Source organism: Amphiura filiformis, chromosome 1, assembly GCF_039555335.1.
Source record: "Amphiura filiformis chromosome 1, Afil_fr2py, whole genome shotgun sequence".
Taxonomy (NCBI): domain Eukaryota; kingdom Metazoa; phylum Echinodermata; class Ophiuroidea; order Amphilepidida; family Amphiuridae; genus Amphiura; species Amphiura filiformis.
The window spans coordinates 55148740-55259943 of NC_092628.1; the positions used below are offsets into that span (position 1 = coordinate 55148740).

Sequence of the window (111204 nt, forward strand, 5' to 3'; positions counted from 1 at the left end):
ACCCCTCGCCTCTGTTCATCACTCCTCGCCCCTCCTCCTGATCTGAATTGACTCTTTTATCCATCGTGCTTTTCTGTCACTCTCTCTCTCTAAGGCGAGGAGTGATGAACAGAGACGAGGGGGTCTACAATCTGAGTCATGTTTATGATCCTCTTTTGGAGACTGCGAGTAGGACTAAGACCACTACCGGAAGTGACATAACAGTACCTTCCCGTCAGTCATCAGCTGTTGGATCACAACATCAACAAGCTTCGATAAAGTCAGCGGTGCACTGACGAAACTGTCAGCAAGAAATTAGTAAGTTTCTTCACTGGTTTTGACAAATTAAAAACCTGTTTATCACATCTGAGTATTGTAGTGCACTATTCCACTTTATTTTAAGTTTTAAGTTATATTATGGAAGCGCCTCTGCCATGGTTAATGTGCTAGGAGGCTTATCTTGCACACAAAAGGCTGTGTGTTTGAATCATGCCACCACACTTTTTGACTAATATTCCATTTTTTGATACCTATATACATAATAGATCATAAAAGTAATAGGTACAAGATAATACTACAAATGCAGTGGTATGGCAACAATATTGAATCAAATGTGGTAGGGGATATATGTGATGCGGTCAAGCAAAATCAGTCGGAACTCGGAAATATTAAATTTTCAGTTTCTTACAGGATAGTATTAAGCATTCACAAAGCTGCATTTTGCAGAAAACCAAATTGAAGTTGAACAACCAGTTCCAAAGATATGAGCAATTAAAGAGTTTCCAACAGGAAACATAATGAAAGATTTCCTTTGTTTGGCTATATCTCAAAATCAATATTTCCGAGTTCCGACTGATTTAGCTTGATCGCATCACATATTGTGTCTAGATAGCTACACTGAGGTCAGCAGTTACAGGTAAAAAGCCATTGTAGCCTACCTCCCTTCAAACTTAGCACTTACTACAACTCAAATTGAGAGTACTTCCTAAAGTAACATAGGAAAAGATATATAGAGAAAAGTGAACGTTTATTTTCTCATGTGTATCAACTTATGAATATGCAAATAGAGGGTTAAAGCCTTGCAAAATTGTGGAGACAAAATACTCAGATTTATCAAATATTATAATGCAAAGTATATATTGGATATGTGTATTGAAATTTGTAATGTTTTGTCAAAATCTAAAATCTGTTTTAAGTGGGTCATAATGGCATACAGGTCGTATAGCTGTTAGGGTTTTTGCTCTGTCTGTCATAATTATTACTTTCACAAGTTGCCCATAACCTCATTAAAGGTGGGTGACCCGATTGGTAGCCTCATCCCCCACTTTACCCCATCAAAAAGTAGATTTTGGTATCAAGTGAAAGCTTATATTTTTCTCATTAAATATTGAAATAAGACGTTCCAATTTGGTATATTTTTGAAGAAATCATCAAAAAACTGTTGAGACTAATTTGACAGTTTTTTGATGATATATTCGGAAATAAGACGTAGGATCTTTCATTTGATATCAATTTATTACATGATTATCATTAATAAAATACTGTAGACTACCAGTATAATGCTGTATATAATTTTTTGTCACTTTTTTTTGTGCATGAATGCCTAAAAGGGACAACATTTTATGTTAGGGGTCCCTATACGTAAGTTGTAAAGAATTCAATTTTCCAAATATATCGGGTCACCCTCCTTTAAGAGTTTTAAAATGCTGTTTGGATTTATTTTGACAGATGTCATATTTATTTGCAATGAAAGCCAAATGAAATTGTTAAAAATACATGCAGTTTATGTGTCAAATAGAAGTTGTATATCCTTGTTATTTAATAACTGTTATTTTTTGTATATGTTTGACATACGTGTATCTTGATCTGTGTGCTTTTTGCTTCTTTTGTATGTGAAAATTTGTGAACTTTTTGTGTTATACAGCTCTCCTATATGTACTTTCATTAATGAGTTGCAATTTATATTACTTTTTTGTAAAATACTTGCGTTTGAATTGGTATGTAGTGTATTATTATCATATGTTAAAGTGTGCTCCATCTGGCTTGTGATATCAAGTGAGGTTGACTTAGTAAGCTTGATAGGAATAAATATGTGCAAAGCCTGCACAAGTGATAGCCAAATGAAAACCATAATTACACACACACTCTCCCCCCTGCCAGTACCCCCACACCCACACAGCAGTGAACATATTTAATGCATAGTAACTGTAACATTGATTTTGTAGTGGTTCGACCTGCTTGTGCAATCTGAATACATGCAGAATCAAAACAGAGCTGGATATATTGTACTTGATGAAACCATGATCAACACAAAGAAATAAATGGCAGGTTGCTTGTATATTTACCAGAATTCCGCCACTCTCTGCTTCCAAAGTTACATTAAATTTGATTTATATGGTAGTACATCACATATAGTCACAATAGAAACTAGATGGAAATTCCTAATTTTACTGGTATACAAATTAGTTACTGCCTATGGCAGAGCCCTTTCCTATCATGTGATCATAATGCTCGCTAAGCAGCCAGACATTAATGTTTTATAGGACAGACTCTCACTCTATCACATGCTGGTACATGTAAATGAAGTCTTTATAATGGCTGTACAATACTCACTTAATATTCAAGCCAGACAGAGTTATGATATAATGTAAGAAAACTATTATCAGGTTTATTGCATGATACTGTGTATCCATTTGGGTATTTGCATTTCTTTTCTTTATTTTATCTTCCTTTCTTCTTCACTTCTTTTTTAAGATCACCAATAGTGTAACTAGTATATCTATTATAGAAGCTTAAAAAGGGTTAGTGTAACATGATTAAGATGCATGCCCTCATATGACCGCAATATTGCCCTTTGATAATACTGGCTTGGCCATATGAAGTGTTATACTCTTGTGAAAAACAATAAACAATAAATAAAAAATTACGAAGAAAACTAAATCCTGATTTTGGGCACCCAGCAAACCCAAAACATTTTCGAAAATGTTCACAAAAGGTTAGAGAAAAAAACATAAAACATTTCAATGTCAGGTTATATAAAGGTTATATAAAGGTTGTAATACGTTTTAATTACATTAAAAAAACCGTAATGTGTTAACGTGTTTTTGTGTGTGTTTGCTGGGAAAAAAGCATTTTTGTAGAATAAGATGTATGATATAGGTGTAAGCAGTTTCAGGACTTCATTTGCCTTAACATTTTTACTCCGCTGTATATCAGGAAGCTCTGCAATAATATTATGAGAAATAGCAACATCTAATCAAATATTATATTCATACACAATAATATTGGGATCAGGCTATATAAAACAGCCATGTAAATCTAGTGCCTCGTAAGCTACACATATTCATGAGTCTGCTACATCACAGACATTTCACCTGGTAGTATATTCCTGAATTGCAAGGGTGGCCCAAAGTTAAAGTTGCCACCTGTTTATAGATAGATAGAGGAACTGTATTCTTATGTTATTTACCCTGACATTATTTAGCTGCCATTACTGGTTAACATGCAACATTGATTTCTCTTATGGCTACTGTAACTAAGCAACAAGTTCACTTAGTTAACCACATATCGTATATTTTACTCCACGTTTAATATTCAGTACACACAGTCATTAAATGTACCCAAATTTACTATCTATATATATTTTATGATTTATGCCTTTTCTAATGCAGATTATTTCTAAATTATTGTTTTGCTTTTTGTACAAGATTATTTGCAGCTGTTGCGTGACTCAAATGGTTTGATGAACATAAAGAAACCTTTTTTTTTTCAAAGTAGGAAATATATTTTAAGTTTCATTATTTTTTTCTTATAATGCAGCAGCTGTCAAAATTAGTTTCAAAACCAACATGTTTCTTTCTATTGGTTAATGACTGTTATGATATTGTATGTACCACAATCTCACTTCATCAAAAATTAGTTGGAGTACAAACCCGGTCTCATATTTGGTGAGGAGCACAATTTTTGACCATGTCTGTGTACAAGGAGAGAGGTAAACCAAAGACCTTTCAAATCTGGTCCGGTTATCCAAACACTCAAGTATCTGGAGGATGGCATGAATGATTCATGCAGCATGAATCGGGGATAAAATGCTGTGAAATGTTTCCACTTGCTTCTTTTGTCCAGGTTTCTAGCAAAGCAGAACACGATTATGTTAGCAAGTGAATATTTTGTTCTGGGACTGAGTTATTTGGGCTGATGAAAAATCTGAGCACTCTTTAGTGTGCTGTGGGTAAGGGTATGTGTGATTGTTTACTTACATTATTGTTTATATCAATTTACATATTTAAGAAATATGTAGTATAACCTGAAGTTGTAAAGTGCTATACAGTAAAACCTCATTATAACGAAATCTGATACAAGAAAAATCCTGTTATAAAGAAGTATTTTTCCAGAACCCAGATACAAAATTCTTTTGTTATTTATTGTTTTTACAACCCTGATATAACAAAATTTGGATATAAAGAACTAATTTCTCTGTCCCTGACACCTTCGTTATAATGAGTTTCCACTGTATATGGCTTCATTTATATTTGTGTGTTGCTTAAAAATACTTGAATAAGCAAGTGGTATTATAGTAATATTTTGTTATCAGATATTGTCTAATATTGTGGCCCTTGAATCTCTGTTTGATAGGTGCATAACTCGCATTAGTTAATCTCAATATATGTGACACGATCAAGGGAAATGAGTCGGATGTCGTTAATATTGATTTTGAGATATTGGCAAAGAAAGTGTTAAAATTCTTTTGTTTTGTATTGTTTTCAACGATTGATAAATTGATGTAACTTTGCAAAGAAAAGTCGTATCAACATGAGGTTTTCAGTTTTAGAAAGCTCTAAATGTCCTCTTTAGAAACATATGTAAAACTCATTTTCGACCAGGGTCGACATGTGATTCATTCCCCTTGATCATGTCACATATGTGCATTTTTGAGATTGCTTAGATCTGGGGCTTAGTTGATAGATGCCTTTTATGATCATTTTCATGTCAAACACCCTCTCATTTTGTTTTTGTAAACTCTCTAACAAATTGAGAGTACTTCTTTTAAGTATTGCAGCTTATCTACTGTTGGGCATCAGGAATTTGACGGGTTTGTAGACTAATTGTTGGTTATGATTGCTTTGTGCCCTCTCTTCATGACTTAATCGGTACTTTTCTTTTTTCAATTTTGAAAGTGCATCTGTGCACTAACTACTATGGGACAAATTCTGTATTTGTTTTCTATAAATTGTTATTAGTAATTTGAATTGTGTTTTGTTAGAGAATAGAAAACTTAATTACTGAACTTCAAAAAGACAACACTATTTGAAGCATTTGATTTGTTATGTTTTTTGTATTATTAAGTTTGTAATCAAAAACCATTTACTTATTATGTTGTTATGTTCTGGCAAATAAAATTTCCATTTTATTCATCTTTTTACACCCTTGATTAAAGCATACTTGCCCATAGATACATAGATCTGGACATACCAATTTGGGAGCAATTGAAAGTTAGAAACTTTATCTTAAATCAAACTTAATAATAACATTAATAATAAAACACTGCATTGTCATATTTTTGTTTTTTTAATAGCAACTTTGACATAACAAATCCAAAGCTTACATTTGAAGTTCTGTGATTAAGTGTAACTAACAGTGAATGAAGTGCTTTCAATGTGTGTTGTGTTGTATTATCCTAACCAGTATATTAACAATTTTGTTGAATCTTTGTAAAATATATTGTATATACATTGTAAATGGCACCAGAGAGTTATATATTTTTGCCCAACAATAAGGAATGAAACAAAAGAAAATGATTATATTATACAATGAGCATTATAACCTGTAAACTGTCAGCAAAACAAAAATGTTAACACTATTAACATTACAATTGTCTTAGAAAGGGCTGAACTTGACACTATCTCATGTCAAACACATAACATGTCATAACAAAAGTTTGTTTGTTTAATATGTTTTGTATTTCCTATTTTTAGGTTCCAGATTTACTAAATAGGGTCTATCGAAGTGCTTGGATATGTGTGAAAAATCTCAATTGTGAAAAACAATAGAGGCCGTCAGCATGACGTCATATGCCGCCATCTTGTGGGTACACGCTGCGATGGTCGTTCGATCTCCATGCGTGAACAGCAAAATCACCGCGTTGATGCGTGATAACAGCTGCGTGGCAAGCTGCGCCCTGAGCGTAGTGTCCGACGCATGAACACACAGATCATTTGTACCCACAAGATGGCGAAAGGCTGACGGCCTCTATTATATTTCACCTAGGTTTATTATTTACATGTAGTCCACCTCCAGAGACACAATTAGTTTCCTTGGATGTATTTTAACAGGCATAAGCATTTCCTCTTTTAAAAAACAAACCCAATACAACATGGCTGTAGTGCTAGGCATTTCCCAGCAAACAAAAAATGTTTTTAAAATGTTATAAATGTGTTATAAACATCTTTTGGTTAAAACTTGCTGCATGGATATCAACACCTGTCTCTCCAGTGAATGTATCCTACCCAGGATAATATACACTTGTAAAGTGTCACTAGTAACATTTTAAATGTCGGGCTATGTCAAGGGCGTAAAAACATTTTAAAATGTTTTATATGAGAAAACAGAATGTCACATTTTCAAAATGATGTCAAAAAGTTAATATTTGCAAATATTTTGTCAACACTTAAATAACATTGTGTGAGAATGTTTTGCAGGAAGTTAAAAAAATATTTTTGAATATTATTAAAATGTTTTATACCCTTTATGTAACCTGACAGTTTAACTCTTGCTCAATGCTGTAAAACATTGTGTTTGCTGGGTATCAACACATGCCTCTCCGATGATGTATATCCTACCCAGAACAATATACACTAGAACAGATTATCACATTTTGCAACTCCTTTTGTTAATTCCAAAGTTGATTGACAGTTCTCTGCTGTGCACTCTGGATTTGCTTGTGGCCTTTTGTGAAAAAACGTAATATTATGTGAAAAGCTTTATTTAATGAGGCAAATAACCAAAGACTTGAACAGATTTGTACCAAATATCTCTTCATATCCCTTTAAAATACCAGAGATAGTGTCATATTTAAACTTTCTTTTGACAGTGTATATGCAATTAAGTGTTTTTGAATTTTCTGAGAAATTGAGTTACTAAATATTTTACTTTCTTTATAATGTGCAACAGAGAATATTAGATGCTGTTGCCTTTAAATAGTAATACCAAAATGCTGTTTTTGTATAAAATTTTGAAACTGTTCCCTTGAGTTCTATTTAGTTAATATTGTAGTATTCACACAAGGGGACTATTTTTTGTCCTAAATCTCATGTGGTGCAGTTACTTATCCCCATACACCAGAAACTGTTTGATAAACTTGACTTGCACTGTTGAGCAAGATACTATTTAAATCTGAGACGAATATAACTAAAGAAATGCGAAGCCCCATTCATTTATACCTGCAGCGATCCAGGTCTCCCACAGACATTGTTATGTAAATCGCACTAGCTCCACCCTTGCCTGTTAACTGTGCAGTGTGCATGACGCTCAAATAAAATCAATTACACAGCTTCACTTCTGGGTTATGGGGTCAGAAAGTTTTTTAGTTTTCACCGGCTAATTTAGTCTCGGGTGCTAGCTATATTCTTTGATATTTTCTAAACACAAAACAAGTGATCAAAATATGTTAAATTTTACTACCTTTTCATGAACAAGGACACAAAAGTGTCAAGAGAGAGTTTCGTGTTGAAGCTACCTTGGAAGACCTCGGAATACGATTGATACATGATAATAATAGGGCTGTGCATAGCTTCGTATCTCTTTAGTTATATTCGTCTGAGGTTTAAATAACATGACTGTCTTTTATTTGATTATCATGAGAGTTGAGGTTTACATTTACTTCGGCAAGAAAAGAAAGTTATTTGCAAAAACAGTTGTGCAAAATTTTTTTTGGGGTGGGGCTATGTGCTGTTCGTGATTTTCTCTATTGCATTTTTTTCTGAAACTAATAGTAACAAAATGTACAAAATCAAAGTTCTGTGGCATGCACACAAAATATTTTTCCCGTTGGCATTCAGACAACTTCATTCTAAAGACTGCACAAAAAGTAATGCATCTGTTATAAATACGTCTGTAGCGTCAGAACTAATAATTGTGTTCACAATATTTCAACATAGAAAGAAGGATGTATTTACGCGTATCTCGATACCCCAATTGTCCAATTTCGTTCAATATTAACAACACAGCAGTGTTTTAAAAGCAACATACCCAATTTTAAAAGTTGCCCAAGTTGAAGTCAGCGCGAAGATAAATGGCTGGTTTTACGTGCCACAATGCTTGCGTAATAACCATTGATTGCTATAAACTGCAACTTTTAAAGTTTTAAATATTTAACGACATTTGACAAATGTGGTATCAAGATGCGCGTAAATAAATCATCCTTCTTCATTGTAGAAATATTGTGGAAACAATACTAGTAATAGGCATGTCCACTAAAAATTGAAGTACTTTTAAATTGATTCAGACCTAACTTATTGGCTGGGAATTGATGAAAGAAACATTTTGGCGTTTAAATAATCTTAATCGGACGTTTCATTCCAGAGATATGGCCTTTTGAGTGTTACGGTTTTATATAGGGCTGCTAGAACATGTTAAAAAGTTAAAGTCCAAAAAGGATTACTAACAGAAAGTGCAATTTTAAGGTACTTTTTCTTAATGTATTTATTAACTAGCGTTATCTGGAACATTATATTTGCTTATAACAACATGAAAATAAGATCATCCTGAAAATTTAATCGATTTTGTTGACATACAACAAAAAATATAAGACCTCAAAACCCATGGTTTGTTTGGTGAAACCGCAAGCATGATCATAGATGGTCGCCATGGAAAATATCTCCATAGAGGAGATGAACAATAAGTGCATTATTTCAAATGAATGGCGGTAGTCTTAAACATTGTTCAATCTTTTACGGTCAGCACATTTTATCTTCAAAAATTATTATATTTCATCATGGCATAAGTTTGGTAATATTAATCACTACCAATTTTGAGAAATTTGCTCCAACTCAAAGGTTATCTTTAATACATTGAGCAATACACTGTGTGTGCATGGAAGCCATGATGGATAGCATATGAAATGGACATGGTAGTGGAGAAGTGCATGATTTGAGATGGGCGTGACATGTAGGCTTAAACATTCTTAAATTTCTTAACATCCTGTACATTTTGTCTTCAAAAATAGTTACATTTTATGACCATGTAAGTTTGCTTGTCTGATTCACTCCAAATTCGGAAATAATTGCGTTTGAACACCTGATGCACGGAATGGTGTCACTTCAACCTGTTGTAGTTCTCATCTCATTAAATTTTTCCTTAAAAAAGTTGATCTCTGCATAGAGGAAGGTCCTCTCTATTTACTGACCAATCAGGAAAAAGTTTGGTTAATGTTTTCCGTGGAATCAGGAATTTCTTGAAACACCCTGATATAGGCCTACATTTGGATCAAAAACAAGTATGTATGCCATTTAACAGGCCTGGGATTTCTTGTATCGATCAGTTTCTCCATAGACAATACGTGTGTGAGTGCACGCACACAGTAAATGAAAAATCGTTCTAGTGGAAACTGTATGGACAGTGGGCATCCCTACTAGTAATTAGTTCTGAAGCTATAGGCGTATTTATAACAGCTGCGTTACTTTTTGTGCAGACTTAAGTTTAGGATGCAATTCCGTCACCTGTGTGAATACTAGTACTAGATAAGGAATGCTTCAGCATTTCTTGATTTTTTCCTTTTTTTAGATAGTACTGTAACAGGTTATTTTTAAGATAACAGAATTGCATAAGATGTATAATTAAATTCACATTTTGTTCAAAAACTTTTGTCATCAGGGATAAAATGCAAGTCAAAGGAATATAATTATTGAAATGAATTTTGTGAAAATGTTGGAAGATTTTTTTTTCAGAGTTGATATAATAAATCATATTTGTTGTATAATTCTAGTGTCTATTTGCATGTGTGTGTACTGTTATGAGTCCTAATTTACTATAATACAAAAAAAAAACACCCACCAAACAAACAAATAAGCAAGAATAGCTGCTGAAGTCTCACAATTAATATTGAGCCTGATCATCAAAGCAATTTCATATCTGGACCCCTTCATGAACTCTGACCTCCACTTTGCTTTTAATGTGTTCCCCTCTTTGGGCTTATACATGTATCCATCAACTTTGAGCCCAACCACAGCTATTTCAAATTTGAGCCCTAAATGACCTTTGACTTTGGCATCATCTGGGGTATCATATATGTGACATGATCAAGGAAATGAGTCGCATGTCGACCCTGGTCGAAAATGAGTTTTACATATTTTTCTAAAGAGGGCAGAGCTTTCAGAAACTGAAAACCCTGTAAAATACAACTTTTCTTTGCGAAGTTACATCAATTGATCAGTCGCTGAAAACAATAGAAAACAAAAGAATTTCAACACTTTCTTTGCCAATATCTCAAAATCAATATTAGCGACATCCGACTCATTTCCCTTGATCGTGTCACATAAGCCACGGCACCAAATAATCAAGTTCGAGTTCCTAGGCTATATAGTAGTAATATTTTTGGAATGGCATCTATTTTACAAAAATTAGCACATTATACACAAACATACAGAAATAGGGATTGCATAGCCTCTTCCTGAACAATGTTCAGGCGAGACAAAACCTATGGCAATGTTCTTATTGGATGCAGGATCCAGATATATTCAAAAGACTCAGGAGCTGCCCCATTGGGAAAATTCTCAAGGGAAAAGTGACAAACACACAAAACATGTTAATACAGACACTTTGTTGATCACAATGTCAAGTTCTATTTATTTGCATACAGTTTATTCATATTGTCAATAAAATTTACACTGGCTAGTCATACATGTACATGTGTAATTGTAAAAAGGAATTGATTCCCAAATTAATAAATTAGCGGTAATTTGAATTTGTAATAATAAGTTCATTTACAATGTATTAAGATAAATACTTTCGGACTTGAACACTAAATCTGTGTTATCAGGTTTTTTGTGCTATGCACATTCTTATTCAGTTGATGTGTCTTGTCATTGTCATATTAGACTGTGTACCGGTATAATACGCTTGTTAATTGATCCTCAAGGATTGTGCAATAATGCGTTTGCCCCGGGGGGGCCACTCATATATGAAAGTTGTAAGCATCCGCGTGAAAGAAAACACGGATTTAGGGTGGTTTTGAAAAGCAAAACGAGTATCCGCGCGGATCCGCGATTAGGGTCTCAAAACACTAATTTTAGTAAAAGAAGGGGTGTTTTTTTAAAGGATGATCCTCGCTTAGGGTAATTTTATAAAATTACCCAATTAACGGACATTAGTGGTGACATATTTATCAAATTATTCGGCACAAAAGAGTGGTTTCTGAGCAATTTTACCAACCAGATTTTAAAAATGGAGCCGACTTCAACAGTGCCAATTTTAAGCTTACTGATATCACTGTACCGACACATGCAATGTCTATCCTTGTTTGGGGCAAATTTCTAACCAATTCCTTGCTTAGGGTGTTTTTATAATGTCTATTGTTTTAGGGGTAAATTTCAAGACAATTCCTTGCTTAGGGTGTTTTTATTTCAGTTCAATCCTTGTTTAGGGTCAGTTTGACAAATTTTCGACATCCTAGCTTAGGGTCATTTTTGAAAGTCAATTCACGCGGATGCTTACAACTTATGAGTGATCCCCCCGGGGCGTTTGCACAATACATAGTACATGTGCGTGAACTAAGAACGTAGTTCAGCGGCTTAGATGTTTGTGACGGTTTTGTTCATTTAATTTCATGTAACTTTATTTTTTAAGGAAAAAAAGCAGTTTTACTTATAAAAATTATACTAACTGAATACATGTAAGAAGAATGTTAATAAAATATTAGGATTTTTGTCTTTTGCCTATCCAAAATCATGTCATAAAGGATGAGCTGGCAAAAATTTTCAATGTAGTGATGCCAACTGATCCACTTCTCAAAATATTGGCCAGCCAATCCATAATGACATGATATTGGATAGGCAAATGACAAAAATCCTATCTTTTATTCTCTAATTTTGTGACATTGAAGTTCCTCTTCTTGTCACAACATTACTGAAATTCAATACTTAATTACTTGTTACCTATTTTTTCATGTCAACTTGTACTTAGTTAGCCAAATACTTTACTTTTATGATCACGTGTGATGTTAGCTGAAGCCTTTAAAACACATATTGCTTGAATTTCCAATTCAACAAAATAACTCCAATTTCTGTGTAATTTGGATGGGAGGTTCCTTTTACATGAACCAAGTAGTATTTAATACTTAAATTTTATTATTTTAGGAACCCAATTTAAACTTAAAACTATCTTTACAGTTGGGAAATTTCCATTATAAATGACAATTGATGTTAAAAATTTTCAAAACTGCAATTACAAATACAACAAAACATGCATGGTATCAAATTTAACTTACAATATACATCAGTTGACTTACGTTGGAATGGAGTTTCATATGTTTAAAATCTGGGTCGGTCGTGCCCGTAGAACAGGGTTTTCTTTTTTCGTCGCCTAAACTAGCAAAAAGGATGTGTCACAAAGTTCACTAAAAATGGGCTATTCCAGATAAAATCCATACACTCCCGGAAGACATGACCTTAATCTTCCACACAGGGTGTGTGAATTTCATATGGGCACACCAGAATGGGTGACTCCATTTGAAATCTACACCCACTGCATGTGTAGGAGATAAGGTCATGTTTTCCATAGGGGGTGTACGGATAATGGATTTCAACTGGAATCTACCCTACAATGTAATTCAACTTACCCGGGGCAACTTATCATCAAGTTTTATCATGAAAAAGTACATGAAATATGGGATGAAAGAGGATATATCAATCAAGAAATAAGCTACATTTTCATCTAAAACATTCAATCATTTACAGCTGTCAACTGTACATGTAAGCTCCCATATGCTGCCATATGCTCATCTCTTTATATCATCCAGAAGAACCCTCCACATCTCTGTCCAAGTCCCCATGCTTCTGATTGATATGCCAGGTCAAAGTGTTGTGTCTAGAGAACGCCTGCTGGCAAAATTTGCAAGTATATGGTTTTTCTTTGGTGTGAGTACGAATGTGAGATTTAAGCTTGCTAGGATGTGCAAAGTTTTTGCCACAATGTTGACACTGGTAGGATTTCTCTTGTGTGTGAATTTTCATGTGGCATGTTAGATTGTGTTTTTGGGAAAAAACTTTCATGCAAATCTTACACATGTAAGGTTTTTCTTCAGTAGGAATATTTACATGATTTTTCAAGTCTCCATGAGTTTTCATGATATGTGCTGTCAAAATGTTGTGTCTAGAGAATGACTGCTGACAAAATTTGCAAGAATATGGTTTTACTTTGGTGTGAGTACGAATGTGAGCTTTAAGATTGCTAGGATGTGCAAAGTTTTTGTCACAATGCTCACATTGGTAGGATTTGTCACTTGTGTGAATATTTATGTGAGCTAATAGATTGTGTTTTTGTGCAAAACCTTTCGTGCAAATTCTACATTTAAACGGTTGGTCAGCAGTAGGAATAGTTATCTGCACATTATCTCCATGCATGTGATTGATATGTCTGGTCATATTATTGTGTCGAGAGAACGACTGCTGACAAAATTTGCAAGAATATGGTTTTACTTTGGTGTGAGTGCGAATGTGAGCTTTAAGATTGCTAGGATGTGAGAAATGTTTGCCACAATGTTCACACTGGTATGCTTTCTCACTGGTGTGAATATTCATGTGAGCTGTTAGATTAGGCTTTTGGGCAAAACCTTTCAAGCAAATGCTACATTTATATGGCTTGTTATGAGTATGAGTATTTACATGATCTTTCAATCGTCCATTTGTCGAAAACAGTTTCCCGCAGACGTGACACTAATGACGAGTCAGCTGAGTCTGATCCTCGCTGTGAGTCTTCATGTGAGCATTTAAGAGGCTCTTTCGTGAGTACCTTTTCTTACATTGCTCACATTTAAATGGCTTTTCGTTTGTGTGAGATTGGATGTGAGTAAAAAGGGAGTATTTTGCTCCAAATTTTTTCTGACAGTACTCGCATTCATATGGTTTCTCATTTGTGTGAGTTTTTCTGTGAAGTTTCAGAGTATGACCCCTATTGAAGCACTGCCCACAAATCTCACACTGGTAAGGCTTCTCTTCCGTATGGATTCTCATATGTGTTTTCAAAACTGATGAGTATCTAAATCGTTTCAAACAAAATTCGCATTGTATATGTTTCTCTTTTGTGTGACGTTTGACATGAGCAATAAGCTTTTGTTTGGCTGCAAAACTTTTTGGGCAGCTCTCACATTGGTATGGTTTTGTGTGAGTTGCCATGTGACGTTTAAGGACACTAGCTTTGGTGAAACACTTATCACAAAACTCACAACGGTGCCGTTTCTTCTTGGATTTCTCATCTTCATCACTTGATGATTCCACTTTAATATTCTTATCCAGATTATTTGTTGTGTCACCAATTTCACACTCAGCTTCATTTATTTTAGTCTCTTTACTCACACACTTAACTACTTCATCTTTTGTCTCAGTCTTTCTGTCCTCGCAAGCTGATTTCACTTTCTTGTTTGGTGTTGTCTTCTCAAATGTTGCTGAGCTATTTTCACTCTGTGCAATGCTCTCCTTATTACATTGTTCAAGTTGTGCTGATGTATCCAACTTGCTAGTATCATCACTCTCAGACATTTTCTCTCCAGTATTCTTAAGCATCTCCTCACTTTGAGTCAATGTTTCTATCTTATCTTCATTGCTGTCCTCACTTTGAGTCAATGTTTCTTTCTTATCTTCATTGCTGTCCTCACATTGAGTCAATGTTTCTTTCTTATCTTCATTGCTGTCCTCACTTTGAGTCAATGTTTCTTTCTTATCTTCATTGGTGTCCTCACTTTGAGTCAATGTTTCTTTCTTATCTGCATTGCTGTCCTCACTTTGAGTCAATGTTTCTTTCTTATCTTCATTGCTGTCCTCACTTTGAGTCAATGTTTCTTTCTTATCTTCATTGCTGTCCTCACTTTGAGTCAATGTTTCTTTCTTATCTTCATTGCTGTCCTCACTTTGAGTCAATGTTTCTTTCTTATCTTCATTGCTGTCCTCACATTGAGACAATTCAACTGTTGCAATTGTCATTTTACTTTCACACATTGCTGACATTTTATTAAAATTTGATCTTTTGTCTTTCTTTTCACTACAAAGCAAATCGTCACATTCAGAGGAGCATTATTTTGCCTGTCATAGCAAGTTCAATGTGAACTGATGAAGTTGGCTCTGAAAAGATACAAAAATAAAAGAGAACTTAAGGCTAATGAAATGAAATGATTTGTTTCCCATCACATTTTTTTCAGTGAAATATGAGGTCATGATTTCATTATTCATTATTTTGGAAAATTACATTAATTATTGTCATAACTTTCATTTATATGGCGATTACCTATATTGTTGATGAAAGACCATCTCAAAACAGGTATTAATGCTTAGATCATAATTACAGACATTTTGCAACAAATTGAGAAAAGATTTGAATTTGTTTTTATTAAAATGAAAAGAAATTTGCACTTTTGTAATCACTAGAAACATGATGAGGTTTATCCAAAGATTGTGTGCCAAAAATCGCTTGCCCCCTTTTGACCTGCCAAAAACTTGCTTGACCCCCCTTTGGCTTGCCAAAAATTCTTCTCCCCCCCAATTTTACCCTTCCTAGCACTCATAATTATTTAATTTTTGCACAGCCCTAAATCAATCTACATGTAGCCTGCATTGAACGCTTTGACACGGAAATAGTAGAATTTAGTATCCACATTTTCTCCAAAATTATGGGATTATCTTCTAATTATTAATTAATGTGTTAAAGTCTCTTCTTTCCTTAGAACATATATATAAGAACCGCAATAACGGAACAATTTTTATGCAGAAAACAAAAACAAAAATTTTCATACATTTTGTTGACTTGTTGGCAAGTGACATGTGGTGAACTTGAAACCAGCCAAATTTGCAAACTACATGCGGAACCTGAAAATAAATGCTGAGAAATGAGAATTGCATTTTCGGCAGTCATTTTGTATATATCAAATCAACCTGATCATATCCAGCAAAACATTGCCAGAATCAAGGCATTAGCCAGAGTGGTGTCTTTAGGGTGTCCAAAATGGTCAAAAATACCTTATTCTTCAAAATCAGGGTGTCCACTTCCTATTCACTCCAATATAAAAATCAGAATTTTAGGGTGTCCGAATTGAAAACAGGGCTTCCAAATGACATCTGGACACCCCTCTGGCTAATGCCTTGGACAGAATTTAAAATTAATGCACCTACATGTACAATGGTTAAACTGTTTTATCATATAAGGCCAAAAAAAATAATTTGTTTGTCCTCCACAGCTTTGAAAGAGGACGTGCGGGCGGGCGGATTTTTTTTTTTTTTTTAATTTTTTTTTCCGGATTTGTGTATTTCTGGACCTTGCTAGAGCTAAATGCTACAATCATTCAAAAACCAACATTTTGTTTCTTTAATATGCAGTTAAAGTTATAATTTGTGTTCATGTCATAGTCTTTTAATGATTTGGTGGGCTTTTTTTTATTTTCAACCATGAAAGATTTTAGCATTTAGCTCTAGCTAGGTCCAAAGATACTCCAAATCTGGAAAAAAAATTGAATTTTACTTATTTTTATAAAAAAAAAAATATTGGTCAGGCCTTCATCTGAGGAGCGGGCGGTGGAGGACAAACAAACAACTTTTTTTTTTTTTTTGGCCTAATGAGAGAGCAGCGAGCAGAACATTTTGCATATTAGAATGTGTTCCTACGATCTGGTCCATGGGGGCCAAAGGTGGCAAATTTGAAACTGAGATAAAGGTAAAAATATGGAGTAAAAAACAGTAAAATACATAAGAAATTAGACATCAAAAAGCGTCATAACTTTAGAACCAAGTATGCTAGACCTTTGGTGTTTTCAGTAAATGATAGCCTATTGTATGTATAATGTAATAATTACAGTAACTCAATTTTCAAAAATGCCTCCTTTGGCCCCTATGGACCAGATCGTGTCACATTTTTCCTACCTGTACATGTAATATAGAAACGGTGCCCAAAATATCTGTGCAAAAATCGCTTGCTCCCCCCCCTTTGCTTGAGAAGTCTAGCCAAGAATTTGTTCACCAAAAGCTTCACATTCTAGGCTAGAGACCATTGCATTCAAAATCTAGTCGGATTCGCTGAAACATGACACCATGTAAAGCAATGGAAGTTCAGAAGTAACCACAGCCCATCGTGATTGCATCAAAAATGTTGCTAAAATTACACTTAATACAGCAAAATTTCAGACTGTCCGAAATAGGCTAATCTTGCTCAAAAGATACAGTTGACTCATCAAAATAACTTCCATCCAAATTTTCAACATTAACAGAACAGAATAAATAATGTCCAACCGAAAAACGATAACAACACGCTCTCGAATCGAATGCGTACCGGTACCTATCGTGTACGAGTACCCCTCCCCCTTGACAAAAAAAAATTACTTGGAACCCCCTTTTGGCCTGCCAAGAATTCTTTTCCCCCTATAATTCATTCACAACCCCGAATGTATACCGGTACATAATTATTGCACTGATTTGCACCCTAAAGCAATGTATAATTCTGAATATACATGTAGGTACATGCCAGGTATGAGCTTCTTATTCATAAACTTGGCTCATTTGGTATCCACTCAGATCTTTCGCACTGGCTTAGGGCTTACTTAACTGGCAGACGGCAGAGGTTCGTTGTTGATGGGGTTTATTCTGACTGGCTGCCTGTTATTTCTGGAGTGCCACAGGGGTCCATCCTTGGCCCTTTACTTTTTGTTTTATATATCAACGACCTGCCTAGCATTGTCCATCATGCAAAAGTTGCACTCTTTGCGGATGACGCAAAATGTAACATTAATGTAAAAAATGTCAATGATTGCAAATTGCTTTAGGAAGATCTTCATCATCTTGTTCAATGGAGTAATACTTGGGAATTAAATTTTCATCCCTCAAAATGCCAAGTCATTACTGTTTCAAGGAAACGTTTGTTAGTGAATTTTGATTATTTTATGAATAACACAAAACTTAGTGCAATCAAATCTGTCAGAGACCTTGGTGTTGATGTCACATCCAAACTTGATTGGAACGACCATATTAACAGATTGGTAAAAAGTGCAATAAAAAATGGGTCTCATCATGCGCACAGTTGGTTTTAAGGCACCGGAAAAAATCTGCAAAGCCCAGTATAATTCATTGATCAGGAGTGATCTTGAATTTGGTAGCTGCCTTTGAGTGGTACATCCAGACACAATATTCAGTGTCTCGAAAGTGTTCAAAGGCGAGCTACCAAGTTCATCATGCACTATCCTGATCTGGATTATCGGGAGCGGTTGTGCCATCTGGGTATGATAATGTTACCCCTCACGCTTCGTAGAGAGCAACTTGATATTTGTTTATTTTACAAGTCATTGTCTGACAATTACGATCTGGATGTCTACAAGTATGTCAAGTTTTACAAGTCAGAGATTGGGCAAGACCGTCCCAACACAAGATCAACATTTGACACCTTGCGCCTTAGGATCCCCTTCTGCAAAACGGAAGCTTTTAAGTCCAGTTTTTTTAACCGCATTGTGCCAATTTGGAATCAGCTTCCCCTTAGTGTAAGGTCCTCTTCATCTTTTTCTGTTTTTAAAAGGAATGTGGTTAATTTTTTGCATTCTCATTTTGAGTTAAATTTTCGGCCGGCTGACATTTGTATGTGGGTTTCCGTATGCAGCTGTGCTATTTGTAGGGTGTCTTAATTAAATTTTTGATCTTGAGGTGGGATGGTCTTAGAGGTGATATGCACCTGTTCATCCCAATCCTCTACACTGGTATCTCTCCTACATGTGCTGGATCTGTGGTGCGTTTTATTCACATGTATGTCTTTTATACTTTTATTTTGTGCAATATATTTATCCATCTTTTATCTAATTTTGTTATTTGATATTGTAACCAGTGTATGAAGCCAAATAAATAAATAAATAAATAAAAGGTGAATTCAAATTTGCCATCAAACTGCATCATTTTATTTAATCAAATTAAAGCCCTTGAGTAATTAAAGAAAGCCAAAACTGAAAACCTTTTGGTCATACATGGGCTATTTCATTATAAATGACACGTTCACAAAAATGGCTTTTATCATATCTGGTTGATATAATTAGGGTGATAATGCAGTGTTATTAACTTAATTCTAAGTATGCCACAAACTACAAGCTACATGAGCATTTTTACAGAATTCTGTCTATTTTTGTATAAAAAAATTGCCAAAAGGTACATTTTTAACCCAATTTTGGAGTCCCATTTCATTTTGCCCATGTATTCTGAATAAATTCTTTGAAAAATTAGGTACATTCTATGGCAATGTGCTTGTTGCAATGAAAATATGATATGTGTGGAACATCATGCAAGTTGAATGGTGAAAATTGGTGCAAAAATGTTAAAATTCAGAGATTCTTGCAAAATTGGCATTTTGCGTTAAATAAAAAAAATGAGTGTCCTCTCCAATTCATGCCTCCATTTTTGTTAACATTAAAGAGGAAATATAAACCCTTACCCTACCTGTATAATCTGTGTTATATTACCAATTGATGGGACAGGGCACTGATTGAGGAATTCATTTATTTTACATACAGTAGACCACTTGTTCTTGATACCACAGTTCGCGTTAAAAATTTGTCCTCTCCAGAACTGAAGTTAATTACTAATTGTTGAAATAAGAAGGATTATATCATAGAATGTGAAATTTGTAGAGGAAGAGTGGTCTTCCTTCTACCAAGGTGGCACATGATTTGGTATTTGTTGCATTTTTGCAAGCCTGTATCCACGATTCTGTTTGCAATTTAACAAATGTCCTCTCCAGCACAATTATGTCATTTCCATGAATTGGTAAACAAACTAAAAAATAAAAATTTCAAAGAGCCAAACCCACAAGAAATTTTTGCATTTTATTGCAAATTATGCTTACAAACCACTTTAGTGTTCAAATTATTGTCCAGTTGTTGAGAACACATATGATATTATTCTGCATTGAACTTCGGTTAGCTAAAAATTGCAATATTCCTAATTTAACCAGAATATTAACCCTGTTTGTAGTGGATTTTAAATGCTGGGGATCTTTTATGGTCATGTGTTTTATACTCGCCTCCTTTTGCGTTACATAGGCGATTTTGGTTTCACGGCATGAATTTTGCTTTCATTATTCATATTTTCTGAAGTAGACCCCTAGCATAGTAAAAGTATGCATTTTCTTGAAGGGAATTTCTCAGGGAATTCAAATATGAACTCAAAATGGACACTAGGTATAAGGTGCTCAAGTTGTAGACACAAAAATGGATAACATTTTGTGTTTCAAGGTATACAAGGTTTTCATGTCATGAATTTTTCTGTGGTGACCCTATATCAGTTGTAATGCTATTTTCTTACAGTCCAGGGGTGGACCCTTACAGCAAAATACAATTGTTTGAGGTTTATGATTTAAACAATTTAAATCCGAGCAATCAAAAATTATTAAAATATGAACTAGATTATGCTTAATATTAATGAACTACTATGTACTGATACTTATTTAGATTACACCCAGATATAAATTTGATTAGCATATTTGAATTCTGTGGTTCAACAGCTTTACAAAATGTATACTTTTGCTACCCTAGGATGAATACCTCTGAAGATATGTGGCAATTTATCCGTGCTGATACATCGCCGTAATGAAAATGTTGGTGTTTTACAAAATTGTGTGTAAAAGATAGGAGACAAGCATGAGGTCAAGTAATGTATCTTGATTTAAAGTCCCTTTAATCTGACCTAAAGAAGGCTAAAACAGTGAACCTGGAAGAAGAGTAATGCAAGCTTATTTTAATACCCAAAAAGTGATAATGCACCACAAATTAATAACAAAAAATTTCAAATTTCATATTTGAGGGCTTAAAATAAAATTTCCCCATTGAGTTTGTACAGGCGGCGCCGCTTCCTGTGGCGCCGCTTCCTGCACCACCCCTGGCCTTCAAACTTCAAATAGCTATATCTCCATTTCAGCATAAGCTAGACCAATGCCACTTTGCAGGCATATGGCATATTGATACAGCTTTAAGATGATACCAAATATGTTGGGATAGCTTTTGTAGTTTTTTAAAAAATAAAAAATTACAACAGCTTGATACCAAAAAGCGTAACAGCACCACCCTTTTTGGGAGTCGAGCTCAAAACGCGTGACCTTATGCAATAATATTGATGCAATAATATTGATGCAGCTATTTCTAAAGTTAAAGTATGCTTTATTATGTGTTAAAAATGTGTCCTATCCAGAACAAATGACACAGGAGGGTCTTTTATTTTAGGTTTTCCATGACTAGTACAACAGATTGACGCAGAATACTCACTTATGCATCAGTGTAGCTATTGGGCAGGACAAAATGACTATTTCATGAATTTTTCATGTGAAGATAAAGTTTATCCTTAAAATATGTAGTAATTTTGCACCATTTATCTGGATTAGTATCAATTTACTAATTGTTTTATATTGAAACTGGCATATTTAAGACACTGAAGTGTAAAGGAACATACAACAATTATTACAGACTAAATATGAATAAGTATGAACTTAATGTTGGTTACATATGGTCATGTTTTTTGAGGTGGGACCCAATTGTGTCACATCTTGCTATTGGTCAAAAATCAACTCCTTTTTTGTATTTCTGATTATATTTCAAAAAGTTTTCACCCAAACTAGTAAAAGTATACATTTTATTTTTTTTTTATTTTCATGATTGCAAATCTGTAAAGTTTGAGTGGATATACAGGGTGTACCAAAAAATATACAGGGTGATTCCATTGAAAAATACTGAAAAATTAAATTCCTTTACCACTCCAATATTTCTACATAGTATATTAAATTGAAAAATGAACTTGATATTTGGAATGTATACAGTTAGTCCTTTCATTAAATATATACAGTGGAACCTCATTATAACGAAGTTATCAGGGACAGAGAAATTAGTTCTTTATATCCAAATTTCGTTATATCAGGGTTGTAAAAACAATGAATAACAAAAGAATTTTGTATCTTGGTTCTGGAAAAATACTTCTTTATAACAGGGTTTTTCTTGTATCAGATTTCGTTATAATGAGGTTCTACTGTAGTTTGTACTATATTTAGTAAGCCCATTGTGTTATACAGGGTGTGAAAAAAGTTGTAAATTAAAATTTTTAATTTATGTAAAATTTCCCAAAGTGTCATTAAATTTGGAAAATATATTCAAAATAGTTTACAGAATTGCTATAATATCAAATTCAAATATCCAATTCCTATATAGGGTGTTCCAAAAATCAATATACAGTGAATAATTAGTAACAAAGGTACATGGATGTACATGAGGCGTATAAATGCACACTTAGCCTACATCAATAAACTATTTAACAATAACCAAAGATCAATATGTCATCAGAATAAATCCTTTGACTGTAATAATCTCCTTTGAGAAGATTTATTTTATATTTCAAAGATAAAACAATATTGAAATTTATTTCATATGCATGCATGCAAAATTAAAGCCCATTGTATTGTATGACACCCATTCCACTGCATTAATTAAAAGCTTGTTAAATCCTTAATTACTATGTTTATTAAGATTAACTAGGCAATTATAGTTATAGAAAGTTAAAAAATAAGATTAACATTATGCAAATGCATTTTACTTCTCCTAGGCAACAAAGTGCATAAATTTTATTATGAACATCAACTTCCCATTGGAATTACACAGAGCTCCTCCGCTTCCGGCTCCTCCACTTCCGGCACCACCCCTGACTAATTAACTTAATTAAGCTGTTGTAATTAATTAATACATTTGTTTAATTGTATTTGTTATTAATTCATTAGATTAATAATTTATCTTCAAAATAAGACCAAAACCATTTGTTCATAATGAATTTTAGCAAAAATATAGGAATAAGTAGACAAAATGATTTAGCAAAATGTGACAGCACCACCTTTTTTAGGGTCCCAGTATAAAAAACATGACCATATACTCTTTCAAAGTTGTGTATTAAATTGTTTAAAAAAATGTCCCCTCCAGATGGCAGCTATGTTTTACACAGCAAAAATTCAATTTAATTTTTTTAATGGTTCCTGAGGGTTTGACGCTCTAATATTTTGAGAATTATTGACACACCATCTGAACTTTGAAATGATAATGAATTTGCATGAAATAAATGAGTTTGAATTTTGACCCCTTTTGGGACTCAATGTTGTCATTTATAATGAAATAGCCCACATGTAGCACTTTCCGTAGCAAAGTTACATCTTGTCAAAGATTGACTTTCATCAAAAAGATTCAGCTAACAAAACAGCATTTCGGTGGTGTTTCTAGATCTTAGTCTCATGATGATAGCAGCTTTTCAATGTGGAACTGGCACTGCTATCAAAATCCCTCTAAAATTCCATGTGTGAGTGTCTCATCACCATAAAAAACAGGCCTCGAAATAAGCCAGAATTTCTGAGGGCCATTTGGGCCCTTGATCTTAAATGTTTGAGGGCCCTCAAAAATTTTTGTGGGCCTGAATTTAGGCCATTGGTTTAACCCCTATGAACCCCACAAAAAAGTGAGCAAATTGCAACAAATTTTGAGGGCCATTTGGGCCCGCCGGATGTGTCTTTTGTGGGCCCTCACTGATTTTTGGGGGCTGAGGGCCCTTGGGCCCTCCTTATTTCGAGCCCTGATAAAATATCATATATTTGGGTCAAGTGAAGTATAGACAACATATTTATGTAGGTTTCCTTGACCTACCTGTTCTTTTAAATTTCTATGTAAATATGTATTGTGTTCTAGGCGAATTTGGCTGACTAGCAAATGTGTTAATTAAGGTTTGCCTGGCATACCTAATGTAGGTATGAGAGGGAATTGGGAAACGTCAGTTAACACATTTGCTAGTCAGCCAAAATGGCCTAAACCGGCAATACAAATTTACATTGAAATTTAAAAGAACCGCTTGCTCAAGGAAACCTACATAAATATATTGTCTATACTTCACTTGACCCATATATGATTTTTTTTGGTGATGAGAGACTCGGAAAGTGCTATGACAAAAAGGTTTTCAGTGTTGGCTTTCTTTACTCAAGGGCTTTACTTTGATATATAAAATGATGCAGTTTGATGGCAAATTTTAGGTATGCCAGGTGAATTCAAATTTGCCATCAAACTGCATCATTTTATATATTCAAAGTAAAGCCCCTGAGTAAAGAAAGCCAACACTGAAAACCCTTTTGTCATAGCACTTTCCGTAACAAAGTTACATCTAGTCAAAGATTGACTTTCATCAAAAGATTCAGCTAGCAAAATTCCCCCAAAACGGCATTTTTGGGGGTGTTTCTAGATCTTAGTCTCATTATGATAGCAGCTTTTTTAAATGGAACTGCTATCAAAATCCCTCTGAAATTCAATGTGCAAGTCTCTTATCACCAAAAACAATCATATATTTGGGTCAAGTGAAGTATAGACAACATATTTATGTAGGTTTCCTTGAGCAAGCGGTTCTTTTAAATTTCAATGTAAATATGTATTGCCAGTTTAGGCCATTTTGGCTGACTAGCAAATGTGTAACTGTTAACTGACGTTTCCCTCTCATACAATGTACATGTACCTACACATTTGAATTCACCTGGCATTTTTTTAGCTACCTAAGGCCATGGGAATTAAAGTAGTAGATTTGCGTCCAGAACTTTTTGAAATCACATGCGGCTTTTTTTCATTATTCGTTATTCATTATTTCTATTCTACATTTCTAGATCTTAGTCTCATGACGATAGCAGCTTTTTTTAATGGAACTGCTATCAATATCCCTCTGAAATTCCATGTGCGAGTCTCTCATCACCAAAAAAAATCATTTGGGTCAAGTGAAGTATAGACAACATATTTATGTAGGTTTCCTTGAGCAAGCGGTTCTTTTAAATTTCAATGTAAATTTGTATTGCCAGTTTAGGCCATTTTGGCTGACTAGCAAATGTGTTAACTGACATTTCCCTCTCATACAATGTACAATTGTACATGTACCTACAAATTTGAATTCACCTGGCATACCTACCTAAGGCCATGGGAATTAAAGTAGTAGATTTGCGTCCAGAACTTTTTGAAATCACATGCGGCTTTTTTTCATTATTCATTATTCATTATTTCTATTCTACAAGGCACAAACGAACTACCCCCATTCATGCTGTACAACTACAAAGTTAGAAGTAAAGGAGCCGGTTAGCACGCCAGGCACCACAAAGCATGCAAAGTGCATAGCATCGGAATTTTGGTGATCCCCGTCATCTTTTTTACCGTTTGAGGCAGTATCGCGCAGCTCATTAAATATTCATGAACCCAATCATGTGGTCTTAATCGGTAGCTCGGAGTGGTTGAGATTGACCAGGCATGTTTTTATGAATGAAATTATGACCTTAACAGGGTCATGCATAACACTAGGAACCCACAAAGGGGAGAAAGTACCCATTTTCGGCGAGAAAAGGCGAGGTGTGGCGAGAAAGGGCGAGGAAAGGCGAGGTAGCCCATAAAAAAGGGCGAGGAATGGCGAGGTTGAGATAATTAAATTAGGTCTTGCTCAGATCCTAGGCAAGTATGGCGAGGAAAGGCGAGGAATGGCGAGGAAAGGCGAGGAATGGCGAGGAAAGGCGAGGTAAATCCAGTGAGATTCAGCTCACCCAGACCATGCCCAGACTTTCTGTCTGGAAGATAAGTGGCACCCACTTATCACTATTGTTACATTGTTGACTTGAGCTGGTCATTAATTTCTGGCCTCTCTGGCTATGCTTATTGATTGGAAATGGTCATGGTTGGTGAACATGAGAATTGAGAAATTACAACATGTAATAGTTTTGTCTTTTAAAATACTAAAATCACAACATTATGCATATTTTATGTCGTGATTTGATGTCAGTAGATGTGCTATTTTAAGTTTATGCTGTTAGAAACTGAAATATAAGTATTTGACTGTATTTCTGAAATTGTGTTTTACCTGTATGTCTGACCAAAACATATGGTGTAGGCCTATGGATGGGCCTTTTTTTTTCAAAATGTTCTCAATCTCAATTGTTTTTGGAAAATAGCCCAATTTTTGCCCCACTGTAGGCAAAGTTTTTGAAATTATCCCAAAATGGGGGGGGAGGTGAAGTGGTAAAAACTAAGACAATTTATGTTAACTTTGATATATCGATAAGGCCAAATTACTTTGCACTTGATAGTTTTATTCTTTCAATACAATTCAAAGAGTAATGCTGATATTTACTCTCATTTTCTCATTTTAGTTTTAACTAATAATTCCAGATGAAATTGTTCAAAGATAATAAAAAGTAAACACTTGGGTACATAACATATCATTTGTACCACTAGAACTAATTTTGAATTGGTGTACATTGATTAAATCAAGAAATCAATGTATGCTCCATTCCATCTCACTTCACATGCTCTTGTAACTTAACTTGATTATTGATTTGTTTGTAAACCACCTATTATATTCCCATTACATGCCTCTTCACATAAGGGGTATCTCAAGGAATCATAATGTTCAGTTGAATGACTGAATGAGATTACATCTCAGAGATTTACATCTCTTGAAGGGATTAAACTAGATCAAGTGCCCATGTCAAACTTGGTATCTTTTGTATTATCTCATGTAAGGTGTCATTACGAAGTGATTATGTTATACAATATAATTGATTAACAAACAACTTATGGTAAATTTTGAAAATAGGATTGCATTTGAAATGAAAGAAAGGACTTTTGGTGTTTTTCATGTGTTTCTAGCTAAATAAATTATAAATTTAAATAAATGAAAATTCACTTCAGATATTCAAAATGAGCTTATTCTTGTGTTTTGAACTGCTTTAAATTGTTGAACTCAGTTTTTTCTTAACAATATTTCCAAGCTGAAATGGAATACAAAATTTTATCAAAACATGTTAGTGTTAGACCTTAGAAAAGCATTTTTAGGTGGGAACAGCACCTCATGCATTTACCCTGTCCAAACAGACTGAACAGACTATAACATTGGGCATACAATATAGGGTTCATTGAAATGTGTATTATGATTTTATATCCCTTATATTTACTGAAAATTAATAAATTTATTTTAATGTTGATAATGTTTTTACATGTACTAAATATATTTATAGTCTAATATATATTGCTTTATCTTATTTTACACTATGAATCCAATTTACCAAAGTATACAAAAACTCAGTAACCTCCTGATCATTATTATGGAAATGTGAGATTAACTTCATCATATTTCAATTAAATGGTGTAAATGAAGTATTGCTACCAAAACTTGGTTTTAAAATAAGCAAAATTGAGTTTTAAAAAGCAAATTAATTCTCTAACTTAGTCAGTGTTTTGGCCAATCATCCTCTCTTTCTCCATTATCTTGAGTGCATAAAGTGTGTGTTGTGGATTGTGGGGGGGGGGGCCTTTTATCACAAATATTAAAACAAAATAACAATACTGAAAAGGGAAAAAATAAAGAAAGTGAGTAAATATTAATATTAATTATTTAAATGCCCTATGACAGGTCAAAATTTGGGATGCATGTGCTGTTCAGATCAGACATACAGGCAAATCACAATTTCAGAAATACTTCATTGTATTTCAGTTTCCAACCGCATAAACTAAAAATAGCGTGCATCTACTTTTAGTGATTTTAATATTTTAAAAGACAAAATTTTAAATGTTTTAATTTCTCCATTCTCATGTTCACCAACCATGACCATTTCCAATCAATAAGCATAGCCAGAGAGGCCAGAAATTAATGACCAGCTTAAGTCAACAATGTAACAATAGTGATAAGTGGGTGCCACTTATCTTCCAGACAGAAAGTCTGGGTGAGCTCAATCTCACTGGATTTACCTCGCCTTTCCTCGCCATTTCTCGCCTTTCCTCGCCTTTCCTCGCCATACTTGCCTAGGATCTGAGCAAGACTTAATTTAATTATCTCAACCTCGCCATTCCTCGCCCTTTTTTATAGGCTACCTCGCCTTTCCTCGCCCTTTCTCGCCACACCTCGCCTTTTCTCGCCGAAAATGGGTACTTTCTTGCCTTTGTGGGTTTCTAGTGTTAGCATATTCATGTGGGTTTTTTTTTTCAAGATGGCTGTTGGCTACCAGCGTTGCCTGGCCTGTCATGCGTGTTGTACTGAACTACACGTCCGGGACTCGCTGTGAACAACCAACACGGGTGAACAACATCATTGCAGACTCATTTTCATGGATTTACGACTGTTTTAAATACCAACTTCAAACTTGTTGATTTTATGTTTGAAAGCCATTTTTTCATGTTTCTGGTAAATAATGAAATTTTTTGCAAATAATGAAAATATATGCGGTAGGTTTTGGAGCATGCTGGGGGTGGACGCAAATCTACTACTTTAATTCCCATGCCATAGCCCATGGGCCACACCGACACCGCCTGGCTAATAATTATTTGGTGCAGCAGAGACACTAAAATGAATACACGGGATCGATACACGTGAATTGCTATGCACGATTTTGATATCAGACGAAAATCTTCAGTATACCGTTTTTTGTTTTTTAATTTTTTTTTTCAAAGTTTTTTTTCGGTTTTGTAGTGTCTCTGGACCTAGACCTAAATGCTAGGATCATGGTTGACCTAAAAAAAAAAAATTTAAAAAAAATTTAATTTTGCACATTGTTTTGTAATTTTAATATGAAAATTGATACATAGTTTTCATGTCATACTCTATTAATGATATCAAATTAATACACATGTCACTTGTATGACCCACCCTAGGACCCCCGGGGGATGTGCGTCATGGTTGGGTCATTTACCAACCAATTAGTGACGCAGGGTACGGTCATTTACTCAATATGTGCGCCACAACATACCCCGAGGGTGCGCCAGTGTCAGTCACTTTACCTAGGTGCGCCAATGGTTAGGTGCATCAGTGTCAGTCAAAATACCTAAATGGTGAGTCAAATTTGCGTCATGAGGACAGTCATAATCCTTAACATGTGCGTCACAATTTTGAGGAGGGGCTCAGTCATTGTCGGCAAATGTCCGTCATTGTTTAGACGCACATGTGGGTCATGGTATAGTTAAATCCGACGCACCTTTGTAAAGTGACTCACCACCCCCGGGGGTCATGGGGTGGGTCATACAAGTGACACATGTATAATGCATTGAATTTGAATGTGGATACATTTGTAAGTCAAACAAACATCATGTCTAACAGTAACAGGGGTAAAAAGGATGTCAATTATTGTCAATATATTAATATATTATGCATGAATGAAACAATGGAAAACAGTTCTACTAAATACCGTACTATCAATGATAGTATCATGCACACACACAAAACCCATCACAACCCCGATCATAAACTGCAACTGCAACTGCGAGGTAAATAACGTTCCTTTGTCGATCTTTTCATAAATAGTGAACATTGCAATTATAATTAGTATTAATTACCTGTATTCGGAAACTGCAATATGTACAAATTACAGTAATTTTGCTACAATTTGTAGATCTGGCAGTGCAAAATTGACCTAAACTAAATTGCTATTCAAGCCGGAAATCCGGAAATCTAGTATTAAAAACAGCTCGTCGGCTTATTATGTGTGATATCCCTGTTTTATATAGGAGCACCTCATATAGCCTCCTTTCACGTACTACTCAAAATGTGAAATTTTGAATTAAATTGCTTGGCTCGGGATGGGAGCAATCACGATTTTAAAATGATACACAATTTTTGCCAAATTTCATGAAAAATGCAAGTTTCATCAGGCTATATACTGAAACGTAATTAAGATATAGATGAAGTAATGCACAATTTACATACCCTAGAGGAACCTTAACATGGTGATGAAGTGTAAGTATCATGAGCAGAATCAGTTTGGAGTTAAAGATTTTCAAATAGAATGCATGATTTTGGTTTTATGCTAAAAATGCCCAAATCGACAAAATTAGGCAATTTTCATCTAGAAACACCGGGACATGTGATCCTAGAATTATCACTTTCATGAAAGATGGTTCATCATATCTGATGCATGGACCAAATTAAGATTGATTTCTCCAACCTTCATCCCCGAAGGTCAGGTGGGTTTAAAAAAAAAGCGCCCTTAATAGTTTATACGGGTGAAAATATACCCAAAAAGTACACGAACACTTAAAACAAAAGCCATTTCTTAAAGACACTAAAACTAAATTACAAGATAAAGTAGTCAATAGATAGAGAATTTTGTCCTGCATAGTTTCATACCTCATTCGGTACGATACGACTTTATTTCCCTAACATGATGAAAAAAAGAGAGCTTTTCAAAAGTGACAAAAATTAACATTGACTTTTTTTTTTTTCCATCTAAGCCCTATTTTAAATTAGATAGGACTTATAGCGGGCCTTATTTTTAATTAGAGATAGCGGGCTTTATTTAAAATTAGAGATAGCGAACCTTATTTGAATTTAGAGATAGCGAACCTTATTTGAAATTAGTGATAGCGAACCTTATTTAAAATCAGAGATAGCGAACCTTATTTAGAATTAGAGATAGAGAACCTTATTTGAAATTAGTGATAGCGAACCTTAGAGATAGCGAACCTTAGAGATAGCGAACCTTAGAGATAGCGGACCTTATTTAGAAATTAGGGATACCGGAATTGTTAAAATTAGAGATAGCGGACCTTGTTTTAAATTAGTGATAGCGAACCTTAGAGATAGCAAACCTTCAATAAATTAGTGATAGCGGACCTTATTTAAAATTTAGTGATATCGAACCTTAGGTATAGTGGACCTTTTTCGTAATTAGTGATAACGAACCTTAGGGATAGCGGTTCTTAGAGATAGCGGTTCTTAGAGATAGCGAACCGTCGCCTTTCAGAGAAGCACCGTCCCCCAACATGCCATAAGGGGGCCTTTCCGTGTGAGACTGGTGAAAAGTCAAAAAATGGCGTCATTCGCAGAGACTGGGAAATATTTTCGGTCAAAATATAAAAGTTTATACCTCACTTTTTCAGTGTCTAGGATTTCACCGAAGAAATGCAAAAACGGTTCAGTGAGAGATTATCAGATATGTTCCCAAAAAACCGTAAAGGGGTCATTAGGGTCACACATTTTTAGTGATCGAGTGCCCCCCCCCGGATCCCGGGGCCCAGTACACCTGTCCGGCTGTGCCAGCAAACATAAAAATGTTTTGAACGTGTTATAAACGTTAGTAACGTTACACGTTGGTTATGGGGTTTGCTGGTACATGGTTTTGGCTAAAACGTTATATAATTACATATCGGGTAAAAATTAGTCACGATCTCATGATTAACCATCTAGTTGTTGTTGTAGTTTAGGTTTTGTGTGCTTTGTAACATGTACAGGTTACTTTGATATTTGTATCTGTAGTTTGGACGCGACGTTGTTGTAAGATAAATGTCAATCTTATCTTATCTTATCTTATCTTATTTTATCTTAAAACGAACACTGACGAACAACACTTACGGAATACGGATTTACTACAACTACAACATCCGTTTCTTGTACGTAGGACCGATCCGGCGAAATGTGAAAACGGCATTATACGTGTGAATAAGAAGGCGGATTATTAAAGTAGCTTTTTGTTTTTCATTTGTTTGTTTTTGTGTTTTTTTTGTTGTTTTTGTTTTGGGTTTTTTGTGTGTGTTTTTGCAAGAACGCAGGCCTGCGCGGGTCCAATTTAAGGGTACCAACATCTCTAATGTTTGAAAAAAAAAAACGCGCATCTTTTTCAACTTACATCTGTGATATTAGGATAGTTTAAGATAATTACATTATATGCACAAATACGAGGGGCGGTCAATAATACTTGAAAGAGTACCAGCCAAATTCTTTCTATCTCAATTTTGAATATGGTAATTCCATACCTTAATGCACTGACCCGTCGCAATTTTTCTTGACAACTTCTATATCAACAAAATTGAAGGCTTCCGATTCTTCCACTCTTCAGTGAAGGTTCACCAACATTTATCACCACAGTAAACCTGATATTATGAAGGTATGGCTTAAATTTCCAGTGGCGTGCGTCATAGGGGCAAATTTTTAAAAATCCCATAGGAAAATGGCCGAAAAACGCCTTGTGCAACCCAATCAGACCCGGTGCCCCCCAATCAGACCCGGTGGCCCCCCCACCCAAATCGGATGGCCCACGCTACGCCACTGTAAATTTCTTAAATAGGTTTCACTAACTGGAGGCCGTGTCTGGACCACAATATGGTTGCTTTAGTTAACTGACCCCTCTCTAACTGACCCCTCTCTCGTGAATGGCAGCTTGAAAACTGAGAATAGGGTACAGGACACAATCCAAGAACATTCCTACCACCATCCATCTTCACTTGATGGATTGTACTTTCATTTGGCAAATGAACTGTCATCAAGACTCTCCCTGAATTTCAGAAAACAGCGATGAAGACCTTCCACTGTGGTGACCGAGTGATGATCTTTTTAGGGTGGGAGATCCAGGTGCGTCCACTGAATGGACTCATAATTTCAATAATTAATGTATGTCTTATCACCTTTAACCTAATATAGATAAAACTTGTCTCGGTCCTCATTCTAAGTGTATTTATGAATATTACCAATCATCCAGGTAGATCAAATAGTTGACTAAATTATAATTCTATTCAACTGGACCAAACATCGTCCAAACAATCTTCTACCACCGCTTCGAGCACCCGCAAGTTCGGGATTACTATCCCTTATGTCTCAGATGTTTCTGAGAAGTTAAAGAGGATCTTCGGACAGCACCAGATCCCGGTCTCATTAAAACCCTGTAACACTCTGAGACAAAAGTTAGTCCATCCGAAGGATAAGATCCCGCAACGCAAACAAAGCAACATTGTTTATGCGATTAACTGCCAGGATTCGGACTGTGAGAACTACTACATAGGGGAGACAAAACAACCTCTCCACAAGCGCATGTATCAACATCGTCGCCCTAGTTCAACAGGACTCAACGACTCTGCGGTATACACGCACCTCAAAGCAGCCAAACACAACTTTGAGGACAAGGACGTTATTGTGTTTGATAAAGAACATAGGTGGTATGAAAGAGGGGTGAAAGAAGCTATATATGTTCGCAGGGAGGAGCCAACCTTGAATCGCGGAGGGGGACTACGCCACAACTTGTCCAAGAGTTACGAACCGACCATCAGGAAGATCCCTCGACGACTCTCGTGTGACGTCACTTCTACCATCGTGACGTCACAGGTCAAGAATACAGAGCCAATTCAAGATCACTCGGCCTGATGATGCGTCATGGATATGACGTGATACCGTAGCCATCATAAATAGTAAGTCCAGTTGAATAGAATTATAATTTAGTCAACTACTCATTCTAAGTGTATAAAAGGTGTGGACCTGATTATGTCAACTGCTATCAATTTTTTGCATAAAGATTCTGGGACCCCAACTATAAGACACACTGGAATATTCAATGTTAATGGATTTATGTTGTATCTCATCGTTCTTGTTTGATTCTTTATTAATTATCAATGCCACTGTACCAATACGTATATCATTAGCGGTGATGTCAGCATGTCCTTTGGACACTGGATGATCTCCAAGGACGCTCATTCCATCCTTGAACTCTAAAAGCTTCTAAAGATCATTTCGTTGCTGTTGAATATTAAGGACTTCATCACTATTTACACCAACATCTGTACATTGTTAAATTTTATTTTAATTTTCATCACCGTCGGGAACAAATTGCACGATGACCCTGTGTTCACTTTTGGTAGTACCGGTGAATTCAAGGAGGTAGGCTTTCTCTGCAGGGCGTCCTAACCATATACAGTTATGCAAAAATCGTACAAATCGTATATTATTGCAGTAATGTGTTGAAGGAACAAGCTTTCAAATGAGACCAAATGCATTGCTGTGCGACAAAGTAACATACCTTGTTCTACGAACTTTTTGACCGCCCCTCGTAACAATAATAATAACAGAAGAAAATAAATTATGCATTAATGATCATGGCTATAATGCCAAATCCTACAAGGATGTTTTCTGTTTCAATAAGTTTTCAAAATAAAGTAAAACATACCCCCCAAAGACCGTGGTTTGGCTATGGTTGTCCCATTTTGTTTATTGGTGTGGTCTTTTACAACCTTTGCCCGTCATATCAAAGGGTACATTTTGAAGCTCGTTCCTTGCTATTAAGGGTATAATTAGGCTAGATATAAAAAAAAACCAAGACTCCGAAATCTTCATCTTTAAATCCACTATCTCAACACCCTCCTCATCTCCAGCCTCAGCATGAACGTCTCGTCTCCTAGTGTATGGATTGCAGAAGGGCAGCTACAGTATGACTTTCTTCGTTCATAGTCTTTGTTACAGCCACATACCTTGGTGCTGCACTTCTTACCCTTTACCCTATACTGACACCGAATCACGTCAAGTAACTCATTTGGGTAACCCTGAGCTATGACAAGAGCGGATGCTATCCTGGTCCGCCCACAAAGTTAGTGATATAAGCTGCTTCATCTGGTGGGGCTTGATTTTTTGCTGTTTTCCACAATATGACCTGCAGATGAGCCCGCAGCACATGCTCATAGTGCAGTTTTGTCCACGGCAAATTCACCGTGACCTTTTCAGCCATAAACCCGCTTAGTGAAGATTAAACCGAAATATGCAGTACTAAACCATTATAGTAATCGATTGTCCAATGCACATTTCTTACCATGTGATAATATTAATCCAATGAGCGATCGAATTGTCCGCTACGGTCGACTAATCCAATCGGTAATGACGCTATTGACATGTACGGGTGGAGCTCCACTGACTGAGTTTTGGGGTTTTTTCACTGGTTTGCTATCATTTACTCATCAAGGCGCTCCACCGTTATTATAAAGACTATGCTAATAATTTAAAGATTGACATGTAGAAAATAAACCATACTTGATTGACAGAAAGTACTAAATTTGTACCTATTACGGTTTGGTGGCACTCCTCTTCCAAATGCGACCAAGTCTGGGCGGCCCGTTGAAGCAAAATGTGCATTGGATTAACACGGGAGTTTGGATAAGATGGTAGATTTCCTTTCTCATACAAATGCATGCTCCATTGCTCCCCCGTTATTAAAGCTTGTACCGGATTAAAAATTCAGATATTTTGAAAAGAATAAGTAATTGAAACATAGAGCAAGTACTAAAATCAGAGCTTTTATACTTTTTGATATATGACGCTAACTAGTGATCTCCTATACCCACAGCACAGCGCTACTAGTACGGGTCAATTACCTATGTGAGTGCCCCTGTGTTGTGTGCATACATGTAGTTAACAATAACTGTATGATGTGCAGCGGGTTGGCAGACGTTGGAGCCAGGGTCTTCTGAATAGTGTGAAGCGGGCTGACTCCAATGATGTCCCAGCGGTTGACTATATAAGGAGCAATGAAGCAGGTTTAACTGCTACCATTATGATCGGTCTGTGTGATGACCACCTCACCCAGCACATCAGCTAATCCCGGGAAGTCCCCAGCGAGCAAAGTGTCACAGTATACTGATATTGACTTTGGCATACGGCTAAGAATGTTGTATCACATCCGATGAAGGCGTGCGTGCCAAGCAGCTACAGACATTTTGGCTCTAAGGTGGCAATTGATATCCAGTTCCACCCCACCGCTCCATATGTACCTTGCACTGCATCTCCGTTCCGCTCGGTAATACCCAATAAACTAGTAGTAACAAACACGTCTATGTCGATGTCGTCACTAAGTACATGGATCACTCTCTGGCTACAGCTTGCAGCCTCAAAGACATAGCAGATCATGGTGACTCTCGCATCATCATGACCAAACACACCATATTCTTGAGTCTCCATTGTCGCATTCTCTCCTGGATAGAAGGTAACAACACGCTCGCCAGCATCCGCCCGTTATTCTCGATATTCATGGTTGCATCTCTTTTTGCAGAAGACTGCTGATGGAGAGCTCATAATTTTATGATAATTTCACCAGCCTGCCTCATTCCTTCATGATCCTTGGCAGAGACAGTGTCAAAGACAACGACTTTCTCAATACCATCTGGATAGCGAATTAAACGACCCTGTATGGACGCAAACAGATGTGAATTACTGCCACCATGTGGACATATTGTACGTAAAGTATGCTCAATAAATGATATGCTAGATCAATACTTATGGAGACATAATAATGTTATTCATATATTTCTATCCACATTCAAAGAGGCTGAATCGTTTAAGTGTGGCAATCTACAAGTCTATGGCGACATTGAAAATAATACCACCGCCCAACATAATTGCCACATCCTATAGACAAGCGAGTCATTCTGTTTGAACTGTCGGTGCCATGTGAGCCGAACGTTGGTAAAGCCAACTCTATCAAACATGATCAAGGCCGTTCCTAGGGATTTTGCCGCCCTAGGCAAAGCCTCTCCCTGCCGCCCCACCAAAAGCATACCAAAAAGTGTTAAGGGGGTTACCTCCTTGAAAACTCATCAGTTTTGACCTATTTGCATACTGCCCACGACCGATTCCTCAGTGGCGTAGATTTCATTTTGGAGGGATGGGGTTGGAGAAAATTTCTTGAAGTAGTTTTCTCCAATTAGTGGGTTTTTAACAGGTTCGCCGTCGGACCCATTTTCTCCATTCCCGTTTTTCTTCTTTTTTTGCGTCCCTCTCCGTTTGCCGCTCTAGGCGACCGCCTTACCTGGCCTAATGGTCGGAACGGCCCTGGGTACGCTTCCCACCGAAGTCGGCTCTAGAGGCTTGATTGACACCGACAACAAAAATAGGCTGACTCGTTTGTCAAAAGAACTTAACACCCAAACAAATTACTTGACCTTCAGCACCTGATCTTGACCTTGAATTGAGAAGATAATATCAGAAATAGATTCTACACACCGTACCCTAAAACCCCTAGGGCAAGTGATTCAAAAGTTCAATTTTCAAGATGGCGTCTGGCGGCCATTTTAGATTTATGCTAATTAGGACCCCGCGGGACATTTTTTTTACTGGCATCAAAATTCCTTAATGTGATGTCCTAAGGGTGCTAAAACTCATGTTAGAATTTAGTTATACTAGAGTGGGTGCTCGTGAACCCCTTCTGGCTGCTAAACTATGACCTGGGAGATATCTATTGTAATCACCCCACCTTTTTTTTTTTTATATCACATTCATTGCTATGATATTGAAATACTTGGTTAAAAAAAAAAATCATATTTACAGACATTCTCTCTTAGAAAAAGGTTCTTCAAGGGTTCTTCAAAATGATATAGGATTTGTTCATGAACAATGTGCGCTTGAAGAACCTTGACAGGTTCGCGTGAACTCTTAATGGGGTTCTCAGCAGTGCTCACACTAAAAAATAACCTTTTTGACAGGGTTCCTCAAAGAACCTTTATCAGACAGATACATACAAAGAACATTTGTGATAGGGTTCCAAAGGTTCTTTGGAGACCCTTCAGAGGTTCCTTGAAGCACCTTTTTTGATCGGGTTCTTCAAAGAACCCCAACGTAAAGGTTCCTTGGAAGAACCATTGAGGGTGCCATATACGGGACAAGGTCAAGAACCGTTAAGAGTTCCAACTTGCACCCTTTTCAGAGTGTTTTGTGTTTTAGCTCTTTTTTTACAGATCGCCTGAAAAGATTTAGATATGTATATAGATTTCATTCATTATAGCAGAAAAGGCGTTATTACGCTCGTATACAAAGCCTCAAACCATCTGCAACGGTCTGTCCCGAAATTAAAGACCTTTCAGGATGTTCAGTATAAAATCATACGAGACCGTGTTAAACGTCCGCTGTTCCAAATCTATCAGTTAAACCATCGATCACAGGAACGCCTATAAGAATGTTCAGAGATGTGTAATATGGAATGGGGCCAGCGCTTTAATACATGTTGAATGCTAGTTTTAGCGAAATTTCAAATAATGTTCTAAAATTTGTGCTTTATTTATATACAACATTGATGTCTACTTTTGTGTTTTAAAACAAGCGAACGTGCAAACGTTAGCAGACGACAAGCATAGGTGACCGATCGGGGCCGAAATTGCAAGTAACTTTGTCTCGTTACCCCTCATTGGCGTGGTGTTTGAGCCCTGCCTGCAGTGTTCATTGATATAGTCACGATGGTTGAAGATGATGACATCGACATCTTGGTATTCGTGTTATTGAAGGGCAAACAAAGACGCAAAAACTTGACGTATCCTTCGCGAAAGGACTTGTTGGTCGCCGCATATATGACGCAGTTTATACTAGAATTAGTGTGCGCTAAGGCGATTGCCATGATGAAAAACCACTGCGGCCATGTCCCGTAATAATCAAAGAACACAATGGCCGTGTAAGGCATCCACATCAGCATAAATGCAACCCAGATAGTCGCGATGGATCGAAGAAGTTTCAGATCATTTTCTTTTATCTTAGTGTCAGCCAAGTTCTCTTTCCCATCAGATTTGTTTCTCATTTTCAGTTCTTTTTTGACTGAACGCGCAAAGATTAAAATGCGAACATAACAGAAACTAACCAATCCCATAGGGAGCCAAAACCCAACAACAACGATGTAAAGTGTGTAACTGTAATCTGCCAGGTAGTTATAGGCACAATAATATGCTCTCGTGTCAAACACATGCCCTCCCCAACCAATGAAGCTAGGAAAGTCTATCAAGAAGCAAAGAAACCACAGACCAGCGATGTAAAATGGCATCCTGCTTTTGGTGTATATGTCATGATAGAGTAATCGATGACAAATGCCGATATATCGATTGATACTAACAGCTGCAATGTTCCAAACAGAGCAAGTGCAGCTAACGATACACAGGCAAGCGATAACCTCACAAAGGACAGGGTATTGGTAAAAGAATTCTCCTCTGTTTAGTGCTCCTACAATGCTAAATGGATTGATGATGCTAGAGACCATTAGATCAGAGATGGCGAGATTAACGATGAAAACATTACTAAGGACTCGCAGCTTCTTGTGAATCAGAACGGCTCCTGTAAAATAAACATGATAAAGAACGTTTAAATAAAAAGTCAAAATTGTGCAAGTAAAAGTAAAATGGGACAATAAACTAAGCTAAATCAAAACAACTAACGACGCTATGATGCTGTAATAAATTATCATGCCGCTAGACGATGCTTTACAGATATTTCGACACAAATATATGAATATATGTATGATTAACATTTCAGCCCGGTATTAATATGGGAAACAACCAAAAACAAGAAATAATAAATATGAAAATGTAGTCGGCAAACTAAAATGAGGGAAATACAGGTCAAAACCAAGGGAAGATAGACAAAAGTTAACAATAAATATTATAAACATGGTAAATGAGAGGCGTTTCTACAGCAATTAAGCTAACTTGCCAATGTAAGCGTAGTTATCTTAAGCCCGAATTCTAGGTGTTTTTTTTTTAAATCTTTGGATCCTTTGTATCTCATCTGCTGGATAAACCATATACCAGATTCCTATTGGGGCCATCTGCACAGTACAAAGTAGTATACCAGGGGACTAGGGGAGAACTAGTGTATTACCAATGCAGTGCCGTTGCTGGTGGTTCCTGTGCAGTAGTAGCATTGGTACTCTGTGGGTACTCTCTGTGTACCAGTTAGGTACCTGTGTAGGCGGCGCAAAATCTGGTAGAGTACTTAAACACCATATTAAAAAAAATATATAGACCAAACATTAAATTGGTGAAATACGCAAAATTTCAATAATTAGCATACCAATGACTAAAATGTTTCCAAATGTTCCACAACATGCCGTGATCGCTGTTAAGACTACGTAACCAAACACAACACCATCAATCTGAGATTGGATAACCACAGATGAAGTATTTGTAGATGGAGATGAACTTTCGTTCTGATCCTGCAAATGATCCATACTGTCTATGTGTATTCCCGGATTTCTTGTCTGTGTTTCTTTTTGAGTTAGTATTAAATGAACGTCAACCAGCGATGTCTTGTAAATATATAAGTGTCTTTGATATTATTAAAAGGACGTTTGTTTTTCCCCGACACTAGAGGGAGGAATTCACACAGTGCTCTGAAAAACAATTACACCAATTATATACATAACATCGGTTTTCTATCTTTGGTGTATGGTAATATTCTTTGAACACACTCCATTTGTTCGTAACTCTACTTATTCGAAACGCTAAACTCTAACAGTATTCTTAACCCTAACCTTATATTGAAAGGCGTAAGTAATCTGCAAACCATTTCACTTTTAACCCTTCGTAACTCTAGTAACCGTTAGTAAAGTTACGAATACCCAATACTAGACGTAGCTTTACAAAGGGTCCCTGAAGTAAATCGCTATTACTTATGAAGGGTACCGTCGACCGTAAGTAAGTTTAGTGAAATGAAACTTACGACTCGTCGTAAGTTACGAACGATTTCGAGACTTTGGAAGCTTCGTAAAGTTTAGTGAAATGGACCCCTGGTCTTTGTCGATGAATTCGTGTCGAGCAAGTAAGGGGAATGCGCATTCTCTGTAAACATTTTTTTTTCATATTTATTTTTTTCATTGTCTATGTTGCAGTCCCTAACGTATTGTATACAGACACATTTATGAAAACAACAAAAACAATAGTGATGTTTCCTACGCTGTTTAAATTTGGTCTCGAACACATTTATGTTGTCAATTTACATTAAAATTGTATTAATACTCCCTTTGCAATTTTATGTAGGCCTAGTCAATTTACATTAAAATTTGTATTCACAATCCCTTTTATATAGAAAAGAAAAGAAAGTCACAGATTCGATTGAAACGAAATAAAATGTGATAATGATTTTAAATATTTTAATGCATCTGTTGTTATGTTGACCTCAATAAATATATCCATTGTATGAGATAATTTTTGACTTCAATTTGTAGGGCATTATTTTATGTAGGACAAATTAGGACAAAGGTAAAAATCTAGTTGTGGAAGTCAATTTCGTTGAATAGATTCATTAGGTTGGTTGATATAAATAAATATTTCCATTTTTGCTTGATAAAACCAATTTGTGAATTTGTACTCACTACAATCTGACAATATTTCGTCCTTCACATCGGAGGACTTCATCAGGTATGACTGATATGGTCTCTTTTCCAGTCTTTAAAAGAGGATCATAGACATAGACATGACTTAGGAAATATGTCCCCTCCTCTCTGTTCATGGTCTTACTCCCTCTTCTCCTGTTCATGGTCTTGCTCCTTTCAATGTGGGTTGTGAGACTATAATATTTAGATTTCTCTATTAACAATTCTAAAATCCGGCCTGTGATAACTTGCAGAGACAAGCTATATACAAGCTCCGATTAAAATACATCCAAGAAGGTGAAAGGCAGTTAAAAAACCAAAACACATACAAAGTGTCTACACCTGATCCTATCAATAAACACTTTCAGATCATCAAATAAGAAATTGAAAACTGGATGCTGAAGAAGGGACAAAACATCTCATCAAACTTTTGATTCAATGGCGTCCACTAAAAGACTCGTGAGTGACTGCTAAATCTCCTCTACAGTCTTATACACAAACATGAACGACGAAGATGGTATTAGATGGTATTAAAAGCATGTCGTAACGCCTCAAGTTCGATTTAGAAGCATAAAATTAATATATGATGCTTCCCAGACCCAAAAATCAAGCTGTTTGAGACAACTTGTATTTCTGTGTTTCTGTACGGGTGCGAGTCATGGGCAATCATCAAGGACATGGAAAACAATATCAATGCATTTGAAATATCTTGCTACAGAGTCATGTTAAACATCGAGCGTGTGGATCGGATTCCAAATGAAACCATCTACAATCTGACCAACACCACTCCGCTCAAATAGCTTCAAATTTCTCGGCCATATACTGCGTCTTGAAGACGGCGAGCCTGTGAAAGAATTATGCCCTTGGCGGCAGTCCTACTACTCCCTACCTGCCGCGGTTGAGTAACTCGTCGCTTCCCTTCTAGCCGTTACCTGTACTTTAAGTTTGCTCATAACCCATCCCTTAACCAAATTTTATGTTTATATGAGATGTCAAAATTCATCACTCTCTTTTTCTCTCTTCAAAAAGAAATTGAAAATTATTAATTCAATTTTATTCAATTAATGCACGTGATGATTTTGTTTTTTTTTCACATAATTATATTTGAGAAATTTGATGTGATAAAAATGTTTTTATTCTGTGTGTCATTTTGTTTTCTTTGTTGTGTGTTATATTCAAAACCTGGCAGAGTAAGACCACATAACTGTAAAATTGTTGGTCTAAAGTATATAAAAGTATACTTATTTAGAATGACAAAGACTTGATAAAATCATCTGTGAGGTCAAATTTGGGCCAAGATCCCAAAAAAACGTTTTTTTTGGCCCACTTGTTTTTCGTTAAACGTAACAAAACAATTCTTGGGCCAAAATATCTTTTTTTTTATTAATTTTTAAAAAACTAGATAAAAACATCTGGGAGCCGTTTTTTTATATTTTTTTATTTTTATTTTGACCAACTTTGAGAAATTTGCACCAAAATGGCCAAAAAATGCTTAATTTTCAAAAAAATCATTAAAAAGTCCGATTTCGCCCAAATTTTAAGTAATTTTGGTGAAATTGGTTTGTTTGTTACGTTTAACGAAAAAGAAGTGGGCCAAAAAACGGGGGTTTTTTTTGGTATTTTTGACCTCACAGATGAATTTATCCAGTCATTGCCATTTTAAATATGTATGCTTTTATATACTTTAGACCAACAATTTAGCAGTTTCCATAATTTCAGGGTTATGGTCATCCCACGGTACATTGGCCATCAGGACACTTTTTGCAGAGCAAGGTATGAGTGCACAAACGGGTCTCACTGCAGTGGGCCGCCACTACTCTAGCCCCATTTGGCCAAAAAAACAACAACAAAAAAACAAGTTTGTTTCCTGAAGCCCGCGCATTTCGTATTTGACGACTTATTTGAATTTTTTTCACTTACAAAGGAAAAAAAAGAAAAAAACCCCCGGAAAAATCGCAAAAAAAATAATATAAAACACTACTGGAGTAAAAATATACACATTACACAACAAACGAGCATAGTGAAAAACTACTGCAGGTTGAAAGGGGGTCATATATATTCTTGAATATGAAGAAACATGTTATTTGTGTGTGTGTGTGTGTGTCGGAGAAACCCACTGTAAATTCCGCATTTCGAATTTGACTTTTTTGGACCTGCTACAGGAAACAAACATGTTTTATTTTTCTTACAATGATTTTTTTTTGCCTTTACTCAGGTGACATTGATACCTCTGTCCTACCAACAATTGTTCCCACTCGCAGTCTTCAATATATTAGTACTACCCAGGGTTTGGCTAATGTGGGAGATGTTGCCGCCTAATGCCCGGTTCATAGTCCACTTCGCGCACGCTAATTTTTACGCGGCGAAGAATTCGCCAAGGTCTTATCGCGCGATAAAATTCGCGCACGCAAGCTGATATATTGATCATTCCACCGCATTGCCCAAGCGGCAGCAACGCTGGGAGTGGAATTCAACTCAACTCGGAGCGGTGCCGCTCTGACGTATGAGAACAAAATACGATTTTGGAGCGGTGCTTAGCGGCAATAGTGGCTTTTAGAGTCATGCCGCTAGCTGCTTAGCGGTGTGTCGCTCTACTTGCAGACAAGTGCAAGCGACAGACAGTTTTAAACCAGCAATAGCGAGATCAATTGGTGCTGTAACACAGGTATCAACTCCACTTGTTTTGTATATACCCACCATTTGTTTTGTAAGTATCAACACCACATTTGAGTTTGGCCTTAGTGGGCTGTCCCAGTAGAGTGAGACCGGTTTGTGCACTCATACCTAAGTTAATACGGTGGGAATGATCATGGGTGTGTAACCCAGCTGCTAATTCATTGTAGTCCTATATGACTTTATATGTTGGATGGGGAAATATTGTAAATATTTACACATTAAGACCCAGTAAAAAATTAATAAATAAACAAAGTGAAGTTCAAGTCAAAGCAATCCCTGGTCAAGGGTCATCGAAGTACACTATCGTTGAAATCATAATGGCGATAAAATTGTTTGCATGATTACGTTCATTCAAGGCAAGGAAATCATTATTTGTAAGTATAAAGTTGAGTTTTACAATCAAATATGATGGTGATATTTTACCGTTCTAGCAGTCATGGTAGTAGCAAGAACATTTTTAACAAATAACTGGAATGATGCTTTTCTCACCTAGCAAACTACTGGGTATAAACCGTCTCATTGTTAAATAGCTTTGAATGAAGGTTAGCGGTGCAATCCCAGAGTGTAATTTAATATACTTGTATGATATTTGTTTGTTTGGCAGTGATATGGCGACACTACTAACCAGAAGTTACTATCACTCACCATGCCGTGCTACCCCATTTCTCGGCAGATCTCTTGGACAGCAATTCTACGTTACGGCTGACAAATATCCTGATAAAGAGATGTATGTGTTCTATGCGGATAAAGAGAGGAAAACTTTTCAGCAAGTCAGGGTGGAGGTAGGATATTATAGTAGTCTTATATTTTGAATGACCATTTCAGAAAATGCCGTAACGTTAGGAAAATACTGTAACGTTAGGAATTTAAGCCACATACTGTTTATATGTGGTTGTATGTATTCAAGTTAATTTTCAACTTTATATTCTACGAAAACAGTCTCCAATCGTCGATAAATACCCATAGTGTTTAACTATTTCTTTTTCTCTTTCTCAAGAGCCAACAATTAGCAGCATCTTTTTTGTCCCTGGGATTGAACACTGGTGATAGATTGGGAGTATGGGGTGGCAACCATTATGAATGGTTGGTAACTTACGTCGCTTGTATGCAGCTTGGTATAATACTGGTAGGTTGATTTTTGTGTTATCATGATGGGTTTAAGGGATCTAAAATGAGCGTTTATTGCTTTTCGACAGTATTTTTTGTGGGACATGAGAGCACCTCAGACCTATCGAATTGCATTCTGAATACGAAGCATGTCTTTCTGATATCAAATAATTTTCATTTTTGAAAATTATAATATAATAAATGTTATGACAAATTATAAAAAATTGATATTTTTCAAATTTTTGATATATAACAGTCCTCGAAGTAAATTATATAAATCTAATAATATATTCTTAAAGTGTATGTAGCAGGGAGGAAAAGCCGACGGTCAATTGAAAATGTTTACCTTTCATATTGAAGTTATGGATTTTTTTCCCAAAAAGACCTAATTTTTTTTGGTGTTTTGGGAAAAAAAATCCATATCTTCTATACGAAAGGTCAAAATTTTCAATTGATCGTCGGCTTTTCATCCCACCTACATACACTTTAAGTATAAATCATCAGATTTACAAAGTTTACTTCAAGTACCGTTAAATATCAAAATATCAATTTTAATGATTTGCCATAAAATGTGTATTAAATTGCGAATTTCAAAAATCAAAATTATTTGATATCAGAATGACATTCTTCGTATTCAGAATGCAATTCGACATGTCTGATGTGCTCTAATGTCCCAAAATAAATACTGTCCAAACGTTCATACCCCAGCCCTTAATACTGGACCACATGGTAACATTAGTTAACCAATTTTTCTAACAATAGATTTCAAATTGTGTTTTTTAAATTATTGAGACAATATGATTGACCAGAGGATGATTTAAGGAAGCCCCGTCATGCACTGCGAAAGTGTTATCACTAGAGTTTCAACTGCCGCTTTACTTTTCAAATCCCATGGAACTCTGTGCAAAAGATGTTGTTTTAGAATTGTGCCTGTGTCATTATTACTTGGTCGATTTCAGAACAAAAGTGATGTGTGTTTAAAGGATAATTCACACCTTCTGTAGATACCATAAAATGTGAAATCGGTCAGCATCTTCACAAATTCAAATTTAACCATGCACTTTTATGCAACATAGCAAAGCAGTGGTGTCATATGTTACTCACACTGCTCGCCTGCTGCACAGTAAACCCAGTGGGGTGGTGGGTAGTACTTAAACCATCCTCTGATGATTGGCATAATGACATAACATGATTTGAACAAGGATATTTGCATTTGCCCAACCACCTAATTATGTGTATGTATTATACGTGTCTTTCTGTTATCCACGATTGTTTTTTTCTTTTTGTATGGTGCATTATATAGATATGAGATTTCCAATATTTTTACCTATACAAATTGTTCTTTATTGTGTTAGATACACATCCGTTTGGATTTTACAGGAACGATGCAAACCAAACTTCTTCAAAAGGTAATCTTATGCTTATTAGGGAGTGTTCATAAATACTTTGGTGGGGGGGGCTGGAAAATATTTTTTTCATGTCGAAATTTTTTTTAACCCCCCCTCTTCGTGAACCCAAAACGTTTTTTTTTTGACCCCCCCCCTCATATTAGGTTCAAAACTATTTTGCCCCCCCCCCCCCTCATTTTAATGTACCATTCTACATCAGAGGATTTATATTAATGATACTAAAATTTGTATTGATGCAATGAAATTGTACGTCCATGTCATTGATATAAAATATGTGAAATTGTGGAAATGTTATCATTTTGTAGAGTAGCTCATATAAGTAGCCTATGTTTTAAAAGTACCGTATTAAAAAAACATCAATTGATGATTTGAATCAGTGGCAATGGAATCATTGAAATTTAGGGGGGTCGGGTGACGACTTTTTGTATTGTACACTATTTTTGGTCCATGATCGGGGTGAATTTGGGTGGAAAAGGGCTCCTTGTCCCTTTTCTTTTCCTTTGCCTTCCAGATTTGATCTTTCATTTTTTGACAGGGGAACTTTTTCTTTCATCTTTGTAATGGGAGAACTTTCCCCCTTGCTCCCCTGGCTACGCTACTGCCGAAATGCCCGCCGAAATGGTGTGTTTTGCTATTTGATGGACCAGTTCGCGTGATCGCGAAGCGCAAAATTGTGCAATTTTACCCTATTTGGGCCCAAAACACGGTGCTTTTCGATGTGCTAAAAAGTTGCATAGGGCAATTATTGTTTTTTTCTCTTACTAGCATTTTTAGGTGGATGTCCCCCATGGAAACAATTAGGGGGGATGTGTACCCCGGTTCTCAAAGCTTACTCTGCCTATATGATTATAATGCAACATGATTTAGTTGTGTCAGTGATAACAAATTAATAATCTGTACTGCATGAAACATTGTTGTAAAAATTGTCAACACTAAAGAAGAACAAAGATATTGCACCTTTTTAGTGATTTAAAGAGCAGACCAGAAGGAACTGACACAATTAATTAAGTTATAGACAACAAGACAATTTTTAACACTTCATATCTTTGACTATTGAATGACTTGTCAAAATACTTATAGGACCTGATCAAATGTATACCCTTATCTGGAATGAACTTTTGTTGTGGTTGTATATGAACATTTGCGCGCGTAGCGCGAGAAAAAAATTTAGGCTATTTTATATTTTTCGCTTCAGGACTAATGTTGCTAGAGTTTTTACCCCCCCATACGTGCCCAAAAACTTTTTAACCCCCCTGTTCATACACCCAAAACTTTTTAACCCCCCCTATTCAGAACTCCTAAAATTTTATGACCCCCCCTACATATTTTCCAGCCCCCCCTACCAAAGTATTTATGAACACTCCCTTACATAATTACTTTTGTCAAGCTGAACTTAAATATTCCAAATGTGAAACTGTACTTGAAAACCTAACTTAGTAAGCACAATGAGTTAAATGAGTTATGAGTTAAATAATTATTGATCTTGTTTGGTTATTCGTGATTTTCTTGAACTTAATGTTGTTTTGTTTCTGGTTGTTTTTGTATTTTATAGACGGGATGTAAAGCGCTGGTACTAACTCGGTCACCAGACAACGTGTATGATAGCGTCTGTGAGATCATACCCGAACTTCGTTCCTGCAAAGCAGACAAACTGAAATGCGAAAGGTGATCCCTCTACTCTTTTAATAAACTATTCATTTTAGACATACCTGAAACTTATCAGTAATCTTATTGCTATTCTGTTCTTAACAGCCTACCAGAACTTCTATTTGTGGCTATTGGAGGTGAGCAACACCGGGGGAAAAGGTAAGCCCATTTGAAACTAGTCATTCCTGATACCAAAAATCTGATATGAAGACTGCCAAAAGAGCTAAGGATGAATTCTACACCACCACCGATGCTGGTATGATCGGCAGTTAAATTCTTTTAATGTGTAACGTTGAAATTATTAATGTTTTAGTACACATGGTACAGGGCGCTATGGGTTTGGGAATTTATATTCCTACATTAGTGGAACCAATTGTTTTTGGCATTCTTAAACCTGCAATGATAAAAATTTGAGTGGTTCCATTTTAATGCACCCTTGTGGTTCACACGAGGGGTCGAAGGTCACAGGGGGGAAAACTTAAAACTTGTCCCATCATGTTGTAATGTATCTCAAATTGTTCCTTATAGACCTTTTTCCCTCTTTCCCATCATGCACTATTCCAGGGGGGTATGAGTGTCGCAAAATACATCATCTCCCCGGGGGAGTACAGAGTTATGTTCATTACATTCTGGAATACGGACATTTCGACTGGTACCAAAAACAAAAAAAAGGAATCCCCGATAATGATGATAATGGCGCCACGATCACTAATACCTTTCGGGGGCAAAAAAACAACATTTCTATGCCTTATGGACATGGTGTCCTCACCCAAAAAAGTTTCCTGCTATTGAAACCTAACTTTGTATACATTTTATAGACCTAATGGTGAAAAACTAATGACGGGACACGCAGTGATATTTTGTCGGCGCCCGTTTCACTTTTTTTTCGGAGATGAAAATAAGACGTAAACATAAATCTCTTACACAGATGTTCTGCGTCGCTCCGTAACTGCATCAATCGTGTATTCAATAATTGCATAATTAGTAACATCGATGGCCTTTACGATAATCCGCATAATATGGAATCAGTATGCCCATATTAAGACAAAATAATTGCAAAGGCCTGGCAAAGACCATCGGATGCACACGATCTATGAGGTTAATGAGCTACGTCATACCCCCCTGGAATAGTGCATTGTGGGATAGAGGGAAAAAGGTCTATATCACACGGAATAAAGAAATCAGTTGTCACATTTTCTAGGGCGAATAGGTCAAATGTCGAAAATTTCATACACTGACGTCAAAATTAAAATATTGTCCGATTTCATCGAAACTGGTCTCAAATTACTCCCCTTAACATATGAAATCTCAAACATATACTTAATTCACAATTTAAGCGTATTTTTGTATTGTCCCTCTTCCGAGTTCATGCAAAAATATGACCCATAATTTCATCGGATTCTGAGGTTATAAATTTATCAAACAAATTATTTTCCTATTTGGTTTGCCGAGAGGAGTAATTTAATTTCGATTGATTGATGCATTTTGAAAATTTGGCATCTGTGCATGAGATATTTGACATTTGACCTTATTTACTCTATAACTCCTGAACTAAGCACCCTGGTGCAATATGATAATTGACTTTTTTTATTCATAGCAGGAACAATTTGAGGTATATTACAGCATGATAGAACAGATATTAACTTTTGACCCCATTATGACCTTCGACTCCTCGTGGGAAGTATAGGGGGCATAGAAAAAAAATGTAGGAAAACTAGAAGCTAACTCAAAAATCACCCAATAGCGCCCTGTACTATCTACCCGTTGCAGCGGGCAGCATGCTATCCGGAGTACAAAGTGTGCCTGTTGGTTGGATTTGCATTCTAATTCCATACACTAACTAGTTGTTTATTTGTTTGTTTTTATTTACAGGGGAGTTTATAATTTGGATGATCTCATTCATCAAGGACGTTCATCAGCTTACAAAGACAAAGTTACTAAGATATGTGATCGCATTGACTTCGATGCTCCTGCTGCTATCAATTTTACTTCGGTAAGCAAATAATGCATTGCATACTACTCAATGAACATTTTGAAGGTTACATAATATTGACCCTCCCTCGGCAAATTTCTAAAAAGCTTATTTCAGTCAATTTGGCCAGTCACATTCTTTTCCGATAATTTTACCGTTTTTCACATTCTGGACCCGCTCATGAAAATCAATTTTTGTGCATTTCTTGATCGTAGATGAAGTTAATTTTAAAACGAAAACAAAATGTATTCGATCTTTAAGATCTAAGACACTTGAAAATTTATATTATTAATTTGGTAAGACCGTATGTATGATTTAATATTGAAGGAGCATGGCAATACCTTATGAACCGCAATATTTGAACTGTCGACTGTCGACTTTCTTATTCACAAATCTCAGTATTGTTTTCTTGCAGGGTAGTACAGGAACACCTAAGGCCGTTACCCACTCTAGTCACTCTATCTTAGACTTTGTACATGAAAATGGAAATATTTATCGTGGTAATGTTCAAGGCTACGTACAGACATGGGTAAGGCGATCAGGGCGACTCTCACATTCATACACACTCACCTGCCACGTACCACATACACACCCCACCCCTAATACCCGTCCGTCAAATGCCCACGAGAACGGACGCTATGAGTAAACGTGTGACAAAATCCACAAAATATGATTATTAAATTCACAGTTATTACGCTTTTGCCATAAAACTGCTGCCCACTTAATAATATTTTTTATTTCATCACGCGTGAGAATTGACAACGAACTCTCTGCTGAGCATGTCATGAACTATGGTCTGCCACAAGGTTCTACAGTTGGCCCATTGTCATTCACAGTGTATACCATTCCTCTCGGTAGAATCATCGCCAAATATGGTTTATCTTACCACGTGTGCGCGGACGATCTTCAGCTCTATATTAGCCATGTTAGCTTCGATTCATCGAATCCAGCATCAATTCAAAAGGCTCTCTCCACTCTCACTCAGTGCATAAATGAGATACGTTCATGGATGACTACCAATACCCTTGGTATTAAATAAATAAATAAATAAATAAATAATAAAAAACATTCATTGCCATATCCCTTCCCCGCATGCCACCAGTTACTTTACAAGTTGGTTCTGACACCATTCACCTATATGAGACGGTACGGAATCTTGGAGTCATCTTTGACACTCACATGACAATGACATCCCACATATCATCCATCGGTGGCAATTTGAACACACATCTCAGAAATATCACCCGCATTGGTCGTTACCTGGACTTTGACACTTGTAATCACATAATTCGCTCTCTAGTTCTGTCACGTCTTGATTACGGCAACGCTCATCTTTTAGGAGCAAGACAACCCGATATTGCCAGACTTCAACGTCTGCAAAACTGGTCTGCTAAACTGATCTTTTGTACTACCAAATATGACCATACAGCCCCCTTTCTCCAACAACTCAATTGGCTGCCAGTTAAAGCCATAATGTGTGATTTGCTTCACAGCGAAGCCTCAATTTTACTCGGATTCTACTTTTTTCATAATTATAATGCCCAGTGGTGTACTAAAATACCACGTAAAAAAGACTAAGCCCGAAGTGCTTTAATAACAGTAAAATTTAACTTTTTATATTAAAACCGGGGAGACCCGGTTTTATTTGGAGTTCACCGATCAAGTGCTTGCTAACATGTCCCGTGGATGTCAGCTTATGTGCACACATGTCGAGCGCGATGCTCCGTGTAGTACAAGTAATATGATCGGCGAGCGTAGTACACGCATTGCAGGCGCTGGAATGAAATCGCTATTTTCTTCGTTATACCTCATTTGTTTGGCTCGAAATTAAAAGGGGATAATGTGATCAGTGAAAACAAACATTTAAATAGGAATCTATTCTTTATGCAAATCACACATAATTGCTTTAAGGATAGGATAGCTTAAGATCTTGCTGTGTGGGTTTAAGGCCATCAATGATATTGCACCAGTCTATTTGTCATCCCTCCTGACTTTGACATCTCTCGCCTTGAAGTACCAAAGATAAACAGCAGAACCCCGTGAGCAGAACTCTCAAATCAGCCGCTGACAAGACATTCCTCTTTACAGCACCATCCATGTGGAACAGTCTGTCTCAAACTATAAGATCCGCCGGTTCACTTCCGGTCTTCAAAAAGGGCCTCAAAACCCACACTTTTCCACAATTATAGTTCTTGTATTGTTTCATGTTGCTTTTTGTTGCCCCTTTTGTTTTTCTTCTGGCTTTTTCATGTTAAATGTTTTAATGCGCCGTGATCACCTGAAATGGCGCTTTATAAAAGCCTGTGTATTGTTATTATTATTATTATTATTATATTATTATTATGATTATTATTTCTACCAGGAGACAAAATATGCATTAATAATGCATATGTCAGGCATCAGTGGTCAGGTGGGCGCTGTAATACCAATAGCCAATGGTAATACGGTGGTTGTGGTAGGACCAAATTATGACAAGGATTTGATGGCAATGGCATTCCATGAGGAAAAGTAAGAAAATGCAAATAATTGAATATGTTCCTGTGGAATAAGGATTGGGCAACCCGCAATATTTTTGTTCACCTTGTATTATTTTCATCTCAATATAAAATACAAATGTACTATACAAATTTTACTGTCCACCACAGTAAAATCTGAAAGCATCAGACTTAATCATTTAAATGACACCTCTATATTAATAAGTTCGATGTCATATGAATCATGGAGCTGAAAAGAGCCATTAAGAAAGCCAGCTAAGAAGTTTTGGTAGCTACGAAAGAGCCGTTCAGACAGCATACCCATGAAATAGAGCCGATATAAACAAAATAGCCATCCGGATTCAGCAAATCAGAGTGAAGCTCGATTAGCCAATCAGAACATAGCTTTAATGTCCAGCACTGCTTCCCAGTCCTGGCGCAATTAAAGCCACTGCCACACCTTGCGAAACTTGACAATTGTTGAAACATTGTTAGTCGTTATGGATTCCCACAGAAGACGGAGAGAGTTCTTTTGCAAGAGTGCTTTATTTTGTTAAATTTGATTTTGACATTTTACAAAATCTCTGGTTGATACGTCACTATGATCATTTATTTTTTCAAATGCTAAATAATATCCTCTGTAGGACTTCGGGTAATGAACATAAAAGTGTGTTTTTTGTTGTTGTTGTTTTAGGGTCACTAATTCTGTGATGTTAATTCATCACATGTATGATTTGTTGCACCTTCCCTACCTTGATTCGTTGGATTTCTCACACAACCAGCTTAGTAAGTACCCGCGTACCCAGAGTAGGTTATAACGAATCTTATACTCATCTCATATTATTATACAGACATGTTTGTGAGATGACCCCGTAAAACGACAAGCGTGACAAGTTGATTTACGAAAGTACCTCATGCAGTTCTTTTTGTAACTCAGGAAGTCAATAGTCAGATCTTGTGATCACGAGTCCTGACTTCATGTGTTCTTGACTTAGCCAGTTTGAAATAAATAAATAGTAAAGATATAAAAATAAAGAAATGGTTAAGATAACTCAAGAACTCATGAAATCTGTTCAATTTTCACGGTGACATTATTTTAATTGTAAGCCCATCCACATTTATGTTATCTCGAGATCCTATTTTCGTCACTTAAAGTCAGGAACTCACGAACTGAAGAACTCACACACGCGCACGAGTTCGTGACTTCTTGACTTAAAGTCACGAAATTAGGATCTCGAGATTCTAACTTCGTGACTTAGAGCTTGTGTTATAAGCGCCATCATTTGATAACTATTATGATGTGCGTGCCACGAGTAGTTGACAGATTATTTAATTAAGAGATTGAGATTTTGACACCAACTCTATCTTCAATGCGAACGCAAGACTATCAAAATCACTCTCCTGTGACCATGGTGCCTGATTTTCAACCAATCTATCTATTGCTCTTGTCGAAAATGATTCCATGTTTACGACAGTGAACTATGCTGCCGAGAACTAGACGAAAATGAAAACTACGGCTAAGATAAAAAATAACGACTAATTTGCATAATTTTGTTTTTGCTGGTGATGTTGATATTGACGACGATGTGTATGCATATGTTGATAGTTTCCATAACCTATTTTTCTAGTTGTGTCTGGTGGAACCATCATTCCCCCATCTCTGAGAGAAAAATCTAAAAAGATATGCAACATGAGTTTGGTACGTAAATATTATTCTTAAAATAACATATTCATGTGAGATTGTTTACCACTTTAAGACATGCAATTTCAATCGAGACCAAGTACCATTACAATAACTATATACAAGTTAGCCATTTACACTGTTACACTGTTTACAATCACACTTCACTAACAAATAATAGCGAGACAGGCAGTTGATCAGCTCTGACCGCTGTCCACCTTTAACTTCAAGAAAAAAATGCCTATTTTGGTCAAATATTGGAAAATTGCCATTAGCAGTGTTTACTGTTACACTGTTTACAATCACAATTCGCTAAAAATAATAGCGAGACAGGCAGTTGATCAGCTCTGACCGCTGTCCACCTTTAACTTCAAGAAAAAAAATGCCTGTTTTGGTCGAATATTGGAAAATTGCCATTAGCAGTGTTTACTGTTACACTGTTTACAATCACAATTCACTAACAAATAATAGCGAGACAGGCAGTTGATCAGCTCTGACCGCTGTCCACCTTTAACTTCAAGAAAAAAATGCCTATTTTGGTCAAATATTGGAAAATTGCCATTAGCAGTGTTTACTGTTACACTGTTTACAATCACAATTCACTAACAAATAATAGCGAGACAGGCAGTTGATCAGCTCTGACCGCTGTCCACCTTTAACTTCAAGAAAAAAATGCCTATTTTGGTCAAATATTGGAAAATTGCCATTAGCAGTGTTTAGGTGCATTTTATGCTAACCTGAACTTTTTATATTTAAGAAGTCATACAATTAAAAACCGTTCGTCTCACAAAGATGTCATTGACTTTTTGATTCAAACAGTCAATCAATACATATTATGAAGAGCTCTGTTGCAAAAGCCCTTACATCCACTTTTGGCTGAAATTGAGTTACTGACATGACATTATAGTGTGGGTAAAAATACACATTTTGGTGGTTGTTTGACCTTCATACCACCTTCCCTTCCGGAGATATCGTATATTTCCCATTTGGGAAATCTTAGGGAATTTCCGGAAATCTAAACTTAAAATGAATATAAAATTTTAGTAAAATAATATTTTGATGTATAATAGTAGCCTTGAATGTTCTTAAACATAAAAACCAAAAGGAACTGTTTTGGGGTCACCATGGTCACTATGTTTGAAAAAATAATCATTGTAATTGACGAAAGCTGTACTTCGGAAATACTAAAATAATGTCATTTTGCCGATTTGCCGATTTTGCCGATTTTGCATAATCAAAAAAGGAAATGAGATATTTAAATTTTTCTTTTTGATTATGAAAGCATTCGTCAAGTTACATCAAGTAGTGCAAATAAATGGGCTCAAATTTGATTGCAAAGGTAGTTTCTAGAAAAGGGGTAAATTTATTTTGTTGCAAAGGGGACTGCTCTATAATCCGAAGGTTCTATAATCCGAAGGTTCTTTAGTACGAAGGTTCGCTAGTCCGAACATGTGTTCATAGCATTCGCTAGTCCGAATTTTAAAACAGGTTCTCTAGTCCGAAAAAAAATTGAAAAGAGGTTCTTTATTCCGACGGTTCTTTATTTCGAAGGTTCTATAGTCCGAATTTTAAAAGCGGTTCTCTAGTCCGAATATGAAAATAGGCTCTATAGTCCGAATTTTAAAAAGGGATCTATAGTCCGAATATAGAAATAGGCTCTATAGTCAGAATTTTAAAAAGGGTTCTATAGTCCGAATATAGAAATAGGCTCTATAATCCGTATTCAAAAAAGGGTTCTGTAGTCCGAAATTGCAAAACGGTTCTATAGTCCGAAACGGATACCGTGTTCTTTAGTCCGAATCAGTAAAAAGGTTCTATAGTCCGATTTAACATTAACATTTACTGCGCCCTCTAGCTAGATAAATAATACTAAAGCAGTGTTTTTGGTAAACTTTAACTATTCTGTAAACTAATTTGTTTAAATGACTAAATTTGTTTTAAAACAAATTAAAAAAATGTTTTAAAAAATGTTTTAAAAAAGCCGCAGCATTTACATGGCGGGATGGCGCTATGAAAATTTGAACTCGACAATACTCGAATACATCGTAGAGTATTACTAGTATATAGTATTATAATATTTTTATTCCATCATCTTTATTCAAGCAATTTAAACATACAAATTTAAAAGAATAAAGAAACCAACAAACATCCAAGACAACTGGGGCCTTTGCTGACCACCAGGCATGGCGTGAACGAAATACATATTACAAATATACACAATTCTTAAAACACCAAAAAAATATTAACATTTTTGATGAAAAACAGATAAAAATGAAGAAAATATCACCAGAATAAAGATGAACGTCAATGTACGCTACGGAAAATATCCAGAGAAACCAACCATGTTGAACTTCAGCGGATTTGTATTTAACAAGTGATGATTTGACACTGAAACAAATGATAAAAATAAAATTCGGACTATAGAACCCGTTTACCAATTCGGACTAAAGAACACGGTATCCGTTTCGGACTATAGAACCGTTTTGCAATTTCGGACTACAGAACCTTTTTTTAAGTTCGGATTATAGAACCTATTTCTATATTCGGACAAGAGAACCTTTTTTTTAAATTCGGACTATAGAGCCTATTTTCATATTCGGACTAGAGAACCGTTTTTAAAATTCGGATTAATGAACCTATTTTAATATTCGGATTAGGGAACCTTTTTTAAAATTCGGACTATAGAACCTTCGAAATAAAGAACCGTCGGAATAAAGAACCTTCGTAATAAAGAACCGTCGGATTAAAGAACCTTCGGACTAAAGAACCGTCGGAATAAAGAACCGTCGGACTATAGATCTTCCACCGTTGCAAAAGCCCTTACATCCACAAAAGGCACGATATAAAAGAAATAATCAAATAAATAGGAAGGCTTGAAAAATGTGCCAAACCTATACTTTTAGTTTCTATTCATCAACACTTTATCCAAACCCAAATTGAATCAAATCCAACAAGTAATACTTGCACAATTAAAAAAACTTTTTTCTCTAAAGTCAAAAACTGGATGTAAGGGGTTTTGCAATAAAGCTCTTCAATATTATCACTAAAAACAATATCAAGGGCTACTCAAGATAAACACGTGCATGACCAAATTAGATATTGTTGTCACCTTACCTGCTACTACATAATTATGTTATTATTATTATTATTATTATTATTATTATTATTATTATTATTATTATTATTATTATTATTATTATTATTTCTCTGATCTACTTTCATTTATAGATGGTATACGGACTGACTGAAATGATAGGTGTTTTACTGCATCACCCAATGGACGATCCAAAGCGGATTCAATCCGGGGATTATCTATGTATCGGAGGGTGTGAGGTATTTTAATAAGTTCTATCAGGGGAGTTGCATTATCGGAAGGAGAGTGGAGTCACATGGGCGATTCAATAGTAGTATAATATCTCATTTCTGTTTCAGACATAAAATACATAGAAAAATAATTTGAATAGCCCCTCTCGAAAACTAGTGTAATGCATTAAGTCTAGACAGGAATGTATATCTGGCCCATTTAAGGTTTGCAAATTGGGATTCCCAAAATTTGGAATGTGCAAGGGGGGGGGCAAATATTTTTTGGCAGGCCGAGGGATGGGGGCAAGCAATTTTACAATCACCAAGTAGTTTGCAACTCGTGAATAATATAATATCGAAAGCAAAATGGCGCCTTCTTAAGTAAACGATATGGTATACCAGCACCGATTTCTTACATAACCCCAGTCGCCCTTCCCGAATAATAAATATAAGGTCCCTTTCTCACTCCCCTGGTTTTATGATGTACGAGCTGACTGTGGTCTGTTATTGGATTTGTTTTCTGTTTTATTTTTGTTCTTGGTGTCATTGTTGTTGTTTTGTATTAAATAAATGTCGTCAATTCATGTACTGAAAATCTATTTTGCCCCTTACTTATTTGAATAACTAGGCAAAAATTGTAAACGAAAAAGGAGAGATAGTTCCAGTGAACACGGCGGGTGAAATTCACTTCAGAGGATATGGCATATTTCTATATTACTGGGGAGACGAAGAGAAAACTAAACAAGCCAAAGACGATAATGGATGGCTGCACACGGGGTAAGTGTAAATAAGGACACACATTCGAAGAATTTACTTTATATTCTTGGGACAGGAAAGACATAAAGAATGTCTCGTAAACTATACTAATATAAGTATAAGTATAAGTATAAGACTAGGTATCAGTATAAGTATAAGTATAAGTATAATGTTACGAGTCGTACTTGACTCAAGGCCAAAATCACCTTTTACCCGAACTCACACGAATGCACAACACAAATACACAGTTTGATTAAGCTAACAAAATCTAAGTCTTTATTTGAAAGCACGTTATGATTGGTACAATATATGACAACAAATGCACATACACAATAATCAAATATAATCACTCTTTAATTATTTAGTACTTAGCCAGCATTCTTCTTCTTGGTGATCATAAAGAGTTCTTGCAATGTTCTGGACGGCTGATGTATATACTTCTTCTCTTGCCCTGCGAAAATCAGCGAAGTCCTTTGTACACTTGCATTGATAAATATCCTTGCGTATAAAATCCTCATACAAATCTCCTTGCGCTGCTTTCTCCAAAATTAACTCCTTGCTCTGCTTTCTCCAAATTCTACTCCTTGTGCTGTTTTCTCCAAACTTAACTCCTTCCTTGCGCTGCTTTCTCCAAAAGTGGTGCTATTTCCACCTTTCACACAATATCTTCAGGAAGCAGGACTGCTTTGCAGTTGTCCCCACTTATTTTGACAGCTGTGTTGCTCCATTAACCAGACTTCAGCAAATCGGCAGAAGAACATATATTCCTTTCTTGGAAGAAGTACGTTCTTTGACGTATTCTAGATCTTCTCCGACAACGCTGGCAGGCAGTAGTGCATTGACTACAAAATATATTTCTGGTTAGCAATTTCCTTTCTTTGAAGGAATTGGACTGTAAGCATATTAGCTAGCTAGCCCAGATCAACACTATAAACTGTCTCAAAGGTTATTGCGCCTGTCAGATCTGTATCCAGATGATAATAATTGTAACCTTTTCCATAAAGTCCGACACAATCCGCAGTAGACCCTATGTCTAATACTTTGGTCCATTTTCGTAGCTCCGAAATAATAACCATAATTTCAGCATGTCGTTGAGAGCTTTGAGGACAAAACAATTGCCGTGTGGGCAACCAACGGTATCCGTACTTGACGAGATCCATCTACATAATCTTCATCGCTCAAAGGCTGAACTTGTAGCACTGTAGGAATCCTCCATGGCCACACTTTGTAATACTCTCTGAGTACCCAGCTTAATTATTATTGCTCTCATTTTTGAGAGATAACTACACCAACCACATATTACAATCACATCGATACAGGTCTGCCAAGAATTACTACCAACATCAGGGGCGGACTGGCCACTGTGGCGTTGTGGCGATCGCCACATGGGCCGCTTGGTTCTGGGCCGCTCAGGGCCGGTTGCTCAAAAAAAGAAGAGAAAAGAAAAAAAGAAAAGAAAAGAAAGGAAGAGGGGAGAAAAAAGAAAAAGAGGAGAAAGAAAGGGAAAAGGGGATAGAAGGAGTAGTAGCTTAAGACATAGACCGGCCCTAGGGCCTGAGGCATAGGACCGAGGGGCTATGCATACTGAGGCCTAAGGTATATGCCTAGGCCCTTGGACTTAAGGCATAGGCCCTAGTAACTAAGCAATATGCCGGGCCGGCCCCTAGTTCACCATCGCGGCATCGCCTATAAAGTGGCCTTTTGAATCAATTCTCTAGACCATATCCAGCATGAAACATAGATGCCGATTCAAGAGCAGCAACTGGCCTACTCTAGATGCGATACAGTAAAATGAAGAGAGGTCATGCCACGTGACGTGGCCTTCCATCCAACTACAAAATACAATTTATACAAATAGGCCTCGGGATAGGCCTATTCGCCAAAGCCTACAGCAAAATATTGGGCCGGCTGGCGATGGAATATTGGTATTTCAATGTGGCTGCGGAATGAGGCTAGGGCCGATTTGGGCATTTGAAGGAGACGGATATAGGATACAGAAAGGAAAAGAGAAAAGAGAAGAGACCAAAGAGCAGAGATCATTGAGGGGTCGGGGGATAAGGGATGAGTAGGCCTATAGGACCTACACAGTGTACCCACTGCTTGTCTACTGTTGGTGATAGGGCCTATAGGTCTGTAGAAATAGGGGCTGATAGCCTAGGCCTATACATTTAAGTCACCCGACTTTGGAAGTGAGGGATGTGCGGACACCAGTTGAGTTCAAAAATATAGGCTTTTGGTGAGAGCTTTGACGCCATAACAAGGGGGTCGTTCAGCGAGGAGGCCTAAAAAAAGGGGTCTTTCAGTGATACTGTGACAAAATTTGGGTAAAAATATAAATGTTCACAAATTGTTGATAATTGTTTTTCAGAAAGTCATCAAAATATATATATATTAGAAAAACAGTGAAAGACTACCAGAAAGTTGTCAAATTTTCTTTAAAAGGGAGGTCTTTTTGTGACAGGAAAAGATTGTAGGCCTACACAATTCTCAGCATTTGTCTTTTAATGATTGAATATACTCGTGATATGATAACTCATGACAGTTCCGCAATGATATGTAACATGACTTGTATACATGTATGTGCAGATGAGTTAAAACATAAAACATGCTCACTTAAAGCCATATTATAACTTTTGCTGAGGAAGACGCCCTCACTGAATTTTTAAAATTCCTTTTTTACACGATTAAATTGTACTTTATTAAACCAATATACCCTGCAAAAATCAAGACTCTAGGTGCTGTAGTTCTGTCAAAATCCGAGATTTTGAATAAAACGCCGGAACCGGCGCTTTATTATTACGATGGAATTATTAGTCAAACGCATACACGATGTTCATAACACACAGTAACGGTGATATACACACAACAAAGGGTCGTCGTACCACAACATGACCGAAGGAGTGGTATGTATTGGCGACATGTGCGCTGGTAGTAAATTCCAATTTTCTTTGCTTTGCCGTAGTTGTTCGGCTCAAAAATGAGAGGGGATATATCTGACAGTAAAAGCTAACATTTTATGGCAAAGAAATGCTAATCTATTTTGTTTGAAAATGTTATAATATGGCTTTAATTAAAGGAAACATTGAATAACTGTTGGTTTTATCTTGATTATTTCAAGTGATTGACAATGCAATAAAGAATATCTCAAGTATGTACAAATGGAATTTGGCTTGAGAAATCGTTGTCAAATACGGGCTTCCTGACCCCCTAAAATAGCTAAAACCCCTAGTTTTCCTGGGGCTTCGCCCCTGATCCTCACCAGGGGCCCTAAGGCGGGCCCCTGGACCCCTAGCGTTTGTCGCTTCACTCGCTTCGCTCGCTACGCTCTATTTTTTTCACAGGGCCGGTCTTAATCAATTTGCCACAGCCGCCTACAACAACCAGTCCGCCCCTGACCAACATGATGTTTTGTAGCCAATCTTGGATTTTCCCAATGTTCTAATAATAGACATTCACCTTTAACATTACATCACTTCCTGTGTGTTTTTCCCACTTATGTCATTTCACTTCACAATCTCAGGGGATTTTCCCCTTGACATTAATAGCTAGTCTTCACAAATGATGTTGTCATATGGGTTTTCCAGAAAAGTCTTAATAAACAAACTATTGCATGATTATACAGGTAACTCCCCCTATTTCATGAAACACAATTATACAGGGTACATTAGTATAAGAATAAGTATAGGTATAGGTATAAGTATAAGTATAGATATAAGTATAAGTATAAGTATAAGTATAAGTATAAGTATAAGTACAAGTACAAGTATAAGTATAAGTATAAGTATAAATATAAGTATAAATATAAGTATATGTATAAGTGTAAGTAAAGTGAAAGTAAATGGTCCCGCAACAATAGTTTAACACCCAATCAATTTATTCTTTCAGTGACATAGCAATCATGGATGAGGAAGGATACATACGAATTGTTGGAAGAAAAACCGTAAGATTTAGTTTTGTTTTGTCTTTCATATGTATATCTGTTCAGAAAAGCACAGTAATTCTGATCTTTGTTTCATTAATTGTGGTTGTTATACACATGATACTTAATATCGGTAATTTTAATAAAATAATGAATTCCAACAAAGCAAAGGTATATTGTAAACATTGATGGAATTATATACATGATATATCTGATTATTTCAGGACTCTATGATCATTGAGGGAATTAATGTTTTTCCTTTCGATTTAGAAGATGTCCTTCTTGAACATCCAAGTATTGCTGGTGTAATGGTAAGCAATAGGGTGAAGGGATAAATCTGTTATACTCTCGGTTTGGGATATGCTTAAGATATTAGATTAGTAATTAAAGAGTGTAACATCAACATACGAATATGCACCCGTAGATAACTAACCTAACTAGATAATCCTTTCCCAGCTGAATCAAACACTACAACAGAACAGCAACCCTATTCTGGGATCTTTGGGTAATCACATCGAAGTCCTGATGACAATTACGCTTACGCCTTTGCATGAGGGAGGCGCCTGACACCCTACCCTTTTTCTCGAATACCACTTATTAAACGAGCGAGTTTTGAAAAGCTCTTGATCAAATATACAGCCTGTCTCAAAAAAAAATTGTGCAAGTGAAAGGCGCCCTCTCTGGCAATTAGAAAATACCGTTGTGACATAATGCTTACATCAACGTCAAGGGCGCAGTCTTAGCTCTCAAATGTTGTTTGTACTGTTCAATTTGCTTGTTTTAATCTCGAGATATGTTTACTTAAGGGCGTACTACACCCATATATTGGTTTGATTGGTCTAAAAAAATATTTTTTCATTTATAGCTAGGCGATATGCACGGATCATGTGAAATAATAAAAATTATGAAAAAAACTTTGTAAAAGTGTCCTGTTTCACCTTTTTGTCGTAAAGTTGACTGGTTGATAAGGACGCTTATTTTTAGCGATATTCCTGTAATACGTCTATCAGGCGGTGATGGAAGCGATATCGCCAATTTTGAGGTCGCCATTGGATTAACACATAATCATGAAATCTTCACAAACAATTCTAAATTTGTTATGTGGTGTCAAAGCAAAATTATTTTACTCTAAAACCGTCGGGGTACGACAATGTACCACACTGCAAGTATGTTAATTTTCCATTTGTAATTGCTAACCGTGTATTTTGAATGGGGCTGTCAGCCTCAGGCGGCGGATGACACGATCGAGCCGGCAACCCGTGAAACCGCCCGGCCGTATGGCATTTTCCATATACTCGGTTAGTTTTGTGGGGTTCATTATCGAACCCCAACGGTTTTAGCTTGTATTTATATTATTTATCAACATAGGCCTATTTGTTTGTGATATTTCAAGCGTTTTAAAATTTCAAAATAATCCCATTCAATTACACGGTTGACGATGAAAATTTACTGAATTTAGGGACTGCACGTCATACACCACCTGGTCAGCCTGTATCTTCGCCAGCCTCGTACGTCACGTGTTGCGCTTCCTATGCCACCTGCGTCTATGTCAATCTCCATAGGGATGGGCGATACCAGCTTTTGGTACCGATTGTCGATCTAGACATGGAAATAGTATTTCCATGATCTAGAGCAGTCAGGGGTGGGTCGAATTTTTAGAAAAAATTTAAAAAAAAGAAAAAAAAATGGCCGCGGAGCGCGCTTGCGCGACGCAGGGGGTTGTCTAAGGGGGGATGTTCCCCCCTCAGAAGTAAGAAACTTGTGCAAAATGAAGATCTAATTGAAGCGATTTGGTGGACAATTTTGGCACTATTAATAGTGTAAAATTTTAGTTGAAAAAGCCGCAAATTTGTAAAATTAATGACAGTCCATGAAACCTTCCGTGGACAAGTTTTCCCTATAAATTGTGTTAACATAGGAAATTTGCAAATGTCAAAAGAAGAGCGAAAATGGTCATATGTTTATCCACTACGCTGTCTGAGGACGGATGTTCCCTCCTGTTTGAAAAATTTGCAAAATGATCAGGGATGCAAATTGTGCGGGAGCGGGGAGCACTGCTCCTAGGAAATGAGAGTTAAAATTACGGAAATAATGCCATGGGAAGAAAAAAAGAAAGAGAGGAAAAAGGAGGGAAGAAAAGAAAAGAGTAGAGGAAGGGGGAAAGAGGAAAGAAAAAGAAGAGGAGTGAGGTACAACTTAGGGGAGGGCTGTGAGGCAGTGAAGCTACTGAATGGAAAAGAGGAAATTTTTAAAGACACTGGTTGTGCCAATTTGGAGGAATTCACAATATTGTTCAAGACATAAGAGCAAAAAAGAGGAAGGTGTTGGTGTTAGAATATGGAAATGGGATATGAGGAAATTTACAATAATCATCACCATAGGCCTATAGGAGGTATTCAATATAATTTAACAGGAAAAAAAGAAGTTGGATGAAGACAGGTGGAAACAGGGCACATAGCTTAGGAAATTTACAGAGGCGGCAATCATATCTGAGGAAATTTATAGAGAGGCAGCAATGAGGATTTTATGGGAACAAAAGTTATGAAGGAATTCAGTGTATCAATACTAATATTGACAGAATTTAAAAAGAAGAACCATGAAGCACTGAACAAGTTGTACTCCCTCTGACAAAAAAATGAAAGAAGAAAGGGGGGTAAAGGAAAATAAAAGGGAAAGGAGCCTAAAACTAGTGTAACATAGCATTTTTTTGTTCGCTACGCGCGCACATTTTTCTCATATAAAGTCTTTTTTGGAAACTTGAAGACTTTAACATTGAGTCGTTCTAAAAATACACAATATGTATAACATTCCCATCTTTTGAAATATAGAATAAAGCTATTTATGCATGGTATGATTGAGGAAATTTTGAGTCTAAAAACCTTGCTCCTGAGGAAGAAATCACAATTTGCACCCCTGGTCCAATTCAAGCCATTTGGTGCATCATTTTTACACTATTCAAATCAATTGCTTAAAAAAAGGGCCCGAACTCAATTTGCAAAATTCGAGATTCGTAAACATGGTAAAAGCCGTGCATAAATCGATGAAGTCGGCAGGAATAATGACTTTGGTGGCAAATGTGACGGACCCTGCATATCGGCGGGGCCGCAGTAATTTTCACATGCTTTAGGATGCGGACCCGCCTTCAAGCCCAATGCCTAAAATAATCGCAGGCCATTATTATAGGACCTACTTCAATTCGACCCGACTGTGCGGGTTTTTATTAAGCATGGGCCTACTCAATTACGTGAAATTTAACCTTCCTTTTCTCTTCTCCTTTTCTCCCTTTTCTCTTCACCTCCCCTTTCTCTTCTCTTTCTTCTCTTCTCGCCTTTCCTCTTTTGGGGGGGGGGGTAGCGGGTCAGTCGGCGTTCCCCCCTAAAATCTGCGCCTGAAATGAGTAGGATGTGTTTGTTCAGGGGATGCGGGGTACGTGTGGCTGTAGGCCTACCACATTAATGAACTAAACTTACTCTTTGTGGGATTACGAATCGTAAACACAAACAACACAGGTGATAATAAAACCAGTAGCAAACATCACTTTAATCAACTAGATGCAACAAGCTTACAACTTTCTTTTTAAAGCCTTGTAGGCCTATACGATCGTTTCAAATTTTTAGATTTTTCTTTTTCTTCTAAAATGATAAAATAGGCCTAGTTAAAGGCCCATTCAGTGATTTTCTCATCCGGACGATAGTAAAATCATCAAAATTCAGATTTTTGTACCTTTGTCATTGTCATAGATGTGCTAAACATAGCCTGCGAGTGGTTCAGCCGAAAGACATTTTACGTTACGAATCTGTAATTTAGATACTGACAGTATCGTGTATTTGAATGTGGCTTCAACTTCGTCAGTACGGCTGGTTTTTTTTTTTTTTTCGTTTTTTGCCAATTTGTCATTTCAAAAATACCAAAAGACAATTTCAATGCCTTCGTATATCCGCCATTTTGGATTTTTGCCATTTTTTTTGCATTTTGAAACCAAAGACCAATTTTTTCTTCATTTTTTAAAGTCCCCAATTAATCTCTATGCAATTACCTATCATGTGAGACATGTTATGGCTTGGCTTCGATTTAGTTTTCTTCTTCTGACAATTTTAACTTTACGGCCACCATCTTGGATTTTGAGCTGAATTTTCATAAATTTTCAAGTTTTACCGGATTTTTAAGCCGAAGGTGATTTTTTTCTTCAAATTTGGCAGTCGCCAAGTAATCCTTGTACAATTATCGTCCATATAGGCCTAGTACATGCAAATTGGTTGGCTTCGACTTAGTTATCTTTTTTGAACTTTTTTGAACAAGTGATCGCGGTCTATGTACATCAACCCCTGTGATCCTACAAACAATTTTATTTTTTTTACACTTGCGCTGGGATCACTGAATGGGTCTTTAATATGCAATCATTATGAAAGTTCCCAATACATTTGGAAGCGAAAAACATTGGAAATTTGCACAAAAAAACCAGCATCATAAACTTCACCTCTATCACTCGAAATATCACGCCATCAGGCATGGTATGCCGATGAGTGTATATCCCATACACAATCCCATTCATTCATTCATTCATATTTATTCGGCAAAATCGACAAGAGCAATAAATATAATCAATCACAAATTATCACAAATTTAGCATATATGAAATACATGGATACAAGCAAAGACACCAAAAAGCCGAAATGCTAGGATAACCCATAAAGTCTAGCTGCAAATGGGGGACAATCCATTGGAATTAAATCACTATACCACAAAAATTTATTCGCTACCTGAAGTTGCTAATAGAGAATGACAGATTAGAATATTTGCTTATATTTGTTTTCAATTTTCAAATATTTTTGTTTTCAATACGTTTCATAATAGTACATTTTATTTTTGCTATCTGTCAAAAGTAGCCGATACCACCCATAGCAAAAAGAAAAGTTTCCCGGTGACCACCCGATGACCATTCGGTGGTCATCAGAAACCTTTCGGGTACCTTTTCCAGAGTTATCCAAAAGTGCCCGCTAGCGGATACCTTGCGGATACCTAATTAAGTTATCCAAAAGTTTTCGGGTAGACATCCGGTAGTCTCCCATAAACTCAAATATTTCAAATGAGTTACCCAGAAGGTTCCCAGAAACATAGATTCTTTGCAGGAGTTACCCGGTGGTTATCCGCTTTTAATTTGACCTTGAAATAGCTTAAAGCATCTTAAGAATGCATTGTGGGTGGGTGTATGGTCAAAGGTCACTGAATCAATTCAAAATGGAGCATCTAGCTGTTGGCAGTTGGAATACATTTGTGCAGAATATTCAAGTTATTTGTGGTCCAAAATGTATGGATTTACATGTAGGACATTACAAGATGTTTACTAATTAATCTGGAACATGCTGTAGGAATTATAAAGCATTGAATGCTGAATTTCATATGATAATGCAGGTAGGAAAATTTGTATGAAATGATTTGTATATATTTGATGCAGTCTTTATACAATGTACATGTACAATGTACCTAATATATGACACTTTTGAATGTTTTAGTTTATATCTTTTCTAGTAATCATACATGATTTTGACAGTAAATTAATTCAATTAAATTACTAATCATCAGCTAATGTGTCAATTAACTGCATATAAGCTTTATGTTAAGCTATTTGTTGTAAATAAATTATAATATTTGATATAAAAATTATAGGCTGTGTCATTACATTTAGGTACTGTAAATGCTATATGCTGTAATACATATGCTATATCATAACAATTTGGTTGTACATTAATTAAGGTATGCACCTTATAAAGGTGTGAACCAAATTACGTACATCAGAAGAATAATTTTGTACAATAACTACAATTACATTGTACACTTTCAAGTTTCTTATTGCAAGATAGCACTTTATAAGCTCAACTGCCATGCCTACAGAGTTGTATTTCTCCAAAAACTACAATTCAAATAATAATTAGCTTACTAACTGTCTAATAAATTTGTGCATACTCATGAATTTGTATTTCTGCATTCCCCAAAAGGTCAACAGGAAGTCTCCAAAGAGGTCACCAGGTATATTGTCACCAAAAGTTATCCGCTAGGTCCCCGAAAAGTTACCGGGTAGTTATCCGCTAGTTCCCAAAAAAGTCACCGGGTAGTTACCCGCTAGTTTCCCAAAAAGTCATCGGGTAGTCATCCGGTACCTATTACCTGAAAGGTATCCACCCGGTCCCCGCACTCCGTGCATCCGCGGGTATTCATGCTTGTCGGTGAACTTTAAAAACAACCCCTTTTGCATATCATTTCGCGAAGTTTTCAGGGGAAAAACACCCCTTTTTTTAGCGATTTCGCGAATTATTTGCCCTTCGACAATACCCCTATTTTCGCCGAAACGCGAACGATATTTATAATATACTCTTTTCTGGCAGAAACGCGTACTAGGGTTTGCTTACAGGCCCATGCTTAATCATATGCCTTTTAAATGATACAAAATCACAGGCCTGTGGCTAAATGCAGAGGTTAAATGTATAGAACTTTAATCAGTTGGCCGGGTGCACACCGGATGCGCCGAACGGAAAATTGTGAAACTGGTTTTCGTAAAACCACAGAAGATATAATAAAATATTACCGCTTCTCTGGTAAAAGCAAGAGAAGTGATATTTCGATGAAAATACCCTTTTTTTCAATTTCGCGAACACGTTGTTTGAAAAAAAAACCCCTTTTTCTTGTGTTTCGCGAATCGCGTTTCTTCATCCAAAAACACCCCTTATTTCGCGAATTTTTCGACGAGCATGAATACCCGCGGATGCACGGAGTGCGGGGACCGGGGGTATCCACTATGGTTTCCCAAAAATTTATCGGGTAGTCACCCGCTACCTAACTAATTTGCATGTGAAATTTGCCGGTGTCTACCCGGTGACTATCGGGAAGTTATCCGGAAAGGTCTCATTTTTTGATATGGGCAATTACGATACCACTGGTATCGTAATTGTAGCAAGTACCGCCCAACACCGAAATGCAAAATTCAGTTAAAATGGCGACGCTTATTTATGGAAATATCATACACTGGCAGCGGTTGTTTCAAGTGAAAATGGAGTGGATTGAGGTGTCCGATGTAAGTACAAATGGTGGCATATTAATTATACTCCAACATACACTGGTTATGTTCCCATTTTAGTTGATTTTGTGCAATAAGTTGCGAGAAATTAACTAATTGTCCCAAACACATACTTGCCGTACATCGTTTCACGTTATATTCAATGTTCGTGTTTTACTTAGTCTGACGGCCCTAAAAATCATTTAATACTTAAAACCAAGACATTGACTGTTCTTTAATTTCAACCTTATCAAACCTGAAACAAATATGCTGCCTTGCGAACACAAATTTTGCATATCATTGTCAACTGGAAGGGGTAAAATAAGTTTAATTTCATTGATAACATGAAATTGATGCATATTAATGTTTTCAAAGCTGTGCATAATTAATTAATTTCCCCCAAAAATAAATTTTATAGTTTTAGCGTCTGTCATAAATGCTTAAAATGTGTGTGTAATTGGATTTACGATAGCAATTCTGAAATTCTCAAGAAACTCGATTTCATGAATGCATGCCTATGTACCTCTTCCGGGCTTCTACCTTTAAAAGCATGTAAGCTACATTGATACCGATGTCACCAATAGAACGAGAAGATTTGCCCCTTCATTTTGCATACCACTTTGACCAATTTTTTTTTCTGATTTCTTCACAAAATACAAAAAATCCAATGGGTGTAGTACCCCCTTAAAGACGAAAGGGTAAAATCACAATTGTGCCACTTTTACTAGGGAAGAGGGCTTTACATGTAACAGTGATAGCATCAAGTTTATCAAGAGTTCCTTCGTGAAATCAAAAGAATGCATCAATTACACAATACAACATTTGTTGACTGTTTTTACTGTTTTATCATGATGCAGGAATGATGATCCCCTTTTCCACTTAAAAGAGATTAAAAGATAAATAAATATTTCACATTCTGCTGTAAAAATTAAATACATGTGCATGTCAATGATTTTATCATGGTAAATGCTGTTCTCTTAGTCACTTAAGACATGTTAAAAGACAAACAAATATTGCGCACTTATACATGTTATATGTTAATGAACGCGTATTACTTGTTGGGAGAGATATTAGACAAAATAATGCACGCGTGCTGATGTTGATGCGTCTAATGCATGCGCCCCAAAACGAGGAGTGGATTAGACGCATCAACATCAGCAATCATTGATTTACATGTACAGCTCTCTTCCCTAGTAAAAGTGGCACAATTGTGATTTTACCCTTACGTTGTTAAATAAACATATCTCGAAATTGGAACAAGCAAATTGAACAGAACAAACGGCATGTGAGAGCTAAGACTGCGCCCGTAACGTTGATGTAAGCATTATGTCACAACGAGATTCTCTAATTGCCATAGAGGGCGCTTTTCAATTGCACAATTTTTTTGAGACAGGCTGTAGTTAGCTACTGAAGTCTTATCATTCATATTTGTTAATTCACCTTTTCGGTAAATCCCATAACCCTTTGCGAGTACACCTGAAAACTCGTCATTTGACGTCACGCCGACTTGTAATGCGCAGTAACGATGTTCGATAAACGATGTGCGCATCGGCGCGACGCAGTATGACGAGTTCTCACGTGTACTCTCAGGTGTATGGTGATTTACCGAAAAGGTGAATTCGTAATATATTGTGATCAAAACGTTACTTCTACCTGAAATGAAACACAAACACCCATGATAACCATGATGATGACGGGAGCAGATTTTTCAGATTTTTTCTAAGTTTGTGAAAGCATATAAACAAGACTATCCGTCGATGGATTTTTATTTCCGTCGGTAAATATTTTTGAAATTAAGTTTTTCATAACATATGAAAAAGGCAGAGACCCCTGCTGTATGTTAAATTAGCTAGGTAAGTTTTTTAGTATTCTTGATGAAAATGATCAAAAAAGTGCCTATTCTTTTGTGTGCGTACGGTCCATCACCTGTCACTTGGTAGTCTTGTAACATGTCTAATGGCGCTGCTCATGGCCACTTGATGAATTGTTTAATACGAATTAATCGAAAACATTTTTTGCCGAAAACAGGTAGTAGGTGTTCCAGATGAACGTACCAATGAAGCAGTCTGTGTCTGTATTAGGTATGAATATCGAGATAAATGCGTTATATATATAGAGAGTAAAGAAAATAATGTTGTTGGTAGAAATCACAAAGCACAAATCCTAATATATGAGAATTCGGTTGTTATTAAAATATAAGTTATATTATATATAAGTCTTCCGCCAATGTGGAGCAAAACTAAATATTTGTCTAGAAATGAGCTGCATAACGAGAAAAATGGCTGCCATATTTGAACCATTAATTAAAGTTACAAGACGCTATACAGAATCATTATAGTTCCTTATGTCATTGTCCCGGCGATGATCCATGTCAAATTTTCTCTCATGAGTCTTCGGCTTTCGTTTCACAGAGTCAAGATGGATATGCAGCTTTCAGAAGACGATGTAAAACAGTTTTGCGAAAACAAGGTAATATTTCTTTAAGTTAAAACTGGTTTATCTGTACTCGTATAATTTATTTATTTCTGTCTTTCTCAAATATTTTTCGTTAAGGATTTTGGCTCAATTTTACTTAATGTCATTCATGTTTTCCAGGTATCGTCGTTCCTGACACCACGATATGTTCTCTTTATGGAAACATTTCCAACTACGGATACGGGAAAGGTATTTTAGCTATTCCAAAAATATTTGTACGCACCGTTTCAACAGACGAAAGACGAAATAGTTGAAATTCCAAGCTTACTTCAGTAAACAACTGGAAATAATAAAATTTAATTTCATATCTGAATAATCAAACATTTGTGCAAAAATGTTGTGTCAACACTTAAATAACATTAATCATGTTAATTGTTAGGAATTTTTGTAACAAGTTTTCAAAAATGTTTTAGAATGTTATGTTCAAACTCGACATTTTATATGTTTTTAATTTTGTGTAAAACGTTTGTGTTTGCTGAGATGTAATCAAAATGGACACCTCTCTTTAATATCCCATATCAATGCAGAATTCCCTTATTTTACCTTAAGATCCCTTCATTTTTCAATATAACCGTTCACGAAACAACTAGCACAGTACTCGGGAAACTGTGATCACTGTCAACATATCGGAGTGTCTTCACAAGAATAAGTTGGGTATAAAAAATATTCCAAACAGGTGTTTTTTTTTTAAATTTTTAACAAACTTATTATAACAGTGATGAGAATAATTTGAGCAAGCACTTTGAAGTGACAATAAGAATTAGTTTTGTTTGTTTATTTATTTTTATATAACAGTTTCATAGAAAGAAGATGGCTGAGATTGCATTGAATAAACTGAAGTTGACATCATCATCACTACAACGATAAAAGAACTTGATGATGAAGCTTCTGAGTGTGTCCAAAGAAATAAGACAGGTCTCTGTCGGAAGGACATCTTTTTGAACTTTTCAAAAGATGCATGGATTCATCATGGTCATAGTAGCCATCCCTAATTTTATTCTGAATTTTTCTGATCGTCGCCGGATGCTAGGACCTGAAGAATATACAACCATTGCAAGGATCTTTTCCTGCTTACATTTTGGTCGAGCATGTTACCAAATAATTAGTCGAGCATGTTACCAGATAATCACCAATATACACGCAATATAATTATTCCGGGTGGGGGAGGCACTCAACACAAATGACCATACGGAAACGCTCTCCCGGAAAGACCCCTAAAGCCCCTGGATTGGGCCAAAACAGAGCACTGAAAGACCCTAGATTTTGATAATTTCAGACCCATACATTACTCATTCCTCACATTTCTGTATTTAGGCGATTTTCAACCAGAAAGCCAAGAAAGACCCTTGATTTTGACTGTTCATAGCTCCAAAAGACCCCGGCAAAAGACCCCTTTTACCTGTTGGCAGCTTCAAAAGACCCCTTTTTACCGGCACGCCTTCAGCTTCCAAAGTCCCACCATCTCAAATTCCCCGGGAACCATTCTCACCAAAAATTTATGATGTGCCCCCCCGCCGGAATTATTCCAACTCTGTTATATAGATGTCTGCGCACAAGCCAGACGAAATTGTTGATACCAAGTGCTGCTTGTGTTTTGTATCAGGGTTTGTTAGTGCCCCTCATCCGAGTGTTACGATCTTTTTGGAACAACCTGTATTAATTTAATTCAATATCATATAAATATCGAATATCATTCGTCATGTTCGTAGCCCGGGTTCGTAGTCGTGTAAATTGAGTCGCGCAAAACTAAGATCAATGTTCAGGCTCACATGATTCGTAGGCAGCAATAATATGCTTTGAATTCCATTGGAATGTCGTCTCCGTCTCCGACCTGAGATATATTATTTTAAAGCAATATTGTAAGATTCGCTGAGGAGGACGCCCTCATTGTTTTACAAAATTATGATTTTTTTTCACGATCATATTTAAGCCATAATGTACGATCTTATAATATGAAATTGGTTAATTTTTTTCAAACCTGATTTTTTGGTATATTTGCAATGTTTACACATGTCCCAATTTGCACCTAAATTGAATCAGATAAATTTGTTGTATTTGAAGGTCAAGAGAGCAAAGTTCGACATAATGTCATAATTAAAAGAATTATGACTTCATTTCCTCCTATAGAACTGCGTGTTAAACGGCCAAAATAACCAGCAGGGTTTCTTTCATTTTACCTTGTTATTTCAGCTCAAAATGGACAGAAACCCTTCCCGATCATTATTACTAGCATTATTAGTATTTGCTACAACGTTGTCTAAAAGTTATATAAAGTCGTACAAACGTTAATGAAACGTCATTATGACGTTGTTTCGACGTCAAGTTGGGAACGTCGACACCATAAACCTAAACCTAAACTATTTTTCAGATACCTATATGTGTAACGTTTTTTGAACGTATTATTCAAACGTTGTCACCAGGTCTGGTCAAACATTGCATCAACCTCGAAACAACGTCATTACAACGTCATAATGATGTTATATTAACGTCCAAAAATCAACGTCGAAAATAACGTTGTCAGTACACGAATACGAGTTCACAGATTTATGTGTTTACAACGTAAATGACAACCTAAGTCCAACGTCAGCGAACGTCATGAAAACGTAGTGTGTTAGCTGGGTAAGGCTTTAATGCACTTCAATAACTCAGGAAACCTATTTAAAACGGTCCGCTATCCATCAGGTTCACTATCTCTAAGGTTGGCTATCACTAACGTGTAAATCCAATGGGATAAAATGCCGTTCGCTATTTCTAATATAGAAAAGGGTTGGCTATACTGAACGGTCTGCTACTAAGGTTCGGTATCACTAATTAGGAATAAGGCTCGCTAGTTCTAAAGTTCGATATCACTAATTTTAAATGAAGTTCACTGTCACTAATTTTAAATTTTAGAAATAGATAGCGAACCTAATATTTGAAAGATCTATGTAATTTTTACCGCGTCCGCCATTGTGCAATTTGTGATAAGATAAAATAATGAAGCAAACAACAAAATAATGTCAAAAAAGATGGTCAAAAAAGGTGGTCAGGTTATGGAAATTCCTCCGATCAGTTATTAAGTCACCATTTATAACAATTAGGGTTAGTCAGAGATAATAATGAGAAAGGACAGGCAAGCCATGGATAATGTATTAATTTATTAAGAATCACATTATTTGTACCAATCACCAAGATCACAGAACAGATTTTGCCTACCGTTTGCTGTCAATCATTCTTGTGAATAAAAATTCCCTTTAAAAGGGAAGGCCAGCCTCAATGCAGAAGAGGTCTTGTAAATAGTTTGGGTCACCGTGAAAGGCATTTTTTAGGATCACGCTTACATCCATGTTACATGACAGTTCACCAAACCATCAATGGTGAGAACATGCACACTGAAACAGCAAAAAACATTAACTCCTATAACTCCTGTCAACTCTTTAATTCATTACTCCAAATTGTTCTGTATTTTTGTCTTTACTGCTTTTTACCCAAGGCATGCTTATTATTAAAATCAAGAAATACACTGCAGTTGTTAGTTAATTCGCTATGTTAACTCAACTTACATGCACATTTTATTTTAAAATAATTTTATATTATTTCGCAATGTATAGTTTACTATAAAGTAGATAGTGGCAAGCACATGATAAAGGACTGATCATTCACTACAATCTTCACTTTTAAACTGTATTTTTGAATGTGTTGATTGTTAGTCCGAAACTCCTGCAAAGCTATGGACATGGCATCTTACCTACTCCATTCTGTAATAGTCTGCATTGTGTGTTTTCTCAGTCTTCAATCATTTTGTTGAATGTAATTTTATGAATCAAATAAAAAGATAGAAATTGGCCTCACTTCGCTATGTGTCATTTTACAGTATTTATAATTTATAAAGTAAGACAATAATTTATTTATTTTCTATAAGTGCATGTCAAAATATGGGATATATTGTTCAATATTATAGCTAGCCCCTAAAAACTTTATTTTCAATCGGATTTTTCCCGTTGAAAAGACAAAACTGATGTTAAAGATAGCAATAATATCATCAATAACATTTTGAGTCAATTTTATCCATAAAACGATACAGGATAGGATAGATAATTACTTTGACTTCAATGTGGTCCATATAATGAAGATTCTGATTCTACAACATTATTAGATCTGTTATCAACATATCAATTATGCACTCACAGGCAACCAAACATCATGCTATGCTCAGTAGTCCACTGATATGACCTCGTGATCATTCCCCGCTTTGACCATGTCATTTTTTGATATGCTGATTGCTGAACAAGTTTATGTTTATATGTGTAGGCCTAACCTATGATAACTTTTTAAGTCATAATTAATTCAAACATAACTTTGGCAATACTCATTCGTTTTCGTTCGTTGAAACGGCAAAACATACTTTCTTTTCCTTGCAAATCGAATTAGCAGACATCAAAAACATTTCCACCACGAGAAGTAAAAAAATAATTCATACCAATAGAAGAAGGCTATAATCTTAGCTAATCTTTAGTGTACACAAACCCCATCTCAGAATTAGGTACCAGCCCTATGGGCTGGCGAAAATAAGCGAAATTAGCTACGCCTAGTAGCTCCACATTTACACCAGTTTGAAGTAAACACATGTAAATTCACACATCATATGTAATTAAAATAATAACGTAATATTACATGTACATTATCAATACATTTAGGTGCGTGTTTTATTGAGAAGATTGTTAGTCCGATATTTCGTTTACTTTAGCTTGCACGACGATTTATTAAAGTCATATTGTAGCATTTGCAGAGGACGACGACACCCTTAATATTTTTCAAAATCTCTTTACACGATTGTATTGTACTTTATCAAACTAACATACCCTGCAAAATTTAAGACTTTAGGTAGGGATAACCATCAAAATTTCATGTTGACCCTATTGCTACAAAATATTGTTTTCTGGGTATAACTCATCAACAGAAGTATTTTGGTGGTTAAATGGTCAAAATCGGTCTAAAACTTTTCGAATTATGAATTATCAAAGTTTCCCATTCTGACCGGTCATTGGAACGAAATAAAATGCAAGGTCCAAAAAAAGCAATTGGGAGCAAAATTGGCATAAGCATATATTTACCTTTATATATTTCTTTATTTTAACATATTTGCAAACATGAAACAAGCATATTGTGAAAGTATCAAAGGGTTTCTTATGAAATGGCACTTAACTAGTCACTGGCATAACTTATTTTTTCAAACCGAGGCATTGAAATCATGCATTTAGAGGACATTTGCCAAAAATCATCCAAGATAGCCGATATGGCACAAAATCAAAATTGCACTAAGAAGGTGAACTTTTTTTTCACAACCAAGAATTTCAATGTTATTGGGTTTAATATGACCAATTAGTAGGTGTATGTAAACATAATCTTAAGTTTTGAAGGTCATTGACTCATTTCACAACAATAGAGATTATCCACTTTACTCATCATGCTCATGTGTGACTTCTAACAAAAGGTGCTGGTTCCTGTAGTATTCCTCATTCAAACCAAAGATACTCAATAAATTATGAGTATCTTTGTTCAAACCAATTCAATGCTTGACCTCGGAGTTACCTGCATGACTATCGCGGGCTATTTTGAAACAGTTATGGTTGCACATTCAGGTGAAAGTCCTAAACAAGGTATAGCCAGCATCAAGTTGTAGATGGTATGGGCCTAAATATAACAAAACGTTTAGGGTTGAAATCAGGTGAAAAATACATCAAATGAGCACGAAACTTCACATTTATGTTCAGAAAGGTGTCTTCTTAGCATGATTTGAAAGGAGTATGGAAATTCCAAAGGGAAGCTGGTGATTTAATTTGTAACTCAAGATCTACTTGTTCAATATTTTAACCTTTTTACAGAGGGTATGACAGAGGTATTACTGGCAACTCTGCCAAATTTCAGCTCAGTAGGCCACGTTTTTCACCTGAAATTATTGACATGAATATTTTGTGCCATTCTTGAGCAGTGCTGAACTCAGCCACTGGCAATTAAGCGCACTGTGGCGATGGACCAATTTTGACTCGCACTTACAGGAAAACGAAATACGTTACGTTGCTGTAATTTGCAAGATAGTTACAAAATATAATTGGCATTAACTTCCCCAATTTTTACAGAAAAATATTGAAAATTAAAAGAATGAGATCAATTTAGAAATGTCTGTGCAAGCAGTGCACAGGTGAGCTCCCTGCATGTCTATGGGAGTGTTCTAATCAAGTTGATGGTCCATTGGTCATCCCTACTTTAGGTGATAAAGCGCAAGTACCGTCGTTCAATTATTTACGATGGAAATATTAATCGAATATTGTTCATAACACAGTACGCTACATGGCTTGTGCGACGGTCATGCACAAATCAAAGGACCGTACCGAAGCGTTGGTGGTAAATTCCAATTTTCTTTACTTTACCTCAGTTGTTCGGCTCAAATTAAAAGGGGACATATCTGACAGTAAAAACTAATAATTTTATGGAAATGTTACAATAATGGCTTCAAGAGTCACAAAATAGCGTCTCCCGTGTACCGTCCTCAAACTAGCGCATGGGTTCATCTATCGGACTGGTCAAGGTCAGACAAATATCGTTCTATGGAATATTGACATTAACCTGATAATGCTACTATAATGATTTTATTGTCGCGAATGGATATGTACGTACCTATCCGTATATGAGACTAACATACGAAAGATCCGTACTATCCGTATGATTACTGCTCGGTGGCTCTTGCTTTAAGCCTAATTTGGTAATACATGTATAATATAACACAAACTGTGTTAGAAACACTATCATACGTAACATCTTCATTCTAGGTTTTATATTACCGATGCACGTACTGCAACTTCGCAAGGTAAGAAACATGATTTTAACCGTACAATCACATAAAGTGCATATTGCTAGAGTCGGCTACAACCCAGCACACACAAAATGTTTTCAAAACGTTTTATACAGGTTATATTTTGAGTTTTTGGTTTTGGTAAAAACGATTTAATAGCGTTAAATGTTGGGTTATATAAAAGTCATGAAAACGTTTTAAAACGTTTTGTATGAAAACAACACTACAAAAATATTTGTAACATGCTTTCTGGCAGTGGAATAATATGACGACACTACTAACCAGAAGTTACTATCACTCACCATGCCGTGCCACCCCATTCCTAGGCAGATCTCTTGGACAACAATTCTATCTGATGGCCGACAAATATCCTGACAAAGAGATGTATGTGTTCTATGCGGATAAAGAGAGGAAAACATTTCAGCAAGTGAGGGAGGAGGTAGGAGTTAAAATGTAGTTCATATTTTGACTCGCACATAACAAACATAACAAAAAGTACCGTAATGTGATGAATAAGGTATATGGATTTCCCATTGTTATGTATGTGGGGGTGTGCCGGATTATAAGTAACCGTACATAGTGCAGTTTTGTCCACGGCAAATTCACCGTGACCTTTTCAGACATAAACCCGCTTAGTGAAGATTAAACCGAAATATGCAGTACTAAACCATTATAGTAATCGATTGTCCAATGCACATTTCGTACCACGTGATAATATTAATCCAATGAGCGATCGAATTGTCCGCTACGGTCGACTAATCCAATCGATAATGACGCTATTGACATGTACGGGTGGAGCTCCACTGACTGAGTTTTGGGGATTTTTCACTGGTTTGCTATCATTTACTCATCAAGGCGCTCCACCGTTATTATAAGGACTATGCTAATAATTTAAAGATTGACATGTAGAAAATAAACCATACTTGATTGACAGAAAGTACTAAATTTGTACCTATTACGGTTTGGTGGCACTTATCTTCCAAACGCGACCAGATCAGGGTGGCCCGGTGAAGCAAAATGTGCATTGGATTAACACGGGAGTTTGGATAAGATGATAGACCGGATTAAAAATTCAGATATTTTGAAAAGAATAAGTAATTGAAACATAGAGCAAGTACTAAAATCAGAGCTTTTATACTTGTTGATATATGACGCTAACTAGTTCATCTCGTATACCCACAGCACAGCGCTACTACGGGTCAATTACCTATGTGAGTGCCCCTGTGTTGTGTGCATACATGTAGTTAACAATAACTGCATGATGATCCATGATTCATTCTAAGCACTTTACCAGTCCATTAGCGTAGCCAGCGGGGGTGGAGGCGGCAGAGTGCCCCCTGACAAAAAATGAAAGAGAAAATCTGGACGGCAAAAGAAAAGAAAAGGTACAAGGCCCTTTTCCACCAAAATTAAACTCGATCGTGGGCCAAAATATTGTAAAATACAAAATATTTGTCACAATTATTATCACAATAAAGCCCCTTTCATCCCGATCAGGGGCAAAAAAAACCCCGTTTTTTGCCCGCTACGCTCGCACATCATCCCAGTAAAACCTTTTTTGGAAGCTCAAAGACATGTACAACTACAATTTTTTGTCTGTGCCCCCGAAATTTACCAACCCCCTCCCTGACCAAGAAAGCTGGCTATGTCCCTACACTTTATCCAATACACCAAACATTAACTATTTCTTTTTCTCTTTCTCAAGAGCCAACAACTAGCAGCATCTTTTTTGTCTCTGGGATTGAGCACTGGTGATAGATTGGGAGTATGGGGTGGCAACCATTATGAATGGTTGGTAACTTACGTCGCTTGTATGCAGCTTGGTATAATATTGGTAAGCTAATTTGGCATGATATTGGAACCATGTTAGTCAGTAAAAATCTATCAATGTTTTGTCAATGGTGTTTTCAAATTGAGACAATAATTGATACAAAATGATTTCAACCACCTAATTCTGTGTATAATACTTGCTTTTCTGTAAATCCGCGGTTTGTTGTTTATTAATTTTGATGTTTGTTTTCTCGATATGTCCAGTGCATTATAGCCTATGTACTGAACAGTCGATGTGAGATTTATCCAATATTTTACTAACATACATTTATTCTATTATGCTAGGTACACATCCGTTTGGATTTTCCAGTAACTATACAAAGGAAGATTCTGCAAAAGGTAATCTAATATTATGATTTTATTACCTTTGCTAAGCTGATCTTAATATTCAAACTGTAAAACTTTACTTGAATATCTAACATAGTAAACACAAATGAAGTTATGAATAATGGTATTGTTTGTTTGTTCTCGATTTATTTGTTTGTTTGTTTGTTTGTATTTTACAGATTGGATGTAAAGCGCTGGTACTAACACGGTCACCAGACAACGTGTATGATAGCGTCTGTGAGATCATACCTGAACTTCGTTCCTGCCAAGCAGACAAACTGAAATCTCAAAGGTGGATACATTTAATACTCTTGTAATCATCTTTTCGTTTTAGACGTACAGGACTTAATAGTAATTTAATCTTTATTCTGCTCTTGACAGCTTGCCAGAACTTACATTTGTAGCAATTGGTGGTGCTCAACAACGGGGAAAAAGGTATGTCCATTGCAACTGGTATGTCTTGATACAAAAGTCATGAAGACTGCTGATATTAAAACGATATGATAACGATGAATTCTCCATCACCACCATAACGATCGCCACCGCCATCACCACCAACCATCGCCGCAACCACCACGCACCGCCACCGCCGCCGCAATCACCACCAAAACAAATAATCCCACACCACCACTACCACCAGCACCACAAATTTTCCACAGCATCTTCTTCCGCAGCGATAACACATTATAAAGAAAGAAACCGACAATGACAGCGGAGAAACAGACTAAATACTCTGGCATTTACAAAAACCAATGAAGTGGAAGACTTGTCTTTTACTTCCATGCACTACTTAAACCTAGTTCTCATTACAGTGGCGTTTATAACTTAGATGATCTAATTCATCAAGAACGTTCATCAGCTTGCAAAGACACGGTTTCCAAGATATGTGATGAGATGGACATGGACGCTCCTGCTGTTATCATGTTCACCTCGGTAAGCAAGTAACCTAGACAATGAACAGAAAAAACCCTTAAGGCTGTCAATTTTTTAGTAAGTGTATATATTTCTTTAAGAATATATTTTCTTTAAGATTGTAAATGTTTGGGTTCTTCCCGCGGCAAATCTGCAAAAAGTTTATACTTTCAGCCTATTCGGATTTGCAGCCTTTCACCCCCTTTACAGGTAGCCTGAACATTTTTGGAATCCTGGACCCTCTCCTGATATAAATCAAGTTTTCTGGATTCCTTGAGATCGTGGGTAAGGTATTTTTGAGACGAGCACAAAATTTATCTGGCTACGGTGTCATGCACAGAATTCCTTGAAAATGATACGGAATGTGTGTATTGACACATTCAAGATGTTAACACAAAATAAATTACCGGCACTTCGGCCATATTCAAGGTTAAAGGTCAACACAGTGGTCAATTTTCAAAGTTAACAAGCACACCAAATTATTCCTCTCACTGCAATGATTCAGAAAAAAGTATAGTTTGACCTACCTGCGACATACCGTTATTGAGTTAAGCAAAAAGGTCAAATCTTGGGAATTGGTCAGTTTTTTGGCCACACAGGGGCCAAAAATAAAAAATGCTCCGATTTCAACGAAATTGGTCTCAACTTGCTTGTCATTTTATAGTTGTCTGAATTGCAAACACAGACTATTCACTATTTACAAACTTATTCACAAATCATGTTTTCTTGCAGGGTAGTACAGGAACACCTAAAGCCGTTACCCACTCAAGTCACTCTCTCTTAGAATTCGTACATGAAAATGGAAATGTTTATCGTGGTAATGTTAAAGGTTACGTACAGGCATGGGTAAGGCGATTCGACGTATACAAATTATAGACATACCCACAACCGCACACACACCCTTATAGGCCCATATCACAGGGGACGTTATACAAAGTTGTCCAAAAAGATGCGCAAAATTGTGCAAAACTGCTCAAAGTTGACATTTGCCAGATTTTTGACATTTTGGTGCAACTTTGCATTAAGTAACTTTGCACAACTTTATGCAACTTTTGTGCAACTTTGTAAATTTTGTACAACTTTGCGCAACTTTATTCAACTTTGAGGACCTTTCGTGCAACTTTGAACAATTTTGCGCAACTTTGAAAAATGTTGTGCAACTTTGAACAATTTTGTGCAACTTTGAACAATTTTGAGCAACTTTGAACAATTTTGCGCAACTTTGTGTAACTTTGCAAAATTACTAATATACCCACTCCACTTACACCAGCCCTACCAAAACACCCCGTCACACAAGCAATATGCACACGTGAACGAATTATATGAGCTAAACGTGTATGTAACAAAATCTTAAAGTCATGTTTACACTTTTTGTATCTACATGTATCAGGAGACAAAGTATGCATTAATAATGCATTTGTCAGGCATAAGTGCTCAAATCGGCGCTGTGATACCAATAGCCAATGGAAATACGGTGGTTGTGGTGGGACCAAATTATGACAAGGATTTGATGGCGATGGCATTCCATGAGGAAAAGTAAGAAAATGCAATTAATGATTGAATAGCCGTGTGGAGGACCTTCTCACAACAAAATAACAGGATTGACAAGCAAGATGTTTAGAGGCTATAAAAAAAGCAATTCAGACAGACAGCCTGAAATAAACTGTATTATTTAAGCAAAATTACCAAATTAACAAAATTCTGAAGGCTCCGACACGCCTAAGTATTTATTTTACGTTTGCACATTTTCAAGATGATTTTCAAGATATCTTAAATCTGTCATCGACCCGTTAGATTGAGCGTCTTTATTTCTTCAAATGCTTGAAATAATATCCGGTCAAGACTTAGTGTTAACAATATATACCCATGTGTTTTGTTATAGGGTCACTAATACTGTGATGTTAATTCATCACATGCATGATTTGGTGAATCTTCCCTACCTTGATTCATTGGATTTCTCACAGATGCAGTTAAGTAAGTACGGACATACAAATTTTGTATGAGACACTGTGAGTAAAAAGACGAATGAAAAGTTTCTTGTAACTGACTAGTTGAGTTTGTCTACGCCATGCCACGCTCACTTCAACGCGAGCGCCAGTTAAACCAATGCAAAGTCACTCTACTGTGACTGACCACTCTACTGTGACCTATTTTAATGGATTAACAGTTGCGGTAATATTTAATCGATGTTAGCAGTCTGGTTCGCGAAAAAATACGTTGATGTTCAAAATAGACGATAAATTGAACTGTGAATTACTATCGATGTCGGTTTCCCTTCTGAGATTTTTGTTTTGGGAGGGGTATATTTTTCGCATTTGGATCACGCATAAGTATTGCAATATAGCTACTTAATCAAAACATGATGAAAACAAACAAAGTGGACATACCTTTAAAATGCATGTATGGATGTGAAAAAAGGGTAATCTTTGCAATGCTTTTATAATCGTGTCAACAAGTTGATGAAATTTGAATTTCATCGTATTGACGTTTCATGATCGTCAGTTTTCTTGCTGACGTCGCGAACCGCACTAGGTTCTATTGGCTTCGACCCGGGGCTTTATGATGTGTTACAGTACTTAGCAATCTTAGGAAGCGTCGTAACTCTTCAGTGAAATAGAACACTGATGCATGGTGTTGTTGTAGTAAACGTTGGCGTAAAATAGTGCAATCTTGAAAATAGTTCGATTTTGACAACTATGCTGCCAAAATATATGACAATGAAAATGATTTTGAGAACGACGACTCGACTGTGATGATAATGATGACGAAGTTGGTGTTGAATATCAAGATGACGATATGATATTGTTTAATGTTAGCATTGTTATAAACTTATTTCCCAGTTGTGTCAGGTGGAAGCATCATTCCCCCATCTTTACTGGAAAAATCTAAAAAGATATGCAAGATGAGTTTGGTACGTAATATTCTTAAAATACAGCACTTTAGCATTTCTATTATCATCAAGAACGTTCATTACGTTCTCCCCATAGACCTTTTCAGGGCGATTTATCAACAAAAATAAACACAAATAAACAAAACAAAAACCGACGATCATGCGCGACCATCAAAACATATTCACCAATTCATCAATTTTTTGCTAAAATTCCTCTAATCAGAAATTAATCCACTACACAAGTATTGTATCATGTATCAAATACAGTCGCTGCGGTTCGATGTGTCGGTGTTAATATGTCGAGTGTATGCTGCCCGCCAATTTCTCGCTCGCATTTTCTTAGATGGCATACCAGAGCCACTCAAGATAATACCTTTAGCTCTTTGAGTGACCAAAGTGATCTTAATAAATTAGATTAATAGGTGCCGCTTGCATTTTCTTTTACGTTTCTTCTTATACATTGATCTTCCGTCATTAACAGCTGGGATACGGACTCACTGAGATGTTAGATCCTTTACTGCATCACCCAACAGACGATCCCAAGAGGATTCAATCCGGGCATTATCGTTGTATCGGCGGACATGAGGTACAGGAACAATCCAAAAGCCTTTAAAGGGATGTGGATTGATTTTGAGATTTTCACTTTCATAATTTCCGTCACATTGCATAAGGGCAAATATGTGTCACTGAGCTTCATTGATGTCATTAAAGTGGTATTAGAGGTATTATGGACGTATTCTAAGCATGCGGACATACGGTTTTTAAAATACATTAATTATTTTATGTATCTAAAAGCAATAAAATACAAAGAAACTATAAATTGAGGTGTAATGAAAACCGTATGTCCAATTTGCTTCATACAAAAGGCATCTTGATCTGTGTACTTTGCCCTACTCAAATAATCTATTGACAACATGCTACGGGAATTTCCTGATTTCCTGATTTCCTGGCACATTAAGTTTGTAAAAGAGTTCGAAAAAGACAGAATCGTCGAGAACTCACCTAAGTGAAATATTTGTGCGTAAAGGTTAAAACTCCATCCAATATAACATAACATGTTGATGTGCAAATTCTATGGTGTATTGAGCTGTTGGTCTATCAACTCTGTGTACATGTTGTTTGAAGAAACCGCACTACTGTTTTGTATATGCTGTATTTAAACGTCAATTCATGTGCAGATGGTTTTGAAGAATTAAAACAGCGAGCTAACAAGCTATTTTGCTTTTCTTTAATAACTAGGCAAAAATTATAGATGAAAATGGAGAGATAGTGCCAGTGAACACGGCAGGTGAAATTCATTTCAGGGGATATGGCATATTTCTATATTACTGGGGAGATGAAGAGAAAACTAAACAAGCCAAAGACGACAATGGATGGCTGCACACGGGGTAGGTGCAATAAGTACAAACATTCCATGTATTACATTTCATATTCTTGATATAGAATAGACGGAATTGAACTATATTTTCGATCTGCAACCATGTCCCGCGTAATTTTTCTTGTACAGAATATCATAAAACAAATCTGCACAAATGGTCTACGCATTTTAGTTCAAGCAACTCTACTAAAAAAAGGGTCATACCACATTACCGTGTTATCGGCAAACGATCAAGAAAACAACAAAAACATCCCTCTCTTTTATTGGTCTGAAAAAGCACCCAATTGCGAGAAATAATTCTGAAGCTATTAGTTTACATTCACGCTGCAAAATACTTCTTTCACGCAATACCTACACAATTTAGAAAGGTTCGTACTAGTACTACATTCCCGCGTAAATGAACAAAGGAGAAAATTTGCTGGTGTTTATTGTTCGCCGGGAGTAAGAAGACCACTTTTCAGAATTGCACAACAACATAACACTCAACATGTTCAATCAATTTTTGTCTTTCAGTGACATAGCAATCATGGACGAGGAAGGATACATAAGAATTATTGGAAGAAAAACCGTAAGATTTGTGTTTCTTTCTAAATTACCCTCATCATATAATTGTGATGTTTATATATAGTATTATTTGTGTTGGTTAGGAAATTTGTCGATTTTCATTATAAAACGAATTATGTAAGTTACTTAAAAGTGTCACTGCCATTTTTTTTTTTTACTTTTTACATCTTTATGTCACTGTTAAAGTGGTTATGAATTCATGAACCTGTAGAAACTTGTCGAAAAATAAAAATGCAGTTATTATAATAAAAAAAATAATGAATTCCTACAACATAACGAATTTGTACAGAAGTCATTTCATAATCTGCAGTGGACGACCCTGTTATAATATTATTGTCGAGACATGTGATGTATTCTTACAGGATATTGTATACACTGACGCAATGCTATCTGATTCTTTCAGGACTCTATGATCATTGAGGGAATTAATGTTACTCCTTTCGATTTAGAAGATGTTCTCCTTGAACATCCAAGTATTGCTGGCGTGATGGTAAGCAATAGAATGATGGAATAAATGTGTTATACTCCCGGTTTGGGATATTTTCAAACTTTTAGCTAGCAGGGATAAGATTTTAAAGATAAAATGAATTTTTATAACTGGTTATCTTGAATTTTGATATTGTTTTAGTTAAAATATGTTAGCATAATCATAACACTTGTATATCGAGCTTATCTTGTAAGTGGGATACACGAATATTTTCATTTAAATGTTTTACGGTATATCAAATCTGATTTTGTTTGAGAGGGCATCTAGACAATTGTACATTCCAATATATATTCATGCCAAATTTGACAAAGATATAACCATGATAACTTACATAACCAAATTTATAAGAGTGGAGGTAGAACTTTTTGAAAGACCCTCGTATATTGTGATCACATTTTAATTCCCTCAAATAAAACATGAACACCATCTTGATGATAGGAACTACTCGTTATGTTTTGTCGCATTCATCCTCAGGCCTACTGTCTTTGATGACATTCACATCGCCCAATTATTCAATGTATGCTTATGTATTCTATTTTCATTGCACTATGTGATAAGAGATGAAAACAAATACAATTTTATTTTATTTCACATCGAAAAATCATATTTGTGCCGAAACAGGTAGTTGGTGTTCCAGATGAACGTACCAATGAAGCGGTGTGCGCGTGCATTAGGTATGTATTGTCTTTAAAGCTTTAAAATCACTGGAATAAATGTAAATGTATGTTTAATAAATGGTGTCAGCAAAGATAATAAATAATAATAACAATTAAAATGGTCGGAAAGTCTGTACATTAAAATGGTCGGACCGTCTATGCGTCAATCTAAATATTTTTCTACGTAATCATGTTCACAATCCTGCATTACAGTATGTAACTGTTACCTCCACCAGTTGAAGATAATACTTCCTAAATAAATGCTCCCTGCCCAATTTTTCTCATGATTCCACTTCCTCGGCTTTCGTTTTACAGAGTAGAGTCAGGAACGCAGCTTTCAGAAAAGGATGTAAAGCGGTTCTGTGAAAACAAGGTAATGTTGTAAACTGGTTTATCTGCATAGATTGTCATTAATCCGTGTCTTATGAAGAGTATTTAGCATTATTTTATATGACCTTAACTCCATTTTAATGCATGTTATTCCTTTTTCCAGGTATCATCATTCTTGACACCACGGTATGTTCTCTTTATGGAATCGTTCCCAACTACTTATACTGGAAAGGTATTACAATAATTAAAATGGGTCCACACGACTAACAGAGATGACTTTAAACAAAACCCAGCGATTTCAGTGATCATTATCAAGGTTTCTGGTAACCGGAATACCTCTGTTGGGTCATGTGCCTATAACGTTTAATGCATCAATTTTATGGCAGTTAATTAATTGGGGTGTCTAAAAACACATATTGTACCAATGAATCAAAATGATCAAATGTTTTTAATAAAAAGGAATTAACCTATTTCCAAAACAACCGCATAATGACGTTCTGGGAAAATGAACGACCACTCTTTTTGTTGAGAAATAGTCAACACAATTATTGTGATCACAGCCGTGCAGAGTCTTCATTAACCAGGTTGAAGTGACACTATCAACCTTGTTTATTTATTTTTATATAACAGTTTCACAGAAAGAAGATGGCTGAGATAGCATCAGGTATACTGCACTTGGTAACATCGTCATCATCATAACGTTTCTCCAAAAGCATACTGTCAGTAGATTGTCACAGACCTTGATGACCACAGCTTCTGATTGGATCCACAGAAATACAGCATGATTCTGCCGGAATAATACATGTTTTTGAACTTATTCCTTTTTTGAACTTACGTCGGCTGTAAATAAAGCAAACAACGGTGGGCCTAAAATTGATCCTTGGCGGACACCCGATGTAATGAGATAATCGGTCGTTTCTAGTAATAAGTTTTGGTATTAGTTTTGATTTTGATCACGTGGTTTCCTATTATCCTGCTTAAGCTCTTGAGTGACATCATCACCGATACCTTTGTCTGTACCATTTGTTAAAACTTAATAAAACTTGTAGAAAGTTTTCGTTTCAGTTTGTTACATAATCGTGTGACCTCGGGAAATCAGGTTTGATGTTACCTTGATCAAATTATACAAAAGAAGTTTTTAGAATTCGCAGAGCAATATTCACGAGCAGAGAAGTCGAACAAGTGATTTAGTTTTCGAAATATGCCTAGGCTTATTTCTCTGTGAAAAAATATGGACCATCGAAATATTTCCACCGATATTACAAAAGAATATACACTAGAGTGATACATACACAATTGTACACTACTCTATTTATGTGCATATCACATGCAGCAGGATCGATAGAAAGCTATATGTGACTCCTCGCCACAACTGAGCCCGGATGTCGCCAATCATCATTTTGAGATATTCAACCAAAATATTCTGCTTGAAATTAGCTTTAAAATGATGTATATCATGTCTATAGTACTTGACATTAAAAAAATAAAAAATCAATAAAACAGTCAATAAATCCTTTCTTTCCTATTGTTTATTGTTAAGTTCGATGGAGCATATCTCAATAGTGGCACTGGCGACATCCGGGCTCAGTTGTGGCGAGGAGTCACATATGACTTCCAATATAGGCTGGTTTAAATTGGCTTTTATTCCAGTTATTTATTACTCGAAAGAAATGAGAAGAAAGAGACGGGAGAGAGACGGGAAAGAATGTGTGTGGGGGTGTGTGTGGGGAGGGGTGATTGGGGGTAAGGGGAGGAGAAAGAGAAACAAAGGGGAGAGGGCATTGGATGTCGGGGAGAGGAGAGCTTGAGAGCGGAGTTGAATAGTGTTTAGGGTGGAGGAGATATCGAGTGGGGGAGGTGGTTGAGGCGGGGGAAGGAGATTACATAGGTGGGGAGAGGGGAGCCAAACAAACAAACAAACAAACAAAGTTTTTATGACGCTTATACTTCCAGCACCATTGCCACGCCAGTCCTGTTACCGTCGACGTGTGATTGATATCCGATCCGTATATAATTGTCTACATTCAATATAAACACAACCGGATATGTATCCGATATTTGCTTAGCACAATCAGGACAATAAGCTATTATATACTTATGGTCCTCGCTACACTAAAGTTGAATTTATTACTCTATCACTGAGCGAAAAGCGTTTGGTATTTAAGCAACAAGGTAGTTTCACGGGGGGCTAATATCAGGTGGGTGTCTGTTCTAAGAATATATTTAAAACAAAGCGTGAAGTGGGCATCGTGTCGCGCTTACGCGACGCAGGGTGTGTTTGAAGGGGGATGTGCCCCCTGAGAAGTGAGAAACGTTTGCAAAATGAAGGCCCAATTGAAGCCATTTGGTGGACTATTTTGGCACTATTTTGGCACTATTAGTGTGTAAAATGTTAGTTTGAAAATACGATAATGTCTGAAATGACGGCCCATGAACATGATGAAGCCTTTCTCGTGGACACAATTTCCCTGTAAATCGTGTTAAACATAAAGTGCCGGGCGTCGAAAACACAATGATGATGGCGGGACTAACTTATTATATCTGGTTAACATTTCACATCGAAACAGGTAGTTGGTGTTCCAGATGAACGTACCTATGAAGCAGTCTGTGTCTGTATTAGGTATGGATATCATTATAAGCATACGGTGTACCTTTTAAATAAAGCGCTCTAAAAAGGAAATAGGGAGGGGGAAATTTTTCGGCATACCGAGAGGAATGGGACAAAAAATTTAGTTTTCACTCCGAATCAATATTGTTAAACAAACAATCAAATCCAAAGAAATATTGGGTACTTAAAATTATGTTAAACGAGGACGTTTGGTGTGCTTCCTGTTGGAACGCTGGAGGCGCTGTTTTAGGTTTCGGAGCTGGTCATTAATATGTGGTAGTGATGATGCGTGCAGGATAGGATGTGAAATTTCCCACTCATAAATGTATTTCCAGTTATAGACTTATTACAGTTCTAATATCAACATTAGTTACTATCTGGATGAGTGATAATCTTCACAAAAGGAAACAAATGAAACAGAGCTGAAAACAATGACACAAAAGAATTTGGTTACTTCTTATGGCATTATATTCGCCCAGCGTCGTGGTGTTATGACGAAGTCATACTGAAAAAAAAGCCCCAAACCATTGTGCAAGTAAAAAGCGCCCTCTTAGGCAATTAAAAAACCCGTTGTGAAATGATGCTTACATCAACGTCAAGGGTGCAGACTTAGCTCTGAAATGCCGTTTGTTCTGTTCAATTTTCTTGTTTTAATCTCGAGATGTGTTTAGTTAACAACGAAAGGGTATAATCACAATTATGCCACTTTTACTAGGGAAGAGGGCTGTACATGTAAATCAATGATAGCTGATGTTGATGCGTCTAATGCACCCCTTTCGGGGCCCGTGCATTAGACATATTAGCCTCAACGAGCGTGCATTATTTTGTCTAATTTCTCTCCCAACAAGTAATACGCGTTTATTAACCAATATAAGTGTGCAATATTTGTTTGTCTTTTAACATGTCTTGAGTGACAAAGAAAACAGTATTTACCATGATAAAATCATTGGCATGCACGTGTATTTAATGTTACAGCAGAATGTGAAATATTTATTTACCTTTTAATCTGTTTTAAGTGGAAGAAGAGAATCATTATGCCTGTATCATGATATAACAGTTAAAACAGTAAAAACAATTTTGTATTGTTGTGTAAATTGATGCATTCTTTTGATTTCACGAAGGAACTCTTGATAAACTTGCTGCTATTTTGATTTACATGTACAGCCCTCTTCCATAGTAAAATGGAACAATTGTGATTTTACCCTTTCGTAAACAGAGCAAACGGCATTTGAGAGCTAAGACACCGCCCTTGACGTTGATGTAAGCATCATGTCACAACGGTATTTTAATTGCCAAATAAGGCGCTTTTCACTTGCACAACTTTTTTTGAGACAGGCTGTACAGTGTTAGAATCCGTTTGGGGCGTCAAATGCGTGTAATTTTTATGGCAAATATGTCAAGTACCATTGTTTAATTTTTGAGAAGTTAGAACAGTTTGATGTATCAAAGAATGAAAACAAACGTATACTTCATAAGTTATCTTTTAAAGAAAATACGAGTCCGAAACCTACGGAGAGAAGCGAGACACATCAATAAAATAGATCCTGCTAGGTGCAAGAATATGGAAAGAGATAGGTCTTGTCTCTCTCTCTTTAACTTCAGCATGGGTTGTATGTAAATTTCACATTCACTTACTTGGTATTAATATATTTCATATTTTAGTTTGCAGCTAGTGTACTTGAATTGCTAAATAACTTGATGTATTAACAGTTTTGTAATGATTTTAGTGACAGTTTTGAAAAATAAATGAAATTCTTCCTACAAGCAATTCGTGTCTATTTTTTTTTTATTACAGTGAATATATTTTTGTCCGGGCGCACTTGTTTTTCGAGGTGGATATTGCTCATGCATGTTTTTTTTCTTCTTCAAAAATGACCATAAACAAGTATTTTTCCGGGCTTCCAAAATACCCTAAACACTTATTTATTTGCATTTACAATGAAACAGTCATTAATTAAGGTTTGTAATGTTTCATATTCGTGGTCCCTTCAACCTAATGATATACTTTTTGATGTTTCATGTTGGAGGTCCTGTCAAACATACATATTTTTCTGATTTTCTACGGTTTTGACACCTAAATGATGCCTATATTGATAGCCACACTTTCCCAAAACATTGCACTCCTTAAATTCTGAACACTTCAAAACATGTGACGTACATGTAGGATACATTATTATACCTGTACTAAGGGGTCTTTTTATCTTTTCAGTTTCCGTAAGTCTATTGTTCAGTAAGTGATTCAGTAAGTTTACTGTAATCTGACTTCATTGTTAACTTAAGTACCAATCAGCTTATTTCAATAGAGGAAGATGTCTATGTCAATAAAAGCGGGATAGACAAGACCGATGTTTTTAATGGTCCAGCGCCCTCTCGTCTTTGCATTGCTAAATTGATCTATATTAATTTGACAAAATGCATGCCAATCCAAATGATAATGTCCACTTTTTTTTTCTGTAAAAACGTTGAAAATAAGCCCTTAAATCACAAAAGGCCCGCGTATGAGCCTGTCGCGCCCCAATGCACTTGTGCAGGGCCAATATGTCGCCCTTCCCTCGTATCAATGTATATCTCCCTATTTTGCTTCCTCCTGCCCCCCCCCATGATCAGGCTCCTACTCCCTCCCCGGTCCCTACTCTCTCCTCTCGAGCTTTCTCTTTCTAGTCTTTCCGTCTCTCCTTCTCCTCTCTTTCTTCCTCACCCCCTCCCACTCTCACTTGTTCAGTCTCAAGTATCTCCCTCCCTCACTCCCTCCCCCTCCCTTGCGAAATTTATCAGTATGATCCATGACTTAAAATTAGCTCTGCAAAAATAAACATTTAAAATAAACCCGAGTCTTGCATATAGGCCAAACCAATTATCAGATTAGCTTGCCATTGGTACGAATGAATAGAATACATTATCTTTGCTCCAATGCAATTCTTTTGTATTGCCTTTCAATATAAAACATGATTACCAAATCACCACTTGTACGCTCCTCATTGGGAGATATTTGACTATTTCAGACGCTCGTTTCATCGCCAATATGAAAGAGTTTTGCTTATAACTTGGCAACATGGTTAGTATATATTTCAATGCAAGACTATTTTTACGATCCACTTACGTCTAGGCGTAAGTGCATATACACCAAACACAAGTCAATTGAAGCCTTACAATTTACCGCGAATTTAGGACCGTAAAATTTAGACTCTTCTTTTGTCTAGATTAGCACCCAACCGCACATATCAAGGTTTTATGTCAAAAATCAATATAACTTACCAAAACGAAAACTGAAATTCACGAGCTTCAAATTTTCAGTAACTAACAAAAGGCTAGAATAAAAGATTGGTCACACCTGGGAGACTACCACTTCAGAATAACAATGACTTACAAAAACGGATACGGTTACGGAAACAGAAACTGAAAAGATAAAACGACGGAAGGATAAAAACAAACAAAATGAATGTGTAGATACGGATATGTGGTGAGTAAATGGTCGGATCATGGGTTGGACGGGGATTGTAAATATTTACAAATATCAACAAGATCTGGTAAAATATATAAACAAAGGTATGATCAAAGGTATATCGTGGTTCAATATCGCTTGGCTGTTTTTATCAATAAATGATGATAAACTTGTTTGCCTAACCATGACCCAATATTGCGCACTTGATGCTGCGGTATCGCGCAGTGTAAGGTATATCATTTAAAAAAAATATATAGGTATAGATGTAGACAGCGCACTAAGCTTTTATATTGAGTTTTACAACAATATTGGTGCGCCCAGTGGACACACCTGACGTTGAAATCACGTTGAAATTTCGACGTCGAAATCACGTTGAAATCACATTGTATTAATAGACTTCAACCTGACTTCAACTTCCTTAATTTTGGCATTGAAAGTTGGTTGAAATCAGGTTGAAATTTCAACGTTGTATCAACGTTTAAATTCCACCCTGATTTCAACTAACCTCTAGGTTAAAATCCGGTTGAAATCAGGTTAGGTTGAAACTTCGACGTTGTATCAACCTGTGTCCACTGGAGCTTCTAGTAGAAGCAGGCACATCTACTAATAACCTGAAGGGTTGAAGTGGTGAATGACATATATGGTATTTTTTCGGCAGTATGATGACAACGTTACTAACCAGAAGTTACTACCATTCACCATGCCGTGCCACCCCATTCCTAGGCAGATCTCTTGGACAACAATTCTGTCTGATGGCCGACAAATATCCTGACAAAGAGATGTACGTGTTTTATGCCGATAAAGAGAGGAAAACATTCCAGCAAGTGAGGGAAGAGGTGAGTCTTAACCTCAGTAGTCTATATTACATATCAGAAAATACCGTAATGTTAATAGGAATTCAAGCTGTCTATTTTCCACTTGTGTATGGTATAGCGTTCATTACTTATACTTTATATTCTTCATCGATATCGTTACAAATGACGATTATACGGTAACAGTCTATAGTCATCGATGACTTTCTGAATAATTGGGTCAATATCCATAGTGTTTGACAATTTCTCTTTCTCTTTCTCAAGAGCCAACAACTAGCAGCATCATTTTTGTCTCTGGGATTGAGCACTGGTGATAGATTGGGAGTATGGGGTGGCAACCATTATGAATGGTTGGTAACTTACGTCGCTTGTATGCAGCTTGGTATAATACTGGTAAGTTGATATGTTATAGTACTGAGACCATGATAACGTTATGCACATATCAAATGCATCCCCGGCCCCTGGGGACCCGGGGATGGCCGGGTCGTGGGCCGTGGATTTGGGGTTTAAATGTTCAAGTCCCGGGTAAACACCTGGCCAGTCCCGGACCCACCCGGGGAAAACTCTCAGCCACTCCCCGGCCCCCCGGGGTGAATATCCGATGCAAACTGATGCAAACCCCAGGTATTCCTCGGCCCAAGTTCCCGGCCCTGAGCATCGGATATAGGCCTGGATCTACATATGGTTTTAATATCGCGGGGCTCAAAATTCGGTATTCAGGTATGTCTTTACTAAATGGACTGCCGAGCTCTGGACATGCTGAGAGGATTCAAACGCTTCAAATATAGACCGACATGTGTGTTCCATTGCAAATACGTCAGTTACTCACATTGTTGCGGAACATCTAAAAACGATAACGAAATTAGGCTACCTAGATTCTCGTCACTAGTGCAGAGCAGCGTAATTCTCATCTATATACAATGTAGGCCTACTGTTTCCACTTTCGGACTAACGTCTATTATGTCTAATGACCCTTTTTCGGACGAGCACACAGTCGAAGGAATTTTACGTTACATATGTCAATGTCGGACCCCAGTCACCCGACTTTCCCACTTAGTCATTTTGTGTATTTTTCATGCTTTACAGTGGCAGGGGAACGGGACAAGAGGGGGATCCCTGTGTGCCATCCAGTGCTATATTTAATATGCATGCTTGTTTTAAATATATTACGAGGCATGAATGGCGGGTCGGAAAATGCCGGGAATAAACCACGAATATCGTATTGATATAGGGCCTACATGTACCTACATGTATATGATTAAAACATCAAAGATATGAAAGAAACAGATCACTGCATTTACATCTGTCCACGATTATACGGGAGTGGCGAATGTTCGATCTTTGCATGAACATTTTAAGCACATAATATTATATGCCTATATATGATTTTTTTTTATGTCAATCCAAAATGCAACTTCAATAATTATAATGAGGCTATTCTGTAAAGGCCCATACCCCATCCAAATAGGCCTACCTTGTATCTTGTTTAAAATCAAATGACCATCTATCAAATTTTTGGCGCACTAGTTATTAATATTTTGTTTCACGAGGTTGTCATTTTGGGTAATATTGAAAACATCCTTTCAACGATTTGTGATTAATGATATTGTTAAACGCTCCAACATGAAAATATAATTAGTTTTGATATCTGTATATTAACACAAGACTTGCAATTTTATATCATACACCTATGATTATTTTTTTAAAGAAGAAAAATACAGCTGGAGTTTATAAAGAACATGTACACTACCTAGTATCTAGTCTTCGATTAAGTATTATGGCCATGTAGCAGTCGATCGCAGATGTCACAAAAGTATCATGGATTCTTTTATTATCATGGTCAGTTTTGTTTTTGAGTGTAGGCCTAATAATTTAAAACTTTACTCTCGGCGGGTGGTTAAAACTTTAAAAATAAAAACCAATACATTTGGCATAAATAAGCAGGCTCTCGTTTGCACGTGCATGTCAAGAAGCCAGTGTGGTCTGGTTAAACATGTTAACTTTAGAGCCCCGCTAAATAGCAGATACATGAACTACTATGGCAAAATTTGGAAACAACAGCCAAGATTTTGTTTTTGGAATGGATTTATATGAACAGTAACATTAATGTTCGGCCAAGTGATTTGATTCCCTGACCCATAAATGTGGACATCCTTACTAGCAAACCACGGCCCATTTTATTGGTTGGAAAACCCCGGGTAAGTTACGACATAATCCCGGCACGGCTCGGGTAAAGTCCCGGCCCACTTTCCCGGGGTTTTGGCCGATGTCAAGTCTTATACCAGTCCCGGCCAACACCCGGCTCCCCCCGGGATACATTTTGAGTCAAATCCTGGGTCACATGATGTCAAGTCCCGGACCATCCCCGGGTCCCCAGGGGCCGGGGTTGCATTTGATATGTGCATTAGTTAGCCAATTTCATCTAACAATGTTAGTCAATTTAACAGAGGTGTAGATCCGGGGGGTGGGGGGGATAAATCCCCCAATATTTTGTCAGGGGGTATTCCATACAATCATCCGACAATGTTGACGCCTGTATGTGGCTTTCTGACTAAATTAACCTTATATTTGGCCATTTTAAGCCCCCAAATGTTTTTACCAGTTTAGCCTCAATATGGTACAAGTTTCCTCGCGGTTCGCGCGCATTTGTACCATAAACTTATTCTGCCGATAAAAGGTACTGAATTCAATATACTTCAAGAATTTTTTCGCCAAAAATCTACGCCACTGCAAATTAGCAATCAACGTTCAAATCAGATTTTCTAATTGATACTATGATTGAAAAAAATCATTTTATAGACCTGAATAGTACACCCAATATCCTTCCACAAAAGACAGGTTACCGAGTCGTATCGAATCCACCAATATGGATGAAGATTAATTGCATTTAAACCAATTAAGATCAGTTTAGTCCAGTAGCGTAGCCAGGATTTTAATGTGAGAAGGCAAAGCCAAACACAAGAAATGGTAACGGGAGAATGTTTTCAGGTGAGCGGATGAGCGAAGCGCCAAAGGCACGACAGAGCGGTGACGTCGCGTCATCGAGCCGCGAAGCGGTAACCACTTTTCTTGGTTTCTGTGAGTGTGTGATACCCAGTAGTTTCTCTCCCTATGTACCTGGTCTGTAGCGCATAGTACGGCCGCTTTACTATTAGAGTATCCGCGGGAATATTTGCCAAGCGTCATGGTGTTATGACGAAATCGCACTCAAAGAAGACGGAAGTCTTCCATAGAATTCAAGGAATGTAAGACTGGGAAGTTTCGATTGTAATGAAGTGACAGTGACGTGGCTAAATTTGTGAGAATAAATAATAGGAATTTGGGTTCTAATATCAAGGAGAGGCATGTCCAATATGTTGAGAAGTGGACATGGTGGATGCTGGCGCAGGGGGTGTCCAATACGATGATGACGATACTGATTAAATCATATTCTATTATATTAGGTACACATCCGTTTGGATTTTCCAGTAACGATGCAAACCAAACTTCTCCAAAAGGTAATCTTATGCTTATTACATATTACTTTTGTCAACCTGATTTAAAGTGGAAACTGAAGTTGATTTGATATTTGCTATATAATAAGCACATGTACAAATTGAGTTATGACAAAAATAGTAATGATCTGTTTTTCCTTGCTTGGAATTTACTTGCTGTCTTTGTTTTGGTTTATTTGTATGTTTAATTTCTATTTTACAGCTTGGATGTAGAGCGCTGGTACTAACACGGTCACCAGACAGCGTGTATGATACCGTCTGTGAGATCATACCCGAACTTCGATCCTGCAAAGCAGACAAACTGAAATGCCAAAGGTGATTTACATTTTAATACGCTTTTATACTAATTTAATAAACATTTCCTTTCAGAATTTAAGATTATACGTACTTGCAACGTTTTTCTTTCTTAACAGATTGCCAGAACTTACATTTGTAGCTATTGGTGGTGAGCAACACATGGGGAAAGGGTAAGCTGATAATATAATGAGCCTATCTTTCCTGATATATCATCAGTTGAAACGAGTCATAACGTGTGGTAAAATGACTCGGAGGTGACTGACTCGAGTGATATTTAGAGACGTAACCTCATTATAATAATTTAGTACGGTGACTCAATATTGGTGACACCCGAGAGTGCATATCATGGACCTATAAAGACTAGCTGTACACGGTTGTTTGATGTATATAGAATTGGGTTCATTATTAACTAAATGCAAACTATAGATGGCGCTATTTATCCTAAAGCATATTTCTTAATTTGCAAGGGGTATGTGATCAATACTGCCTTTAAAACAGATGGTGCAAAAGTGAATAATTTGGTATCAAGGGGAAATGTAAAGTTGAACATGACTCAAAAGCATCTGTATACATTAGCAATATATCGCTTTAGCTGTTTAAGCCTAAAATTGGGTTGTACATGATATTTTGTTTGAAAAAGTAATAAATGATCACCGTCAGCCGTCGACTAGGTATCACAATTTAAAACTTAGAGATCTCAAGATTTGTTTCTATTAGGAGCATTCTTACACTTACGTAATTCTTATGACAGGGGAGTTTATAACTTGGATGATCTCATTCATCAAGGACGTTCATCAGCTTATAAAGACAAAGTTACTAAGATATGTGATCGCATTGACATGGACGCTCCTGCTGCTATTGTCTTCACCTCGGTAAGGCAATAGAAACAAATTAGTTCGATCTATCGACCGACCATCGAGGCTTGGTCGATCCTTATTATTTATGAAATCAAATAATTTGCTATTGTTAATTGTGATAAAATAGTAATTTGTGCCTGTAGTGATATTGACTAATATAAATTTAGCGTTAATTCTCACGAATTAGTTGATTTGTTTCTGGTGCCTATTATGAAGCATGAATGTGGTTTTAAAAGGGTAATCAGTGGTAATGTAAAAATTCCAAATTAAATCCAGTGAAATTAACTGCGACCGTGGGTAAATTGGAGACAATAAATAGAATATCATTGTGATTTAGCAAATGTTTAGTCAGGTTTCATCATTTTGGTTCAAAAAAATCACAACATCACCTTTATCATAGTATATAATTTGATCCTTCAGATCGAAGGCTCTTGAAAATAAATTGGAAACTTGGTTTTTGATTTTTGAACTGTCTTACATGTAGGCCAAAACAGAGGTGTGTCTCAGCTTCCCGCACGCACCGGGCCTGTACACAGGTTTTAAAATTGACATTTAGCGCATTCTTGCACGTGTTTGAGGTGGGTTTTTTATTTGGACATTTATAACGAAATCTCTTTTTTCGTTTATGCACAAACCAAACGTGTTGTTTTTCTTTCAGGGTAGTACAGGAACACCTAAAGCTGTTACACACTCAAGTCACTCTCTCTTAGACAACATACATGAAAATGGAAACTTTTATCGTGGTAATGTTAAAGGTTACGTACAATCATGGGTAAGGAGATTCGCGGTATAAACTTGTACATACACTTGTACATACACAGTACTCGCGCGCGCGTGCGCGCCACCCAAAACCCCACACCTACACCTAATTAATCAAGTCAATCCGAAGTTGATCGTGGGGACACAAGTTGTGCCAAATCTGACCGCTAAGCAGGGCTCTCGTCCCGCTTGCGTGACGCAGGTGGTTGTCTGAGGGGGGATGTGCCCCCTTTTTATAGTGGTTGTAAAATTGTACAAAATGGGCGCCAAATGAAGGTATTTGGTGTACAAGTTTTACACAATTATTGTGTAAAATGTTTGTTGGAAAATATTGGAAAATATTGAAAAATGTTCAATATGCAGGCCCAATTAAAGCTGTTTGCAATTCATTTCTGAGTGGCATGCCTGGACTTCTGTGGACTTTTTGTCGAGAGAGAGAGAGAGAGAGAGGCAAAAACACACAAAATTCCTCAGTATGCATTATTTCTAGTTTCCAGAAATGCCTCATACACCAGCTTTATATACTAGGATACGTCCCTGAGCAGAAAAAGTTCAGTGTGGATGGGTGCACGAAAGAGTTATTTATTTGAATTGTTAATTTACTGATGTTTTATCCTCTATTCCGCTTAGGATTTTAAGGGGATTTTCTCCATAGAAAACTGTGGAGGGGCTTACTACACCCTTCTCTGTCCTTCTGCTTCCCCCGCAAAATATCAGTGACACATTTAGTTTATATGTCGCACAATTATTTCCTAAATATTCTTGTTCGTTTTTATCAGGAGGCAAAGTATGCATTAATAATGCATTTATCAGGTGTAAGTGCTCAGTACGGCGCTGTGACACCAATAGCCAATGGAAATACGGTGGTTGTGGTGGGACCAAATTATGACAAGGATTTGATGGCAATGGCATTCCACGAGGAAAAGTAAGGAAATGGTAATTACTCGCAAAGTGTTATTCTGGTGGCTGGATTTCGAAGTCTTTAGAAATACCAATATTTGGCATGTATTTTTAGAAAGGATAAATTAAGGGATGGGGTATGGACGTTTGGACAGTATTTTTTGTGGGACATGAGAGCACATCAGGCATGTGTATAATCATAATTTGGACTACCGCTCTCCTCATAGCGCATTTGGGTAAATGAACAAAGAAAGTACTCCGTCCTTCAGAGGGGACCAGCCCTGAGTCTGGACTGACTCTTTTGCTACAGGTGTCAAACTCGGCATACATCGAAAGCTATCTTATGCTGCTTCGAAAAAAATAAATTGATTGGACAGCTAATTGTATAGGACTTGCTTTTTTGAAAAAGATGGCCACCATATAACACTTTAAAAGCTAAACCGTTGCAATAGCCCTGTAACTAATCATGCAATATAATAATACGGTATCTAACTTGTAATTTTTTTTTTCGTTTTGCACAATGTTATTTGGAATACTTTCCATATCCAAATTATCATCGACACTGCAATTAATTATGCCATGATGTATCACCAGAAAATGAAAACGGATCCTAAAGAATATAAGTAAAGAATATAAATATGTGTGTTCTTTTTTAGGATTACTAATGCTGGGATGTTAATTCATCATATGCATGATTTATTGAATCTTCCCTACCTTGATTCATTGGATTTCTCACAGATGCAATTAAGTAAGTATCGGAGTGAGATGCTCGGTACTCAGAGTACAGGTTACACTGAAAATAATTTGGTGTCATTATCACACCAAAACTAGTGTCACAAAATGTGTCCTCAAGTGGTCACCTAAAGCCTAGGTGACAAATTTACTCTATTATGGGTGTAATAACATGACACCTTCGGGTGTCATGTTCATTTTGACACCTAGGGTGGCCTCCTGTTTTCAAAAAAGTTCATTACGCCCAAAATGGGGTCTAAAATTGGCTCTCTACACTCTTAAAACAACGTGGTCAAAATTGTCCACGTGGAATTCTGACCACGTTGTTTAAAGAATGTAAGGTGTCATATTGAGATAAATTTACACCTAAAAATGACCCGATACATCCATTGCATTATTTCATAAAGTTTGTTTTACACACGATTCATTAAGCTAAGCAGATCAATCATTCAACTACAGCTTACCAACACAACAGCCCAAAATCCACAAATTCTGACAATGAAATTGTAATATACTTCATTTACTTGGCGCAATACGGTATTAATCAAAGCTTACATTACGCTAATGTTATCATGATCATTATCAAAAATGTCTGGCAACGTCTGGTACTTACCGGGCGACGAGAATGTAGAGAAACTTCTGTGTGTGAAGGCACATGCGTTAATATGTTGTCAGACGCTCGAACTGGTGGAAAAATACTTTGGCACCTCAAAAAACTATGCGCGTTTCCCCGCCACCTTGTAACACCCTAGGAGTCATTTTAATTAATTTTACACTGGTTTAGGTGTAAATCACTCAATGATCACCGAAAGGTGTCGGTCATACACTTATTCAATCAGTCTTTATTAATCACATCATAAAAATACATCAAAATTAACAAAAGAATGTACGATCACCCCCAGGACACGCTGAAAACCTGCGTTAGCAGGCCATCAAGCAGGCAGGAGGGCCTTAAAGAGGCAACACAAAACACAATATAAAAATACAACTATTATAAAATACAAATGCCAAAAATGTTTTTAACACAGCAAATGAGGACGTGGGGAGAGATGCAAAGCAGTAAGCAAAGGGGGTGGGAGAGCTAGATTTTAAGGTAAGGAGCCGCCTCCCAATGGGGCTCATTACGGGCGTTCCAGATTGTAAAGCTGCTGACTAGCGCGATCTTACTAATCTCCCGGACCAATTGCTTGAAGGTGTCGCGCAATCTCCCCACGTTCTCACTTGTAACCAGACCCCTGGACCCAATTTCAAAACAATTCAGGTAACATTTGAACCCTTTTTGGATGATATCAGATTGCAAATTTTGGTATTTGGAAAATTTTCGCACGTGGGCGTTTTGGATGTTTGTTTCTAGAGGAACAGTTAGCTCGAATATGTGAATGGACTTTTTATGGTTGTCAATGATGATAAGATCGGGTTTTTGAGCAGTAGGCAGGATATTTGGTGGAAGAGTGCCGCCTGTTATTGTGTATCCAGGGAGGTCGGCAAAAATAACACAATTGTCTTTGATGGTTTGGGACAGCATATTAATAATATGGGTGAGGATACTATTGTGCCGCCATGTATACCTGCCTTGCTGGAGGGACACGGAGCAATTGTTGAAAATGTGAGTTCCTTTTTGATGCTTTCCTTGACCACCTTCCATTTGGGCTTGATTTCTTCAGTAGAACTTGAAGAATCTTGGACCGCGTTTGCGCAGGCAGTGAGGTAGATGGCGCTCCATCGTTTACTCCCGAAATTCTTCATTTTTTTTGCTTCCAAGCGGACTCCCGAGTGATCTTACATTGAAGAGCGTGGATCACTCCTTCATCTGCTTTCACAAGACATCTTGCATACGATAATGTATGAGCTTCTAAATAGATGTCAGAAAGTTTTGGAAGGGATAGCCCATCAGGGCTGTAAAGAACAGCTGGTGTGGATAATGGGTCACCCTGGAAAACACCTCGTTTGAACTTGCCGATTACACCGAGTTTAAGTTCAAAACGACACCTTTGTCAGTGTCATTTACAGTTGACTCCTAGAAGGTGTCGCTGACTCGCTGTGACACCAAATACTTTTTTTTTATAGTAATACTTGCCTTTCTGTTTGATATGGACATTTATATGGGACAAAGTAAAAAAGAAATAAGTGAGAAGTTTACACTTTATTAGAGTAGGACGGGTTTTTTGATGACACTGATTGTGATGACGATGGTAATGCTAATGTTGATATATTTTTGTTTGTTTCTCAGTTGCTTCTGGTGGAAGCATTATCCCGTCATCTCTGAGAGAAAAGTCCAAAAAGATATGCAAGATGAGTTTGGTATGTAAATCAGTCTTCTTAAATACCAGTGACCTTTATAGTATTTTCTTAAATTTGTTAAAATTATTATGCAGTAATACCGAATCGGTTTGATGTGTAATCAATAACAAGTTTACCAACATATAGTATCCGGATCTAGAAAGATCTGAGGTCGAAAATACCTTTTCCAAGTTCACGCAGAATACACAATTAACACACTATCACACTAAATGATGTGGCAGTAACGTCAATGCGTTGATGCAGCTATTTCTCGCACGCACGCATCTATTTCGCTATGATATACGCACTGATGTCACTGCCACATCAGGGTGAAAAATTAAATTGTATAGTCTATAATTCAAAACAAATACAGATTGCCCACGGTTGTTTGATACCATGTAAAACTACGTCATTTAAAAAAAAAGTAAACACCGATGGCGCTATTTATCTTAAATCGTGTTTTCATCTTTACAAAGGGTAGACACTGGTATAATGGCATTAAAACATCAGCAAAAGAGTAACAAATAACAACGAAATTAAAAAAAAAATTATCATGGAATATTAGGAATAACTTGGGGAAAGTCACAAGACAATACACAAACATGCATATATAGGGACATAGACTATGTACATAGACATGGACATAAAGGAAAAGGAAATTAGCAAAACAATAGAAGACATAAGTGTTTACTGGAAACTATCAATTGGGGCAGAAAATTGGATGTCATGGATGGAAATAAAAGGGATAAGGAAATGAATGAAGACAATGGGCTGAATAGAAAAATGAAAATGAATGGTAAAAATACAACTACATTAACATAATGAATGAAGAAGTAAATAGGAAATAAAGTGGAGGGAAAATATTTTTTTAAAAATAGGGAAAAAAAGAGGGTGGGGGCAAAATATGATGATAATGAAAAACAAGTTAGTCGTTTCCCTCTTGGATGTTGAGACTGTGCATGTGGATGGATGGTACGTAGGCGCTTCATCCAGAATTTCTCCCTGCTGGCACGGACGGTGTCGGGCGGTTACCTACTAAAGACTCAGTGTCCTGTAGGATCATGTTGGAGATATAGTGGTTGGGTGAGGTTAAAGTGACTACCAACAGAGGTGTCAAGCTTCCTGGTGTTGACATTTGACCTGTGTCCATAAAGTGCAGTCTTGGTTTCTCCTACAATACTGTATACCACAAACCCGGCAAGAAATGAGATACACTTCATTATATGTGGTGCAGGTGATGTTGCCCCTGATCCTGTAGAAGGAATTATTGGAATCACATGTGAAAGTACCCTGTTGTGTGGAAGGAATAGTATCAGAAAGAGGGGGGGGGGGACTTCAGCTCTCACAAGAAGATCTCTAAGATTGCCGGGACGTAATAAATCATCCCAGTCTCCCTACTCTTTTTACCACTTTTTCATTTTTTCTAATTTCTCTGATCTCTTCTCATTAATAGATGGGATACGGACTGACTGAGACGCTGGTTAGTTTGCTTAACCATCCAATGGATGATCCCAAGAGGATTCAATCCGGGCACTATCGATGTATCGGCGGGTATGAGGTATCTGAACTGATTTAAAAGGATTCTAGCCGGGATTCTAGCCAAGATTTAGTATTTTGCACATCATATTCCCAGTCAATTGCCGTAGGGTAACCAATGTACCGGAGAATGTGACATGGATGTATTCAATTGCGTTCTCTTAGGAACGGATGAAGGCATAATATCTAACATTTTGTGTTATAATATGAGCTGTGCGTCTGTATACATGTAGTTTAAAGAATTTAAAAAAACATATCTTTTTTGTTTTGTTTTGTTTGTAAATAAATTTCGACAATTCATTTGAAGAATTAAAATAAACTATAATCGCAAGTCTGCTTATCTTAATACTAGGCAAAAATTGTAAACGAAAATGGAGAGATAGTTCCAGTGAACACGGCGGGTGAAATTCACTTCAGAGGATATGGCATATTTCTATATTACTGGGGAGACGAAGAGAAAACTAAACAAGCCAAAGACGACAGTGGATGGATGCACACGGGGTAGGTGTAAATAACTACAAACATTCATGATATTAAACTTATTTTCTAGAGACACAATAGACAGAATTGAATAATGTTTCTGATTTTGTTTTCAAACCAATAAATGTAAAATAGACTCAAAACGATAAATATCGTGACAATTCTGTTGTTCCCAATGCGAAGGCGATCTGCAGAAATTTGGTTCGGCAAGAGGCCATCGGAAATTTAAGCTGGTTCCGCGCAACCATGCTTCTGCAAGAGATCCACACAACTCCACACAGTTTAAGAAAGTTATATTCCCGCGTGATTTTAATTAAAATCTATTAAATCTCAGTCTTTTAGTGTTGTACGCGGTAACATAATCAATTGTGTCTTTCAGTGACATAGCAGTTATGGATGAGGAAGGATACATACGAATTGTTGGAAGAAAAACAGTAAGATCTATTTTTCTTTTCTACATTTATATCTGTTGACAGTATTGTAATTCTGATCTTAATGGTATTTATGTTTTCGTGCAAATATAATAAAACGATTAAATGCCTACCCCAGCAAACACAAAAACGTTTTAAAAACGTTTTAAATAAGTTATATTTTGGCTTTTGGTTTAGGTAAAAACGTTTTAATAACATTAAAATGTCGGGTTATATAAAGGTCATGATAACGTTTTAAATCGTTTTGTATGAAAACACACTACAACACTATTTTTAAAATGTTTTCAAAAAATGTTATTTTAAACTATTTTTGCAAACACTTTTGCCAAATATTTTGTCAATACTTAAATAACATTATGTTAAAATATTTGAACCCAGCAAACACAGAAATGTTCTTAAGATGTTTTTTCAAAACCTTTTAATAACATTTAAATGTCGGGTTATATAAAGGTCATGAAAACGTTTTTAAAACGTTATTGAAAATATTTTGGGCAAACATTTTTCGCAAAATATGTTTTCAACCCCAAAATAACATTCTGTTTAGAATGTTTTGTATCAAGTTTTCAAGAATGTTTTTGGAATGTTATTAAAACGTTTTTATAACCTTTATATAACCCGACATTTAAACGTTTTCTGTAAAACATTTTTGTTTGCTGAGCAGTAGATTATCAAAAAATGTTTTTTATGGTTATGAAAACGTTTTATACTATTAATATTCCCTTTATATAACCCGACATTTAAACGTTTTCTGACAACTTTTTATAACCTTTTGCGAATAATGTCGAAAACGTTTTGTGTTTGCTGGGTACAAAGCGAATTTATACAGAAGTATGTTCATTATCACTTTTGACAACTTGTTACATATTGTCTCCCGTAAGCGCTCACCTATTCCTCATAGAATGTTTGAGGAAGAACTGTACCTTTGTTTTTAAATGATATTGTACACATTGACCATTATGCATCTGATCTTTCAGGATTTCATGATCATTGAGGGAATTAATGTCACTCCCTTCGATTTAGAAGATGTCCTTCTTGAACATCCAAGTATTGTTGGTGTAATGGTAAGTAATAGAGCATGTAGGGCGAATAGATATACTGTCGGTCATCTGGGTTGTTGGGTTCAAATCTTAAGATAATAAACCATGTAAACCCTAAACCTGATGGATCAAACCCTATGAGCATGATGAAAGAGCCAATGGAGTAACCAGACAGAGTTTGGTGGCTCTAAGCCGTTCAGTGAACGGCTCTTTTCAGAGCCACCAAACTTTTACATTAGCAGATAGGCGGGATCTGCTTGTTATCTGTTGACAAGGAACAGTCTTCAGTGAACGGCCCTTTTTAGAGATCCACCAGTTGGGAAGGAGCTGCATGTCTCATTATTAGGTACTTTGTCCTGAAGAAGTCAGAGCTACTCCTGACGAAAGCTTGACAGTTCTAAACTTGTCCGAAAGCTTGACAGTTCTAAACTTGTCCGACGGCGAACCTGCTAAAAACTTACTAATTTATATCTACACCGTCATGCAGTCGTCATTGTATTATACGGAGGATATACCAACACTTAAGGGTTGTGTATAGCTATATCAGGTGGGTAGGGGTAAAAGTAAGATTATTGCCATTTTGACCAAAACACGTACGCATTTATGATTTGCCAAACAGAAACTAACAGAATAACACCTAAAAGTATCATTTTTGATCATTTTGCATAAATACGACTTTCCACGATTTACAAAATGTTTGTACCGGGTGTGCCTGTTGTCAAGTCGATGACAGACACGCGTACCAACCTTGAATAATTATACTGAATTGTGATGTAACATTCCGTACAGAGGGTATTCAATACGGCGTGACAGAGCCATTATCATTCAAATAAAAGTCTGGCCTCCATAAGGTAACAATAAAACAGGTAATATGTATGACTGGTCGTGAAATCGATCTTGAAACCTGGCTCGCTGTCATCTTAAGCTACAGGGTGTCACTTGCATTTATTATGGAGTGCAGAATTAACTATCCATTTGTTGCCGAAATCAGTAACATGTAATTGTGGACATAGCTAGTTCTTGCTCTGAGCCCTCGTAATATTGAAAACACATGAAAAGGTCACTTAATCCAATATCAAGAATTATACAGTGTTTTAAGCTCTACATCTGTGCCAAATTTGGTGTATCTCCTATGACAACTGTATGATGTCTACACATAATTGCAAAGTAGGCCTATGCGATAGTGATAAAGCAGCAATGTCTTGTGCTTATGAAGCCTTTGTTGTAAGTTACACATATGCAATTTTTACACGTGCAAAACATCCAGTTTTAAGAATATCAATATCACGCCAAAACGAATGAAGTTTTTGCAATGAAAGTAACACAATAAGTAGGTGACATTTATGCCATTGTATTTCACGTACCGTACTCAAATTAAATACAATGTTGATTAATGTTTTCAAACACGGTATAGATCATTCTGGAACACCCTGTATCTTAGAACCGTCCTTCAACACAGGTGACAGTATAATTGTTATATTGTTCCGGTCCATTTACGACATAGCCTTCCTGATTTTAATACACGATGATACAATAAAACACGAGCTCGGTTTGAATGGTTGTGGAATCAAACTAGAGACCTGTTCCTTTGTCACATTAATAGACCTAATAAATCAAGCAGAACGATTTCATCCCAAATCCTTTCACAGAATTGACCGTGTTTCCAGCGCTGCAGTGTTGGTATTAACTTTGGGCTTCTTATGAATTGATTGTCAATACATTACAGGTATATACATTAAAACTCAAACGGAGAAAGAATCGCGCATACGCACGTTAGAACATATTAAACATTGTTTTAAAATTGTATATTACAATTTATTTACATTAACATTGTATCCTAAATAACATGGACATTTGGGTGATATATTGATGTAGTTACGGGCCATATTTAGTGCCGATTTGTCCCAATTTGCTTTTGACTTGCCTGGCAACACATGGCTTGTCGTGTGAAGAAGCTTGAAGACAAAGTTGGAGACCCATAAGGAATTATATTTGTTCTCAAACGGAATCATGATAAAATCGCAAGTAAAAGCAACTAAATAACATAGCGCTATTAGCTCGCCTATGAACCTTGGTATTCGTTAGTTAACCGGATAAATAACTTTGGCAAAACTGACAAATTTGTACCAAAATTGGCGTTAACTCGTTACTGTCGAAAATGCACAAAATATGGCTTCCGTGAATATAAACAAATTGATATTTAAAAATTGGTTAATTGTATTACCATAAATCGAACATGGACATGCAGGATGGTATCTCTAGAAGTCTTTTTGCCTAAAAAATTGGAATTTTGTTGAATTTAAAGTAACAAAATAACATGCGCCAGACAGTGGTAGACGAGAGTGTAAAATCAGGTAGTATTTTGTGTATTGACGAGCTTCGAACATGCCTTCGTTGCATTCCGAAGTCGCAAATATCTATCATAATTCTTATTTCAAGGTCCTGTAAATATCTCAGCAAAAAGATAGGGTCATCGTCCAACACGGACTGCTCGAAAAGAGTTCACCTATAAAAAACTGCGTGGGCTGTTATGTGTCGTTATATGTACAGGCATATTTGAAGAATTTCCTATCAACTAATAATATTAAGATTGCTAAAATATTAATCTAAAGACTTCAATCTTTCATGTGCACCATAAATTTTGCACCTGAGATAGATATTGCTAGGCAAAATTTCACAGCAAACATGGCAGTTTTCTCCCATTTCGGAGATATTTGAGACAATACAGCTCGACCCCTTAAAGAGTTTTTCAGAGCCCTGATGTGACCATCCATGTGTAAAGTCGCAATTTTGAGTATCTTATATAGTTGATATTTCCATTAAACAAGCTGTAAAATGATATATCGTATCACTTGTCATAACTACTTGGGAAATAGGTGCTCCAAAATCTATTTTGTTCTTGAAATGTCTTTGTTTTCTATTGGTATCTGTAATGCTTATTGGTCCATATCTTCTGAATAAGCACTGGTGGTTTTACAGTGTGTCCATTGTGGATGGTCACATATAGTAATCTACTAATATCGTAGCTTTAATATTCTTTTGGTATTTCTCTGGTATTTAATAGGATGATCTACTCATCACTATATTTTCATGGTATATTTTACATTTTCCCTTCAAAACAGGTAGTTGGTGTTCCAGATGAACGTGCCAATGAAGCAGTCTGTGCCTGCATTAGGTATGGATTATTGCGTATAGAAACCAATACCGGGAAGAAAAACAATATTGTAGCAATCTAAAACAGCGTAGATCGCCTGTTCTAATCATGTAGACATGTATTTGTCTCTGTCGCCTATATCTGTAGTTATATGTCTAGCGTCAGCATTAAGGGCAAAAACTAAATAGTTTCTTAATCATGCATGACAATAACCATTCCCATCAAATTTGGGCATACATATTAAAGTTATATTTCAAATGATATATAGACGCCACAAGCCCGCAAATGTCATACTCTTTCACTATGTTTTGGCTTTTGTTTCACAGAGTAAAGACGGGTATGCAGCTTTCAGAAGACGATGTAAAACTGTTTTGTGAAAACAAGGTAATATTTTTTATTAGTTGAATTCATTAGTTTTAATTCATAATTAATCCGTGTCCCGTGTAGAGGTCTGTAGGACCGTTTATCGACACTGACAACGCATGAAACTATAGACGAATCCAACGAGCTAAGTCATGGTCAGGATTTGGTCGGCCATATTTGGTTCCCCGCATGCACCAAACAGGTGTTGTGAGTGCCCAATTGGGTGGATTAAACCCGCTTAAAATTCGATGTTAGATT

The 111204-nt window shown here is 36.5% G+C and overlaps 5 protein-coding genes across 5 annotated transcripts; 3 read left to right on the plus strand and 2 right to left on the minus strand.

The window, feature by feature from the left end:
• Positions 1-12495: 12495 nt before the first annotated feature.
• LOC140149066 (uncharacterized) lies at positions 12496-13907 on the minus strand (the record flags this gene model as incomplete). Its single annotated transcript, XM_072171225.1, has 1 exon — positions 12496-13907. A coding segment is annotated over one exon (924 nt), but the record flags the coding sequence as incomplete, so codon positions are not given.
• Positions 13907-29647, minus strand: LOC140149056 (uncharacterized). The gene is made up of 2 exons (XM_072171213.1): positions 29555-29647; positions 13907-15308 (listed from the first exon to the last, which is right to left on the minus strand). Exon 2 carries the CDS (start codon positions 15192-15194, stop codon positions 13908-13910), a length of 1287 nt encoding a protein of 428 aa, XP_072027314.1. The 5' UTR covers positions 15195-15308; positions 29555-29647; the 3' UTR covers position 13907.
• Positions 29648-38191: 8544 nt separating this feature from the next.
• On the plus strand, positions 38192-72425 carry LOC140161758 (medium-chain acyl-CoA ligase ACSF2, mitochondrial-like). Its single transcript, XM_072185059.1, has 17 exons — positions 38192-38265; positions 44369-44546; positions 44762-44890; positions 46227-46280; positions 47833-47945; positions 48033-48086; positions 49800-49920; positions 50315-50428; positions 52262-52407; positions 53068-53180; positions 54002-54072; positions 57283-57387; positions 57986-58134; positions 61999-62053; positions 62257-62343; positions 71679-71747; positions 72354-72425. The coding sequence occupies exons 1-17, from the start codon at positions 38192-38194 to the stop codon at positions 72423-72425; spliced, it is 1704 nt and encodes a 567-aa protein (XP_072041160.1).
• A 6230-nt stretch (positions 72426-78655) lies between these two features.
• On the plus strand, positions 78656-88463 carry LOC140161766 (medium-chain acyl-CoA ligase ACSF2, mitochondrial-like). The gene is made up of 15 exons (XM_072185065.1): positions 78656-78829; positions 80096-80224; positions 80727-80839; positions 80929-80982; positions 81348-81480; positions 82192-82305; positions 82850-82995; positions 83342-83433; positions 84300-84370; positions 84831-84935; positions 85589-85737; positions 86241-86295; positions 86695-86781; positions 87928-87996; positions 88395-88463. The coding sequence occupies exons 1-15, from the start codon at positions 78656-78658 to the stop codon at positions 88461-88463; spliced, it is 1560 nt and encodes a 519-aa protein (XP_072041166.1).
• A 6010-nt stretch (positions 88464-94473) lies between these two features.
• LOC140161770 (medium-chain acyl-CoA ligase ACSF2, mitochondrial-like) lies at positions 94474-110988 on the plus strand. The gene is made up of 15 exons (XM_072185070.1): positions 94474-94650; positions 94891-95019; positions 98323-98435; positions 98534-98587; positions 99169-99289; positions 99933-100046; positions 100813-100958; positions 101590-101681; positions 103896-103966; positions 105399-105503; positions 105834-105982; positions 106341-106395; positions 107367-107453; positions 110552-110604; positions 110910-110988. The coding sequence occupies exons 1-15, from the start codon at positions 94474-94476 to the stop codon at positions 110986-110988; spliced, it is 1545 nt and encodes a 514-aa protein (XP_072041171.1).
• Positions 110989-111204: the final 216 nt, after the last annotated feature.

Coding starts and splice junctions, on each gene's coding strand:
- LOC140161758 (XM_072185059.1), top strand. CDS start 38,192: ATGGTTGAAGATGATGACATCGACATCTTGGTATTCGTGTTATTGAAG. Junction 44,547..44,761: donor TTCAGCAAGTCAGGGTGGAG/GTAGGATATTAT, acceptor CTCTTTCTCAAG/AGCCAACAATTAGCAGCATC. Junction 54,073..57,282: donor AGATATGCAACATGAGTTTG/GTACGTAAATAT, acceptor TTTCATTTATAG/ATGGTATACGGACTGACTGA.
- LOC140161770 (XM_072185070.1), top strand. CDS start 94,474: ATGATGACAACGTTACTAACCAGAAGTTACTACCATTCACCATGCCGT. Junction 105,504..105,833: donor GATGTATCGGCGGGTATGAG/GTATCTGAACTG, acceptor TCTTAATACTAG/GCAAAAATTGTAAACGAAAA. Junction 105,983..106,340: donor AGTGGATGGATGCACACGGG/GTAGGTGTAAAT, acceptor TGTGTCTTTCAG/TGACATAGCAGTTATGGATG.
- LOC140149056 (XM_072171213.1), bottom strand. CDS start 15,194: ATGTCAGCAATGTGTGAAAGTAAAATGACAATTGCAACAGTTGAATTG.
- LOC140161766 (XM_072185065.1), top strand. CDS start 78,656: ATGACGACACTACTAACCAGAAGTTACTATCACTCACCATGCCGTGCC. Junction 81,481..82,191: donor CTGTTATCATGTTCACCTCG/GTAAGCAAGTAA, acceptor GTTTTCTTGCAG/GGTAGTACAGGAACACCTAA. Junction 85,738..86,240: donor AATGGATGGCTGCACACGGG/GTAGGTGCAATA, acceptor TTTGTCTTTCAG/TGACATAGCAATCATGGACG.